Source organism: Coenobita brevimanus, chromosome 71 (assembly GCF_032717465.1).
Source record: "Coenobita brevimanus isolate Jiangsu-jjx chromosome 71, ASM3271746v2, whole genome shotgun sequence".
In the NCBI taxonomy this organism is placed as follows: domain Eukaryota; kingdom Metazoa; phylum Arthropoda; class Malacostraca; order Decapoda; family Coenobitidae; genus Coenobita; species Coenobita brevimanus.
The window spans coordinates 35,199,258-35,343,436 of record NC_137024.1 but is presented as its reverse complement, the minus strand read 5'-3'; the positions used below and the strand labels follow the sequence as shown (position 1 = coordinate 35,343,436).

The 144,179-nt window shown below is 41.9% G+C and overlaps 1 protein-coding gene and 1 pseudogene across 1 annotated transcript; both read right to left on the bottom strand.

Annotated features, from left to right (window-relative positions):
* Window positions 1–24,819: 24,819 nt before the first annotated feature.
* Window positions 24,820–139,226, bottom strand: Gen (XPG-like endonuclease). Its single transcript, XM_080277845.1, is given in 10 exon segments — window positions 24,820–25,014; window positions 36,203–36,313; window positions 44,581–44,731; window positions 61,187–61,234; window positions 83,967–83,980; window positions 91,156–91,330; window positions 93,502–93,608; window positions 107,046–107,135; window positions 127,759–127,954; window positions 139,072–139,226. Coding segments are annotated over 10 exon segments (1,242 nt in total).
* On the bottom strand, window positions 73,609–73,727 carry LOC145406914 (5S ribosomal RNA; annotated as a pseudogene).
* Window positions 139,227–144,179: the final 4,953 nt, after the last annotated feature.

Here is a 144,179-nt window from a genome sequence, read left to right as displayed (position 1 = left end):
CACCACTGTTTTCCACTCGAAACCGCGCACACCACCTACGCACTGTCGATCGAGCCACACCAACCAATTCACTAATTTCCTTTGTCTGGTGGCCTACCTCCTTTACAGCAATGATCTGGGATATGATATTACTCGATAGTTCATGGGTAGGTGCCATAACAAAGTGGCGAAAGCCAAAACACTGCAGGACACTCAGTAAAAAAGGGCGCAAAAAGAGAGGGAGACGCGGCGGAGTTCCTCTCTCTCAGGCAGCCTGTGGGCAACTGAGTCGGGAACCAACTAGCGCATCGGAAGGCCTCAGGCTACCATGACGTCATGCTAGCGCCGCAAACTTGTGGCTCAATTTTTACTACCAAAAATGGGTGTCTTTTTTTGGCCATAAGTGTTGCTGCCCGGCAGTAGGCGCTCGATAATTTTGACGAGCACTGTATGTAGAAAATTCTCTGAACTTCATGAAATAGGAGTAAAAAAAATAAAGAAATGGTTTAATATAGAATATAGAAAAGAAAAAGAAAAAAGAGACTTGTGGAACAGATACAGAAGACACAACAGTGAGAGGGCAAATACTGGTAATAAATTTAATCATTCAAGAAACAATTGTACAACAATAAGGAGAAAAGACCAAAGACAGTGTGAGGAAGACATTATAAATAAAAGTAGTGATCAACCGAAGCTATTTTACAACTACATCCGAAGCAAAACCAAAGAAAAGATAAAATACAATCCATTATGTAGAAGAGGATCATCTATGCACAAGGTATCTGAGAACCACTAAATAAAAATTTCCAGTAAGTTTTTACAGAAGTAAATAATTTTGAGAGAGATGATATGGAACATGCATGCCCACACATATTACCAGATATACAGATATCAGAAAAAAGAAATACAGGAAGAGTTAAGTAAATTAGACAAAGGAAAAGCAAATGGTCCTGACAAAATTTAATGTTGGGTGCTACATGATTGTGCAGAGGAGTTAAGTAGGCCAATATCTTTAATATGCAAGGAATTCTTGGGTCACAAGCAAACATTGTTCCCCCATTCAAGAAAGAGAATAGACTAAATCCACTCAACTACCAACCAGTATCAATAACCAGTGTTATAAGATACTGGAAAAGCTGATAAGAAGAGTTTGGGTAAACCATCTAGAAGAACACAATATGATAACAGAAAGGCAGTTTGGTTTCAGAAAGGGAAAATTATGTGTTACATATCTACTAAGCTACTATGACAGAGTTGCAGAAACATTACAGAAAAGAGAAGGCTGGGTGGACAGTATCTGTCTAGATTTCAAGGAAGCATTTGACAGAGTACAGCACCAAAGACTTTTATGGACTCTGTACAGGAATTACTCATCATGGAGGGAAGTGTGTAACAGAGTTCCACAGGGCTCAGTGCTGGCACCAATTATGTTTTTAGTGTATATAAATGACATGGATAGTAACATTAGAAATGAAAGCTATCTAAATGTGTTTGCTGATGATGCAAAAAATACAAAGGAGAATTAGTAATGCAGACTCTTGTACAGAGCTACAAGATAAATAAGCTTCATGAATGGAGTAATAAATGGCAAATGGAATTCAGTGTGGATAAGTGTCATGTAATTATGTTTGGTAAAAGTGGACAAAGACCAGACTGGGATTATAAGTTATGAAGTAAAACCCTACACATATCAAAAAGGGATAAGGACCTTGGTGTGATTATCAATAACAGACTATCTCCGGCCGACCACATCAGTGAGAAGGTACGGAACGTGTATACCCTGTTTGTAAGTATGAGAATAGCATTCACATACAGAAATGAGGACATGCTGAGAAAGATAATAACATCATTCATCAGACCAACCCTTGAGTATGCATCAGTAGTCTGGAATCCTCATCTCAAGAAACACATAGATAAGACTGAAAAACTTCAAAAGGTTGCTACAAGATGAGTACCAAGCTTAAGAGATCTAAACTGCGAAGAAAGACTAGAAAAACTGAATCTGCCTACACTATAGGAGAGGAGGAAAAGAGGAGACATGATTATGCAATATAAATGCATCTCAGGGAAGTAGAAAAAAAGACATAAATGAGTATATAACCTATGGGGAAGCATCAGCAAGAGGACACTGCAAAAAACTGCATAAAAAGAGAGGTGATAAAGACGTAAGGAAATTCAGTTTCCCAACAAGGCAATTGATCAGTGGAATACACTACTGAATGAAATAGTGTGTGCCAAACAATTCATAAATTTATGGATATGTACGATAAATATGGTTTAAGACATGGGACAGTATGAGCTTGACACATTCCTGTAAAGATAGAATTAGGTAAGGACACACACACACACACACACACACACACACACACACACACACACACACACACACACACACACACACAGGGATTCAATCTAGGCGGACGTGTGACACCGGCGCTCCGTACCAAATCATCACGGCCAGTGGCATTACCTAAATAGTATCTTTGTATGAGTCAAGCTCAGTACCAGGTTAGACTAAATGATTGTTCATTATAAAAAGGAAAAAAATAATAAGTTTCAACAAGACTTGTAAAAACAGGAAATAGAACCAAGACGAAAGAATACGCTGAGTCATCTCTGAGGTTTGTTTAGACTACAACAAGACGGAGATTGTAAGTATATGCTTTGCACTTTAAGTATTGCAAAATGGATACATACTTCAGTAAAACAAATTTGGAAAAGAAAAGGGATAAAGGTAAAAAGCAAAATGATGATTTCTACCAAGAACTGGTTGAAGTAGAGATCCACAATAGACTGGTTGAACGTGTAAACAAACTAGAAATGGCTTTCAAAAATGAAATTGATGAAATAAAGAAGCAGATGCACTTGCAAAAGGAAGAAATAGAAAAACTAGGAAGGAAGGCCAATAAGAAAGACACAACCATCAGTGAACTAACTGTGGAATTGAGTACACTTAGGAAGAAAATGAGTGAAATGGCAAGTACAGTAGTCAATCACGAGAGTGTTATGGAAGAGTTCAAAAATGACACAGAGACAATTAGGCAAGTTAGCAGTCTTATTGACCAAAGCAGTGATATTGAGGAGAAGATAACACAAGTAAATGAAGCTGTGCAAAGCTACAAAAATGATGTAGAAACCACGTATGCTGAAATGGTGAAAGTAAAGAAAGACTTAGAAACAAGGGTGGAGGAAAAAAGCATTAAAATGGAGGTGAAAAGAATAATCCAAAACAATCCAAAGTTAGTCAGAGATTCAGTAGAGATAAACAAATCAATAGTAATCACTGGTATAGAAGAGGATGAAGTTAAAAACAAGATCACAAGAGACAAAAAGGAGATGGCAAATGTAATGAGCTTACTGAAAGAAGTATCAGAGGAAATCTGTAGTAAAGACAGAGGAACACAAAGGGTTAGGGAAATACGAGAAAAGCAAGACAAGACCTCTAAAGGTGACTTTCCAGAGTGTAAACACTGTGGAAGAGATACTAAAAAATGCAAAGAATCTTAAGGAAAAAGAGGAGTTCAAAAATGTATGGATAAAAAGATGCCTAACACAAGAGGAACTGGAATTACTGAAAGAGAAAAGGGAGGAAGCAAAAACAAAAAATGAGGGAAGATCAGAAGAGGAGAAGAAGAAATTTTTTTACAAAGTAATGGGATTGCAGGTACGAAAGTGGTACACAAACAGGATGGAAGAAAAAGGAGGAAGGTAGTAGAACCATGTCATGACAAGTATATAAACAAGATGATAAAGTTGATGTACTCAAATGTGGATGGAATGGTACCTAAATTACTAGAGATGAATGATTATGTCAGAGAAAATGAACCACAAATAATATGCCTAACTGAAACAAAATTAATACCAAGGATATCAAATGACATACTTAACTTAGAGGAATACAATATATGGAGAAGAGACAGATATTTAAAAAAAGGAGGAGGAATTATAATATTAACTAAGAAAAATCTAAAAGTCAAGGAAATAAAACTAGATATACCATCACAAGTAGAATTGATTGCAGTAGAGATTGACACATCTGAAGGTAAAGTACATGTAATTGTAGCCAATTTGTACATGCCACCCAGATCAAACACATGGGAAAGAGATGAATATGAGGACCTGGCAGAGAGTACAATTCAGAGTGTAAGATCATTGCTACATAAAATGGAAGAGAAATCGGAAAGAATTATACTAACTGGGGACTTCAGTACAAATATAAATTGGAATACTCTAGATATAAATAGCCAAGAAAGCTGTTGGGATCAAAAGCTCCTGGATCTCGTACAAGAGTTTTTCTTAACACAACATGTGAGGGAAACCACCAGAAAAAGAGGACTTGATGTACCTTCAGTGCTAGATCTAATATTTACAAGGCAAGAAAATGATATTGACAGTTTGATATATCACCCTCCACTCGGCAAAAGCGATCATGCAGTACTAAATTATAACTTCAGGATAACATATGACATAGTAAACAGCAATGATAGTTACAAAAAGAGCCTAAACTATAAAAAGGGAAATTATCAAGACCTAAAGAAGTATTTCTTAGAAGTTGATTGGGAAAATGAGCTTAGAGGACAAGATTTAAATGCTGTATATAAAAAATTTTGTGAATTTTATGAAATAGGAGTCCAGAAGTACATCCCACAGCACAAAGAAGCAGATAAGAAAATACAGAAATGGTTCAATACAGAATGTAAAAAATCAAAAGAAAGAAGAGATTTGTTGTGGAATAGATACAGAAGACACAATAGTGAAAGGGCGTATAATAATTACAAACAGGCAAGAAACGACTATACAAGAATAAGGAGGGAAGCCCAAAAACAGTTTGAGGAGGATATAATAAATAAAAGTAGTGATCAACCAAAGCTGTTTTACAGCTATATCAGAAGCAAAACTAAAGTAAAAGATATAATACAATCCATTACGGACGAGGGAATCACTTATACACAAGAGAAAGATATTTGTGAAGCACTAAATAAGAATTTCCAATTAGTTTTTACAGAAGAAAAAAATTTTGAGAGGGACTATGTGGAACACACATGTCCACACATACTACCAGATATACAAATAGCAGAAAAAGTAATACAGGAGGAGTTAAGTAAATTAGACAGAGGAAAAGCAAGTGGTCCTGATGAAATTTCATGTTGGGTATTACGAGAATGTGCAAAGGAGTTATGTAAACCATTATTTTTAATTTTCAAGAAATCCTTGAGTCAAGGTAAACTACCTGATATTTGGAAAAAAGCAAATATTGTCCCCTTATCCAAGAAAGGAAATAGACAAAATCCACTCAACTACCGACCAGTATCACTGACCAGTGTTGTAAGCAAGGTATTAGAAAAACTTATAAGAAAAGCTTGGGTAAATCATCTAGAAGAACACAGTATGATAACAGAAAGACAGTTTGGTTTCAGAAAAGGAAAATCATGTGTTATTAATCTGTTGAGCTACTATGACAGAGTAACAAACACAATACAGGAAAGGGAAGGATGGGTGGACAGTATCTATTTAGATTTCAAGAAAGCTTTTGACACAGTACCACACCAAAGACTTTTATGGAAACTGTACCATCAAGGAGGAATTCGAGGCAAACTGTTTTGTTGGATGCAAGACTTTCTCATAAAAAGAGAAATGAGGACAGTACTAAGAGGAAACTACTCATCATGGAAAGAAGTGACTAGTGGAGTACCACAGGGTTCAGTGCTGGCACCAATCATGTTTTTAGTGTATATAAATGATATAAACAGTAACACTGGAAATGAGAGCTATCTTAATATGTTTGCAGATGATGCAAAAATACAAAGGAGAATTACTAACACAGACTCTTGTAAAGAGCTACAAGAAGAATTAAATAAACTTCATGAATGGAGTAGTACATGGCAAATGGAATTCAATGTGGACAAGTGTCATGTAATCAAGTTTGGTAAAAGTGGAAAAAGACCTGATTGGGATTATAAGTTAGGAAATAAAACCCTATACACATCAGAAAGAGAGAAAGACCTAGGTGTGATTATCAATAACAGACTAACTCCGGCTGACCACATCAGCGAGAAGGTACGGAACATGTATACACTGCTTGCAAATATGAGAATAGCATTCACATACATTAATGAAGACATGCTAAGAAGGATAATAACATCATTCATTAGACCAACCCTGGAATATGCATCAGTAGTCTGGAGTCCTCATCTCAAAAAGCACATAGACAAGATTGAAAAAGTTCAAAGGGCCGCTACAAGATGGATACCAAGCTTAAGGGACCTAAGCTACGAAGAAAGACTAAATAAACTGAATCTACCAACACTACAGGAGAGAAGGAAAAGAGGTGACATGATAATGCTATATAAATGCATATCAGGAAAGGAGAAAATAGACATAAATGATTACTTAACATATGGAGAAGCATCAGCAAGAGGACACTGCAAAAAACTGCATAAGAAGAGAGGTGATAAAGACATAAGGAAATTCAGTTTCCCAAACAGAGCAATTGATCAATGGAATGCACTACCGAATGAAATAGTGTGTGCCAAAACAATTCACAAATTTAAGGATATGTACGATAAATATGGTTTAAGACACGGGACAGTATGAGCTTGACTCATTCCCGTAAAGATACAATTAGGTAAGAACACACAATATGCTGTGCCTAGATTTGGCTCCCTTATTTCCAAACTGATCTATCTGAGTAGAAAATCACACTAATTTAGGTTACCAGCGAACCCCCCTACTTAGAGTAGGGAGTAGGGAGTAGACTGTAGCACCAGTCATGCAGGGCAGTACTCCCAAGGTGGGTGGAAAGCTGATGACAGAGAGAGTTTCATGAGCCCTCGGGACTAGGTCCCGACCATCCCCCTTTGCTGAACTTTTTCAGTGTCTCAGTAACAGTGAGTAGGCCAGCATGCTCTCCAATACCGGTACAAGTTTCTCTAACTATCAACATCAAACTACATGCACAGTACACACCACACTTCCTTTTCAGAATTTTAGAAAAAATGGCATCAAATAACATAGCCTCGGAGTCCCGGGGTAGGGGGACCATAAATGCCCCCACCTTCTGCCCCTCTCCCGGTGACGACTCAAGATGTCTGGAACCACTGTCTGACTCTCTTCTTCATTTCTACAACATTCGCCGCCTTTCCTCTTAACTTTCGCTCTGTTGAGCACCACCTTTCTTCTTTTTCTAACTGAGACTCAGCTGTCTAAGGCAACTGACAGCAGACCCTTTTCTGTATCCTCCTACTTTCTCTATACTCATTTCAAAGCCAAAGGTGGCTGTTGTGTATATATACACAACGACTTATCTTGCTCTCGTGTTCCTGAACTCGATTCTTCTGAATTCTCTACACTCTGGCTTTGGCTTTCCTGTCATTCTCTGACTAAATATATCTGTGCTGTTTACTTATCACCTAATTTTACTGACTATCAAAAATTCTTTGACTATCTTACTTCTACGATGGAACACATTCTATCCATTTCTCCTTTCTCTGAAATCTCCATTCTAGGAGATTTCACTGTTCACCACCATCTTTGGGTCTCCTCTCCTTTCACTGATCCAGCTGGTGAATAAGCCTACACCTTTTCTATCATTAATGACCTAAAGCAGCTTGTACAGCACCCTACCCGTATCCCTGACCACCTTGTAGAGAGCTCAAACATACTTGACCTCTTCCTTACAACTAATCCTTCTGCTTACTCTGTTAATCTTTTCTCTCTGTTGGGCTCCTCCGATCACAACCTGATCACCTTAACCTGTCCTATTGCTCTGGTAAGGCTTGTCGACCCTCCAAAAAAACATTGTGTGAGGCACTTCGGAGCTGCAGATTTGGGAGGCCCTCAGGCAGTACATCTTTGATTTTCCATGGATTGATTATAGTGTCCATGGCCCAGAAGCATATTCTCTCAGGCATGGAAGCATACATTCCTTTCTCATGTCCTCTGACTAATGCAAGAAAGCCTTGGTTTAATCACGCTTGTTCTAATGCTGTCCGTAACAAGGAGAGGGGCTATAAAAGGTACCGGAGCCAACCCACCCCTGAATCATATCTTTTATACGTTTCCATCCAGAATCGTGCTAAGTCTGTTCTTCCCTCTGCTAAAAATAATTTCATCCGTACTGAATGCTCTCAACTCTCCAACTCAGATTCTTCCCACTCCCTCTGGCACCTTGCCAAAAACCTTTCTAACAACTTTACCTCATCATCTTTCCCTCCTCTTTTCTACTCTGATGGCTCTGTAGCTATTTCTTCTACTGATAAAGCAGATATATTCGCTCAGACTTTCCTCTCCAGTTCCACATTAGACGATTCCTCCATCACTTCCCCCCTCTGACTTCCTCATGGCTGACACTGATATTTCTTCAGTTGATGTATTTTCTGCCATTACAGGCCTCAATACTAATAAGGTATATGGGCCTGATGGAGTCCCTCCTGTTGTTCTCAAGAACTGTGCTTCTGTGCTTACACCCTACCTAGGCAAACTCTTTTGCCTTTGTCTATCAACTTGTACCTTTCCTTCTTGCTGGAAGTTTGCTCTCACTCAGCCAGTCCCACAGAAGGGTGACCATTCCCAACCCTCTAACTATCGTCCAATTGCTTTAACATCCTGTATCTTAAAAGTTTTCAAGTCATTTCTTAACAGAAAATTTTTAAAGCATTTTTCCTATCACAAACTTCTTTCTGATCGTCACTATGGGTTCTGTCAGGGATGCTCCACTGGCGATCTTCTCACCTACCTTTCAGACTCCTGGTCATCCTCCTTTCGGGACTTTGGTGACAGCTTTGCCATTGCACTGGATATCTCAAAGGCTTTCGATTGAGTCTGGCATAAATCTTTTATTTCCAAACTGCCCTTTTACGGTTTCTATCCTTCTATCTGTGCATTCATCTCTAGCTTCCTTTCTTTTTCATTCTATAGCCGCTGTTGTTGACAGCCATCGTTCTTCTTCTAGATCTGTTAACAGTGGTATTCCTCAGGGCTCTGTCCTATCACCAACTCTCTTCCTTTTATTCATCAGTGACCTTCTAAGCTGTAAATCTAACCCTGTCCACTCATACCCTGATGACTCCACCCTTCACATTTCCATTTGGTTCCCGCAACTTCCATCTCAGCAGTTACTACAACAAACAAGGGACGAGGCTATGGCACACCTAATGTCTGACTTGGCTCGTATCTCTGACTGGGGAAAAAATAATCTGGTTGTTTTTAATGCATCAAAGACTCAGTTTTTACACCTATCAACCTGACAAAATCTTCCAGAGATATACCCACTAATGTTTAATAATAATCAGCTTAATCATGCATCATCCTTGAACATGCTTGGGGTTTCATTTACTTGGAACTTATCTTGGAAAGATCATATTACATCTCTTGTAAAATCTGCTTCCAAGAGATTAGGTGTGCTAAGCCGACTCCATTCCTTCTTTACCCCTGCACAATTGTTGACCCTATACACTCAATCCTCGTAAATCGCGTGTTCATAAATCACGGATTCGTAAATCACGGTTAGGTGGCCGTCAGACTGCCGACAGCCTTAAATCACTGTTAAGTCACGAAAATCGTGGACCTAGGCACCTAAGTGGGCCTTTTCTGAGGAGAACCGTAAACTGCAGCATTCAAACTGAAAATCGCGACCCAACAACCAATCACCGAGCATCCCTGGTGGCATATGTACATACTAATGCCTCCATGTTGTTGTCGTTCTTGTCCTGCCAGTCCGCACACTACAGACCGTCGCCATAGTTACCTGCCTTTTTTGTGCAACTTCCCCCCGCCTCCTACCTGCCATGGCCCCTCCCGACCCCCCGATGAAGCGCTCTAAGCAGTATGGTGTCAAGAAGCTGCCGCAGTTGTTGTACAGTCAACGTTTGGAGCTCATTCGTCGTGTTGAGAGGGGAGAGAAGTTTTCAAAGCTGGCAAAAGAGTTTAGGAAGAACAAGTGCTGGGAGGTTCTAAGTTCTTCCCAACATCACCCCACTCCATTCACTTAAGCAATTTCGTCATAGGATTAAGGTGAGATCCCTTAAAGTGGCTTATTTCTATTTAATACATGCACTGAATATTCCTAAATTTGTATGTTTGTGTTTGATGGTGCCTAGATAGGTGTAGGTAGGGTGCTGTGGGGGCGGGTTGGCCAAAGTCCAGACCCAAATTAATTTTTCACATAAGAGTTATTATTCATAAATCACGGAATTCAAAAATCATGGCAGTGGTCCAGACCCAAATTGCCGCGATTTACGAGGACTGACTGTACAAGGGTTTTATCCACCCCTGTATGGAGTACAACTCTCATGAGTGGGAAGGCTCCCCACATACAGCTCTTCTCAATAGGGAGGAGTCAAAGGCTTTTCGTCTCATCAACTCTTTTCCTCTTACTGACTCCCTTCAACCTCTGTCTCTTCGCCACACTGTTGCATCTTTATCTCTTTTCTATCACTACTTCAATGGTCACTGCTCCTCTGAACTGTCTGCGGGCATTCCTCCACCTCTACGATGGGTGCGTAGCACCCATCTAGCAGCAGACTCTCATCCCTTTTCTGTCCAACTCTCTAATGCAAGAGTTAGCTGTTACTCCCAGTCCTTCATTTATGCAACAGGTCAACTCTGGAACTGTCTCCCTCTGTCTGTATTTCCTGCTTCCTATGATCTCCAGTCTTTCAAACGTAGTGTGTCCAGGCATCTCGAAATGATCGGATCTTGAATTTGGCTCTCTCTTGTATTTTGTTTTTCTCTTGGAAGGAAAAATAATTGCGGGCTCGCGGAGTTTGGTTCCTTCTTCCTCAAAAAAAAAAAAAAAATAAAAAAAAAAAAAATAAAAAAAAAAATAAAATAAAATAAATAAATCATTATAAGCACAACCTCGGTACTCAACCTACAAGACTGCTGTCTCTGACTTCATTCTTTTTGAAGCAATGTACCTGTCAAGTTCAACCCCCTGACTTGCTATTATATAAATATGAATTTGGTTTACTTGCCTCACCTAGTTTCTTCAACACTTACCTAAGGGTGGGGAGTTCCATTTTGTCAGGAACTGCAGAAGAAAAGAAAACAAGAACCTCTCTTCTTGCTTATAAAACTCTAGTATACAGTAGGTGTAAGGCAACAAGTCATTAACTTTTTTTTCTTTATTGATGTACAGTAGACTTATACTTAAAGGATACATGCATCTTTGATATGATTCTCCAACAGCAGATTCAATATTCTGAGCCTTGTTCTCTGTGAATTTTCTCCTCGACTGTGACAAACGTTGGTGATAAAATATATATTTTTGTGCTATATATGCCTAAAACATGAATGCAAGCCACGAGCCTCTGTTACTGGTGATTTTGCAACCTACAGTACTTTTACAGTGAAGACACCTTTCTGGATGAGTACAGGGTGAATCCCCCAAGGTAGGACAAACCGAATAGCTCTGCAGGGTAGAGAAAGATCCTTGGAGAGACTGCTACACCTCGCACCAGAAATGCACTACCCTGGTGCAGGCTCAAACTGCCAACCCTGTGGTCATGTAGCATGAGTGCTACAACTGAGCTACACTGGCCTCTCTAGATGAGTACTAATACAAAGCTTGACTTCTAGTGTCAGTGCACAGATCACTATGAAATTATTAAACTTAATATTGTACCAAGGACATGAATCTGTCTCCTACCCTTAATTGTTCTACACTGTGGTAGCCCACAGCTAAACCTTAGGCCCTGATATTTATTTATTTATTTTTTTAATCAGTATACTGCAAAGAGATATAACATCACTAGTCTCACTGAATAACATCAAAGTTCATCCAAGAGCCTGATAAAAGCCTTGTCTGGACATCTAAGTCTAAGTCTCTCTGACAATGTTAGGCTGATTCCAAGTGGTGAAAAAGAATCCCTGGGTAATGCTTTGCGTTCTGGTTTAACATTCCCTCTGTCTTTTATACAGTTATTCTTTTCACACTTATTACCATTATTATGATCCCTTGGTACTAACTTGTCCAGTGGTTTATGTACATATTCATCCAAATGACCAATAAAATCTGTTTGTTGCAAGTTTTCCTTACCAACACTATTTTCTTGATTAGTTGTGACATGTACATTCTTAGTACCTTTTTCAGTTGTAATTCTATTGCATATATCACTTAAAGTATCAATGGATTCTTTTTCATTAGACAGACCAGTATTTGTTATTGGTACAAACTCTGCTCCACCACTTCTGAAATTCTGCTTTCCAAGATGATTTTCTGGTGAATCAATACCTGATGCTGTCTCACTAAAACTGTGAAATATGCTGTTGTCTGTTGAAGTAAAACTATCAAAATGTTGAAAATATACATTTTCCTGACCTAGTTTTCTGGTATTCACTGACAATTTACTACAGTTCTTAGCTGGAAGACCCAAGTTCACATTAAATGTACTGCAGTTACGATCATATACTGAACTATCAAAAGTGAGTGACTCTGTTGGCAGCACTGTGTCAGTTACAGGAATTACACCTTCATTTATGGCAAATTTAGATTCTGCATGAAAATCTTTGGTGGACATTTCTACAGCAATGTCGAGATCAGGTAATGACATGCTCCGTTGAGAGTCTGCATGAGTATCATTACTTAGTAATGTCTCATAATGTGACTTTCTTACCTTCTTAAAACCAGGACCATGTACAGCACTGTCACTACCATATTCAAGGACTGATGTGGAATTCATGTCACTGCAGTCTTTTGATGGAACCACTTTGTGGTTCAGGTAGGAAGAATCTCCCTGCATGCCTTCTTTAGCTATACTACTTTCACTCACATTTAGTACACATTTTACACTAGATGAGTTACTGGACTGACCATGGGATACATCCGATTCTAGGTGACACTCCATTACAGGAAGTTTTTCTGAAACTCGCTCTAGAAGACTGTGGCAGTTTTGTATGATTTCCGCTTCTTCCCCTTTTCTTCCGTGCAAAACCCGAGAACTATGCTTTACGGTTCTTGTATCTAAAGGTGTTTCTGACTTGCATACAATTTTTTGCCTGGCAGCTTGTGTGTGTGTTTTTTTGTGGTGTACACTGACATTTTCCTGTATTTTACAGATGTCAGCAATGCAAGAAAGTGAATCTTTACAAGTATCTTCCGAGTGAGAAGTTTGGCTGTTAATATTTATACTGATTATTCTGTCAATTATGGCTGACAAATTCCCATCAGAAAGTTCAACCACGTCAGTATCATTTTCAGCAGTTGCACTGCTTTCAGAAGATGATCTTTCACTTGATATCTGATATAGACAACTGTGCTCACCATCCCTCTTGTCCTTACCTTTAGTTTTAATGGGCAATTTTACAGCTGCTTTTGCCAGATACTTTTTACTTTCACTGGCTGGGACATCATGAATTCCTGCCAGGGTGTCAGACACTGGTTCACTTACGTATTCTGTCATTAGTTTGCCACGCAGACAGTCATCTCCAGTAGTAGTCTTGACAGCATTCTTCTTTCTCATCTTGCCTGTATCAGATTAAAAAATTACCATAAATCCTAACTAAAGTGTAACTACATTAACGTCATTACATCATTCCAACTTTTCTTCCTCCTTGAGGCACCCCCCCCCCCCCAAAAAAAAAAAAACATCAATATGCCCAGTGAAATGGGCTACATAATCAGTCAAGCTCTTGCAATCCTGGCATCACCTTAAAAGCAATATCATGTGCAAATATTTTCATTATAGATGTGGTACTTGTGGTACCGTAGAATCATTACACTGACAACTAAGTTTAAAAGGAGGTACAAATCCTTCTCATGCATTTCACTTTACATACTTCATCTATCCATCTCAATCCCTTGTTGGTTTCTCAGCTGCTGCAAATTCCATACCTCACTTTCTTAAACAGTCAAGTACCATATCCATCTATCATGGTCATCCACTTCTTCCGATACCAAACTCACTCACATACACAGTAAACTCACAATTATCCGTCGTTGCAATATCCGGCCCAAAGAAATATCTGCCACTTTTTGCTTGGCTCTATTAAAACAATACTTGGCGAAATTAGGCACTATCCGGCTCAGAAACAGGAAACAATTGGTAGTACAGTGCACTTTCCGGCAGTAAAGTGTATCATCTGTCTCAGACATGGGACCCAATCGGCATGTGGGCAGACCCCACAACGCGCCAGCCAATCACAATGCGCTGCAGGAGCAGCCCACCTGGCACGCCAAGCCTACTGTTGCTCTCTCAGTTTCTCCCGTGGACACTACAGTGAGTACATATCTGTTCATTCCGCTCTTGTGACCCTCACAGTGGCTAAACCCTAGTGCTGTGACTTAGTCTGTGCCCTCACATCTCTTGTTCGTTGCTGTAGTGCTGTAACTAACCTTGTGGACCCTCAGTGCTCTGTGCCCTAGTGCTCTGACTACTGTATAGTTAGGACATACCTGTTTGTATCTACCCTCCATCAATGCCAACACTAGGTGAGTACAGTATTATTATGATATATTATGTACTGTATTACTGTACTAAATGTAGCTACTGTATCAATATTGTATTGTATTTTATGCCTGATTTTAACCCCCTAAAGATGGGTGTCCACATGTTGTGACAGATGCTGAGGACGGGCATAACTGTCCAAATGTTAACAAACTTTTAAACCTTTGTAAAAGCATACTGCCTGAGTAAAAAATGAGGTACCACTGGAAGGCACATACCTTTAGGTCTTCCATGAGGCGGCATTGCGGATCACATGAACTTTCACTGGACAGGCAGTGATTTTAGGAGATGTACTAAAATCACGTTGTTTCATTCCCATGACCGCTACCTGGAGCTTACCACACACTGATTTTCACATTATAATTACTATTCAACATTGCAAATACTATAAACATTCACTGTGTGATCACTGTGGTAGTTATAATTCAGTGTACTGGCACTGCAATGCAATACTCGTACCACACATAAAGTAACTTGGTGGTGGGATGAGGGTGTAGAAGCTGCAATTAAGGAGAAAAGAAGGCTTTTCCAGGAATGGAAGAAGGGTGGTAGCAAATAGGAATATTTGGCTGCCAAGCGTAGGGCTAGGAGAGAGGTATACAGGGCAAAGTCTGAGTCACAGAGACAATTACTTGATAACCTAAATCATGGGGAAAGGAAAAATATATTTAGGGTGGCAGGTCAGGTGAAGAGGGATAATCAGGATATCATAGGTGAGCAGTGTGTGAAGAATGATGAAGGAAGGGTAGTGGTGAACAGTGAGGATATTAAAGATGCATGGAGAGAGCATTATAACCGGTTGTTGAATGAGGAGTTTGACTGGGACAGGGAAGGTTTGGAGCCAGCAGATCCAGTGTCTGGCCCTTGGCCTTTGATTGATACTGCTACTGTGAGTGAGGCAATAGGCAGGATGAGGGTGGGGAAGGCAGCAGGTGTGTCTGGGTTGACTGCCGAAATGTTGAAGGCCTCAGGCGATATAGGAGTGAGTTTAGTCACTGACCTGATAAATAGGATTATTTATGAGTGTGTTGTCCCAGATGATTGGCTGAAGAGTGTAATTGTAAATGTGTATAAAGGGAAGGGTGATGCCCTGGAAAGAGGAAATTATAGAGGTATAAAGCTTTTAGATCAGATAATGAAGGTAATGGAGAGAGTTTTAGAAGGTATGATTAGAGAAAGAGTGAATATTGATGAGATGCAGTTTGGGTTTATGCCAGGTAGGGGGACCACTGATGCCATATTCATTGTTCGACAGCTTCAGGAAAAATATATTGGTAGGAGAAGGGATCTTTATTTTGTTTTTGTTGATTTGGAAAAGGCCTTTGACAGAGTCCCTAGAGAGATGGTGAAGTGGGCAATGAGAAAGCTTGGCTTGGAGGAGTGGCTGGTTAGGGTGGTTATGGCCATGTATGTGGGTGCTCACACCCAGGTGAGAGTGATTGGAGATTTGAGTGATGAGTTTTCCGTGAATGTTGGTGTGCATCAGGGATCAGTCTTGAGTCCCATGTTGTTTATCATGGTACTTGAAGCCCTTTCACGTGACTTTAGAAACGGACTCCCGTGGGAGTTGTTGTATGCTGATGATTTGGTGTTGATTGCAGAGAATGAAAGGGAGGCGGAGGAAAGGTTTAGGAAGTGGAGAGATGGTATGGGGCAAAAGGGTTTAAGGGTAAATGCAGATAAAACAAAAGTGATAATATCTAGGGTTGGTGGCGGTAGTCAAAGACGAGGGATAGTGGCCATGTGCAGTTTGCCACAATGGCGTGGGAAGTAATTCCATCTTGTGTGGTGTGTGTGATAAATGGGTGCATAAGAGATGTAGTGGTATCAGAGGTAGACTGCGACATAATGCCGATTTTATGTGTACGGTGTGCCGGGGTGAGCAGGTGGAGATCGTCAGACGTGAAAGGATTGAACTTGCTAGTGAATCTCTTGAGTGTGTGGAAGAGTTTTGTTATTTGGGAGACATGTTGTGTGCTGGAGGTGGGGCTGGAGCTAGCTCTGTGGCTAGGGTGAGAAGTGGTTGGAAGAAGTTCAGGGAGCTCTTGCCTCTCGTGATATTGAGAGGGCTCTCCCTACGTGGTAAGGGGTCTTTGTATACAGCATGTGTTAGGAGTGTAATGCTGTATGGCAGTGAGACCTGGGCAGTGAAGGAGGAAGACATTCGCCAGCTCAGACGTACAGAAATGACAATGATTAGGTGGATGTGCAGTGCGTCCCTGTGTCCAAGGCCTGGAGGGGCTGGGTTTACAATGGAAGAGTTGAGAGGTAGGATGGGACTGGAGTGTATTGGTGTTGTGATGAGGAGAGGTAGATTGAGGTGGTTTGGACATGTGGAGAGGATGGGGGATGATAATTGGGTGAGGAAGGTGAGAAGTGTTAATATTGGGGGTGGGGTTATGAGAGGTAGACCGAGAAAGACATACCTTAGGGTTAAGGGACTGAACAGGGAGGCTGCAATGGATCGTGCAGCGTGGAGAGCCACCATTAGGTGACCAAGGCCGACACATGCAAGCATGTTGGAGCCTTTAAAAACGAAAACGAAACACACTTGTAGTGAAATAATTTTTAAAACCTTTTTAAACATTATTTTCCAATAAACTGGAGACTCCATATTATAATAATAATGATGATAATATCACAAATTGCGTCACTGTTACCGCAATGTATTTATTACACAGAGGCACTTATGGAGAATACAGTACTGTAATATGTTTCCAATATATATCTCCTCTGTTTATAGGAAAGAAAAGCATTAAGAAGTGACAGGAAAGATGGGAGAAATAGGAAGAGAGGAGGGCAGGCACAGAAAAAGAATGATAAAGGCTAAGGAAGGAGTAGGCAGACCATCATCCACTCACTTGATGTAGTGCTGCCTACTCCTTCCTTAGCCTTTATCATTCTTTTTCTGTGCCTGCCCTCCTCTCTTCCTATTTCTCCCATCTTTCCTGTCACTTCTTATTGCTTTTCTTTCCTTTACAGGTAGCTTTACATTGAGTGACAAGCCAAATGGTTTCCTGTAAGCCAAGAAACCATTTACAACGCTGGGTGGTAACCATATAACCAAACCATACGTGCTCCCTACGTGTTATCCATTCCGGATAACCGATTGTTACTCTTAGAAATATTCTGGGTGGTAAAACAAATGAAATAGGACCAAACTTGGGACTTTATTTCATAAAGTACATTATTCAGTATTAGATACATTACAGGTAAGATACAGTACAGGTACACTGCAATACACAAAAAAGACAGCAAGAGAAATTGTACAGGACTGAACACAAACCAGCAAACATTACCAAAATTATTTAAAGAAAAATTTAGCATATGTTACAGACCAAAATAATTTTGAAAACTTAGCTGCATCCACTACTTTATCCTGTACTGTACAGACCTAATCAAGAATTATAGGGGGATTATCAGGATCATGAGATGAGGATTCAGACAGTGGAGATGTAGAAGTGGAAGGAACAAGGTCATGAGCTGAAGAAGTGGAAAGAACTAGGTCAGAAGCTGAAGAAGTGGAAGGAACTGGGTCAGAAGCTGAAGAAGTGGAAGGAACAGGATCAGGAGATGAAGAAGTGGAAGGAACAGGATCAGGAGATGAAGAAGTAGAAGGAACAGGGTCAGAAGCTGAAGTGGAGGGATTAATTACTGGCAATGACTGGTATCCAGAATATTTTCGACCCCATGCTGGATCGAATTTGCGTTCTGGCTATTCGGATGTGCCGATGCATCGGATGCCGGTTAATCAAGCTTTTACCGTACTGTCAGTATAATTTTCTTGCCAAGTAAATATCAGATCTAGTACCGATGGATCATCAACTCATTTCCTGGTGTTTTCCTTTACATGTTGTGTTAGGAAAACTCCTGCACAAGATCCAGGAGCTTTTGAGCCTGACAGCTTTCATGGCTTCTTACATCTAGAGTATAGTAATCCCTGTAATAACCAGATGCCCAACATCCTGGACACCTCAATTTCCGGACATTTTATTATTGTCCTCATTTGTCTGTCTCTCAAAAAGTCTCTCATCCATTCCAGGAGGTTTCCCTTCAGTCCTCCTATATGCTCTAGTTTCCACATTAGTCTCTTATGGGGTACCTTGTCAAAGGCCTTCTCCAAATCTAAATACTGTACACACAATCCACCCAACCGTCTCTCTCCCGTAGCACATCAATCACTCTTGAGTAAAAGCTTCAACTGGAAACACATGACCTTCCACTTCTGAATCTAAACTGACTTTCTTCCAAAATATTCATCTCTTCTAGATATTTTATCCATCTATCTTTCAGGATTCTCTAACACAATTTTGCAACCATGCTGGTTAGGGACACTGGTCTATAATTCAGGGGTTCTTCCTTGTTTCTTCCCTTATAAATTGGTACCACATTTGCTCTCTTCCATTCTTGAGGCACTTTCCCCTTTTCCCTAGAACACACAATTAAACCGTGCATCTTATCAGCCAGTTGTTCTCTACATTCCTTCAGTACTCAATTAGAGATTCCATCTAGTCCTTGGGCTTTCCTTACATCTTGAGTTTCCAGTAATTTAGACACTTCCTGCATTTCCACTTTTATATCTTTCATCACTACATTTCTAATCACTCCCTCCCCTTCCAGAAACTCACTTTCATTGGTGAAAACTGACTGGAAACATTTGTTCATTATTTCAGCTTGGATTGCCGCATCTTTATAGACCTCTCCACCTACTTTTAGTTTGGCGATTCCTTCCTTTTATTTCAATCTGCTATTGACAAATCTATAAAACAGTTTGGGTACATCCTTACATTTGTCTATTATACCTTTTTCAAAATTCCTTTCTTCCTCTCTACGTATTCTTGTGTATTCATTTCTAGTTCTTTTATATTCTTCCTTTGTTCTGTTATTACCTCTCTTCCTCCAGTTGTTCCATGCCAAGTCCCTCTCTTTTTTTTGCTCTCATACACCTTCTATTAAACCACTCTTTTTTCCTGTTTTCTTTTCCCCTTACTCTTGGCACATATTTTTCCTCTCCCAAATTATAGAGGTCTAGAAAGATTTCCCACTCCCTCTGTACTTCTCTTGTTTCTCTGAATTTTCTCCAATCTGCATTTTCAAAGAATTATCTCAATCCTGTAAAGTTTGCTTTCCCAAAGTTATATCTTCCCTGCCTATAAAGCTCGTCTCTTGGCACCACGTTCCCTATTATCATCTGGAACTCAATGACTAAACGATCACTTCTTCCTATAGGACAAAGATATTTCAAGGATTCTATTACATCGGGTTCTTTGGTTAGAAGTAAATCTAATCTTGCTGGTGTGTCCTCACCTCGGAATCTTGTTCCTTCTTTGACTCACTGCGTCATCACATTGTTCACTGATATACAGTATTTAACAATATAGTGCCCCACGAATTTTCACTACCTTCTAAGTCCCATTCCTCCCAGTTCACTTCTTTACAATTAAAGTCACCCATTAAAATTATATTGTTGCTTTTCTCAATCACTTTCTGTAAATAATTAGCCATGTCTGACAACATCTCCTGGTATTTATCATCATTCCATGCTTTTGTCTTAGGGGGAACATATACTACTGCCATATCTCTCCCACCATTCTCTCCAGTTCTAGTTTCATATTTATCACTTCAGCCCTTCCCTCTCCCATTTCCACAGTATCTACATCTATGTTGTTCTTCACTACTATCATCATTCCTCCTCTCGTTTTTTCTTTTCTGTCTCTTCTCCACAGTTTGTATTTACCATCTCCCATATGGACATCAACATCCTCTCTTAACATAGTCTCTACAAAGCACATAACATCAGGTTCATGAACCCTCAAGAATTCGTTGATTTCTAGCCTTGCCGATACTAAACCATCAACATTAGTATATGCCACTTTCAAATTTTTGTTGTTTTTTATACCCACTTCTCTCCTTCTCTCCGTCAGTATCACTTCCTCACTTTCTGATCCATAACTCTTCAATAAACACTGTCTTCTCTTCTTCTGTTCTCTGTTCATTTTTTGCCTTTGCTTCCTTTACTAACTCCTTTATTTTAGTTCTTTCTTCCTCATTTGCATCTCTCCTTATCCAAACATTTTTTAACCCCTCTTTGTCTGATAATTTCCAGGTTCTGTTGATGATTTCATTTACCATTATCTGGGACTTAAGCTTTACCTTCAGTGGCCTCGCCCCTCCTTCCTCGCACTTTCCTAACCTAAACACTTCTTCAATCTCTTCTTGAGCTTCGTTGTTACCCTCCATAACTACTGATATTATTTCTTTAACCTTACCCAGTTCTTCTTTTTCTCTTTCTGATCTTACTGTCAAACGTTCTTCTTTTACTCCTGAAATTATTACACATTTCTTCTTCTCTGCTACATCCCTGACTAATGCTTCTCTACTTCTCAACACCCTAACCACTTCCTTCTCCAGCCTTTCCTTACTTTGTTGTTTTATAATCTCTTTCAAATTTACATTTCCCTCCTCCTGAATTTTCTTCCACCCCTTATGTTGTTCCTTGATTTCCTAAATATGCTCATCTTGCATCCTCGACTTAGAGTCCCACTCATCTAATTTACTTTTCATCTTGTCCCTTTCTTCTTCCAACCTCTTACTCTCCCTCTTAAGCTGTTTTAGTTCATTGGATGCAGATTCGTTACTCACTTTCAATTCTGTGACTTCTCTTTCTTGCTCTACACTGCGTGTAGAAACTTTTTCCAGTTTACTGCAAAGAACCTTGATCTCTCTCTCCTGCTCTTGGGTTCATTCCTGTAATTCTCTAATTACTACCCACACCTTTTTTAATTCCTGGACATTCCTCTCCGCTGTTTTCTCTACTCCAGCTACTCTTGTTTGGTTCAACATAATACTTCCATTTCCCACATCGTCTTCAGAGAAGCCCTCAAATTCCTTTTCACCATATGTAAACAAAGCTCTGTCACCCTCCGTCATTGTCCAGCGATATGGAATCTTTCAGTTTCCACTATATCTTGTACTCTTTGACCGAAACCTGTGTTTTTTTTAATATTGACTGATGGGACTACCACTGATGCACTCATTTACATAATCACAATAGGCTGGTCTCCTTTTTCGCCGCTGATTTAGCGATAATTTCCGCAAGATCCAGGAAGAACTCCGTCTCTGTCGGCAACGTGTGTGTGTGTGTGTGTGTGTGTGTGTGTGTGTGTGTGTGTGTGTGTGTGTGTGTGTGTGTGTATTTACCTATTTGTAGTATACAGGAATTGAGCAATGCTCGTGTTGTCCTGTCTCCATATCCACATTTATCAAGTCTACCTTTACACACATGAATGTTTTTCTCATGCACCACCTCTTTGTCTAAGTCGTTCCAAATATTTAAGAATATACCTAATTGTGATATACACGGAATGTACTATGCTCTTGGGTTTCCGTCGCTGTTTCTCAATAAGTCGAATTTAACTTTAAACTCATTTAAGTTTTTAGATTGGACGATCTCTTTGTCCAGGCTATTCCATAAGTCTATACTTCTGTAAGGAAAGCTATATTTCTTGATATCCTTCAAGCAGCTTGACTTTTTCAACTTCATTCCATGTCCTCTTGTTGCTCTCTTATCCCATACAAACAGATCTTCTTTGTCAATTTTATCTACTCCCACCATGGTCCTGAACACCGCAATCATGTCTCCCCTCTTTCTCCTTTCCTCTAACGAAGGCAAATCCAGTTTTTCCAGCCTCTCTCTGTATGACAGGTCTGTCAGACTGGGGACCATCTTGGTTGCTGTTCTTTGTATTCTCTCAATCTTGTTTATATCTTTCTTTTTGTGTGGGCACCACACTACCGCTGCATATTCTAACCTGGGGCGGATCATGGCCACTATCAATTTTTTCATCATTTCCTCATCTATATAATGAAATGCTACTCTTATGTTAGTCAAGAGCTTATAAGTCTCTCCAACTATCTTGTTAATGTGCTTTTCTGGTGACAAACTATCTTGGACCAGCACTCCCAAATCTTTCTCTTCTCTCCTTTTTGTGATTAATTCATTACCCAAAAAATAATTCAGTGATGGTCTCCTGGTACTTTTACCCATTTCCAATATTTTACATTTCTTTACATTAAATTTCATTTCCCACGTCCGGCTCCAATTGTGTATCCTATCCAAATCCTCCTGCAGTATTTTACAATCCTCCTCAACCTCTATCTTCCTCAAGATCTTTACATCATCAGCAAACAGACTCGCATAACTGTTCACTCCATCTACCATATCATTTACGTAAATCAGGAACATTACTGGCACCAACACTGAGCCTTGAGGGACTCCACTTGTTACTTCCCTCCATCCAGACATCTTTTCCTTTATTACTGTCCTCATTTGTCTGTCTCTCAAAAAGTCTCTCATCCATTCCAGAAGTTTCCCCTTTAGTCCTCCTATATATTCTAGTTTCCACATTAGTCTCTTATGAGGTACCTTGTCAAAGGCCTTCTCTAAGTCTAAGTACACACAATCCACCCAACCATCTCTCTCCTGTGTGTGTGTGTGTGTGTGTGTGTGTGTGTGTGTGTGTGTGTGTGTGTGTGTGTGTGTGTGTGTGTCTGTGTGTGGCATATTTGTTGTCTCTCCTCCTTGTGTTATGTTTGCGCTAAGTCAGTCAATGCACACAATATACTGTATTTCTCCATGAACACTCACTGCATTATATATGTATATTTCACACTAAACCATGTGCAATATAACGCTGTCTGAGAATGGTACAATACCTTTTCACAGAAAAGTCTGTGGTTGTGTGTCGTATTTGTTGCCTCATCCTTGCGCTATGTTTGCACTAAGTCAGTCAATGCATGCAATGTATTTCTCCACGAACGCTCACCGCACACTAAACCATACGCAACATAGCACTATTACAATGATTCCATTCTAACCTCCTATGTTATTCCCTTCCTGACTCTATGGTGTATGTGACGCCTGTTCCCTTACCGTCTATGGCGTATCTCTATGGCATATGTAACGCCTGCTAAAGTAGGTCAATTATTTCACTAATCCAGGCACTATATCTTTCACACAATATAAGGCTTCACTATATAGGTAAAATACTCACATCATTTGGGGCAGGGTGAAGCAGAGTAGGAAACCCTGGTATAACAAACACGACTCCTGCCTCTTGGCCTAACGGCTGATAATGGTGCTAATGCCTTACAAAAAAAATATGTATGTTTCATAGACACAATCACTTCACAGTATAGTCACAAACACTGTACAATAACGATATTTCAATCGTGGCTTCGGCCTCGGGCGGGATGGGGAAAATAGAGGGGTTTAAAGGGACAACAGATGGAGCGCTACCCTTCAGTCTGGTTGGTGGTAAGATACTGCTGATCACTGACATGCACTGTCCCATGTCCGGCCCCACAGGGTTGCCAAGTATTTACTTCAGACACTAGACTGGCCTGCTAGGATGCACCAAAATTTGAAGCGATTCGGACGAAAACTTAATTTTTGATGAAGTTTTTTCTGCTTTGGTACTCGATTTGCGTCACTGTGCTTTTACCAGAAAACACCCAAAGATCATGAATTGTCTTCGTGCCCAGGAGGGTTAAGAATCCAAGAAAAGTGAAGGAGACAATTAATTTAGAGCAATCTATTAGTCCAATAGGTAGATTCCCAAAGGTAATTAGTTTCACTGATGGGACCCATATTCATCAAGGCACAAAAAGGAATAAACATGTTTATTGGGATTATTATTATATAAAAAAAAATAAAAAAAAAAAAAAAAAAAAAAAAAAAAAAAAATGCTTGCATGCATCAGCCTTGGTCACCTACTGGCTGCTCTTCAAGCAGCTTGATCTCTGGCTGCCTCCCTATTCAGGCCCGTTACCCTGAGGTCACACTCTGTGACTGTCCCAGGCTTTTTTCGGTATGCCTCTCACAACTCTACCCCCAGTGTCAACACTTTTCACTTTCTGCACCCAACTGCCATCCCCTATCCTTTCCATATGCCCAAACTATCTCATCTACCCTTTCCTTATCACAACACTAATACACTCCAGTCCTATCCTTCCTCTTAAATCTTCCATCATAAAGTATATTATATTTTTAATCTGATATCTTTTTAAAGGTCGAAAGATAAATAAATAAATAAAAAATAATTTAAAATAAAGTCTTCATATATGCACCTGGCTGTGAGAGGATCAGTGACATGAACATCCCATAGCATGGAAGAGGGGAGGTTTTTGGAAACTGGATTTCTAGATCTGACAGTTTGTGCTGCATTATTATTCTGAAGACCTCCATGAAGCAGTACCCACACTTCAGATCCAGCCAAAAGCCACCCAGTACTCTAACATCTGAAGATGACACCTCCTCAGAGGAGATGGTACTTGAAAATGCATATTAGTATTCCATAACAGCGGTATGCTGTAACTCTGAGTAAAATTTAGCACACTAACCCTTTTTCTTCGCAGATTTTTCTTCAAATTGTTGTATCAGGTGTGGGAGTGAGGAGTGGATGAGTGCAAAAGGTTCATCAGTGGTCAGAAGGGAAGGCATATGGAAGGGGAGGGTGGAGCAAGACACCTGCCACTCCACACGGCAGGATGGTAGGCCATGTCTCACACACCGCTTCACCATGCTCACTGGCTGAAAGTAATTAAGGATGTACTTGTTAAAAGTTCCATTTTTAACTTTTTTTTTTAACTCTGGTACTAATCCACAGTAAATTCATAAGATTTGGCTATCAAGCCTTCACTGGTATCAGTACTTATAAAACTGACACCAGTATGCCAGTTTCCTTTACCCCGTTCCATATATACGGTATATATGGACAAACCAAAATTGTGTCAAAATTGCTGAGTCCATGTATATATGGACTAACTCATGGTACCCTAAATTGCCAAGTCCATATATACAGCAATCTCATTTATCTGGACATAATAGAGCCAAAGGCACGTCCGGATAGTGGCAACATCCGGATAATGAACACTACACCCCTACCATACCCAGACCCTACCTATACCCACCTCCAACCTAAACCTAACTTATTTATACAGTACCTATGTTTAATCTGGCAGTGTTTGCCAGTCATTCAAGCATATTTAGACATCAAAACACACACAGGAATATCCAAAGTAATGCTAAACACCAAGAAACCACGGGAAAAAAAAAAAAAAAAAAAAAAAAAAAAAAAAAACTCCCTATACACCATTGATTGTACAGTACCCCTCCTAATTCTGGGACTGTTTTCAGGTCAATCTGCCAAATTTAGACATCAAAATACACACAGGAATATCCAAAGCAATGCTAAACACCAAGAAAACCATGAAAAAAAAAATACTGAAAACCAAAAAACACCTAACTTATACATGACTGTATATACTCAAACCCTGATTCAAGGGACCTCCAGTTAAGGGATTTCGGATTTAAGGGACTCCATATTCTACCTGACGAACTGACAAGACCATTCATCAAATGATACTTAATGTCTGTTATACACATTAATATGTTTCTATACACAGTACCCGTAAAATAATATTCATAATCGTATAAATAAGTAGGATAAGTGAAACAATCGTTGCATTTCATAATAAGATTGTCTTTATATGTGGTAAAACAATGGACATTTTCAAGTAAGGGGCATTTTCAAGTAAGGGACAAGCTATTTCCCCATTTAGTCCCTTGAATTGAGGTTTGAGGGTATACAGTACCCCTCCTAATTTTGACACTGTTTTCAGGTCAATTTACCATATTTAGACATCAAAACACACATAGGAATATCCAAAGTAATGAGAAACACCAAGAAAACCATGAAAAAAGTAAACACTGAAAAACAAAAACAACCTGACCTATACACGACTGTATGTACACACAGCAAAAAAACTATTGTTACAGGGGGGTCCGATGTGTTTCATACTGAACAACCTGGCTGTCTCGCTAGGGTTGGTAAGCCTGACAGTGGGTGAGTTGCCAAATAGGACGAGGTAGAAATATGCATGGGAGAAGCAATGGATATAGCTTATAATAAATATGCACCAAACACAAGCACAGGGATACCAATGGAGGAGGCTGTTATCAAAAACCTTCATTCGTAGTGTCATTTTATATCGCGCAGAAGGTGTAATGATAGTTTTCTTGTTGTTACAGTACCCCTCCTAATATTGGCATTGTTTTCAGGTCAATTTGCTTAGACATCAAAACACACATGATTATCCATATTAAAGCCAAACATCATGGAAACAATGCATAAACAACAAAAATTGACAAAAAAAACTGACGACGGTTTGAAAATCTGTTGTCTGTGATGAGTGACTACTCCGATGGCTAAAAAAAAAAAAAAAAAAAAAAAAAAAAAATCCACAGCCAAATATCTATCTATCTATATACCTAGGCTGCTTCCCCCAAGGAATGGGAGGTAGCCGAGACAGGACGACACACTCCCCATTTACTCATCCATTCAAACACATTCATTCGCATCTTAGCCCCAAAGGGGAGAAAAGACAGATCCTCACCGCACCACACCACACAAAGGTCAACTGCGCAATGCAATCAGTGACATCCGCAGCAGGCCCCGACAGCAGAGTTGGTTTACCCCTGCCACATCATAACAGACCCATCCCCTTACCCGCACCTGACCTGACTAGCTGATCAGACCAAATGCGGGAGAATATCCCCTCAGGGCTGCGTCATCACTTATTCATTCACAATTTCTCTCCATTTATTTCTGTCATGCACAGCCACTCTTCCTTGCTCAACAGACATCCCTCTCGCATCCAGCACTCTCTTCACACTGTCCATCCATCCTATTCGTGGTCTTTCTCTCAGCCTTACACCTCCCACATCAGATCTAGTTATCTTTTTCACCAATCGCTCATTATCCATTCTCTCCATATGCCCAAATCATCGCAACACCCTCTGCTCAACTCTACCAGCCATCTCCCGAACAACTCCAGTTCTCCTTCGCACTTCATCATTTCGCACTCGATCTATACGCGTCACTCCACACATACTCCTCAGACATCTCATCTCCATTACATTCAAACTTTTCCTCTCTGCTACACCCATATTCCATGTTTCAGCCCCATATAACGCAGTCGGTACCACAATACCCTCATAGAGCCTTCTCTTTACATCCATTCTAAGCAAACGACATCTAAACACTGTTTTCATTCCTCCCAGCACCTTTCCTACTTCATTTATTCTAAACTTCACTTCTGCATCTATTCTTCCATTCACAGCAACATGTGACCCTAGATATTTAAAACACTCTACCTCCTCAAGCAACTCGCCATTCAAAACTATATTCATCCCCCTACCATCTACCAACCTCGTACACTTCATCACTTTACTCTTATTTTCATTTATTTTCAATTTCCTCCTTTCACACACCCTTCCAAACTCCTCTACCAACTGTCTCAATCTCTCCTCTTAATCAACCACCAGTGCAGTATCATCTGCAAACAGCAGCTGCTTCAGATTCCACTCTCCATCATCAACATTCACCAGACTCAGACCTCCACCTAAAACTCTTGCATTCACTTCCCTAACAACACCATCCATGTAAATATTAAACAACCAAGGCAACAAACATTACACATCCCTGTCGCAGCCCCACTCTCACGGGAAACCAATCACTCACAGCATTTCCCACTCTTATACACGCTCTACTATTTACATAAAAACTTTTCACCCCTTTTAGTAACCTACCATCAAGTCCATACAATCTTAAAACAGTCCACAAAGCCTCTCTATCAATTCTATCATACGCTTTCTCTAAATCCATGAATGCCCAAAACACATCCTTGCCTTTCGCTAAATACTTTTCACACACTTGTCTCACAGCAAACACCTGATCCACGCATCCCCTTCCTTTCCTAAAGCCACAGTGCTCATCACCAATCACTCCCTCTGTACCCTCTCTAACTCTCATAATTAACACTCTACCAAATATGCCACCATAAATTAGTCATATACCATCATCTTTGCTGGTGTTTATACTATAAGATAAGCTAATAAAAACACATAAAACTGACAAGTCAGATTATGAAATTCAAACAGGAATAAAGTGTTCAGGAGTAAAACTTACCTTCATATAACTTCCCACCATCCTAATTCAAAATTTAGCCAACATCTTCCAAGTGTTAAGAATACGTCTAGATGCAGAATTTCATGGGCTTTCTTGTGGACACCACAGAATTTTGATACAACCAATAGTAGCCGAATAAATTGCAAAAAAATTTGAAAACAGGAGTCAATGCTATAACCACGGAAGAGTGTAAAGACTAAGGGAGTGAGGGGGGAGCTGGGAAGGTATGGAGGAGGGAAGGGAAGGGGGGGAGAGGTGAGGCTGTGGGCAGGATTCTCCCCCTTCTGTCAACAGGTGGACGGGCGCTTTTGTCGCACATTTACTCATGGCTTGAGGTCTGTTAGTCACTGTGTGGCCATGTGGAAACATAATGCATCGAGACCGGGGGACTTTTGACCTTTGATAGAGAGGTGGATGACCGCTGCTGCTGAACATATACTCGTGGCTTGTGGTCTGTGTTTGATGGAGGTGGCAGTTGGGAAAGACTTAGCCCCCATGGCTGCGTGATATTAGATATTCGGTGGGAATGCAGACGGACATTTTGACACTGCTTGCAGGTTACAGTTGTATTACTCGGGTGCTGGAGGTTCGATGCGAGTGATAGGAAGAGCACGGAATTTTGACCATTCAGTACTGGGTCAGACGGACATTTTAGCTCTGGTTGTGGGTTACAGACTACATCCCGCTCACGGCTCAGGTCCAGCAGCCACGATACCGAATGTTTGGACATGTTGGCTGGCCAGTCGAAGTTCTCGGGCACTTTTACGTCCGGATAATAGCAAGTAAATTCGGATAATGGCTTAATAGAGCCAAGGCCCAGTGTCCAGATAATGAACACATCTGGATAATGAACGTCTGAATAATTGAGGGAACTGAATATGGACACGATTTTTCTCATCTGCGCAAAACTGTTTGAGTCTGCCCTTAGTGTGTGACAGAAAATGGGATGACAGACACCCCTCCTCCCCTCCCATGCCTTATACCAATTAAAAAAAAAAAAAGTGAATGTGAAAATATGTAAAATTAGCACAGAACCACAAATTCCCATCACCGTAGTTTCGACTGTGGCTGCATTACATACACCAGGTTGCATTTCCAAACTACAAATACTCCCTGCATCTACCTAATCAACACCAAAATGGACTATGTATCCACATCAGCTGCTGGTGGCAGCAGAAAGTAGTCATGTGATGCAAATCCGGGTGTGCTGGACCAACAGCCAAAATGAGCACTCTTACTATCACTAGGCTTATTCTGACCACTTTTCAGGTCTATTTGTGGAAAAAAAAAAGACTGCTGAATATGGCCGACATTCTAGGAAACTCTGCTGCCTTGACCCTAGGAAACCTAGGCACAAAAGCCGACGAAGGCTCCGGCACTGAACGGGTTAATTTACATTAACATTTGTAAGGAAAAAGCTGCAATATTATTGAATATATGCCTGACTTATCACCATGACCTAACTCTACTATCACTAAAAAAAAAAATGGATGGGTAGGAAAAAAAAAAAAAAGAGAAAGGCATAGAAGTTGGAAAAACATCAACAGAATGTTCAATGTAATGGACAACACACTTATTCAGACATCACTAAGCCTTCAAAATCATGTTCCACCTCAAGCAAAAACTATCCAATCACTTTTTCTTTCAAATTCACTTCGCAAATCCCCACTGAACTGTAGGCTATGACATACCCTACCTCATTCAGACATCACTAAGCCTTCAAAATCATGTTCCACCTCAAGCAAAAACTATCCAATCACTTTTTCTTTCAAATTCACTTCGCAAATCCTCACTGAACTGTAGGCTATGACATACCCTACCTCATTCAGACATCACTAAGCCTTCAAAATCATGTTCCACCTCAAGCAAAAACTATCCAATCACTTTTTCTTTCAAATTCACTTCGCAAATCCCCACTGAACTGTAGGCTATGACATACCCTACCTCATTCAGACATCACTAAGCCTTCAAAATCATGTTCCACCTCAAGCAAAAACTATCCAATCACTTTTTCTTTCAAATTCACTTCGCAAATCCTCACTGAACTGTAGGCTATGACATACCCTACCTCATTCAGACATCACTAAGCCTTCAAAATCATGTTCCACCTCAAGCAAAAACTATCCAATCACTTTTTCTTTCAAATTCACTTCGCAAATCCCCACTGAACTGTAGGCTATGACATACCCTACCTCATATGGCACTGGTCTGACGGGCTACACCATACCTCATGTGAGTGAGATTTTCAACCTTGTCTATCTATCTGTCTACAGTCAGACATCTTAATCCCATAACAGGTGACCTTGTACCATAATTATTCTGGAAGGACCAGTGTCACACATATTTATTAGGGAAACTGCAGCCATCCCAAACAGTAAGTTGCAATGAAAATTCAGTAGTATGGAACAACAAGTATGACTATGTTTACACAAGGAGGAACACCACTTTTGATATTTATTATAAGTGTGGATAAAGTGAAATGAAATATAGCAAGTTAAGTACAGTGCACCCCCACACAATGCGACTCACACGGTGTGAATCACCTACAATGCGAGGTCAGCCCAGAAAATGCTTATTTTTATCGAATGCAAACTCTGCGAATTAAACTTCCCAACATGCAAATCGGCTGTATGATTCCAGGGCAAAAATGGAATTCTCGCCATTAACTACAACTGTTGGGCTGGACAATGCGAGTCAGTCACATGAAGGCAGGTGGCTGGCAACGAGCTAGATTCAAAAAGGTAGGCAACTGGCCAGTTATCTGCCTGCCATCTACCGACTTTCCTAGGTAAACAGACATTTCTCCTCCATACTGCTGCAAGAACACATTGTACCTTGCATCCTGTGGTCCGTTTTAGCATTATGGCAGTACCCACCTGTTCATCGTTGTCTCAGCTGTCAACTTTGAAAGTTTTATGGCACCTCCAGGAGACCTCAGCAGTGACAGTGGGAGTGACAACGGGGCGCCCTGTCCCACGGGGCAAGAGTAGACGCCCTGAGCCTCAGATACCCACCCCCCTCCCTTCTTAACATGCCCGAAATTCACTTAAATAAATTGTACATGGTGTTCTATTTGTTGTTTTATTTATTGATCCAACTAGAAGTACTATTAGACGAAGTATTAGTATGGTTGAGTAGGCTGGAGGGGACCCGAAGACCAAGCCCTGGGTGGGCTGTCCACCATAAACCATTTTTCCCATAAGGTCACAAAATGCAAAATCATAGAATGCGAGGGTTTCTGCCGCCCACAGACTCGCATTGTAAGAGGGTGTACTGTACCAAATTCCTGTGCCAAACACCCTGTAAACTGAATGGCCATGGGAGCATTATACACCCTTGTCTCACTCCAACACATACCGAGTCCCTCACTTGGACATTCACCTACTACAACAAGTGCTTTATTACCTTTGTAAATACTCTCCACAGCATCCAGCAACTGCCATACATATGTAAAACATTGTATATTCCTTCTTTATTTGTCTAGCCATAAGTTTTTTCCACATCCATGAATGACATAAATATCTTAGTCTTAATCACATATTTTCTCCAGTACTGTAGTCATGCCACAGTATACAATGGGTGAGTAAGTTCGATCTACACAATAATAAAAGAAAAATTAAATCCAGTCTTGGGTTAACAATCATGGAATTCACTTATACAATAACTGTGATGGCTGCATATCACAAACCTGTGCATAAGCAGTGCTGCCCACACAAGTTGACAGTCAAAAGGGCTAAGGCAAGCTGGACGCCCAATGTTTACATGTACAGAACCCCAGTCTGGGCTCTCAGTGCATGAGACCTGTTTTGCAAAACCCCTTTCAAAACCCTGCCTCACTTGTCCACACATTCTCATGTCCTACAGCTGTTACCACCTGCCTTGTGTTTCCAGCGCTATATAACCATCTCGCATGTGGTAGGTGGGTGCGCTCACCATCCACTCACATGATGTATTGCTGCTCTCAGCTGACTGTCCTTTCCTCGCTTCCCTCCTTCCTCTACTGTCTTTCTTTCCTTCTTTTCTCTTTCTTCCTTCTACAGGTGACTCAGCATTGGGTGACAAGCCAAATGGTTTCCTGTACACCAGGAAACCATTTACAGCAATGGGTGGTAACAATGTAACCAAACTAAGGCACCTGGTGGTTTAGTGGGTAATTAACCCCTCCTTGGCCGCTGGCGTCGAATGACGTTTAGCTGATAAATGGCTGCTGGCATCGTTTGAGTGAGGCCTATAAAAAATGGCGAAAATTATTGGGAAGTGAATGAGCATTCTGAACGTCTTCAGACTGGCCTACACTACACTCCCATACACCCCATTAAAAAATTCAGAGCCTGCTGCTGTGATAAGTGGATTTTCAATTTGTTCACTCCTGGCCATGCCTAAACAAGCACAACTACACCCATTATCTTGACCCATGCAGAAAATATCATCTTTGTCCTCTCTTGCAAAACACACACAACCACCTGTTTACGTTTATGAATTAATACAGGCACATACAAAAAATGACAGTATTGTGATACCAACTCTAACGTATGGAAGTGAAGCTTGGACATTGTTGGAAGGACCCAAGTCAAGAGTGAGAGCAGTGGAAATGAGTTATTTAAGAGGAGCCTGTGGAGTCACATGGAGAGACAGGTTGACAAATGAGGATATTAAGGAGCACTGTGGTGTGGATATGGATGTAATAGGAAGCGTTAGGAGGAATACACTGAGGTGGTTTGGCCATGTGGAGAGGATGGAGGGTGAAAGACTGACGAAGAGAGTGTATGTGAGTGAGGTGGAGGGGGGGAGAGGGAGGGGGAAGCCGAGGATGAGATGGAGGGATGGGGTGGAGAGGTATGTGAGAGAGGGGGGTGTGAGTTGGGAGCAGGGCAGTGAAATGGCGAGGAACAGGGCAACGTGCAGGCGATTTGTTTGTGGCCACCCTGAATGGGATTGAGGCGTCTGGCAATAGATAGACAGATAGACAAACAAAAATAAGTGAAAAATACATTTTTGTCTTGGTATCTTTACCTATTTGCTCAGGTTTGTTGTAATGGTTTACACATTCGATGCAGTGCAACTTATAGAACACTGTGAAAACTATCAGGAAGTGAATGAACATCTGGGACATGAGACTGACCTTCACTTCATGCTCTCACACCTCATTTGTCAGTTCACCACCTGCTGCCGTGACATGTGGATGTACGATTTCTTCATTCATGGCCATGCCTATACACACACAGTTACACTCATTATCTCAACACAGACAGAAAATATCATCTTTCTCCTCCCTTGCAAAACACACATAATCACCCTGTTTACAATTATAAATAAACAGGCATAAACAAAAAAGACATGAAAATAAAAGAAAAAATTTTTGTTTGGTATCTTTACCTATTTACTCAGGTTTGTTGCACTGTTTTGAATCATTTTACATATTCTTTGCCTTTTACAAGCATAACAGGAAAGTTTTCTGTGTTCATGTGATGCTTTCGTGGGTGGAAAGAACTTCCTTTCCTGCTAATCAGCTTGTGTGAGGTGCTAATGGCAGGTCATCTCGCAATTCTGACCGTGTGAAGTGTTGGAAACATCCAGCTGTACCCTTTTTCCTTACCCAGGCAGAAAATATCACTTTCCCACACTCACGACAAACAGCAACATATATTGTGAAAATAACAAGGCAAAATGATAGAGAAAGGTGAATGTCTTATTACGGAAAAAATATGTTTCCCCCGTCTGTAAGCGTATTTATTTCTGCTTTGTCTCTTTATTCATAATAATTAGACTCATTCGTAGCTTTTAAACTGCATTACGATTCTATTTTTAGCCATACACGTGTTGTGGGAGCGGCAAGTTGCAGCTCAACTCCCCTATTCCTAACTGGATCTGACCCTCCACTTTCATCCCATGGGAGAGCCTAGCCTCGGGGAAGGGGCAATTTTCTCATTTAGAACTGAAAATTCAACCCTTTCACTCTCTTTTCCATGCATAGGCACAATGATAACCTAAAAAATAACTCGACAGTACCATAAACATATTTTATATAAAAAAGGTGAAAAAATATTCACAATAATTTTTTGAGGGGGGCCAATCCTACCATATTATATACTGAAATCATTCGATATCATCATATCTAATATATGCACAACATTTCAGCACCATTCACATTGTTTTGGGGGATAAAAATGATAACACGTGCGATGTTGCAGTGTGGCAGCACCTCTTGGTGGCTGATATTGGTTGCCGATATTTCTGCAACTTTGGCGCTCCATTGCAAGCCACAGAATGGGTCTAGGAAGCAGAGATTTACACTGTGAGGTGCATCTGAACTTTCTTTTCAATAGGGCAAGAAAAAAAAAAAAAAAATCAATTTTCGAAACTTCAGAAAATGGCCCCGGCATCGGCCTGGGGTGCACGTAAAATTCCAGACCCACGGCCATGGAGGGGTCAAACAACAATCTCATTATAACTGAATTTACCTACACAGTAGAGGAGGGGAGGATAATGTTTACTATTTATCATATTTATTGAGGGGGGTTTGTCACCATTTTATTTTTTTCTAAGCACATTACAGTGGTTTATAACATCTGTACACACACACACACACACACACACAAAAAAAAAAAAAAAAAAAAAAATGGTGATTTTTTATACATATTTTTGCGAAGAAAACAGGTCCAAGTGGCGTATTTTCTTTCTTGCCAGGGCCGTGACGGGTAACTATTATAAACTCTGATGGGCCATAGCTTGGTAACTATTGGGCCTAGGAGGGTGGGGTTTGCATTATCAGGTGTGTATATTCAAGCTCTATAAATTGGGCATAAAACTTTTAACCTTTGAGAAAGTCGAATAATAGGCCTGTTTTTGTGTCCTAGGGGGCAGTCAAGGCTGGAGAATTGCGTACCCTAGGGGTTAATGTTGCCACTACATGACTTTTTGGAAATCTTATTGTGACTCCAATGGCAAATATTTTTTTTTATTTGGTAATACTGATATACTGAAAGGGAGGTTGCTAGTGGAAATGGTAAGCTGTAATTTTTGTCACACTGTTTTCATGATAAAAGGAGGGAGTAAGAAAAGAAAATTAAACAGAAAAAGTCACTATCTTATTAGTTTGTGTTGTGACCGATCACCCTTAACGCCAATTTATTTTTCTCCACATGAAGTCCATTTGAATTCTGACAACTTAAATTTAGTGAGGTTTTTATACCACCAAATGGTGCCTTAATTTGAAAATCTATTGTATATTGAGTCAATAATGACATACGTCCAATGGGGATACATTTTTGGCCAAGAGTCGCTCACCCAACAAACTAAAACAAGTTCCCAACTCACCTGAACTGATAGATATTTCACTTCATTGCAATTCAGTTACTGCTCACTACCAAAAATAGGTATAAAAATTATATTTCAACTCACATAAACTGGTAGCTGTTTCACCTCACTGCACTTCACCTGCTGCTTGAATACTGGCATTACACTCTTGTCGCATTTCACATAAACTGCTCTCAGGGAAATTGTACAGTAATGAAAACATCTTAACATTACAGAACTCTTAATAATAAGTCACCTTTTCTGAACTCATGCTTGCTATTCAGTTTACAATAAATCAAGGAAAGATTAACTACTAAAGTTCCAAAACTACCTGCAAAGATGATTTACCAGGTTCCTCCAATTTACAGTACCAAATGTAAATTTTGGAGCACAAACCTGATTTATACACACTAACGGTGTATAATGATACAGAATGCAGTTTTCTCTTCATACCTGAAGAGTTTTGATCACTGCACCGGTAGTTACTGCCCATCTTGTAACAACTGGAAATATCTTCTCAACTGCATACATTGGCTCCCAGTCTAGCTTTGTTATGCACCATTTCTAAAAAGAAATAATAAATATATATATCAACATCTACAGCCATTTGTCATTGGGTACATAGAAGTAAACAAACAAATAATGTACTGTACACCCATACCCCGTTATTCGACACATCGATAACCGGCTAGACCAAACGCAAGAAACAGAAGAAGTCCCAAAATCCGAACAATTTGAATGTCCGTCGTTTTGCTAGTCTGACACCTTGCTTCTTCCCAAGCTTGAAATGAGGCTCTCCCAGTCCTCCCGTCCTTCCTTCATCCTCTCTCTTCCCCCCCCCCCGTCCCTCCTCCATCCCCCACCACACTTAGCACTGCAAGGCATGTCTCCCCATCCCCCTGCCCTCCCCCACCCCTGGTTGTCTCCCTCTCCAACCCCCAACCCTCCTCCACCCCCACTTGTCTCCCATGTGCATGTGTGTGTGTGTGTGTGTGTGTGTGTGTGTGTGTGTGTGTGTGTGTGTGTTCACCTAATTGTATTTACCTAACTGTATTTACCTAATTGTGATATACAGGAAATGAGCTATGCTCGTGGGGTCCTGTCTCTGTTTCTCAATGAGTCAAATTTAGCTTTAAACTCATTTAAGTTTTTAGACTGGATGATCTCTTTGTCCAGGCTATTCCACAGGTCTATGCATCTATAAGGAAAACTATATTTCTTGATATCCTTCAAGCAGCTTGGCTTCTTCAGTTTCATTCTGTGTACTCTTGTTACTCTCTTATACCATAAAAACAGATCTTCTTTGTCACTTTTATCTACTCCCATCATGGTCCAGAACACTGCAGTTATGTCGCCTCTCTTTCTCCATTCTTCTAAGGAAGGCAAATCCAGCTTTTCCAGCCTCTCTCTGTACGACAGATCTGCCGGACTGGGGACCATTTTGGTTGCTGTTCTTTGTATTCTCTCAATCTTGTTTATATCTCTCTTTTTGTGTGAGGACCACACTACTGCTGCATATTCTAACCTGAGGCAAATCATGGCCACTATCAATTTTTTCATCATCTCCTCATCCATATAATGAAAAGCTGCTCTTACATTAGTCAGGAGTTTATACGTCTCTTTGTCTTGTTAATGTGTTTTTCAGGTGACAAACTGTCCTGGACCAGCACTCCCAAATCTTTCTCTTCTCTCGCTTTCGTGATTGGTTCATTACCCATCAAATAATTCAGTGATGGCCTCTTGGTACTTTTACCCATTTCCAATATTTTACATTTCTTTGCATTGAATTTCATTTCCCACATCCGGCTCCAATCGTGTATCCTATCCAGATCCTCCTGCAGCATTTTACAATCCTCCTCAACCTCTACCTTCCTCAAGATCTTTGCATCATCAGCAAACAGACTTGCATAACTGTTCACTCCATCTACCATATCATTTACGAAAATCAGGAAGATTACTGGTGCCAACACTGAGCCCTGTGGGACTCCACTTGTTACTTTCCTCCATCCAGATATTCTGTCCTTTATTACTGTCTTCATTTGTCTGTCTCTCAAAAAGTCTCTCATCCATTCCAAGAGATTCCCCTTCAGCCTTCCTATATGCTCAAGTTTCCACATTAGTCTCCTATGGGGTACCTTGTCAAAGGCCTTCTCCAAATCTCAATACACACAATCCACCCAATCATTTCTCTCCTGTAGCACTTCAATCGCTCTTGAGTAAAAACTCACAAGTTGGACACACATGACCTTCCACTTCTAAATCCAAACTGACTAGCGGCCAAAATATTCATCTCTTCCAGATATTTTATCCAACTATCTTTCAGAATTCTCTCGCACAATTTTGCGACCATGTTGGTTAGGGGCACTGGTCTATAATTCAGGGGTTCTTCCCTGTTTCCTCCCTTATAAATTGGTACCACATTGCTCTCTTCCATTCTTGAGGCACTTTCCTCTCTTCCAGAGAACACACAATTAAACTGTGAATCTTATCTGCCAGTTGTTCTCTGCATTCCTTCAGTACCCAATTAGAGATTCCATCTGGTCCTGGGGCTTTCCTTACATCTTGAGTTTCCAGTAATTTATACACTTCCTGTACTTCCATTTTTATATCTTTTATCATTACATTTCTAGTCACCCTCTCCCCTTCCACAAACTCCTTTTCATTAGTGAAAACTGATTGGAAACATTTGTTCATTATTTCTGCTTGCACTGCTGCATCTTTATAGACCTCTCCTTCTACTTTTAGTTTGGTGATTCCTTCCTTTTGTTTCAGTTTGCCATTGACAAATCTATAAAACAGTTTGGGTTCATCCTTACATTTGTCTATTATACCTTTTTCAAAATTCCTTTCTTCCTCTCTACGTATTCTTGTGTATTCATTTCTAGTTCTTTTATATTCTTCCTTTGTTCTGTTGTTACCTCTCTTTCTCCAACTGTTCCATGCCGTGTCTCTCTTTTTTGCTATCGTACACCTTCTATTAAACCACCCCTTTTTCCTGTTTTCTTTCCCCCTTACTTTTGGCACATATTTTTCCACTCCTGAATTATAAAGGCCTAGAAAGATATCCCAGTTTCTCTGTATCTCTCTTGTTTCTCTGAATTTTCTCCAATCTGCATTTTCGAATTTTTTTTTCAATCCTGTAAAGTTTGCTTTCCCAAAGTTGTATCTTCCCTGCCTATAAATCTCGTCTCTTGGCTCCATGTTCCCTGTTATCATTTGGAACTCAATGACCATATGATCACTTTTTCCAATAGGACACAGATATTTCAAGGATTCTATTACATCGGGTTCTCTGGTTAACAGTAAATCTAGTCTCGCTGGTGTGTCCTCACCTCGGAACCATGTCTCTTCTTTAACCCATTGCGTCATCACAGTGTTCATTGTTACATTTAATAATATAGTGCCCTACATATCTTCGCTGCCTCCTGAGTCCCATTCCTCCCAGTTCACCTCCTTACAATTGAAGTCACCCATTAAAATTATATTGTTGCTTTTCTCAATCATTTTCTGTAAAGAACTAACCATCTCTGACAATATTTCCTGGTATTCATCATCACTCCATGCTCTTGTATTACGGGGAACATGCTACCGCTATATCTCTCTTGCTATTCTCTCCAGTTTCTAATTTCATATTTATCACTTCACCCCTGCCTTCTCCCATTTCCACGGTATCTACATTTATGTTGTTCTTCGCTGCTATCATCATTCCTCTTCCTGTTTTTCTTTTCTGTCTCTTCTCCACGGTTTGTATTTACCATCTCCCATATGAACATCAATATCTTCTCTTAACTTGGTCTATACAAAGCACATAACATCATGTTCATGTACCCTCAAAAAATCGTTGATTTCTAGCCTTGCTGACATTAAACCATGAACATTACAATATGCCACCTTCAAATTATTTTTGATGTTTTTTATACCCTCTTCTCTCCTTCCCACCTTTGGTACCACTTCCTTATTTCTGATCCATGACTCTCCAGTAAAACACTGTCTTCTCTTCCTCCATTCTCTGTTCATTTTTTATCTTTGCTTCTTTTACTAACTCCTTCATTTTAGCTCTTTCTTCCTCATTTGCATCTCTCTTTATCCAAACATTTTTTAACCCTTCCTTGTCTGATAATTTCCATTTTCTACTAATAATTTCATTTACTGCTGCTTGGGACTTAAGCTTTACCTTCAATGGCCATGCCCCTCCTTCCTCGTACTTTCCTAACCTAAACACCTCTTCAATCTCTTCTTGAGCTTCGTTGTTTTCCTCCATAACTACTGATATTATTTTTTTTACCTTGCTCAGTTCTTCTCTTTCTCTTTTTGATCTTGTCATACATTTTTTTTTAACTCCTGAAATTATTACACATTTTTTCTTATCTGCTACATCTCTAACTAAAGATTCTCCACTTCTCAGTACCCTAACCACTTCCCTCTCCACCTTTTCCTTGCGTTGTTGTTCTATAATCTCTTTCAAATTTACATTTCCTTCTTCCTGAATTTTCTTCCACTCCTTATGTTACTCCTTGATTTCTTTAATGTGCCTGTCCTGTATTCTTGATTTGGATTCATACTCATCTAGTTTGCTTTTCATCCTGTCCCTTTCTTCTTCCAACCTCTTATTCTCCCTCTTAAGCTGTTTTATTTCATTAGAGGCAGATTCATTGCTCACTTTTAACTCCGTAAGTTCTCTTTCTTGTTCATCACTGCATGTACTAACTTCTTCCAGTTTATTCCGTAGAATTTTGATCTTGTTTTCCTGCTCTATGGTCCGTTCCTGTAACTCTCTAATTACTGCCCAAACCTTTTTTATCTCCTGGACATTCCTCTCTGCTGTTTTCTCTACTCCTGCTACTCTTGTTTGGTTCAACTTAATACTTCCATTTCCCACATCCTCTTCAGAGAAGCCCTCAAACTCTCTCTCGCCAGTTGTAAACAAAGCATCATCCCGTTCCGCCATGATTCAACCATATGAAGACTTTCTATTTTCACTATATCTTGTTCTTTTTATGACCAAAACCGCGTTTTTTAAAAACTACTGTCCGACGGGACCAGCACTCACGCGCTCATTCACATAATCACAATAGGCTGGTCTCCTTTTCGTCGCTGATTCAGCAATTATTTCCCCACGATCCAGGAAGAGCTCCGTCTCTGTCGGCAACCTGTGTGTGCGTGTGTGTGTGTGTGTGTGTGTGTGTGTGTGTGTGTTTTATTAGAACACCACTTAGTCTAACCTGGTACAGAGCTTGACTCATATAAAGATACTAATTTAGGTAATGCCACTGGCCAAGCTGGCTGTTTATGAAGCGATGGCGGCGAGCGTCTGGTCTCCTCAGTGCTTTGTGTGTGTGTGTGTGTGTGTGTGTTTACTTATTTGTAGTATACAGGAATTGATCAATGCTCGTGTTGTCCTGTCTCCATATCCACATTGATCAAGTGTGTGTGTGTGTGAGAGAGAGAGAGAGGATCACTTGATGGTCGTGATCGTCAGCTTTTACCCTCCCGGAAGGGAGCTGAGAGCTCATATAGTCCGATCTAAGGGCAAGGCTGTGACCTTCACACACGCAGAGAGAGAGAGAGTGAGACTGGGGGGAGCAGGGGTAGCAGAGCAGTTTGGTTATCTTCTTATGAAAGTAAGGATATGGTATGTGAGGAACTAGATGTGAAGGAAACAAGGAGGATGGTCATGAATACAAAAAATAGAAGAATGAGTAAAGATAAAACCAGTTCAGTAAACCTAAGAATCATGTATAGTAATGTAGATGGGTTAACATCTAAGAAATGGGAAATTGGAAACTATATAAATAAAAAGAAACATGAAAATGTTTGCCTGGTGGAGACTAAATTGCCCCAAGATGTCGATACAAAATTATTTGGATGGAACAATTATTATATTTGGAGAAAGGATAGAGAAAGCAAGTTTGGGGGAGATGTAATGATTTTAACCCATACCAACTTGAGAACAAAAAATACACAAATTGAAAATACCAAGGCTGAACTTTTGGGAATGGACATAGAGGCCTGTTATGGAGGAAAAAACTAGATATAACAGTATTTTATATGCCCCTCCAAACTTGGGCATGGACAAAAGAAGATTATGAGCAGTTAATAAGATAATCCACTATGAAGCTAAAGATGTGGTAGGTGGTGGCGACCATCATCCACTCACTTGATGTAGAGCTGCCTACTTCTTCCTTAGCCTTTATCATTCTTTTTCTGTGTCTGCTCTCCTCTCTTCATATTTCTCCCATCTTTCCTGTCACTTCTTACTGTTTTTCTTTCCTTTACAGGTGGATTTACATTGAGTGACAAGCCAAATGATTTCCTGTAAGCCAAGAAACCATTTACTACGCTGGGTGGTAACCACACAACCAAACCATACGTGCTCCCTCCGTGTCAACAAGTGGGTTGGCGGAGGATTAGTGCCCCTCCCCATAAAACAAATAACTCAAAGTCAAATGGCCACCCTTTATGGGGTTGTGGTGTCTGGCAATAGATAGATAGATAGATAGTTAACGGAACGAAGAAACAAAATAATAATTATGGCGGATTTTAATTGTAGAGAAGTTGACTGGGAAAGTATGAATACTGGGAACAATGAGGAATCATAGAGATATAAATTAATGGAACTGGTGATGGAAAACATGTTAACTCCATTAATTAAAGAAAATAAAAGAATTAGAGGAGATGACAAACCATCATGGCTCGACTTAGTATTCACGATGGACCCAAATGATGTGAAGAACATATCCTACCAATGCCCCCTTGGTAACAGTGATCATCTGGTTATTGAGTCAGAAGTGGTGGAGTAAGGGAAGGAGAAAGAGATGAAAAGCACAGAGAAAACAGATACAATTATGAGATGGCAGACTTTGTTTCCCTGAGGAACTTATTCCACAATACATACTGGAGTAAAATGAATGTGGTCACAAATGTTGATGAGAAATATGAGTTCTTGATAGAACTATATAAAACAGTAGATGGTAAATATGTCCCAGAATTCTCCACAGCAGTGGAAAGGAAGAAAGAATGGGTTAACAACAGATGTAGAATGGCACATGAGTCAAGAAAATGAGCATGGAATAAAGTGAGAAGAAAGTAAAGTGAAAGAGTTTGGGAGGAGTACAAGCAGGTAAGAAATGAATATGTAAGGGTAAGGAGAGAGGAAGAAAGGAAATACAAAAAATATATTGTAGCTATTATGTAAAAAAAAAAGAGCCTAAACTATTTCATTGGTTTGTAAATGGTAAAATGAAAGGTAAGGACAGTATAATACAACTGAGGGATGGAGATGAAACTTATGAAAGAGAGGAAGAATTGTGCCAAATAATGAACGACAGGCTGCAGTAAGTCTGTGTGTTGGAAGAGGAATTCAGGGAACCTGAAATGGAACCCAGGATAACAGGAATGGCAGAAACTGCAGTTGACGTGAATGAGGTGCTACAACTAATGAGGGATTAGGATGTGAGGAAAGCAATGGGACCAGATGGTGTGGCTGGATGGATCCTGAAGGAATATGCTGACCAATTAGTGTAACCTGTTTATGTCATCACTGAGAGCTGTCTGGAAAACAGACAGTTATCTAAAGCCTGGAAACGAGCAAATATTGTGCCAATCTTCAAGGGAGGAAATAGGGAAGATCCACTCAGTTATAAGACCTGTATCACCTACTAGTGTTGTTTGTAAAATCTGTGAGAAAGTCATTAGAAAAAGATGGATAAAGTATTTAGAAGAAAATGAAGTGATAACACCAAGACAATTTGGTTTTAGTGAAGGAAGATCTTGCATTACCAACCTATTAAGTTTCTACAGTAGGGTAATAGATGTTATACAAGAGAGAGAGGGATGGGCAGATTGTGTCTATATTGATCTCAAGTAAACATCTGACATGGTGCCCTATAAGAGACTGCTGTGGAGGTTGTAGAACTTTGGAGGGGTGCATGGGAAACTATTAAGTGGATGGGAGATTATCTGATAGGAAGGCAGATGAGAACAGTTATAAGAGACAAAGCTTCACAATGGAGAACTGTGACTACTGGAGTACTCCAGGGTTTTGTCTTAGCTCCAGTACTGTTTGTGATATACTGTACAATATTTAAATGATTTGCGGATGATGCTAGAATCATGAAACATATTAAATGTACTGATAGTTGTAAAAAACTGCAAGAGGACTTGGACAAATTCCAAAGCTCGAGCTAAACTTGGAAAATGGATTTCAATGCCAAGAAGTGTCATGTATTAGAAATGGGAATGAGTGAAAAAAAAGATCGCACTGGACATACAAAAGGGGCAATGAGATAATTAATAAAGAAAAGATGAGAAGGACCTGGGAGTGATTATTCTGGATGACTTGTCACCAGAAAAACATATAAACAAAATCATTGGAGGAACTTATGGATTACTGACCAACATGAGAGTGGTTTCTAATTACATGGACGAGGAAATGCTGAGGGAGTTGATAGTGACCATGATAAGACCAAGACTAGAATATGCGGCTGTGATATGGCCACCTCATTTGAAGAAGCATATTGATAAACTGGAGAGGGTTCAACAAATAGCAACAAGGATGATACCATGCCTAAGGGAACTGACCTACGAGGAGATATTGGAAAAACTGAAGTTACCAACACTGTGCGAGAGAACGGAAAGAGGTGACTTGAACATGATGTTTAGAAATGTAAGAGAAATGGAAAGGGTGGAAAAGAAGATCTTTTTGTGTTGGATGATGGAAGAACAAGAGGTCATGACTTCAAGTTGAGGAAAAGTAGATGTCTTAATGATCTTAAAAGGTTCAGTTTCTTTCATTGTACAATATAATAAAGAGATGGATATGTAAAGCATACCACAAGTTTTTCAAAGCAAGGTTGATGCCACTCAACCTTCTTGATGGGAGGTGAGAGGCGGCGTTGGAACTCATGGAGCACAGCAGTGAAGGGGAAGCCACTGGTTGCCTGAAGCCTCACACCAATTCCATTCTCCAGCTCCTCATCACTCCTGATAAACAAACACATTACTTTGCTACATCCACCTTAGCTTGACCTAAAATTATCATCTCTCCATCTTGAATACTATGCTGTAGTATGAAATTAACACTAGAGTAGTGCTATATACTGTCCACTATAACCTGACTTAATATTATCATCCCTCCATCTTTAAGATAAAGTGTTATTCTACAGTACTGGACAAGTGGAGATCCATTTTCCATTATAATTGTTTTAATCAGCCCTCTAGCCTGACCCAAACTGGCCTTTTAACCCCAAAAGTACTAAGCTCATTGATCAAGCTTTTTGCACAATTTCTTAAAAGGACGAGCAATGCCAATTGTGCAACACCCACAAAAAACGGGCGGCAGGTGGCTCCACCCCAGCTGTGATGTAGATGGCTTCTAACCAATCAAAACTAAGTGTTGGACACACCGGAGGGGGGACCCAGGCCCGTACCCAGGAGGTGGGGGACCCCCCACCTCCCTCTCGCCATATCCCTCTACCCCACTACCTTGTTACTACCGTACCTCCCCCCATTCTTACCACCACCACAACCGCTCCCACACCCTTCTCTTGCATCTCCCCCTCCCGTGTCCCCCCCATCATCTGGGGGGAGGGTATTTCCCCCTACCCTCCCACTACGTCACTGTACTCCACTGGGGCCCTTCCTTTGTGTCTGGTGGTGGTCTCCTCCCATCCCTCCATCCCCATATATCCCCTCCTGGCCTTACCACCTCCTACTACCACCCCCCCACCCCTCACCCCCACCCCCACCCCCTAGCACGCAGTATCTTTACATCCCCAGCCTCAAATATTTTCCGAATTTTACGCTTTATGGTGCCTGTTTTTGAATCATTACCTGTAATTTATTCGTGTATTTGCATACACATAAGTACACCAAAATTATTTGATGTTTTATTTATTTATTTTTTTGTGTGTGTTTTTTTTGGGAAAAAATCCCTGTTATCTGCCTACTTTACCTGCCTATAGATATAACTGTGTACCTGACAGCTCGGTGGGGAGGGAAGGGGGGAGGGGAAAGGGGAAGGGGAGGTTAGGCGAGGGGAGAGGAGGGGAGAGATGGGAAGGGAGGGGATTGGAGGTATGGGGAAAGGAGAGGAGGGGAGGATAATTTTTACTATTTATCATATTTATTGAGGGGGGTTTGTCACCATTTTATTTTTTTTCTAAGCACATTACAATGGTTTATAACATCTATACACACCAAGAAACAAAAAATAATTTTAGTGATATTTGTTCATATTTTTATGAAGAAAACAGGTGCAAGCACCATATTTTCTTTCTCGCTAGGGCCATGACGGGTAACAATTATCAACTTTGACGGGCCATAGCTCGGTAACTATTGGGTCTAGGAGCGTGGGGTTTGCATTTTCAGGTGTGTAAATTCAAGCGCTACAGATCGGGCATAAAACTTTTAACCTTTGAGAAAGTAAAAAATTAGGCCTGTTTTTTCATCCTGGGGGTTAGTTGAGACTGGAGAACTGCATACCCCAGGGCTTAAACACCCTCTATGACCCCAACTAGAGTATAAATACGCTTCCTACGGGCACTGCCTATAGATTAAAACAGACATAAGATAGTGTGTGTAAAGACGATTAAGGGAATAAAAAGTGGGAAAAAAAAATCCTATCTATCTATTGCCAGATGCCTTAATCCCTTATACGGGGTGGCCACAGATATCGCCTCCACATCAACCTGTCCCCTCGCCATTGCACTGCTCTGCTCCCATTTCACACACCCCCTCTCTCATATACCTCTCCACTCCATCCCTCCATCTCATCCTTGGCCTTCCCCTCCCACTCTCCCCCTCCACCTCACTCACATACACTCTCCTCATCAGTTTCTCACTCTCCATCCTCTCCACATGGCAAAACCACCTCAATGTGTTTCTCCGAAAGCTTCCTATCACATCCACATCCACACCACAATGCTCCTTCACATCCTCATTTGTCAGTGTCTCTCCATGTGACTCCACAGGCTCCTCTCAAATAACTCATTTCCACTGCTCTCACTCTTGTGTCCCCCCAACAACATCCAAGCTTCACTTCCATACATTAGAGTTGGTATCACAATACTGTCATGTAATAACATTTTCACTTCCATGCTCACTTCCCTGTTTCTTATCACTGCCTTCAAGGAACCAGAAACCTTTCTTCCTTGTTGTGCCCTTTCAAGCGCTTCACCCTCCAGACTTCCATCCTTATTCATCACACTACCCAAGTACTTAAACATTCTCACATTTTTCATTTCCTTATCATCCAGCCTCACTGTACATTCACTGACTTCACCTTTCTCGAAGACCATCACTTTACTCTTCCCTACATTCACCTTTAGATTCCATTTCTTACACACTCTCCCAAACTCATCCACCAAGCCTTGCAGCTCCCCTTCGTCTTCACTCAACAACACAGTATCATCTGCAAACAACAAGACAGGGAGTTTCCAAACACTACCCTCTCTCATTAGGGCCACTCCAACATCCACTGCTCTACCTTGTATCTCTTTTATAACCCCATTCATATACAGATTGAACAACCATGGAGACATGACACATCCCTGTTTCAACCCGCCCTTCAAATAGAAAAACTCACTCAGTTCACTATCCACACGCACTGCAGCCTTAGCACCCTCATACATACTCTTCACAGCATTCAACAGCTTCCCATCTACTCCATATATTCTTAATACTTTCCACAATCCTTGTCTATCCACCCTGTCATATGCTTTCTCCAAATCCATGAGGGCTGCATACAACTTCTTTCCCTTCTCTAGAAACTTTTCCACTAAGGATCTAAGAATGAATATCTGATCTACACAACCTCTTCCCTTCCTAAAGCCTCCCTGTTCTTCTCCAACTAATTCCTCTGTTATTTCCCTAACTCTGTCAATAAGTATCCTACCGTATACTCTTCCGATTACACTAAGACAGATGCCCCTATGATTACCACACACTTCTTTTTCCCCTTCCCCTTTGTACAAGGGAATAATTAGACCTGACTTCCAATCCTCCGGGACTCTACTTTCCTCTCAGGCCAATCTGCACATCTTCCACATCCATTCTATTACTATCTCTCCCCCATGCTTCAGGATTTCACCACACACTCCATGAATTCCTGGGGCTTTCCCCGATTTAACTTTCTTCATTGCTTCCACAACTTCCATCCTACTGATTTCTTCCTGTCTTCTCACCTCCCTCCTTCTCCCAGCCATTCCCCAGCCACTTATACTCGCATTACTTTCATTCTCTGTTTTCAGCAATCCATTAAAGTGTTCTCACCATCTGCTCTCTTTTTCTCCCTTCTCAACTAATAATCTACCATTTTTATCTTTCACTCCCCTGCTAACTTCATTGCTAATCTGTCTGACTATCTTTACCTCTTTCCAGAACATTTTCTTACATTTCCTCCACTTGACACTCAAATTCCTTCCAAATTCCTCAACTCTCTTCTTACTCTCTCTTACTAATCTTTTCACCTCTATCTTCCTTTCTACACATAACTCTCTCTTCCATCTCTCAACTTTTTCCATGCCCCTATTTCTCATCTATTCATTATATGCTTTTTTCTTTTGTGCCACCGCCTCTCTCACTTCTTCATTCCACCATGCTGTTCCTTGCACCCCCTGTCATCTTGTCTTCACCCCACACACCACCTCACATGCTGCACATATTTCTTCTGTGAATATCTTGCACACACCTTCCACATTCCCCATCTGTTCCAATTCATATTTACCCAACTGTTCCTCCATTTCTCTCTTATATTCTGCCTTTTTCTCATCCTCTTGTAACCTTTCCACTCTCTTTGCATATACTCCTTCCTTCCGTCCTTCTCTTCTTCTGTTTCTCCATTTTACTTGGACCTTGATTCTGACCACCACCAAGTGGTGATCAGAAAGTCCACTCCCCCAGCCTCTACGTGCTCTGGCATCCATCACACATCTTCACATCCTTTCATCCACACACACATAATCAATCGTTGCCTTCCGTTCATTCAGTTCACCACCCACCCTTCTCATCACTCGCCTCGTATACCTATGGATCATTTTGTGCCTGAAGAGGGTATTGGCTATCACCAACCCCTTCCTGGCACAGATGTCCACTAAAGCACTGTCATTCTCATCTATCTCAGCAGGCACACCCCACTCACCAACTATTCCATCTACCTTCACATTCCCTACTTTACCATGACACCAGTCAAAAACACTCTCTCATTCCTTTCAAACTTTTCCATGCACACTTCCACATTTGTCCAGAACTCTTCTCTCACTCTGCTTGCACGATCTTGCATTGGCGCATACACGCACACAATTGCCCACATTTGTAGTCCAACTTTCAGTCTTACCCACACAATCCTTGAGCCAACTGATCCATACTCTCTTATATTCTCCTTCCATCTGTTACTCACAACAATATGCACTCCTTCTTTCACCCTCTCATTCTCACCTACTGCACATATACCCCATCCATACTCCCATTCTCTCACACTCTCACCTCTCCATTTGTTTCAGTTAATCCACATATATCCACTTTCACACCCTCAAGCACCTGGACACTCTCTCTCTCTCTTTCACCTCATTATTTGCACCCCTTACATTCCACGCCGCCATACGTATCATGTCCTCTGTTCGGTACTTAGTCGTCATCTTTTGGTCAGTCCTGGTCCGAGGTTTCCTGTTTGTATTTTTAGTTAGTTGTTTTCTGGGAAGGGGCACTAACCCTCCGCCATCCCACTTCCTATCACGTAGGGAACACTTGTTGTTGATTATATGGTTCCCATCCTGCGTTGTAAATGATTTCCTGGTTTAGAGAAAATCATTTGGCTTGCCACTCGACGTAAAGCTACCCTAAAAAAACAGGGTACCACTACACTAAGTGGTTATTTTTCTCCCTTCTCTCTCTATCCACTGCCCACTCTTCCTGCTCCTGTCTTTTCCCTCTAACTATATTTTCTCCTTTCCTCTTACTTTTTGTTTTCTCCTCTTGTTACTTTTATCTCCCTCTCTTACTCCTTTTCCTGTCACATCCAATGTAAAAAAAAAAAAAAAAGGGGGGGGAGGGGGATTACAAGAAAGCTGAGTGCCTTCAAATGAGGGGAATAAGAGGAATTAACATCCTTCACTGGCTTATCAGTTACCCACCCCAAACATGTTTAGAAAGGTACATGCTCTCACAATGACTCTTAGGTGAATGATGTAAGGGTTATCTCTCTCTCTCTCTCTCTCTCCACTACAACCTGTGAGAGTGGCATACTTTTTCTCAATGTGAGACCTCCTTAACCCTTTAGATATGATGGTCCGTTGAGACTGCAGACCCAGGTGGGCTGTCAAAATGTTGCCAAGAAATGAAATTGTTCAAATGAACTTGGGAATTGCCTTTTCTGTACTAAGTGAATCAGGAGGCACCTGTATCTGTGAGAAACAGTTGACCAGACCATTATTTTGTGCTGTAAATGTTGCTTTTTGTCAAAAAAAATAAATAAATAAATAAATATATAAAAATAAATAAACATATATACATTTTTTTCCGACCGTAGTCGTACACCGTACCTAAAGGGCTAATAGTGCTTCTCTTTTTCTTCTTCTTCTTCTTTTTTTTTGTTACTGTGCAAGAGGTTTCTGTGCAAATGCATGGTCTACCATACTTGGCTGTAACTTCATCCTGAATACAAAGTTGCATGAGGAAATCGACCCTTTCTTTACTGGGCCACCCTCTAATTGTGAACAGATCAGTGACATAATCATCCATGGTTGTCATATTTATCACTATATGTACCTGTACCAATGCCAATATGAGGACAAGCTCCTAATCAATGTTTGATTGAATATTATGAGGGGAAAACAATGGTCCAGGGCACTCTCACACATATACAAGTCAAAATTACTACTGATAGGTGGGTTGACTAGTGTTGTCATGAGTCAGCTGATGACATGATACTTTTCCTCTCGGGAAAAAATACTGGTTAATGATAAATTACAATATAAGGCCTTGTTCACACGAGGCGTTTTCAAACACACGTTAGCAAAGACAATGGTAGTGTATTGGACTGTACACACGATACCGCGTGTTTTTCTCAACCACTGGTCCAAACGCATGATCTGACATTTCCCTTCTAACGCGGCATCTACTGCCGCGTTTCCCTGGCGGTAGATGCAGCATTTAAAAACACCTCATGTGAACTGGGCCTAAGGAAGGAGCAAGCCACTGGTAAATGCTTATGACTTTTCACAGCATCATAATGAAACAGACTGACATCACAATGCACTGTCACCACAACTAAGGTCTAGATGCCACCACACAGGTGCCAAGAAGCCTACTGAGTGTATCCAAAACCCATATAATGCCATGGCCTTGATTCTAATATGTCCCAGGTATTTCTTGACATGGAATGCACACGCTCCAAAATAATTTTTCTGTACAGAAGGGGTTAACAGTAGAATATGGTGCTATACTGTCCACTTTTAATTTGCCAAAAAGTATCATACAGTCTTTCCCTTGAACATTATGCTGTAACAACAGATTAACACTATAAGATGGTGTTATACTCTGGAAACTTTAATTTGCCTGAACTTGCAGTTTTTCCTTCTTTAATACTGTGCTGTAACATCAAATTAACACTAAATTGTGATGCATCAAGAAATGCTTAAGAGAAGTTATAGAGCTCTGGTATTGTTTCTCTATTCCAAAGAACTACCTAAAATAAGCTGTAAAAGTACAAACATCTGCCAAATTACAATGGAATGTAGCTAATGTTTGATACCATCCATTCATTCATTCATTCATTCATCATCTAATACATTCTGATTAAATGTCTAGGATGCCAATGATAAAATGATTTCCACATACCTTGAACCTAATGAGGCTGCAATCCATTACCTCATTCAACTCTCTTTTTAAAAACATTATCATCATCATGACCATTATCTCTGATGCCTTGCTCCCTCTTGGAAACCCCCAAACAGGAGAAGGCCATTTAACCCCTCCCCCAAACAAAGACTCAAAATGAGTCAAAATGGTGTTATACAAAGACTCAAAATGAGTCAAAATGGTGTTAGTCTCAAGAGGAACCAATGACACACTATGATGCACTTGTCAGTGTTGGTCTGAAGGGATGCCGATTAGGCACTTTTAGACAAAAATATTCACCAAAAATTACGTTTTGGCATGAAATGCGTCAATATTTGGTGCGTCATAGAGGACGGTGTCTATTTCCAGGCCAACACACTCAAATAGTCGGCATTCTCTCTGTTTTTGGTTCAGGGGGGGAGGAGGCATGCAATTGATTTTTGGCAATTTACTAAAAAACTATTAGTCAAATCAGAATTCCGACAACACCATGTGAAAGCTCATGAAATTCTGCATCTAAAGATATGCTTAGCTCTTGCATTATGCAGGCAAAATTTTGTGTTACAGTGTAGGGTATTTATTTTCACTGTTGAACAACAGTATTCTCACCTCATTTCAGTACTTTCACAGTACTTTTACTCATCAATTTTGTTTGTTTTTATTAGCTTATTGTATAGTTTAAACATCAGGGAAGATGAAGGCATACAATTTATACCATTATAACCAATTTCTGGGGCAAATAAAATACATGGGAATGTTTTCCTGTGTGTGAGAGTCCAGCCTGCTCTTGTGGCATTTTCTCTGATCATGTCACACACTTAAAGAAAACTTACAGTGTGCAAGGGGATATATATATATATATATATATATATATATATATATATATATATATACTGTATATATATATATATATATATATATATATATATATATATATATATACTGTATATATATATATATATATATATATATATATATATATCTACTGTATATATATATATATATATATATATAGATATATATATATATCTACTGTATATATATATATATATATATATATATATATATATATATATATATATATATATATATTAAAAAAACAAAGTCTTATCAACACAACTCTCTCACTCTGCAAAACAGTCCTCTTCCTAATCCTTCTCTTTCACCAATATAGTTTCACTACCTTCTTCAGTACCACATAAGGTCTGCCTCAACCAACACTGCCCTTGACCTCACTTTCACATTACAGGCATACCCCAGATTAACGATGTAACTGGTTAGGTAAAACCCCATCGTAAGGCAGGGTATTGTATACCGGGGTACTTTTAACATGTATTTCAATGTGGACCGTTTATCAGCCTTGGGTTCCCCCCCAAACCAAGCCCAAAACTCACCCAAATAAGCCCCCAAACAAGTTTAATGCCAATCTAAATGGCCTAACAGCTGTCAAGGAAGCTAACCTAAGCTTAACACCTGTAAATAACTCACTAAAACCAACAAATAAAATCTGAAAATCATCAAATATAAGTCTGGAAAAAATCAAGCTTAGTAAACTGTACCCCAAAATGACAGTGCTCACCGCACCCATGGCTAAAACACATTAATCTCAGTCTAAAAACAGTTTATAAATAAACCTAAACACACAATTTTAGTCTGAAATCTCATCAAAATAGGTAAAAAAAAAAAAAAAAAAATCAAAACCCATCGTTAAACTGGGATTTGGCCATCATTAGACAGGGTATTGTGGAGTAATCTGCCCACCATCTGGACACCCCACTACCTGGACATTTTTGGCCTGGGCCTTCAAAACCTAAAAATACCCAAAAGAAGTAAAACACCCCCCCCCCCCCAAAAAAAAAAAAAAAAAAAAAAAAAAAAAAAAAAAAAAAATCCAAATTTTTTTCACCCATAATTTGAACTTGGCACAAGGCGCTGAACAGCTGCGTTTATGCGCGGCCCCTTTCTTCCTTCCCTTCCGGGCCTCCCCAGTTACCACCTAACAATCATCCAGGCTAGACGCTCACCGCAATGGATGCCACATGTGCTCGTTTTTGTAAATAAACAGTGAATAAACTGCAATACAGTACAATCCCAGCTATCCGGTATCCTGACAAACGGAATACTCAGAACAACGGGAAAATTCAAGGGCTGGTAAAAATGTCAGTAAGTTATAACTGTGCGCCAATTTGAATGGACCGCCAAACCGCCGTTTGATTGTGTCACGCGAGGCTGGGGGAAGTCAGACAAAGCGAGGTGAAGGCATTTCCGGCTGATGTAAATCCCTAGCAAATCCTCTTAACCACCCCTCCTCTCCCCCTCTTTCCCCTACTTGAATTCAGTCATCCTCCACACCCTCCAAAAATCACCAGTCTGCGTTTTGCCACCAGACAGTAAACAAGGTCTTTTGCTGTTGTGTTCCTCTGATAGACGGTAATTTGTACACTCCAAAATGCCTGAAGTGCAAACTAAACGTAAGCGTATCGTGCTTACCTTGAAACAGAAGCTGGACATATGCAACAGACTTGAAAAAGGCGAACATTATAAAACACTAATGGCTGAATATAAATGTTAATAGGAATGAAAGTTTACTTTGTTGGAAGAAAAATAAATAATATGCCTCCATTTCATACGTACATCATTTATTTCATTTTCTGCAAAACAGCTGAGTGGTGGGTGAGGGGTGGAGTGATGGAGGTCAGGTAGGGAAGAAGAAGAAGTCGGAAACGTAAACAAACTCACGTGAGGGCACAAGTGTTGTGATAATTCTACAGTGCAGTCTTAACACATCATCAGTTCACTAATAAATGTTCAAGCTTTTATTTCTTTATTTTATTTTTCAATTTTTATGAGTACAGTACATATAATGAATACAGTAATTCGGTAAACAATGGACTGGTGTAATTTGCAGTACTGCAAGTTGCTAGACATTGCACACGTGCGTTATGACCATGGTGTGTGTTTACAAGGCAGTTTTTCAGGCGGAATCTCTTAGTGTAACCCCTAATGTGACTGGTGAGTACCTGAACTGTATTTACTGCTGTGATAGCCTTTGTATAGATTTGATTTGAAAATCAGAAATACGGGAAAAATCTGTAACCGGGAAGGTAAATTCCCCAAGCCACCCGGTTAACTGGGATTGTACTGTACCTTGCCACTAGATAACATGAAAATTTACAATGTTGTGCAGTGTTAAGAAATCGGATTTTACAGTGCAAAAGATTTTATGCAGAGTGAAACTGGTGGTTGAAACTGGCATGGTGCAAGTAAGAACAGAATGTGCTGCATTAAACAATTATAGCACAGTACAAAAGGATTAAGTGCAGCACAACACTGGATTACCGTTCGTGCTTCAAGAGCACTTTCACCACTGCTAGAGCCTTAGAGGAGACAGGTTAATCTTCGTAATGGTCACGGACGTCTTACCTGTAACTACCCTGTACAATGCTAAATATTTTCCATACTCACCTCTAAATCCTCATTCTCAAGTTCCTTTTCATTTATTTCATGCTTTCTGTCCCTTAATTGTGTGAATAGGACCTTAACTCCTAAACCGCGGGGTTGTTTTTGCTTGACTTGCATGTCTCGCGGGCATATTCGTGCTCCGACAGACTCTCTAAAAATATTTACCAAAAATCAGTTATTAGTCCTAAAATATTAAAATTAAATATGCATATGGCACATACCTTCAGCTTTCTCCTGGGATGTTTGTTGAGCCTTCGTCGAGTACCGTAGGACTTGTGGAGACATCTGAAGTTGGGTAACGAATTCTCCACTTTACACTTCCCGACAACCCATAATATGATTACCACAGCCTGATATTATCACTAGAAACACTATTCTATGATTCTCAAATAGTTTGGAATCCATACTCCAAAAAAAAAAAAAAACACTGAAATCAATGAAAATTACGAGCCCGTATGACCTTCCCACTTGCGATCGTTCACCGCTGGTGTTTTGTCATTTATTATTCATAAAAACACTCACACTTTATATTTCTATTACTATATAACACTTATATATATCTACAGTCTTTATCCATAAGTTTCCTTCAGTAATAGTAGTTTATTGTCACTGTAGGCATTCAATTTTTCTTTCAGTAAAATATATAGCATTCACTTTCTCGTCCTGTATACTAGCGTTGAGAGTGAATCTGCCACTTTCACCTTCACTTTCATAACTCATAGTATTCATACACGCTAGAGTGAAACTTTCACTTTCAATACTCCTAGTAAATACACTCGAATTCTTATATTACTACTCATTTACATTTCTATTTACATTCTCTATTTTATTTACATTCTCTATTTTATTTACATTATTTACATTTCTATTTTATTTACACTGTTCTGCACTGTCACTTGCAGTAACTTATAAAACTATTTTCCACTTCACTTATATTTATATTCATTACTTTCACTTGCTGTTTACACATTATTTACATTTCCACTTGCACTGTTTTACTCACCAGAAAGATCGTAGTCACTGTCTATCATTTTCACTGACAAATTAGCCAGTTCACGTTCCACAGCAGTCACTTAGCCCTTTACTCCTTTCCACACGAGGTTTAGTAGGGAATAGAGGTCACAGGACCCTTTGCATGGGGCTAAAACGCGGCGGAATTGGACAGGTGTGAATCCGACGTGCTTTCACCTTGAAAGACGACAGTAAACTGAATACAGTGTGGTGGCCTGCCTAGGGGGAGTGCAGTGCTGCCAATGTCAGCTTGGTGACAGCTGCTAATATATACGCTATGAAATGATTGGCAGGAAATCTAGACAATAAATAATAAATTAGTAGTTCCAGGTGAATGTAAATATCACTTAGGCTTCTCCCTTCCTTTCTTATATATATTTTTATTACGAGAATAGATTATACAGCATATCTGAAGGGGAAAGAAACAGCGAAAATTGGCGAACAAGTGCACGTGAGGTGTTGTCAGGTGATGATTAGCCACTTCCAGGTGTATGGCACTATCACTTACATTATTTCTTTTTTGTATATATTATTTGGTATAAGAATAGGACATAGGGCTTTTTTCAAGGGATGAAATCAGTCAAAAATTCCAGGAAAGATTTACTTAGCATAGCACGGCCGGGCAGGTGAGGGGAGAGGGTAACGGAGGGGAGGTAGGGAGGGGAGTCAAGAACGGGGAGAAATGGCTAAATTGTCAACAATGGATGGGAGTACAGATGGGATTAGGAGTGGTGACTAGTGTTGGACATTGGCAATACTGATAGATGATACAAGCCACCACTTGAAAGCCCGGGCGAATTCAAAATAACACAGAATTACAAAAGTGACGCCCCGCGATATGATCCCTTGCTCCCAAGCGTCACAAAAGTGATGCCCCGCAGTTAAGGGGTTAAACAGGTGCTATGCATGTCTGGTAGGGAGTTATGTAGGTGGTTTTCTGAGTTTGGCTGGGTTAGGGTCCATAAGTACCAGTCCATGAGGCAGAGGCCCAGTATCCGGATGAACCCATTTCCCAGACATGCCTTTGGCTTTATTATGTTGGATATTGGGAAGATTACTGTATTTCTACCCCCATCGTTAAGCCGGGGTATCGCATGTAGGGGTATCGTATATTGAAGTATTACTGTACTTTCTTTGGCAGCCTATCTATGTACATTCTTTGTACATGTCCATATCATCTCAATGTTTGGCACACCCTCGTTTTACAACTACATTGTGTTAATACAAACAGGTCCTATAATGGCTGATCGTATAGTATACTTTTGTGTTGCTGCAATTATTCATATGGCAAAAAATCGGGGAATTGCAGCAGTTGTACAAGCCAAAGACCATAACATGAGAAATGACCCTGGATTCTTACTGACTGCAAATGTGAAGGATCGTATACCAAGTGATCATATAATAAGGGTGTGCTGTATTCCTCTTTATCCACTCAACAGTTCCACATCTCCCTCCTATAACTCTTTCTTCCATTCCATAATGTGCATAAATTTCATTATTACTTACACCCTCCATCATCCCAATGCCTGCAATTGTTATAAGAAAGACTGTTTTTATAGCCTGCAACCTCGACTCCCTCTCACTGCCAAAGTTTCACTCTCATACGAGTTTTGGTTGTAATTTAGTGCAGGGCTCTCTTAACCTCCAAACTAACTTTCCTACCCTTCAAAATATAACAAAGTTCTCCAATTACCCTTCTCCACTGAAGCAATCTCTCCTTAACTTTACCCTCCATTTTTCCATATTCACAAAATATAGCTCATGCATACAGTATAATCCCAGCTAATCAGGAAGCTTGGGGAATTTACCTTCTCGGTTCCTGATTTTTCCAGGATATCTGACATATACTCTTATACATGGGCTATATCATTGCAATACAGTACAGTAATCCCTTGACTATCTGACGTATTAGACGGAAATGCACGTCTGGGTAATGGCTCCGTCTGGATAATGGACTTCTCCCCTGGCCCCCATACGTACATAACCTAACTTTGAAAGCCAGTGTAAAAGGCCACTACAGTACATCGTACAACATTTGTTCCTGTTGGTTAACACTATTCTATCTGGTCAAGCAGACCTAAAAATGCAATGGACACACAAAATATAACGGTAAAATGGAATAAAATCATGGTAATACAGAATAAAATCATGGTACAGTACCATAAGCTAGAATAAAATGAATGTCAACACTCATGATTCGACCATCCTGCATCAATCTTACCCAGGATCTCCCTCTTCTTTTTTCCCTGGTGAAGGGGCCATCACCACACACCACAGGAAGGAGCATGGAAGGAATAGCGAGGGCTGAATCAGGTAGGGGACAACCACAAAAACCACCATATATGCCACCACAGGAAGGGGCATGGAAGGAATAGCAAGGGCTGAATCAGGTAGGGAACAACCACAAAAACCACCATGTATGCCACCACAACTGTCCGGGAAGAGGTGTTTACTACACAATCGCTAAGTGGGAACTGAGACCAAGTGAGGGGCTCTCTAGCGGATGATGGGCAAACTACCCAACCTGACACGGCAGCATCATTGGTCTTTTCCTGCCCAGCTGGACGTGAAAATGTTCGTGTGGCCATAATTTCCGCCCGGACGCAAGCATTTTGTCCGGATATTACGGTAAAATGTACGAATAATGGCTTCGAACAGCCAGATCATTGCATCCGGGTAATGGATTGTCCAGGTAATGGTCGTCCTGATAATTGAGAGATTACTGCATATACATTACTCATCACTCATATCCAGGGCCACACTAACAGATTCCAATGAAAACATCACCTCTTCTTAAACACAACCCATAGATATAACGTGATAGAATTGTCTAGCAGCGACACAAAATGCACGGGGTAAGTTGCACTGTCTGGCAGTAGCGCAATATGCACAAGGTAAGTCCATTTCGTTAAATACTGTAGGGCTGACTGATGAAAAGTACTGACTAGAGATATTGAGAGGTGAATATGAAAATACAAACCCACCTGGTTCAAACTAAGTAGAGAAACAAAAGGATGGACGGAATAATTTGTAATGTTTATCTGTATGACTGTTGTACAGATTTTCACTATTCTAGTTCTTTTATTTAGTACTAATGAAACTACTGACCAACGAATAGTGCTGAATGGTGTTACTGAAAGGAGAGTGTGTATTTGCGTGAATATATCATGCTAAGGTTTCGGTGGGTGTTGGTTAGGAGTCATAAACTTATTTTCCTTGGATGTGCTCTTTCAAAATGAGGGTGCATCTTTAACAGGGTAGCAACATATATGCCAAGAAATATGGTGCTACCCAAGTCAAATCAAAAGCTGACTTCCATCACTGACATCTATCGAGGCCCTTTATAAGTGAATGTGGAATGCATAAAACATTAATAAGTTTTGGGGGTGTTAGTGTGTGGAAAGCCAGTGACTTACCACGTGGGCCATTCATTTCTTCACGTACTGTATATTTCCATTCATCTATCTGGTCAAATGGATTATTAACAACAATTTGGGGATTTAATGTAATAAGACATTTGTATTATACTAAAAACAAAAGCAATAAAGTGGTTAAACTCTTTATTGTGATGTGCAATGCACTGGTAATTTTTTATTTTATTTATTTATTTTTTTTATGTGTCTGACTCTGGGCATAGGCTTCACAGCCTGCTCTCAAGGCCCAGTAGTCCTCCTACATACCATACACCTCTCTACACGTCACCACTTCGGCGCTAACACCCACCATCCAGACTGAATACAAGCTAGGGCTGTCTCATACAGGACTGGTGTGTTGGTATTAGCAGGGATATTTTTACGACATGTCGGCGGGTCTTCTGGTAGATCAGTAAAGTCTGATTATATGAAATTCAAATCCTTAAACTGTTCCCTGCCCCAGCGAGGATATGAACCTGGGTTCAGTAAGACTGCAGGCCACCTCTCTACTGACTGAGCCACTGCCTCCCCCACACTGATGCACAATGGCTAATGCCTGATCTACACCAGCTACTAACAGAGACAGAGGCAAGCCTTGGTGGGTTCCCATGTTGTTCTCTCTGGTCATGGTAAGTGATCACTTATTTACCACTCTGTACCCTCTACTTATCCCCTTTTATGCCCACTGATAGAGGTTGTATATTTACTACAGTGAAGGTATGACGGGAGGGACATCAAAAATTATCAATTGGGTCAAAATGGGGAATCAGGGAAAATTGGGTGATTTTTGGGTTTGAATGCTGCCATAAGCATGGACTGATCTGCACAGCAAGATTTAACGATACAATAGCTGTGCAAATGGAGGGGTCGCTGGAGAAGAGAGAGAGAGAGAGAGAGAGAGAGAGAGAGAGAGAGAGAGAGAGAATGGTGAAGGATGTGAAAACTTTACAGGGGAGCTGAGTAAAAACAAAGGGAAGAGACAGAGGAAAGACAGATTTCACCATCATACTTCTCAGGGTCGAGAGAAGTAACATATACACGCAAAGTTTCAGTGGCAGCACAGCCACTAAATCAGGGGCAAATAAACAGATTAACTCAGACCCAAGGGGTCACAGACCAGTGTCTCAAAGGATCAGTCAAATGATGAAAACTTGGTGACAAGGGTAGTGACTGTCATGACAAAGCAGATATGTGTGAAAACAGTCATCTCCTCACAGCCCAATGCAACACAGGATCATAAATACAATAAAGACACACTAGTGATATATAATGAAACAGATGGAGTATAGCAAAATCAGAGCTGCTTATCACCCAATCAGATGAACGGTGATGGAAAGTAAGTAAAACATGTATTTGCAAAAATCAGGCCACCCAAATTTAGTAGAGGAGAGGCTGGAAGATGATAAATGGGTACAGAAAATGAGACGTGTGAATGTCATGGGTAGGGTTGCGAGAGGCAGACCAAAAAAGACTTGAGATGAGGTCACAGTGTATGTGACCTTAGGGATAAGGGACTAAATAGAGAGGCTGCCAGAGACTGAGTAATGTGGAAAGCCGCGATCAGGTGACCAAGGCTGATGCATGCTTGTTGTTGGAGCCTTTATAAATGATATGATACGATATGATACAAGGAGAGGGAGCACATATATACAATATTGTACTATCCTAAAAGAGAAAATCAAGTACGGGCACAATCTCATACAATTGTTTCACTTACCCATTTTTCCATTTAGTGGAGCTTAATTTGGTCCGTGGATTTGTAGTTCTTGGCTGTGCTGCCCAATTTTTCAACCTGTAGAGCCAAATGCAATGATTAATTCAATGGCCAAAGTGAAACTTTATGTTATATGGTAATAACTTATCATGTAATATCCTACAATGTTACATCAAATTTACTGGCAACAAGACATTGGAGGGATGCCTACTTGAGATGGCACAGTACAACCCATGTGAGGAGGCGTAACTGCAACTTCATTCTGGGAGCCAAACTTCCCATGCATCCCTGCATCCTGCGAGGAGGGCCTTGGTCAACCATGTAGGGTGCAGTTTCCCACATAGGGACCCTTGGTCCCTATGATGTGTTTTACACAAAATGAAATGACTCCCCACCAGTCATATCCTCCCCTTTACACCTGCCACAGATGCTGAGAACAATCCCATGCCTTACAAACAATACATGTACCCAGTTTCCTTTCCAGACATCACAAGCAGGAAATGTACATAAAGATCTGTCTAATGCAATTCTTGCAAAGGATGGATTTGCATGACATGCACTACACTCACAAATATCAGACAACACCACAGCAAATGGATATGAGACAGGTGCAACACCTCCACAAAACTATTCCTGTTGCATTTAATACAATCTCCACCCCCCCCTCATCATTCCCCCTTCTCACACAATCACTGCCACCAATACTCAGCCCCTGCACACAAACACCACATCTAAAATGAAGACCTACACTAGACAAGCATTCCCTCAAACTTGCAGCGCAAATATATTACTGTATACGAGGAGTGATCAAAAAGTTTGGTGAATGGTACTCCTAAATAGAAATGAGTTGAAGTACGTGAGGGTTGTTGTGGGTTATTACATCGTCCACCTTCCTAGTTGCCACCAGCCACCAGACACCATAACAGCACAGGCCAATGTGCTGTGGCAAGACATAGAAGAGGTCATCTCTGCTCCATCTGACATTTGGAGAAATGTTGCAGTTTGAGCAACATGCAGTATCCAGACATTTCTGGCGAGGAAACAACATCCCGCTTGTCCCGTATCCACCTCATTCACCTAACCTGACACCTTGTGACTCCTGGTTGTTCCTGAAACTGAAGTGCACAATGAAAGGGAGTCATTATGAAAGGACTGAGGGCATCCAATCCAAGACAACAAGCCTTCTGAAGGAGATCAAGAAGAAGGATTTCCAGCAATGTTTCAGGCAGTGGCAGGAATGGTGGAACAAGTGTGTGTGTGCAGATGGAGAGTACTATGAAGGGGATGTTCTACTGTATGCATCTAAAGTTCAATACAATAGTGTTATTCTAATATTCGCAAAACTTTTTGATCACCCCTTACCTCTCTCTCTCTCTCTCTCTATATGTATATTGTTACGGTAGCGCCAGCCCGGGGCTATTACAAAAAAGACAACAAGTCAGCCTTAGATGATTGGCCTCCACTGCGTTGCAAAAATAACGCAGACCCCGGCACTGACACTCCGCAAACTAGAGAAAAACTGCGCAACGGAAAAGTACTTACTTAAGAACGCAACACTCTGTACTTTGATAATAAAACGGAACAGCCTACCTATAGATCTAGCCTACTATCGTCACTACCGGAAGTAATACCGCCCGAGACAGTATACAGGAACACCTCCCACTTACTTCCGGTGGTGACGACTTTCTATTTAACCCGTGTCCAAGGGGGAACGCAGTTAATAGCTCACGATGGTTCTCACTAGCCTTGTGCAAAGAGATGGGATTAACTATGTAGGGGTTAGGGGTGTGTGTGTATGTACGTGTGTTGGGGAACGTTAACAAAGGCAGCGAGAAGACCACGGTGAGCCAAACTGGCCCTCCAAAGACAACACGGTTACAAAAACAAAATAAAATAACTACTTTCCTCAGTCAGCAACAAAAGAATAAAAAAACTTAAATGAAAACGCCAGCTCGGCATAAAAATGACTGGGGAGAGAGAGAGTGTGCACACACGCACAATATGGAAGCTAGTTGGGAAGATACTGCACTGGTGCTAGGCTCGTGTGCGGCCAAGCGCGAACGCATGAATCAAATTAATTAATAAGAACTTATATTCATGCCCCTCTCTCTCTACAATAAACTGGTACTTCTAATGCAAGCAAAACATTATTAAATATACTTGTAGCTCACACAAGACAATCAAAATAATCAAATGCATACTCAGCATGGTATGAAATAAAATTGCCCTCAGTGGCGGGAACGAAAGAAACAAAAGAACTTGTAGCACTCGCTAATATAAACTCCGCGAATGACACGGATACATACTGCATAATCCCCTAGCCCAGCTGTAACGGCTGCACCCGTGGGGACAGAAAGGCGGACAGCGTAACACGCCCTTCCCCAAGGGAAAATTTTGAGCCCTGGATCAAAATTTTCGAATCAAGACCCTGACCCCTCCCTGGATAAACAATCAGCAATTACGTTATCAGTCCCTTTAATATGCCTAACTTCTAAATTGTACTCTTGCAAAAACAAACTCCAGCGGGTCAAACGCTGGTTCTTAAATTTAAACTTGTTCAAAAACTGCAGGGGATGATGGTCTGAATAAATCTTGATCACAGGGCCAAAAGGGGGCAGGTAGACAGCAAAGTGTTGCAGGGCCAGGATAATCGCTAATAACTCCTGCTCTATGACGGAATAGTTCTTCTGGGCTCTATTAAACTTCTTTGAGAAGTATGATATGGGATGTTCAACCTGGCCCTCATCCAGCTGCATCAACACTGCTCCTACCCCTACTCGGCTAGCATCAACTGCCAGCACAAAAGATTTGTCAAAATCTGGTGCACGCAATATAGGGTGGTAGCACAGCAGAGACTTAACAGTAGTAAAAGCTTGCTCACACTCGGCTGTCCACTGCCACTTCTTATCCTTGCGCAATAAGTCAGTCAGAGGTTGCGAGCACTGTGGAGTAATTCCCAATAAATCGTCTGTAATAGCCGATCATGCCCAAAAATCGCTGGAGGGCACGGCGACACTGGGGTGCTGCAAAGTTGGAAATGGCATCCACCTTAGCCCGAGGTGGAGCCACTTGCCCATGTCCTACAACAAATCCAAGGTACTGGACCTTAGCACGTACGAACTCGCACTTGTCCAAGTTGACTACTAAGCCAGCTTCCTCCAACCGCTTAATGAGCATTTCCACATGATCAAGGTGCTCCTCCCACTTGGTGTCATACACAATGACATCATCGATGTAAACGACACAATTAGGTATGCCATCCACCACTTTATCCATAAGCCTCTGGAAAGTGGCTGGAGCATTCTTCAATCCATAAGGCATCACCTGGCACTGATATACTGCACCACTGACAACAAAGCTAGCCACTTGTTTAGCCCGTCTGCCAGCGGGACCTGCCAGTATCCTTTTACTAAGTCAAGTTTGGTGATATAAGTGGCATTTCCCACCTTGTCCACGGAGTCATCGACCCGAGGTAAGGGATAAGCATCGGTCTTAGACAGTGAGTTAACCTTCCGGAAGTCCACACACAACCTAACCTTCCCATCTGGCTTCGGCTGCAAGGTAACTGGTGAACTCCACTCACTGAAACTCCTCTTGATCAATCCATGGTCCAACATATACTTGATCTCATTATCAAGAGCTTTCTGTCTGATAGGGTTGATGCGGTAGGGAGCTAATTTTACAGGCTTACTATCCCCAACGTCAATGTCATGAGTAGCCCAAGTTGTCAATCCTGGTGAATCTCCAAAAACTTTCGGATGTTTCCATAATCTGTTGCAGAGCTCTTCTCGTTTTACTGGATCAAGGTGTTGCAATTTCTCCACCAGAGCTGCATAACCATTGCCCTCCCATAGGTCAGCTGGTAACATCTCACCACGACTAAACACTTCCTCCTGCTCCTCCAACTCACTACCAACCACCAAAACTACAGGAGCGCTCTCCCTGGTTCCCTCAACATCCACTCCAAAGTCTCCTTCCAGGGACTGTGGCTGTAACCCTGGTCCACTACTCACATTACCGGCACCAACAGCTCCCTCCACAGCACGTTCCTTTGATGCCACGTCCTCCTTTCCCCGTCCTTCACATCCCAGGTGAGAGACATCAGCAGTCATCCCACAATGAGAATCAACTGGGCGGTAGTATGGCTTCAACATATTAATGTGGCACAACTGAGTACTCTTCCGCCTATCTGGGGTAACAATTAGATAGTCAAGTTCCCCAACTCTCTTCTTCACAATATAAGGACCACTGAATCTAGCCGCCAGAGGTTTTCCTTGCATGGGCAGCAGTGCCAAAACTTCATCTCCTTGCTTAAACCCACGACTTCTGACCTTCTTATCGTAATAAGCCTTCATTTTCGCTTGAGCCCCGATTAGATGGTCACGGGCAAGCTCTAAAGCGCAATGCAGTCTCTCCCGAGTGCGGCAGACATAGTCAAGCATGGATTCCTGGTTGCCAGATTTGTTGTTACTCCAGGCCTCTCGCACCACATCCAAGGGACCACGAACTCTGTGCCCAAACAGTAACTCATTGGGTGAAAACCCTAACGACTCAGTTGGTACCTCTCTCACTGCAAACATAACAAAGGGTACCGCTAGGTCCCAATCCTTTCCACTATCATGGCAGAAGGTGCGCAGCATTGTCTTTAAGGTCTGATGATGCCTCTCCAGGGCACCTTGTGATTGCGGATGGTAGGCACTGGACAAAATGTGTTTGATGCCCAACTCTGTCACTGTCTGCTTAAACAAATTAGATGTAAAATTTACTCCACGGTCTGACTGCAACTCCTTGGGCAGGCCAAAATGAGTAAAGAACAGGATAAGTTGCTTGACTACTGACTTCGCCTGCATGCTTCTGATTGGTATAGCCTCTGGGTATCGCGTTGTAACATCCATTATGGTTAACAAATACTTGTTTCCAGCAGAAGTAGGAGGTAAAGGGCCCACGATATCAATGATTACCCGGGTAAACGGAGGTTCAACTGCAGGAATGGGAGTCAAAGGGGCCACAGGAAGAACTTGATTAGGCTTGCCCACTATCTGACACGTGTGACAGCTCTTGATGTATGCAGCAACTTGTCCCGGCATACTTGGCCACCAAAAGTTATACCTTAAGCGCTGCACTGTCTTTCTGTTTCCCAAGTGACCTGCTAAAGGTCCCTCATGTGCTAACTGTATTAACGGCACCCTATACTGCACAGGCACCACCACCTGCACTAACTCACCCAATCCTCCATCCACCGTGGCGCCAGTGGGCGTCCATCGGCGATGTAAAACATTGTCTTTAATCAGGAACCCCTCCTTACCACACTCCATACTTCTTTCTTCCCCTACTCGAGCAAACAAGGGCTTTAATGTTACATCCTCCTGTTGCTTCACCCTCAATTCTGCTGACCCAACACCCGCCAGCTCTACTGAGGACTGAGATAAGGGACTGGTCGGGACACTGGATTGCGAAGGGCGATCAATCTCAGCGTCACCTCTAATACACTCGACAGGGGGAGGAATGTCAGACTCCACACTGACATCATCACCTCTACCCTCAACAGTGACACTCTGTTCCTCAGGCGCGTTTGACGGTGGTCCTGCATCCCCGCAGTCGACCCCAGCGTCCTGAAATTCTTCTAATTCAGTCGGGTGGGCTGGGTTCAGTCTCCACACAGACACACTCAGCACCACCTCTAGTGTCCTGAGTGGGAAGTGGGCTGCACCCATGCACGCATTCCCACTCTCCTCACCCACCACAGCAACACTCTGCTCACTAGGTTCCTCCATTGGTGGCCCTGCCTCATCACAGTCGACCCCAAGAACCTGTGACTTCACCAGTTCTTCCTCCCGGGCTGCAACCTGTGCCATAGATCGTGTAATTGCACAGACCGGGAACATGGCTTCCACTTCTGCATCAACTTCAATACCAATTTCTGGGCGTCAAAACACTTCTCTGCCACAACAACTGGTGGGGAAGAGATGGAAATACTTTCTCCCCAGCCAGGTTGTTCCCCAGCAGAAAATCAATCCCCTCTACTGGCATTACATCAGCAACAGCTACTTGAGCTGCAGCCTGAACAATGGGGCAATCCGAGTTCCACATGAACATAATCATAGTATTCATCTGAGTTCATGCCTCTACACAGCACATACTTCCCTGAGTTTACAGGCCCTCCAGTCACGTTTCTGCACACAGACTGTTGTGCACAGGTATCACGAGCCACAGTAACTGGATAACTGATCCCATGAATTTTCACTGTGCCGTGACACATAAAAGGTTTACACCAGTCTAGGGACGATTTCTGAGGCAGTTCATCCGGAGGTGGCGTAGCATGTTGGGTAACTTTTTCAGCCTGAGCTGGCAGCGAGCACAGCCGGCTACACTCCAGCTTTCCACAGACTTCTCCCTCACCGTTACCACTCTCCCAACTCCTCTCGTTCACCTGACTCGAACCTATAACTAGTGCCACTGGTTTGGCATTTTGGGAGGCCTTCCACTTAGGACAGTTAGGCTTGATGTGCCCACTCTGTTTGCAAAAGTAACAAAGTAGCTTCGAACTGGATACAGGGCTCTTTCTCCCTGAATTCTTTTTCTCCTCTGTACTTCCCTTGGACTGATTCACGGGAGATTTATCCCAGGCAGGGCCACTCACAGTCCTCTCCCTGGAATACTGAAAATTAGCATACTTGACCCCCATACTCCGCAAGGCAAACACCCGGTCATCAGCCCACGTCGCTGCGTCCTTCAAGGTCTTAAATCTCTTCTCCCTAATTTTAACACCAATTTCTTTGTCAGCCATGTTAGTAAAATGTTCCATCAAAAACAGTTCACGCACATCGTTATACGAAGTGGCGCTCTCACTCAGCAACCACTCGTCTAACCTCTCCTCCAGATACCTGGCGTAGGCCATATAGGTGTCAGCAGGCCTTTTCCGAGCACCACGGAACAACAACCGATAAGCCTCTGGTCTAAGTTCATATGCCTTCAGGATAGCTGTTTTAAATTCATCATAATCATCTACATCCTCAGGGCTCAACCTATTATACACTTCCAAGGCTTTTCCCTTCAGCACATTAGATACCAAGCCCACCCAGCGCTGCCTGGGCCACTCAAACTCCCTAGCCTTCTTTTCAAACCTGACAAACCATTCTGTCACCTTCAACTCATCAAATGCTGGCACTAATTTTAGACTCCTTGAGAACCAACTCTCCCTATCCTCTGCACGGCCTGAGGTTTGGGTATCTGAAGTTGGTCTATTAGCAGTCACCTCCAAGCGAGTCTTCTCCAGCTCAAATCGCATTTTTTCACGCTGCATCACCAGCTGCATCTCCCTCTCTTCTTTTGCACGCTGCATTTCCATCTCCCTCTCTTCTTTTGCACGCTGCATTTCCATCTCCCTCTCTTCTTTTGCACGCTGCATTTCCATCTCCCTCTCTTCTTTTGCACGCTGCATTTCCATCTCCCTCTCTTCTTTTGCACGCTGCATTTCCCTCTCTTCTTTCTCTCTTGCACGCTGCATCTCCATCTCCATCTTTTTCAACTCCAACTGCAACTGAGCCTCCGGTGACAAGGCTCCAGGATATATGGGAGTGGAATGAACAACTCCAGGGAAAGCACCAGACATACCTGGGGGAACTGCTCTAAACTGGCTCGGCGGCATCATAGATGGTAATAGTGGGGTAGCGAAACGAAGCAGCTCAGCCCCATAGTCAAACTCAGGGCTCACACGGGGAGTACCTTTGCTATGTGCCTCTCGTTGTTCCATCTCCACAGGTGACTCAGCACGTACGCGATCTGGTGTAGACACGCGTGACTCCATGGCGACAAATCAATGGCAGTACTGAATAATGAAATACTAATGCTGACTGAGAAACTACACACACCTCAACTTCACCTCAAAGCACAGAGAACGCCAAGGTAACGATATCCTAGCAAGAAGAAGGCACTGTTAGGATATCCTGATGCGAGGTCGCCACTGTTACGGTAGCGCCAGCCCGGGGCTATTACAAAAAAGACAACAAGTCAGCCTTAGATGATCGGCCTCCACTGCGTTGCAAAAATAACGCAGACCCCGGCACTGACACTCCGCAAACTAGAGAAAAACTGCGCAACGGAAAAGTACTTACTTAAGAATGCAACACTCTGTACTTTGATAATAAAATGGAACAGCCTACCTATAGATCTAGCCTACTATCATCACTACCGGAAGTAATACCGCCCGAGACAGTATACAGGAACACCTCCCACTTACTTCCGGTGGTGACGACTTTCTATTTAACCCGTGTCCAAGGGGGAACGCAGTTAATAGCTCACGATGGTTCTCACTAGCCTTGTGCAAAGAGATGGGATTAACTATGTAGGGGTTAGGGGTGTGTGTGTATGTACGTGTGTTGGGGAACGTTAACAAAGGCAGCGAGAAGACCACGGTGAGCCAAACTGGCCCTCCAAAGACAACACGGTTACAAAAACAAAATAAAATAACTACTTTCCTCAGTCAGCAACAAAAGAATAAAAAAACTTAAATGAAAATGCCAGCTCGGCATAAAAATGACTGGGGAGAGAAAGAGTGTGCACACACGCACAATACGGAAGCTAGTTGGGAAGATACTGCACTGGTGCTAGGCTCGTGTGCGGCCAAGCGCGAACGCATGAATCAAATTAATTAATAAGAACTTATATTCGTGCCCCTCTCTCTCTACAATAAACTGGTACTTCTAATGCAAGCAAAACATTATTAAATATACTTGTAGCTCACACAAGACAATCAAAATAATCAAATGCATACTCAGCATGGTATGAAATAAAATTGTCCTCAGTGGCGGGAACGAAAGAAACAAAAGAACTTGTAGCACTCGCTAATATAAACTCCGCGAATGACACGGATACATACTGCATAATCCCCTAGCCCAGCTGTAACGGCTGCACCCGTGAGGACAGAAAGGCGGACAGCGTAACAATATATACAGTAAAACCTTGATGTAACAGACTTCAATAGACCGGAACTCACTTTTACCAGAATCGAGGAGCTACCAGACTAAATTCCTATACAGTAAAACCTCACTAGAACGGGCTAATTGGGGCCCAAGCCATTCCTAAAGGAGCGAAACTCTGAAAAAAGCGACATATGGACTTACCCCTGCTAAGATATTTTCATACATGAAAAGCATTATGGCCACAATCCTTCTTCACCCCACCAGTTCCTTCTAACTCAGGGCAGTATCCCACTTGCCTCTTAACTTTTCTGAAATGCCACTACAAATAATTTATTGCATTACACATTATAATTTTAGTTAGGTTCAGACTCGATAAAGGCCATTTGGAACACACAAAGGAAGATAATTATGTTCATACACGAAAAGTGTCAGGGTCACTATCCTGCTTAACCCCACCAGTTCTTCTAATGTGTGGTAATATCTCTTTTGTCTCTTAGTTCTTCTAAAATGCCACTAAAAATAATATTCACTGCATAACACAGTAAATTTTAGGAAGGCTCAGACTCCATAAAGCCCATATGTAACACACAAAAGAAGAAATTTTCATTCATGAAAAGCATCATGGACACCATCCTGCTTCACCCCCACTAGTTCCTTCTAACTTCAGGCAATATTCCATTTGCCTCAACTTTTCTCAAACGCCACCATAAATAATTTATTGCATAACAGTAAAATTTAAGCAAGGCTTGGACACAATACAACTCATAAGAAAAAATATTTTTTTATGTAACCATTCTAACTCACTTGGCTCCCCCTACTCTACCCCCCCCCCAACGCTACCGCGCTTCAGTTCCCACCTTTGTCTCTCCGCATGTGGATGTGCTTGGCTGAGGGAAAACAACGACAACTTCCATGGTTGTTTTTGTGGTGGTGCCCTACCTTCTGCAGGCCTTAATTCTCCTCTGGTATTCTTGTGTGTGTGGTGATGGCCCCACCACTGCCCAAGAAACAAAAGAGAAGGGTTTTGACTCTGGAGAAGAAGTGTGAGATACTGGGCAAGGTTGACGTGGGCTGGCCAAGTTTATGCATTCTGCGTGAATATGACTTGCCCTGCTCAACCTTGTCTGATATCAAGATATTACGGGAAAGGCTGACTCAGTACGTACAGGATTATGGTGATACCACTAGGAAAGGCGACTGGAAGGTGATGTCCCAGCCCACCTATGCCATCATCAACCAGTCGACTTTGGTTTCGTTCCACCAGCAACGGGTTGCTGGTGTGCTTGTACAAGGGACCGAGTTGAAGGTTGCACCTGAGAAGTTTGCACGCCTGCACAACGTGCATAACTTCAAGGCATCCGAGGGTTGGCTCTTCTGGTTCAAACTTTGGCATGGACTTACTAGCCGTAAGGCACATGGCGAGGCTTTGGATGCGACAGTGGAGGATGTTGAGCCATTTCACCAGAATGTGCTGCACCTGATCGAGAAGGAGAGCCATGCTCTTGGTCAGGTGTATAATGCTGACGAAAATGGCCTGTTCTTCCACTCTGTGCCCACCGATACCCTGGCAGAAGAGACCGAGAAGACTATGCTTACTCGGTAGTTGTTCAAACAACGTGTCTTGGTGTTGTGCTGTGCAATGCTAAAGGGATGCACCACCCGAAACCCATTATTGTTGGACGTGCAAAACAGCCATGTTTTGTCCATGGGTTGATGGATAGCCTGCCTGTTGTGTGGTACCATTCTGCGAAGGCCTGGTTTACTACAAAGATATTCAGAGATTGGTTCCACAGACACTGTCAAAGAGGTTATCTATTTTCAGATGGAGGAATTTGGTATCGCTCACGGCCAGGTGAAGGCTCTCCTGATCCTCGACAATTCTCCTGCACAACTGTCGGAGAAGGATTTGGTTGCTGATGACGGCTGTATTAGGTGCATGTTTCTGCCACCTAATATGACTGTCCTTATTCAACCAATGGACCAAGGTGTTGTTGTGGCAACCAAAAAACACTACCGTCGGAGGTTCCTCGACGAGGTGATGGTGGTGTTTGGGCACGAGGAAGGGGTTGATGGATGTGGAAAGCACACCTTGGAAAATCCGCAGCGTTACAACATCAGTTCTGAGGTTTTCAACTGGGCCAATGCTTGGAAGGAAGTCTCAATCAAAACTGTGAAAAGTGGTTGGCCTCGTCTCCCTCAGGGATGCGAGACCATGCACGACTTTGAAGGATTTGATGTGGACGATTTCCACCTTTGGCTACGAAATGCAGGCAAGGATGTGGAAGTCGATGGCGGCGATCCGGGATATCACACGTATTCTGATAAGATCGCCGCTGTTGTCTCTACGGGGTGACAGAGGAAAGCGGCGAGGACGAGGAGCCTGATTCTGGTCACCCCACCATCCCATCACTCCCTTGTCTTGGTGCACTGCGGGTCAGTACTGAGCAAGTACTCGAATAAGCTATGCACCCTCATTGCGACAAGGAGCTGATGCCACCCAAGCTGGCCATGAATGTGTGGGTAGTCAGGGACGCTGTCATCCTCTGACAAAATCGCTGCACCCATCATCAAACGAAGATTGACTGCTTTTTCAAGCCCACCACCCCCATGAATGCCAGCACCTTCTCCCCACCATGACCACCACCACCTGCTCGACCCCAGTCTTCACTCTCATACCAACAACCGAGCACATCGACAACTGTTGTGTCACTGACAGACATAAGCTTGCGGCTGTCTTCAGAGTCCTGAGGTGGGTAGGGCTCCCTCAGCTCGTCGCATATACCTGCTCATCGGCCAGCTTCAGCAGGTGAAGGAGGAGGAGGAGGAGGAGTTCTTTCACCAATGGGAGGTGGCTGTTAGCCACTAGACCACATGGGATACCTGTACACCTGCTGCAGCCTGGCAGGTTACAATGCCTGTCTGTCATTCACTGGGTGGTAAGTGTACTTTTTTTTTTTTTAAATACTTTGATTTCTTAGTGTTTAGGAATACAATGCTAATTCCAATGTGTGTTTTGATGTCTAAAAACAGCCAAAAGACCACACAACACTGCCAAAATTAGGAGAGGTACTGTGCATATTGGTGTTTTGCTACTGTTGCTGTTGTTGTTTATGCAGTTCTTTTAGTTTAGGATTATATGTTACAATGTGTGTTTTGATGCCTAAAAACAGCCAAATGACTGCAGAACACTGCCAAAATTAGGAGTACTGTATTCATCATCCAATCCTACATTGCCCCATGAGAAGTGAAGGAGCCCGGGGCTAGGCAGTTGGTCCCGACATTTAAGATGAGAGTGAACAGCCTCACTCATCCCTGAGTGGCATTACATGAGCAATTGACCCCAACCACCCCTTGGATATAAACCTTCACTGGCTCAATCCGATTTCATTCATTCATTCATTGCCAGACACCATGTATCCCAAACGGGGTGGCCAACGGCTTAGAGTTAATTGTTTTACAGGGAGGGGCACTAATCCTCCACCAACCCCACTTGACACATAGGGATGCCAACAGCATCTGGTGTTCCCAGGCGGTCACCCATCCAAGTACTAACCAGACCCAATGTTGCTTAACTTCGCTGATTGGACGGGAAGCATTGTACTCAACGTGGTATGGCCGTTGGAGTGCAATAATTATCCACTAAACCACCAGGCTCCAAAATTTGGTTATATGGTTACCAACCAGTGTAGTAAATGGTTTCCTGGTGTACAGGAAACCATTTGGCATGTCACTCGGTGTAGAGTCACCCACAGGCAGAAGGAAGAGGAAAGAATGAAGGAAAGAAAGTCAGATGAGGATGGAAGGAAAGAAGGATGGAGGAGAGGAAAGGGCAAACACCTGACAGCAGCATTACAATGAGTGTGTGGATGGTGAATGTCCTCACCTACCACACTCCCAAAAAAGTATCGGCACTCTTACAGCACGTATCATTCTGAAACATTGATGAAGCATTGTGATATATGGGCATCCTGTAATTATGAGTGCAAATATTATCTTTGGTAATTATTAGAACTCAAAACTGACAAAACATTCACTTACTGGGTGGTATATGTTTTGTGGCACCACATTTATAGACTCATGTGTGTCTGCGGAAGTTGCTCATTTTCACAACCATCATACCCAAACGTGCCAAATAATTTTTGGGTGGGCATACATAATGATAGGGTTTTGCATAGTTTCCTTTGTTTTGTTGTTGTTTATGGATAGTTTTCTTAGTGTTTATGATTACACTGCATATTGCACTACGTGTTTTGATGTCTAAAAACAGCCAAAAGACCACAGAACACTGCCAAAAGTAGGAGGGGTACTGTACACATAGGTTGGGTATGGGGTATGGGTAGGGTATGGGTAGAGTAGAGGATATTGCTCCATATCCGGACATTGCCCTTATCTGGTCATGCCTATGCTTTTATTATGACAGATATTCAAGGAATTACTGTATTTTTTAAAAAAGTTGATATCAACAAAAGTTACTTGAGTGCAGTACAGGAGTACAGTGGAGCCCCTCTGATAGCATTTTTTTTCATTAGCGAGTCCACGGATAGCGTTAGGAAAGAAACTATCTCATTGCGATTAATGCTGCATGGTTAGCGTAAATCTGCTAGGCATTTAACACGTAGCGAGCGGGTGGGCAGAGTTGCCAAGGTCAGACCTCGGTAACACTGACAGTGAGTGTGAGTCTATCCTCACTCAGTTCATTGACCCATTGTTTATCCACGCGCCACGCATTCATTCAATTCGTCGCAGTCTCGCCATTGTCAAAGTTTTTTGTGACCTTCCATTTACTGTATTGTCTGGCTACTGAGGGTTCTATTATCATGGCTTCAACGCTGGGGGCTGGCCCAAGTGGTGGCGGTGGCCAAGGAAAAAAAAACAGGAAGTGCAGGTAGTGTAAAAGTGATAAAAAAGGCCAGAGAATACAAGCGTGGCAAGCCAAAGAAACAATACAGCGTGGAGGAAAAGAAAAAGATAATCCAGATGACTGAAGATGGTGCAAAGACATGTGAAATTGTTAAACTGTTGAATGTGCCCAAATCGAGTGTAAGAAACATAAGAAAGAAAAAGGATGAGATAAAGGCAGCAATAAAAACCACAACAAAGTATTTTATGGGTGGTGCAGGTGGACCTAGATGGGCCATGCACAACATTACCGACAAAAACAGACTCCAAGTGGTGACTGAACATTATGTAATGAAGTGGTTGGCAAGGCGATTAAGAAAAGGAGCAAGTGTTGATGGACCAGAAATTCGTGCAAGGGCAATAGGAGTGTACCAGGGATTATGTGCAAAAAAAAAAACAAAAAAAAAAAAAAAAAAAAAAAATCCTGTTCCTTTCAATGCCTCACGTGGGTGGCTACACAGGTTTAAAAAATGCTGTGGGATAAAGCTGGCTTTCTACCAGGGTGAGGTTGCATCTGCAGACACTACAGCTGCACAAGAATTTCCCAAAATTGCTAAGACTCTTATGGAGGAAGGAGGGTACACCCTAGATCAAGTTTTTAATTGCGATGAGACTGGAGTGTACTGGAAGAAATCACCCAAGTTCACCTAAGCCCACAAAAACCTTCGTCAGGCTGCTGGAACCAAAATGGCCAAGGATCGCTTCAGTGTCCTGCTTTGCTGCAATGCTTCAGGGGACTTCAAAATGAATCCCGTTATTGACTATAAATATGCCAAACCACATTCCTACCGCCACTGTGATATGAACTAACTCCCCAACTGTGTGTGGTACTCAAACAGCACTGGATATATGACCTCAAGCCTCTCTATTAAGTGGTTAGACGAGATTTTTGTGCCCCAGACTTGCGAGTATTGCAAGAAGAAATATATTGACTGGAAAATATTGTTGTTCCTGGATAATGCACCCGGGCACGCTCGCTTCATGGTAGACCACCACCCTGCCATACAGGTTGTTTTTATGCCTCCAAACATTACCCCCAAAATTCAACCTTTAGATCAGGAGTTAATTGCTAACACTAAACTCTTCTTCTATGGCAAGCTCCACAGCAAAATGAGGGAAAAGACTGATAACTTTCGAGAACTGAAGGAGATCCAAGAGGCTAATTCTAGTGACAGTGAACCTGATCAACAGGCAAGTCAAGAGGAAGAGGATCAAGAGGAAATGACCGTCAAGGCCTTTTGGAAGTCTTTTAACATAATGCATGCAGTGGATTTATTCTGTGAAGCTTGGTGCCCGATCAATCAAGCCACCATTACACACGCTTGGGCCCCCCTGCTTCCACATTTGAAACAGGCAGGCGAGGCAGCCAGGCAGGAGCTGCAGGTGGTGGCACGTGAGACTGCTGACGTAATCAAAACTGTGCCGGGACTCTCGTGTGTGTCTGACAAAGAAATCGTGGACTTAGAAGGAGGTGAAGATCGAGAAGAAACTGCTGAGGAGATGCTGAACCAAGATGAGGAAGAGGAAGAGGAAGTGCAAGAAGATAAGGAAGAAGAAAAGAAGCCAAATGAGCCAACAGTGAAGGATTTATCTGAAATCCTGGCCATACTGTCCAAAGTTCAAGACAAGGTAACCTCTCTCCATTTTAACTGTCGAGACCAAGCCCTAGTGTATTTCTGAGATCTGATGAAAATCTTCACCGAGAACCTGAAAGACAAAATAAATGCAAGGCGCCAGACACTGATCACACGATTCTTAAGTCAGCAGCAAGAAAGGTTTGAGGCACAAAGACAGGCCATTTTGAATGCCTCCTCAGACGAAGAGGACAATGTCGACATGCCCCCTGTTCAGCTTGAGAAGGACCTGTATAATGGTTGACAAGATGAGGAAACAGAGGCCCATCGCATCGAGAATGAAGTTCGTTTGCGTGTGTTATGATGTGAGGGACGAGAGGAAGACTAGAGACGAGAGATTAAGAGTAAGCAGAGTCAGGGCCGTGGTCGCTAGGCTGCTGCGGTACAGTAACCACCAAGCATGACAGTAATTTTAACAATAAACAGCAAAAGTGATTTAAAAGTTTGTTTATCCTTTTGCATGTTACGTGAAAGTTTATTTTATTAGTGTTCACAGTAGGAATTTAGGGTTTAGTTGGAACGCATGCAGTATTTATTTTTTAGCAACTCTAGCACGTTGCCACTGTATGATAACTACGATTGATAACTATATTTATCACTAAGCAGCACTCAAAATGAATTAAAAGTAAGTTTGTTAATCGTTTACTGAAGAAATATGACGTGATATTAATGGTTAATGGAGGAAATTAGGGATATAGCTGAAGGAGTCCAGGACCATATTAATTTTTTTAGGTTTGAAGTTTGCCCCTCAGATAGCGATTTCATGGATAGTGGCCATTTTGGCGGACTAATAAGGTCACTATCCAAGGGGCCCCACTGTACAGTAGACTGTAGCAGCAGTCGAGCAGGGCAGTACTCCCAAGGTGGATGGACAGCTGATGACAGGGAGAGCTGGAGCTCCCATTTCACCTGCCCTCGGGACTAGTTCCTGACCATATCTCTTTGCTGAACTTTTTCAGTGTTACAGTAACAAAGAGAGTACGCCAGCATGCTCTCCAATACAAGTTTCTCTAACTGTCAACACCAATCTACATGCACAGTACACATTACACATCCTATTTGTCAAGTCAATGTTTGTATGTTCTATACTGCCTTTAATACATGTTATTTCAACTCAATGTTTCGATGCTTCGGGACTGGAAGAGGCGGGAGTTGAAGGGTGGCGATGACTGGACTGGAGTGGAGAACACGGACAGTGGGGGACCAGCGCTGGCAGTGAGTGGTAGGCAGCTGTTCCCTCTCCATTGCGGAACTTTGTATGGAGCCCACTTACATTACTTCACCTGAGCTGTACGTGTGGGAAGTGGTGTTGTGCTGTCTGCTATCTAGCCACTCACATTACCATACCTCGCCTTAGCTATCAGTGCTCCAGCCACTCTTTTCACTCGTGCCTCTATCCACCTCGCCCATACCCAGTGTAATGCAGGTGTATTGAAACACCTGCGGACATGCACCCTGAAGTCCAGAGGTATTGTGTACCTTGTCCTGTGCAGATCTGTTCTTTTGTTACTGATTTTTAGTATTAAGGTTTAGGTTAAGGATTATAGGGCTTAAGGATATTTAGGCTATGTTATTAATATGGGTAATGCTCTTAATTGTAATAAATCAATTCTTCACATGTGTTCTTTCAGTACCCAATTAACGATGTGCATGATATCGGAGGGTCTTTTCTATAAGAACACTGGAGTCACGAACATGCTAATTATCGTTAATATATAATCCTAGCATTTACCTGACCTGAATCGTGACAAATTGGCGCCCGAACAGGGACCCGACTGATATTGTGCATACGTTATACAGGTATTGCTTGAACCTTTGTTCCTGAAAACATGAATAAGGAAAAGAGCATCAAAGATCTGCATGATGAGGCCTCACTGTTAGGTTACTCTGGTGAAGAACTGCATAAATGGGTTAGAGAGGAGTGGCAGAGAATGCAGGTAGCCGAAAGGGAAAGAAGGGCTGCCGAGAGGGAACTGAAGAGGTTAAAACTAGAAGCTGAAATTGAAGCTTCTAAAGCTGCTGCCGCTGCCAGTGCTGCTGCGGCTGGTACTGCTGTTCAGCCAGTTACCAATGTGGTGCACCCACCAAAACTGCCAGCTTTTGACGAGTCTAAAGATGATATTGACACCTTCATTTCTCGTTTCGAGCGAGTAGCAGAAGGTGCTGGATGGTCACGTGCTATTTGGCCTACTGCTTTAGCATCTCTCTTAACAGGACGTGCACTTGAGATGTACCATATGTTCACAGACGATGTGGTGGCAGATTTTAGTAAGTTCAAGGCTGCTTTACTGAAGGGGTACGATGTTACATCGGAGGGATGCAGAAAAAGATTTCGAACTTCTAAGTTTCGGGAAGGTGAGTCTGCTCAACAGTTAATATGCAGGTTGAAAAAACATTTCATCAAGTGGGTTGAAGCAGACGGATGTGTACAGTCATTTGAAGGAATAACGGACTTAATAGTGAGGGAGGAATTTATCAAACTGTGTCCTCTTCCACTAACTACTTTTTTAAAGGAGCGCCATGTCCGTAGTTTGGAAGAATGTGCAGTGGAAGCTGATCGATGGATGGATGCCCACGGACACCCTGCCAGCACGAATAAGATGAAGCCAATCAGGAGAACAGGAGATGGAGAGGAGAAAACGGACACAATTAAGCCTCCTCAAGCAGGACCATCTACTGGCAAGGACGAAAAGGGAAGGAAAACAGGTTTGTGTTGGTTGTGTGGAAAACCAGGTCACAGGAGAAATAACTGTCATTTGAATGATAATGCTAAGTCTAAGTTATCTGGTAAAGGTAATTTAAATGTATGTGGTACTGTCTCCAGTGAATTACGTAAGCTTAAGAACGATGACTGCTTAACACTGGCTACTGGTAGTGTTGAGGGGCACACAGTGATTGCCATGCTTGATAGTGGAGCAACATTATGTCTTGTGGCAGAGAAGCTAGTAACCCCAGAACATTATACGGGTCGTACCTTAAGACTGAAATTGGCCACTGGAACAGTAGTGATCTTGCCAGAGGTAATGGTAGGGATCGACTCTCCCTGGTTGAAGGGGACTGTGCAAGCAGCTGTATGCCAGTCACCTGTGTATGACCTAGTTGTGGGTGGAATTCGTAAAGGAACTTATGCTCCTTCATTAGAACAGGTCTCGCCCACAGCAACTAGTAGTTTGGCAGAAAGTTCGGCGACTGGTAGCACGACGGGATCTGTGGTGACTACTGGGAAGACATCGCAGGCTAGTGAAAAATCTCCTGTTTCTTTCTCGAATGAAGATTCACTGCCGACTAAAGATGAAAGCTGTGTTTCTGCTGTAACCAGGGGACAAACTCGACGAGGTGAGCACCCCACACAACCATTAAAGGTGAATAAGTGTGATTTTGTGTCTACTTCTGAATTCTTAAAGGCTTTGGAGAGTGACAAATCCTTAAATTCTGTGAGAAAACATATTTTTACAAGAAGAACATTTCAATCAAAGGGGAGGACTTCTAAATTTATAGAGAGAAACCTAAGATTATACAGAGTAACAGAATTCAGAGGTGATGTAAAAGAACAGCTAATAGTGCCCCGAGGACATCGTAAGCAAGTGTTTAAACTAGGACATGAGAGCATCATGAGTGGACACCTGAAGACAAAGAAAACATTAGACAGGATCCAAGCTTCATTCTTCTGGCCAGGAATGGTATCTGATGTAACACGGTGGTGCAGGTCATGCGACAAATGCCAAAGAACGGTAAACAAAGGCAGTGTGAAGCCAGGAAAACTTACTCCCATGCCAGTGATTGAGGTGCCATTTTCACGAGTAGGAGTTGATATAATTGGACCAATAACACCCAGGGCATACAATGGTGCAAGATATATTCTTACGTTGGTTGATTTTGCCACACGATATCCAGAGGCAGTAGCTTTACCAAATATCGAGACCACAACTGTAGCGGATGCCCTGATTGATGTTTATTCTAGGATAGGCATTCCAAATGAAGTACTTTCAGATAGGGGTAGCCAGTTCACGTCAGGAATGATGGCTGAAGTAAATAGACTTTTGTCTATCAAATCTTTGAAAACCACCCCATATCATCCCATGTCGAATGGTTTGGTTGAAAGGTTTAACGGAACCTTAAAGAATATGCTTAGACGTATGTGTAAAGAAGCTCCAAAGGAATGGCCAAGGTACCTTGCTCCACTCTTATTTGCTTACAGAGAAGCCCCTCAGGCGAGCACAAAGTTTTCTCCTTTTGATTTAGTTTATGGACGGACAGTTAGGGGTCCACTGAATGTTCTACGGGAAATCTGGGATGGAACTGTGACCACACCAGAAAGTGTAACCACTTACAAATATGTCATTGATTTAGCTGAGCGACTGGAGGAAACGTGTAGATTAGCTAGAGAAGAATTAATGAAGGCACAGGAATTGGACAAAAGCTATTATAATAGGAAGGCTTCTGACAGAAAGTTAAAAGTGGGAGACAGGGTACTGCTATTGCTTCCAAGTGACAGGAATAAGCTACTTATGCAGTGGAAGGGACCCTATGTTGTACTAGATTGTTCGTCACCACTGAATTATGTAATAGACTTTGGTGGAAAGAGAAAGAAGTTCCATATTAACATGTTAAAGAAGTATGAGGAAGATAATGAAGAAGAAGGTCTTCCTAACCATGTTAATATTTCAGCTGCTAATGAACTTCAGGATTGTGCGGCAGTGGTAATGCAAGAGTCTGAAGAGGTTGGGCAGTTATTACTGCCAGAGATAGAATCCTCAACGGTTTGGTCTGATGTCACACTTTCAGAGTGTTTATCACTAGCGGAAAAGGAAGAGGTACGTGGATTACTGGATCATTATTCTGATGTATTGTCAAACACTCCAGGACTTGCCAATGTTAATCCTCATGAAATAGTTCTGACGGACCACAGGCCAATCAGGTGTAAACCGTACCATGTGCCTCACAATCTGAAGAGTGCTGTAGCCGAAGAACTAGACCAGATGGAGAGAGCCGGGATTATAGAGAAGTCGGATTCTCCATACAGTAGTCCAGTTGTTGTAGTCAAAAAGAAAAATGGCGGTGTTAGAATATGTGGTGATTTCAGAAAGCTGAATAAAGTGATTCAGTTTGATGCTGAACCCATGTGTTTACAAGAGGATATAATGGTTAAATTAGCCCACTCTAGATACTTTTCTAAGATAGACTTATCAAAGGGATTCTGGCAGATCCCTCTGCATGTAAATAGTAGAATATACACTGCTTTTGGTACAAGTAAGGGATTATTCCACTTTAATGTTCTACCATTTGGTTTGTGTAATTCTCCTGCTGTTTTTAACAGAGTTATGAGGGAAGTTTTGGGAAGCTTAGAAGGTGTTGAAGTATTTGTAGATGATATTTTGATTCACTCATGCTCTTTTAAGGAACATCTCCGACACATTGAACAGACTCTGTTACGCCTAAAAGAAGCTGGGCTAAAGATAAATCCACTTAAATGTGAAATTGGTCAGTCAGAGATAAACTTTCTTGGACATATAGTTGGAAAAGGAATCTGTAAGCCACAAAGTGACAAGATTCAGAAGATCACTAAAGCCTTGCCACCTAAGACAAAGAAACAAGTTCGCTCATTTCTTGGACTTTCTGGCTATTACAGAGATTTCATTCCTAATTATTCAGTTATAGCAGAACCCTTAATTAATTTAACGAGGAAGGATATGCCAAATGAAGTTACATGGACTGAACAAGAACAGAGGTCGTTTGATACTTTAAAGTTTAAGCTCACAAGTAATCCCATTCTTAAACTTCCAGATATGTGTAAGGACTTTATTTTAAGGATAGATGCTTCTGGAGTGGGAATCGGAGCTGTCCTAATGCAGTATCACGATGAGGTGCTATGGCCTATGGCATATTCAAGCAGGAAGCTTAAGAAGGCAGAGCTCAACTATAGTACTGTGGAAAGGGAATTGTTGGCTGTAATTGAAGGGGTCCGTAAGTTTTATCAATTTCTTTATGGTCGAAGGTTCGTTATTCAGACGGACCACTTGCCATTACATTACCTGAAAACTACAATTAACCGAAACCCTCGCATTATGAGGTGGGCACTCTATATGCAACAATTTCAATATACCACAGAGTATATCAAGGGAGCCGAGAATATTGGAGCAGATTATTTAAGCCGTGCTGAGCATTCTGACATGTTAGATCATGTAGGTATGTGTTGTGTGGATTTTGAGGCTTATGATGCTATTTCAGAGAGATACAATGTGAACATAAATTGGCATGTACTATAGGAGAGTACTTGTAATGCAGTATGTCATCTGCACTTTGCTTATAAATGTTTTGTGAGAACTTAACATGAATGTAAGTTCTACTGTCAAAGGGGTATTGTCAAGTCAATGTTTGTATGTTCTATACTGCCTTTAATACATGTTATTTCAACTCAATGTTTCGATGCTTCGGGACTGGAAGAGGCGGGAGTTGAAGGGTGGCGATGACTGGACTGGAGTGGAGAACACGGACAGTGGGGGACCAGCGCTGGCAGTGAGTGGTAGGCAGCTGTTCCCTCTCCATTGCGGAACTTTGTATGGAGCCCACTTACATTACTTCACCTGAGCTGTACGTGTGGGAAGTGGTGTTGTGCTGTCTGCTATCTAGCCACTCACATTACCATACCTCGCCTTAGCTATCAGTGCTCCAGCCACTCTTTTCACTCGTGCCTCTATCCACCTCGCCCATACCCAGTGTAATGCAGGTGTATTGAAACACCTGCGGACATGCACCCTGAAGTCCAGAGGTATTGTGTACCTTGTCCTGTGCAGATCTGTTCTTTTGTTACTGATTTTTAGTATTAAGGTTTAGGTTAAGGATTATAGGGCTTAAGGATATTTAGGCTATGTTATTAATATGGGTAATGCTCTTAATTGTAATAAATCAATTCTTCACATGTGTTCTTTCAGTACCCAATTAACGATGTGCATGATATCGGAGGGTCTTTTCTATAAGAACACTGGAGTCACGAACATGCTAATTATCGTTAATATATAATCCTAGCATTTACCTGACCTGAATCGTGACACTATTAAAAAAAAAAAAAAAAAAAAAAAGAAAAAAAAAAAAGGCACACCCAAAGCCATGCCAAGGAGTCCCCGGGGGAGGGGTGGGGGACCATAAATGCCCCCACCATCCGCCCCTCTCCCAGTGACGACTCTTTGAGCTGCCTGGAACCTCTGTCTGACCCTCTTCTTCATTTCTGCAACATTCACGGCCTTTCCTCTTTCTCTCTGTTGAACACCACCCCTCCTCTTCTAAACCTCACCTTCTCTTCCTTACCGAGACTCAGCTGTCCGAGGCAACTGACAAACCCTTTTCTGTATCCTCCTACTTTCTCTATACTTATTTCAAAGCCAAAGGAGAATGTTGTGTATTTGTATGCAACGACCTATCTTGCTCTCGTGTCCCTGAACTTGATTCTTCTGAATTCTCTACTCTCTGGCTTCGGCTTTCCTGTCATTCTCTGACTAAATATATCTGTGCTGTTTACTTATCTTCTAATTCTACTATCAAAAATTCTTTGACTATCTTACTTCTACGATGCAACACATTGTATCCATTTCTCTTTTCTCTGAAATCTCCATTCTAGGAGATTTCAATGCTCACCACCACCTTTGGCTCTTCTTTCCTTTCACTGATACACCTGGTGAACAAGCTTACATATCCTTAATGACCTACAGCAGCTTGTACATCACCCTACCTGTATCCCTGACCACCTTGGAGAGCGCTCCAACATACTTGACTTCTTCCTTACAACTAATCCTTTTACTTACACTGTTAATCTTTTCTCTCCGTTGGCCCCCTCTGATCATAACCTTATTACCTTAACCCGTCCTATCGCTCTGGTACGGCATGTGGACCCTCCAAAGAATCGTTGTCTGTGGCACTTTGGAAATGCGGATTGGGAGGCCCTCAGGCAGTACTTCTTTGATTTTCCCTGGAATGATTATTGCTTTCATGGCCGGGAGCCATCTAAGTGTGCCTTGTGCATTACAGAGGTTATTCTCTCAGGAATGGAAGCGTATATTCCTTTCTCATATCCTTTGACTAATGCGAGAAAGCCTTGGTTTAATCACGCTTGTTCTAATGCTGTCCGCAACAAGGAGAGGGCCTGTAAAGATATCAGAGCCAACCCACCCCTGAATCACATCTTCTTTATGTTTCTGTCCGGAATCATGCTAAGTCTGTTCTTCGCTCTGCTAAAAAAAAATTTCATTTGCACTATGTGCTCTCAACTCTCCAACTTGAAATCTTACCACTCCTTCTGGCACCTTGCCAAAAATCTTTCTAACAACTTTACCTCATCATCCTTCCCTCCTCGTTTCTATTCTGATGGCTCTGTAGCTATTTCTTCTACTGATAAAGCAGATCTCTTCACTCAGACTTTCTCCTCCAAATCCACCTTAGATGATTCCGGCACTGCTCCTCCATCTGACTTCCTCATGGCTGACATTAAAATGTCTTCAGTTGATGTATTTTCTGCCATCACAGGCCTCAATACTAACAAAACATATGGGCCTGATGGAGTCCCTCCTGTTGTTCTCAAGAACTGTGCTTCTGTGCTTACACCCTGCCTAGGCAAACTCTTTCGCCTTTGTCTTTCAACTTGCACCTTTCCTTCTTGCTGGAAGTTTGCTCTCATTCAGCCAGTCCCAAAGAAGGATGACCATTCCCAACCCTTTAACTATTGCCCAATTGCTTTAACATCCTGTGTCTCAAGAGTTTTCAAGTCTATTCTTAACAGAAAAATTTTAAAGCATCTCTCCTATCACAACCTTCTTTCTGATCATCAGTATGGGTTCCGTCAGGGATGCTCCACTGACAATCTTCTCACCTACCTTTCGGACTCCTGGTCATCCTTCTTTCGGGACTTTGGTGAAAGCTTTGCCATTGCAATTGACATCTCAAAGGCTTTCGATCAAGTCTGGCATAAATCTTGAATTGCCAAACTGCCCTCTTACAGTTTCTATACTTCTATCTGTGCCTTCATCTACAGCTTCCTTTCTGGTTGTTCTATAGCTGCTGTTGTAGACGGCCTTCGTTCTTCTCCTAGATCTATCAACAGTGGTGTTTCTCATGGCTCTGTCCAATCACCAACTCTCTTCCTTTTATTCATCAATGACGTTCTAAGCTGTACAGCTAATCCTATCCACTCGTACGCTGATGATTCCACCGTTCACCTTTCCATTCGGTTTCCGCAGCGTCCATCTCAGCAGTTACTTCAACAAACAAGGGATGAGGCTATGGCACACCTGATGTCTGACTTGGCTCGTATCTCTGACTGGGGTAAAAATAATCTGGTTGTTTTTAATGCATCAAAGACTCAGTTTTTACACCTATCAACCCATCAAAAGCTTCCACAGGAGTACCCACTAATGTTTAATAATATTCAGCTTAATCTTGCATCATCCTTGAACAATGCTTGGGGTTTCATTTCACAGGACTTATCTTGGAAAGTTCATATTGCATCTCTTATAAAATCTGCTTCCAAGAGATTAGGTGTGCTAAGCCGACTCCGTGCCTTCTTTACCCCTGCACAGTTGTTGACATTATACATGGGTTTTATTCGCCCCTGTGTAGAGTACAACTCTCATGTGTGAGGAGGCTTCCCACATACAGCTCTTCTCAATACGGTGCAGTCAAAGGCTATTCGTCTCATCAACCCTCCTCCTCTTACTGGCTCCTTTCAAACTCTCTCTCTTCGCCGCAATGTTGCATCTTTATCTCTTTTCTATTGCTACTTCAATGGTCACTGCTCCTCTGAACTGTCTGCTTGCATCCCTCCACCTCTATGACGAGTGCATAGCACCCGTTCAGCAACAAACTCTCGTCCTTTTTCTGTCCAACTCTCTAATGCAAGAGTTAACCGTTACTCCCAGTCCTTCATTTATGCAACAGGTCAACTCTGGAACTGTCTCCCTCTGTCTGTATTTCCTACTTCCTGTGATCTCCAGTCTTTCAAATGCAGTGTGTCCAGGTATCTCTAAATGAACAGATCTTGATTTTTTTTTTCTTTTTTTTCCTTTGAAGGAACATTTTGCAGGCTCAGCCTTCGGTTCCTTCTTCCTCGCATTAAAAAAAAAAAAAAAAAAAAAAAAAAAAAAAAATTACTTTGTTTCACTTGGTTTAATGATGCAATTGGTTAAGTAAAAACCCATCGCTAGGTGGGGTATCGTATCTCGTGGTAGATATAACATGTAAAGTATTGGGATGTGTTTTTAAGCCTTGGGTTTCCCCCTCAACCAAGTCCTAGACCCACCCAAATGAGTCCAAAGCAAAGTTTAAAGCCAATCTACATGGCATAACAGCTGTAAAAGAAACTAACCTAAGCCTAAATCCAGTGCCAGTTTTGCTTGTACCCAGTCAAGGTCACTGGAGAATGCGATCTCCGACATGTACTCAAATTTGATAGAGAAGCAGCAGCACTGTATACAATCCCACTATCAGATGGTTCTGAGACAATTAAATAAACATCTGTTGAGCATAATAATACTGTATAAATGACACTGAATTATCCAAGGTGCGAACTGTTGTCATGAACTGTCGATGTTTTGACAGAGAATTCTCCTGATGGGGAATGCGATCGATGATGCGACTGGGATAGCCTTTTCAATGGTCTTTCTTTATGTCATTTTTGTACTGTTCTGGTTGCTGAGCTCCTTTATTTTCTTCTCTCTTATTGTCCAACATTTATTTAGAAATTCCTCTGTATTATCAGTGTTTTTTTCTAGAACAGCCTGAATGTAAACACATGATTATCGGTGTCACAGTTTTCATCAAACAAGAAGCCTCGGACAAGGACTGACCAAACGATGATGACCCAGGACCAGACAAAGGACTTGGTAATGGGTACATTGAATGTAAGAGGAGCGAATGATGAGGTGAAAGAGAGAGAGATTGTCCAGGTGCTTGAGGGTGCGAAAGTGGATGTATGTGGAATAAGTGAAACAAAATGGAGAGGAGAAAGTGTGAGAGAATGGAAGTATGGATGGGGTATATGTGCAGGAGTAGGTGAGAATGAGAGGGCAAAGGAAGGAGTATGAATAGTTGTAAGTAAAAGATGGAAGAAGAGCATAAGACAGTATGGATCAGTTGGGTCAAGGATTGTGTGGGTAAAGTTGAAAGTTGGAATACAAATGTGGGTGATTGTGTGTGTGTATGGGTCAACGCAAGATCGTGCTAGAAGAGTGAGAGAAGAGTTCTGGACAAATGTAGAAGTGTGCATGGAAAAGTTTGGAAGGAATGAGGGAGAGTTTTTGATCAGTGATATGAATGGTAAAGTTGGGAATGTGAAGGTGGATGGAATAGTTGGTGAGTGGGGTGTGACTGCTGAGATGAATGAGAATGGGAGTGTGTTAGTGGACATCTGTGCTGGGAGGGGGTTGATGATTGCCAATACCCTCTTCAGGCATAAAATGATCCACAGGTATACATGGCGAGTGATGAGAAGGGTGGGTGGTGAACTGAAAGAAAGGACGGAAATGATTGATTATGTGTGTGTGGATGAAACGATGCGAAGATGTGTAATGGATGCAAGAGCTTATAGAGGTTGGGGGAGTGGACTTTCTGACCACTACTTGGTGGTGGCTAGAATTAGGATTCAAGTAAGATGGAGGAATAGAAGAAGGGAAAGACGAGAGGAAGGAGTAGTTGCAAGGAGAGTGGAAAGGTTACAAGAGGATGAGAAAAAGGCAGAGTATAAGAGAGAAGTGGAGGAACGATTGGGCAAATATGAATTGGAGCAGATGGGAGACATGGAAGATGTGTGTAGGATATTTACAGAAGAAATATGTGCAGCATGTGATGTGGTGTGTGGAAGGAAGAGAAGACGGAGGGGGGTGCAAGGAACAGCGTGGTGGACTGAAGAGGTGAGACAGGCTGTGGCACAAAAGAAGAAAGCATACAATGAATGGATGAGAAATAGGGGTGTGGAAGAAGTTCAGAGGCGGAAGAGAAAGTTATATGTAGAAAGAAAGAGAAAGGTGAAAAGATTAGTACGAGAGAGTAAAAAGAGAGTGGATGAGGAATTTGGAAGGAATTTGAGTGTAAAGTGGAGGGACTGTAAGAAATTGTTCTGGCAAGAGGTGAAAAGAGTGAGACAGGGTGGAAGTGAAGTTAGTGGGGAAGTGAAAGATAAAAATGGTAGATTACTAGTGAAGAAGGGAGAAAAAGTGAGCAGATGGAGAGAACACTTTAAGGAATTGTTGAACATAGAGGATGGAAGTAATGCGAGTATAAGTGGCTGGGGAATGGCTGGGAGAAGGAGGGAGGTGAGAAGACAGGAAGAAATCAGTAGCATAGATGTTGTGGAAGCAATGAAGAAAGTTAAGTCAGGGAAAGCCCCAGGAATTGATGGAGTGTGTGGTGAAATCCTGAAGCATGGGGGAGAGATAGCAGTAGAATGGATGTGGAAGATGTGCAGATTGGCCTGGGAGGAAGGTAGAATCCCGGAGGATAGGAAGTCAGGTATAATTATTCCCTTGTACAAAGGAAAAGGGGAAAAAGAAGTGTGTGGTAATCATAGGTGCATTTGTCTTCTTATTATAATGGGAAAAGTGTATGGTAGGATACTTATTGACAGAGTTAGAGAAAGAACAGAGAAATTAGTCAGAGAAGAACAGGGAGGCTTTAGGAAGGGAAGAGGTTGTGTAGATCAGATATTCATTCTTAGATCTTTAGTGGAAAAGTTTCTAGAGAAGGGAAAGAAGTTGTATGCGGCTTTCATGGATTTGGAGAAAGCATATGACAGGGTGGATAGACAAGGATTGTGGAAAGTGTTAAGAATATATGGAGTAGATGGGAAGTTGATGATGCTGTGAAGAGTATGTACCATGGTGCGAAGGCTGCAGTGCGTGTGGATGGTGAACTAAGTGAATTTTCTCTTTGAAAGTTGGGTTGAAACAGGGATGTGTCATGTCTCCAGAGTTGTTCAATCTGTACATGGATGGGGTAATAAAAGAGGTACAAGGTAGGGTAGTGGATGTTCGAGTGGCCCTGGTGAGAGAGGATAGTGTTTGGAAACTCCTTGTACTGTTGTTTGGAGATGATACTGTGTTGTTGAGTGAAGACGAAGGGGAGCTGCAAGGCTTGGTGGATGAGTTTGGGAGAGTGTGTAAGAAACGGAATCTAAAGGTGAATGTAGGGAAGAGTAAAGTGATGGTCTTTGAGAGAGATGAAGTCAGTGAATGTACGGCAAGGTTGGATGGTGAGGAATTGGAAAATGTGAGTACTTTTAAGTACTTGGGTAGTGTGATGAGTAAGGATGGAGGTTTGGAGGGTGAAGTGCTTGAAAGGGTACAGCAGGGAAGAAAGGTTGCTGGTTCTTTGAAAGCAGTGATAAGAAACAGGGAAGTGAGCATGGACGTGAGAAAGTTACTACATGACAGTATTGTGATACCAACTCTAACGTATGGAAGTGAAGCTTGGACGTTGCTGGAAGGACACAAGTCAAGAGTGACAGCAGTGGAAATGAGTTATTTAAGAGGAGCCTGTGGAGTCACATGGAGAGACAGGCTGACGAATGAGGATATAAAGGAGCGTTGTGGTGTGGATGTGGATGTGATAGGAAGCGTTATGAGGAACACACTGAGGTGGTTTGGCCATGTGGAGAGGATGGAGGGTGAAAGACTGACGAAGAGAGTGTATGTGAGTGAGGTGGAGGGGTGAAGAGGGAGGGGAAGGCCGAGGATGAGATGGAGGGATGGGGTGGAGAGGTATATGAGAGAGGGGTGTGTGAAATGGCGGGGGACAGGGCGACTTGGAGGCAATTTGTTTGTGGCCACCCCAAATGGGATTGAAGCGTCTGGCAATAGATAGATAGATAGATGAATTATTTACTCTCTAAGGTTTTCATAATTATTGATATTTATTTAAAATTAGTATTATGTATTCCATGATAGGTTAGCAGACAGTTCAATGGTCAAACACGAAATATTCTTTGTTGAGTCACCTAGTTGTCCACATTGTTTTGTACCTTGTTTGATGGGCAAGAATATGTACCCCAAATGACAGTGTTCATTCCACTTATGACTAAAACACATTAATCTAGGTCTAAAAACTGTTTATAGATCAACCTAAACAAAATTTGAGTCTATAATATAATTAAAATTGGTTTTAAAAAAACAAAACCCATCGCAAAACCGGGGGTAAGCCTACGACAGGCGGGGTGGGGTGGTATTTCTACCCCCATCACTATTCCGGGATATTGCATCTAGGGGTATCATAAATCGAGGTTTGCCTGTAATGGCACACTGTGCAGTACCTGCCACACTAAGAAGCAGATACATCATCAACAGTGTAGGGAACCAATAGGATGACTCCATGGGGCTGTTGCTTACCTGTCGTTGATAGGATTGCTCAAGCAAGTGGACCATGATTCAACAACAATAACAAAAACCACAAAATTACAGACTCTACCCATGTTTACCATTTACGTAAAAACACATATAAAGCCCTGGGAGGGCTAACTAACAACAATATGGCCTAAAGCCACTCACCAGCATATTGGATCAGTCACGCCCTGCCTGTGAAGCATCTGTATGAACCTAATGGCGGTGTCTTTGCCCACCCCTGTCACACCCTCAGGAAGGTAGTCACAGCCCAGAAGCAGTGCCAGAAGGATCATGTCTCCACGCGTCACCTGCTGCCGTGCCTCAATCACATCCATGCTGTGGAATATAAGTGGGGTTTTGGGAGACAGGTACAAGGGGAAGGCAGGTTGACAGTACAGTACTGCAGACTGGGAAAGCAGAATGAAGACTCTGTATCAGGGTGGAACTGGGAAGGATGGTAGTGCAAGATGATAGTACGGACAGAGGACAAGGATAAAGAGTGAGAAGGAGTATCAATAAGACTGATGAATGTTTATGGATATGGATGATGAAGATGACAGAAGGACAATAAAATAATAATAAGATAAGGATGATACACATGTGTGTGTACTGTGAATGGTAGATCAAAATGAAAACTGGGAAGGATGGTGGAGAAGGATGTAAACTGGGAAGAGTACTGGATAAGACTGAAAATATGGACAGTTAACAGGGATCCTCATTTTCATTCTTTAAAATGAGGCTCTTTATTGTGTCAACTTTTTCACTTGACCCACTATTCACTCCACTTCTTCTGCACAGTTCTCTCTCTTGTCCATCAGTGTACCACAATACTGTACTTGGCATCTCTCACCACTGCTGGCGATATCACCTTTTTCTACACTGATATTCAGTATTTTACCCATACCAGTATACACATTTACACTCTGACACCATCACTTGTAAATACTGGGCTGGTCTACAAAGTTCCATTTTACAAACATCAGAGTTGTAGGAATTCATTTTTTATTATTATTTTTTCTTAAATGCACGAAAGAAGGAACATCCATATGGTTTATAAAGGCTCCAACATGCTTGCATGCATTACCCTTGGTCACCTAATGGCGGCTCTCAACACTGCTTTATCTCTGGTAGCCTCCCTATTTAGTCCCTTATCCCTGAGGTCACACTCTGTGACCTCATCCCAGGTCTTTTTTGGTCTGCCCTTCACAACCTTACCTTGACATTTATATCTCATGCCTCTTGCACCCAACTGTCATCTTCCATCCTCTCTATGCCCAAACTATCTCAATCTATCCCTCCTCATCATAACACTAATACACTGAAGTCCCAACCTTCCTCTCAACTCCTCAATTGCAATCCTAGCCCCTCCAGGCCTCATATTCAAGGACACACTGCACATCCATCAAATCATTGCCATTTCTGTATGTTTAAGTCTATGAATATCTTCTCTATTTACTGCCAAGGTCTCAGTACCAAACAGCATTACACTCCTAATACATGCTGCAAACAAGCATCCCTTAGCACAGAGAGAGAGCCCTCTCAATCTTATGAGAGGCAACAGCTCCCTGAACTTCCTCCAATCACTCCTTACCCTAGCCACTAGCTCCACCTCCACCTTCAGCAAGTAACATGTTCTTGAAATATCACAACTCCTCCACACACTCAAGAAACTCTCCAGCAAGATCACTCCTTCTATGACTTTCAATCTCTACATGCTCTCAATGACACAATACACATGAAATCAGCATATTCTGCAGTCTACCTCTAATACTATTACATCTTTTCTGGACCCACTAATCACAAACACTGCACAAGATGGAGTTACTAGTACTTCCCACACACTTGTGGCAAACTGCACATCGTCACACTCCCTCTGCTTTGACAGTACTGCGATCAGTCCCATATATTATTACTTTTGTTTTATTTGCATATGCTCTCAAATCCTTGTGCCCATTCCATCTCTTTTCCTCCACATCCCTTTCATTCTCTGCAGTCAATACCAATTCATCAACATAAAACATCTCCCATGGGAGTCCATTTCTTAGGTCACATGAGACACTCAGGGGTTCAAGACTTGACTCCTGATGCTTGCCAAGATTCATGGAAAACTCATCACTCAAATCTCCACTCACTCTCACTTGGATGTGAGCACCCACGTACTGTACATAGCCATATCCACTCTAACCTACCACTCCTTGATCCCAAGCTTTCTCACGGCCCACTTCACCACCTCCTTAGGGACTCTCTTGAAGGCCTATACTGCATAAAAAATTGCACTACATAATATGCATTTTTTAAAAATCTTTACCACTTACACTTTCTCTTGTATTTCTTCCATAGCCTGGTCATAAATAGACTGTAGTGCATCACTTCTGACAAACAACAGAGTACATGATGTCTGTGGCTGATACAAAGTACATACTGAATTGAAACTTCCTATACATCCATTAACTTAAAGTTACGTTAAATACTAATACACACAACTCCCTTTAATATTATATACTGACCTGAACTTCTCAACAGTACCCCTGCGATTTGCTGTGAAGTTGCGAAAGACTGTTTTGCCACCATAGAGGAATACATCGCTGTCTTGAGTGATAACTCCCTCCACTACCTGGGAAACAACATTTGTCAATATGACTAATGTATAGTATAAAACAGTACTCATTTTACATACCATACAAGCTCTCAAATCTGAAAATCTAAATTCAAAGAACTTTCACTTTCCAACATATTTTCACATGCTGTACCAGGTACTCTACTGATATCACCTGTCCACACATAATCAACAGTCAAGTTGCCTATGGCACGGATTTCAATGCCGTGGTTTTCTATGACACGGCAAGGTGCCAGAACCAGAAAAAATGAACCACGCGCATAAAATTCCTATGGCGCAGCAGCGCAGCAAGGTTTGAAACGCCCAGGCAAATTCCTCCGGTGGTTGGCACGCTCACCTGTTTGTAAACTAAGAAGATGGTGACCACTTCAACTCCATACTACAAGTGCTCCAACTGTGGACTTTCTTCTCTCTTTTAAGGATGTTAAACTTTACCAATTCATTAAGTAATAAAACATTAAAAATTTTTTCAGTATTGTGACTAGTTCATAGGTTTGTTTATAAAACCGCTATGAACAGGTTGGTGACGAAGCACCTATCTCTGAGCTAAAACGAAGTATAATGCCTCCCATCATCATCATCATCACATATATAAGAATGATTACTAATGTGTTAAATGTGAATTTTGTTGACACTTAAGCATACAAACTTAATCACATAAACATCTTCAATCAGTGTTTGACCAGGCAGCCTCTGCCATCTTTAATGTTTTGGTCAGTCAGCTGATCATTTAACACATTAATAATCATTCTTATATAGGTGATGATGATGATGGGAGGCATTATACGTCGTCTTAGCTCAGAGATAGGTGCTTTCTCACTAACCAGTTCATAGCGGTTTTACGAATGACTATATTATGCCCATGTATTGTTCATGTAATACATGTGTTGGCTGATTGCTTGACTGTGTGCCTGTGTAAAGTGGGAGCAAATGAGGAAAAGTGGGGTGAGAAGAGGGACTTTGGGCAAACGTCCAGAACCAAATTTCATTTTTCCCATATGTTTAGTTATTTCGATGGCACAGTTTTCTATGATGCGGGATTATTCCAGAACCAATTACCCGCGCCTTAGGCGACCTGACTGTACTTTTATTTACTTTTTTATTTTTTGAGAAGTAAAACAGCCGATAAATCAATACATGATTCTTCACCGTATCTACTGCAAATGGTACTGTAGCCTATTCATTATAGCAGATTCTCAATTTACACGAACCTGATTTGTGCTAAACACATTTTGTGCAAAAAGATAAACCCTGACCCTGGCCAATATATATATATACTGTATATATCTACATCTATCTATATACATACATACATACATATATATATGTATATAGCATCATCATCATCATCAGCCGTTGAGGTCCACTGCAGGACCAGTCTATCCCTACCGAAGCAGGGATGATATATATATATATATATATATATATATATATATATATATATATATACAGTAACCCCTCCAATATCCGGATCAATAGAGCCATCGGTAGGTTCGGATATTGGTTTCGTCCGGATATTGGGCCCCAGCTTATGGACTTGTACTTACGGACCCTAACTCAGAGAAACACCTATACAACTCCCTCCGGACATGCATAGCACCTATTTAACACCCAAATCACACCAATAAGGCACATAAATGACTGAAATAAATGCAAAAGAAACATAAAATGTGGGTTTAGAAGTATGTTCATACATTAATAAACATTCTGGTACTTATGGACTCTAACCGAACCTAACCTAACCGAACTCTGAAAAACACATTCCTACTGCACATGCATGAGGTAAGTTTAGTATGGAAAGAAGTACAGTATGACACTTTCTGGTAAGTATAGTATGGAAAAAAATACAATATGAAACATTCTGGTAAATATAGTATGGAAAATAGTACAACATGAAACATTCTGGCTACTTACAGCAAGTCCCTGGCCACCTCGATGAATAACCGCCTCCTCTCGGACTCTGACAGTAAGAACGATTTCCTGAAGCACTTGCACTACACTCTTCCTGAAGTCTTGCACTGAACTTAGTCGCTAACACACAGAAGTCCGTTCTTTTCACAGTGTTCACTTTAGTCCAAATAATGTTCCAGTTTAATTTAAGTGTTGCACATTAACTTTTCCCCAGTTTTTTTAATTTTCCAAAGCCAAAACAAAGAAGGTTAGTTACGTTAAATTTCTTTTCTACTTAGTCTTTTCTCCCAACTTGAAAACCTTAACACAACACACCGTTTTTTTCACTGCACAACACTCAAAATTCCCGTGTGGTCTAGTGGAGAAGTTCTTGTTGTTTATTCACTGTCAGAGCCCGAGAGTATCACTGGCAGGCGTCCAAGCGGTGCATCGGTGGGTCGTGGTGATGGCGTACCGACTACAGAAGACTCTGAAGACAGCCGCAAACTCACGTCGAGCGGTGACTCCACTGTAGCTGATGTGCTGGGCTGTGGCTCGGAGCATGAGGGCCTGTCTTGGGGAGGCAACGGAGTGGAACCAGGGCTTGGCACAGCGGGGGTCATGGGTCTGAAAAAACTGTCAATCGTTGACTGACGCAAGGACCGACGATTCTGGCGATTGATGATGCGCTGCCGGAAAGCACGCACTTCCTCCACGAGTCCCAAGGGCCCCATCTCCCTGTCGCAGTCCGGGTGTTCCAGGTAGTCTAGGACGAACTCTAGATGTTCCCGGAGTGCGCTCAGCTTGGGGATGGCTGGAGTAGTGTCCTGCTGAGCGGAGTCTGCATCATCATCGCCTTCGTCGTCGAAATCTTCAAGTTCGGGACTGACACCAGCAACCGAAGACGCGATCTCGATATCAGACAACGTCTGATACCCAGGATCGCCCTCGTCGTCGTCCAAGCACTCACGAACATCGTCCACATCAACATCGTCGCCGTGCGTACGTATCCGTGCATGGAAGTCATCCACGTCAAACCCTAGGAAATCGTACTCCACATCTGTTCCGAGAAGCAGACGAGACCAACCATTTTCAAGAGTTTTCACAGGGACTTCCTTCCATGCACTAGCCCAGTTGTACAGCGCAGACTTGATGTTGTAGCGGCGAAGGTTTTCCAAAGTCCGCTTGCCTCGAGTGTCACGTCCTTCCCTGCGCTCGTCCTCGTCCTCGAGAACAACCATCACCTCGTCCAGGAACTTCTGACGGTACAGGCGCTTTGTTGCCACGATCACTCCTTGGTCCATTGGTTGAATGACAGCAGTCGTATTAGGTGACAGAAACATGCACCTAATACGGCCATTTTCAGCAACCAAGTCCTTGTCGCACGGGTGGGCAGGTGCATTGTCGAGGAGAAGGAGAGCCTTTACCTGGTCGCGAGGAATTCCCAGTGTCTTCGTCTGGTAATGTATGACCTCCTTGACGAAGTGATGGTGAAACCAGTCTTTGAAAATCACAGCTGTGAACCATGCTTTCAAAGAATGGTACCATACGACAGGAAGGACATCCATCACCCCACGAAGGCACCGAGGCTGCTTTGCACGGCCAACAATAACGGGCTTAAGCCGGTGCATGCCGTTAGCATTGGCACAACACAAAGCAGATATCCGTTCCTTAGAAAGCTTGCGGCCAGGTACACGCTTCTCCGTCTCATCGACCAGAGTGTTCGTTGGCACCGAGCGATAGAATAGGCCAGTTTCGTCAGCGTTATAGACTTGACCGAGAGTGAGGCCCTCCCTGTCGATCAAGCCTTTCACCTTGTGCCGAAACTCGTCCACTCCATCCTCGTTAGCGTCCAATGCTTCGCCATGTGCTTTACGGTTAGTAAGGCCATGTCGTAACTTGAACGCGAAGAGCCAACCCTCGGATGCCTTGAAGTCAAGGGCGTCGTGAAGCCTTGCAAACTTCTCAGCAGCAGCCTTCAGCTCCGTTCCACGTACCATCACACCAGCTGCACGTTGCTGTCGATGCCAAATCAACGTGGAGCGGTCGATCTCTGCATACTTGGGGGTAAACATAACCTTCCTCTCCACGTTGCGTTTGCTTCTCGACGAGAAGTCAGCCGTGTACTGCATGAGCTTGTCTCGGGAACGCTTGATATCGAACAAAGTCGACCGGGCCAGGTTGAACTCGCGGAGAATGCGTGAGGAAGACCAACCTGCATCAACCTTCTCCAATATCTCCCGTTTCTTCTCCAGAGTCAACACCACTCTCTTCCTTTTCTCAGGAGGCGGGGCCATCATCACACACACTAAGAGTAGGGCAGAGAGCAGCAGGAGGCCTTGCAGCAAGTACGGCACCACCACAAAAGCGAGCACGTGGGCAGCCATGGCGAACAGCGTAGGTCTTGTCGCGGTGAGAAACAGGCGGGAAGTGGGGAGGATGCAGCGGCGCTCTATCAGACGTCGGAGGAATGACGAACCAAAACAATGCTCTCACGCGGCGCGCGCGGCAAGTTCAAATTACGGACGGCAAAAAATCGATTTTTTTTTTCCAATTTTTTTGGATTTTCGGACCATTTTGGGAATGTTTGATCCCAGGACGATAAGGTCCGGGTAGTGGGGATGTTCGGTTATTGGGCGTCCGGATATTAGAGTGATTACTGTATATATATATATATATATATATATATATATATATATGTATATATATATCATCATCATCAGCCGTTTGAGTATCCACTGCAGGACCAGCCTATCCCGACCGAAGTCGGGACAATACAGCCAATGTATCTCTACCAAGTGGCTTAGGCTGTCTGGTAGAGATTGTACGTAGGATGAGAAGTGTTTGTAAGTGTAACTATAGTGTTGGAGTGGCTTTGGATGTGTGTGTAGTCTGTGAACCAAGTGTAATCGGCCCACGCAAGCCGACTGGGTGCAAGCATACTTTACAGTAAGCGACACTGGTTCAACCACAGCACCCCTTATGTCCGCCAATGCAGTACGTGGCAGGGTGAACACTCCCAAAGTTTATTACCCTGGCGGGGCGCGAACCCTGGTCCACCTGTGTACGAAACGCACACTCTACCACTGTACCACAGAGGCTCCATGTATGTGTATATATATATATATATATATATATACAGTAAGACCTCACTATAATTGACTAATTGGGGCCCAAACCACTCCAAAAAATGTGAAATTCCGATAAAAGCGATATCCGGACTTCCCCCTGCTAATCCGAACTTTTTCCGATATATCAGACATTAGTCCAGATCGCATGAACAGTTCTTAAACTCTTTTGACTACCATGGAGGTACTATACTGTGTTATAACTTCACTACATTAATCAAACGGTATAATATACATAATAATACAGTACTGTACACTGATAAACATGTCTTTTATTTACCTTATTGTGGTGAACATAGCTGAAGTGGTCAGGCAGTCCAGACTGCTTCTGGTCGGGCTTTTTCCGATATATAGGAATTTAGTCTGGTAGCTCGTCAAGTCCGATAAAAGCGAATTCCGGTCTACTGAAGTCTATTATATCGAGGTTTTACTGTATTTATATATATAGTATATTTATACATATATATATATATATATATATATATATATACATCAGTATATATCTAATATACTACAGTATAGCACTAGCCATGTGTGTATGTGTGTGTGTGTTTTGGGCAGCCAAAACTGCACATTCAAATCGCACCAAAATGGGCACAAAAATTGCAAAAAAAATCACTGATGTGAAAAAACTTGGTCCCATCACGATTGAAAAACTTTTACTATATTTAACCCTTTAAGTCCGGGTCGGGTCTTAAGACGGGTTCTCTTGATGGATTCCGGGTCGGGACTTTTGAGTAAAAGAGCCTCAGGCAACGGGTGGCATCGTTTGATACCCCCAACCTTCCACGTTGCACTCAGAGGGGTCTGGGCTCTGACGTCATATGTAAACAAACCTGCTGGTACAAATGTACCGGGTTTTAGGGTGGATTTTTTTTTTATTTTCGCATTTTATGCTCAAATAATTACCTAAAAATGACTCATAAATCATAAGATAATTTTCTACAAACAAATATATGCCTAAAATCCTTCAAAAATATGCTGTAATAACAGTACATGTGACCGATTTTTTTTTTCACGTCTGCAACGCGCGGAGGTTAGGCAGCGCGATTGTGCGTAGCGTGGAGTTAGAGGGAAGTCTTCACTTTTCGCCCTCAGCACAGTCTTCAGATGAGATGGCAGAACCGGACAGCAATTTGCAGAACTCTGAAGTGACTAGTAGACTTGATGAAGAGAGGGAAGTGCATGACATCACCGATTTTGAAGGATTTTCCGACAGTGATACACAAACTCCGTCAACCTCAGGGGTATCAGTGAGTAGTGCTGGCGTGAAACGTAAGTTATCGCCAGGTTTGGAGTACGATAGTGATGACCAGGAGAGTGGTAGTGACAGTGAGGGGATGGCACAGGAGAGTGGTAGTGACAGTGAGGGGATGGCAGACAGTGACAGTGATGGATTTATTCCCATGAGTGACGAGAGTGATGATGATTCAGACCTAAGTGATGATGATGATGATCCCAGGGTGTGTGACCCTCCCCGTAGGCCTGGTGGTATTGGTAGTGCTGGTGGATCTGGGTTTATCTGGGCAAATGGTGATAGATTCATACCAAATTGCTATAGATTTGATGCAACTCACAGTGGAGTGACAAGGGCTGCTGGAGTAGACAAAAACAGTTCTGAAATGGAGTATTTTCTCCTGTTTTTTGATGGTGAAATTCTTGATTATTTGGTACAAGAAACCAACAGATATTATCAGTTCATGAAGGACAAACATCCTTTTTCTCCACACAATAAAATGAAACGTTGGTATGATACCAGTGTACCTGAAATGTACACATTTCTTGCACTCCCTCTTATGATGCCACAAGTAAAGAAGCAAAATGTTCGTGACTACTGGAACCGAGATCCACTGATTCATACCCCAATATTTCCCAAGTACATGCCCAGGGACAGGTACCAGCTACTCATGCGATTTATTCATTTCACAGACAACAACCATCCCAGTACTGATGACCGCCTTTGGAAGGTTCGTCCAGTAATTGAAAAGATAAGGGAGCGTATTCGCTCCTTCTTTGCACCCTATCAGAAACTTGTTATTGATGAAAGTCTCATTCTGTTCTGTGGCAGACTTATATTCAAGCAATACATTCCCTCCAAAAGACACAGATTTGGAATAAAAATTTTTGTTATTTGTGACTGCCTAACTGGCATAGTGTTAGACATTATAGTGTACACTGGCACTGATACTGATGTACCTGCAAGAGATCCCCTAGGATTTTCTGGCTCTGTGGTAAAAAAATTGATGGCACCATTTCTGAACAAGGGACATGTTTTGTATACTGATAATTGGTATACTTCCCCATCCCTGTGTAGTTTCCTTCATGATCATAACACTGGTAGTTGTGGGACAGTCCGGAAGAACAGGAAATATCTTCCAAAGTTTGGAGGACGTAGTGCTCGAGGAACCTGTGAGCTCTACAGAAGTGATCCTTTGCTGTGTGTCAGATGGACAGATAAACGGGAGGTTTGTATGCTGAGCACCTTCCATCGTGGCAACTTGATTCCATCAGGAAAAGTGGACTATAGAACAAAAGAACCAGTCCTCAAACCGGACGTAGTAACTGATTACACAAAAAATATGAGACTTGTTGACAAGTCGGATGCCCAAATAGGTACTGTGGAGTGTATCAGACGTACCGTAAAATGGTACAAGAAGTTATTTTTTCATATGGTTGATTTGTCAATGCTGAATGCCTACCATATGTACAAGGCAGAAACCCAAAAGAAGAAGTCACTGAGGCACTTTGTTCTGGAAGTGGTGAGACAACTGCTCACCAAGTATGGAACACTGAACAAAGACCGTCCTGGACGCCACTCTGAACTAGCTGCTGACAGACTTGTAGCAACGGGATTCGCCAATAGGCACTATCTACAAAAGCTGCCTTCAACACATACCCGAAAGACTGGACAGCGATCATGTCATGTCTGCCTTCATTCTGTGAGAAAGCCGCGGAAGAACAACCGAGTGAGCACATGGTGTAAAGAATGTGGTGTCGCACTATGTTTTGAGTGTTGGCGTGACTACCACACACACTTGCAAAGTTCTAGCCAAACAGAAGTAATGGATAACAAGAAGAAAAGTTTTGTTGAATGAGAGGAAATAAGTTCTGTTCTGATTAGTGGAAGCACAGGTAAAAGTTCAGAAGTTGAAATTAGTTTTTTGAATATGGAAACAAGTTCTGTTTTGAAAATAATTGTACACAGAAGCAAGAAATAAGTTTTTCTAATAAGAAAAGAATGTTCTGTTCAAACTATAAGAAGAAGAAAAGTTTTGTTGAATGAGAGGAAATAAGTTCTGTTATAATTACTGGTAGCATTAGTAAAGTTCAGAAGTTGAAATTACAATTTTTTGAATATGGAAACAAGTTCTGTTTTGAAAATAATTGTACACAGAAGCAAGAAATAAGTTTTTCTAATAAGGAAAGAATGTTCTGTTCAAGCTATAAGTGAAAACACCAGATAGAAAAAAGTTGTTTGTTTACTTTCTGCGGCATCCTCATGGATTACCCATACTGCATTCATCAGCTTCATCAGCTGTAATTTCAGTAATGGGTAGGTAAAATATATTTATTTTATTATTTTTATTGATATTTCATCATTATCCATCATCCCAAACACATAAATCATAAAAATATGACATGTCAAATTTCCCGAAACTTTTGCCTCCCGGGGCATGTCTGCGGATTCTGAATTGCCTCACAGAGGGGTTAATGAGCGATCACATTTTGACCAAAAAATGCTGCTCCCGGAGCCTGGTATAGGATCTCCGTAGAATTTTTTGCCCAGAGGTAGAATTAAAATGAACTGTAGCAGTAGCCATGTGTCTGAGTGTGTACTTCGGACTTGCTTTCAGACAACTTGGGTTCCATTCCCGAAACTGCAAATAACACGATCAATTGGTTTCGTTTTGTTTTTAAAGGCTCCAGCATGCTTGCAAGCGTCAGCCTTGGTCACTTAATAGCGGCTCTCCATGCTGCATGGACTATTGCAGCCTCCCTGTTCGGTCCCTTAACCCTGAGGTCACACTTAATGACTTCGTCCCATGTCTATCTCGGTGTACCCTTCATAACCCCACCCCCAATATTAACACTTCTCACCTTCCTCACCCAGTTATCATCCCCCATCCTCTCCAAATGCCCAAACCATCTCAATCTACCTCTCCTCATCACAACACCAATACACTCCAGTCCCATCCTACCTCTCAACTCTTCCATCGTAAACCTAGCCCCCCTAGACCTTGCAAGCAGGGATGCACTACACATCCACCTAATCATTGTCATTTCTGTACATCTGAGCCTGTGAATATTCTCCTCCTTTACTGCCCTGGTCTCACTACCATACAGCATTTCACTCCTAACACACGCTGCATACAAAGACCCCTTAGCATGTAGGGAGAGTCCTCTCAATGTCAGGAGAGGCAAGAGCTCCCTGAACTTCTTCCAACCACTTCTCACCCTAGCCACAGAGCTAGCTCCAGCCCCACCTCCAGCACACAACATGTCTCCCAAATAACAAAACTCTTGCACACACTCAAGAGATTCACCAGCAAGTTCAATCCTTTCACGCCTGACAAGCTCCACCTTCTCTCCCTGACACGCCGTACACATAAAATCAGCATTATCTCGCAGTCTACCTCTGATATCACTACATCTCTTGTGCACTCATTTATCACAGACACTGCAAAAGATGGAATTACTTCCCACACCCTTGTGGCAAACTGCATATGGCCACTCTCCCTCGCCTTTGACAGTACCGCCACCAACCCTAGATATCATCACTTTTGTTTTATCTGGATTTACCCTTAAGCCCTTGTGCCCCATACCATCTCTCCACAACCTAATTCTTTCCTCCACCTCCCTTTCGTTCTCTGCAATCAACACCAAATCATCAGCATACAACATCTCCTGCGGGAGTCCGTTTCTGAAGTCATATGAGAGGGTTTCTAGTACCATGATAAACAACATGGGACTCAAAACTGATCCCTGATGCAGACCAACGTTCATGGAAAACTCATCACTCAAATCTCCAGTCACTCTTACCTGGGTGCGAGCACCCACATATACAGCCATAACCACCCTAACCAGCCACTCCTTCAAGCCAAGCTTTCTCATTGTCCACTTCACCACCTCTCTAGGGACTCTGTCAAAGGTCTTTTCCAAATCAACAAAAACAAAATACAGATCCCTTTTCTTACCAATACTGTATATTTTTCCTGAAGCTGTCGAACAATGAATATGGCATCAGTGGTTCTTTTGCCTGGCATAAACTCAACCTACATCTCATTATTATTCATGCTTTCTATAATCATACCTTTCAAAACTCTCTCCAAGTGACAATGTTACACTAGAACAGCACATAAACATGATGCAGGAGCAAGTGCGAGGCGCCCGAAGGGCCCACGAGCACTTGTGTGTGTTTGTATATATGTATATACAGTATATACAGTATATATATATATATATATATATATATATATATACATGTAAATATATATATATATATATATATATATATATATATATATATATATATATGTAAATATATATATATATATATATATATATATATATATATATATATATATATACAGTATATATATATATATATATATATATATATATATATTTAAATATAGATAGACAGATAGATAGATAGACATATATATATATATATACTGTATATCTATCTATCCATCTATCTATATATATACATGTGTATCTATCTATCTATCAATCTATCTATACATAAAACCTCGATTTAAGGGACCTCCATTTAAGGGATTTCAGATTTAAGGGACTCCATATTCTACCTCACAATTGGACAAGAGCATTCAAAAATGATACGTAACATCTAGGTTATACACATTAATATGTTTCTTTATACAGTACCCATAAAATAATATTCATGATCATATAAATAAGTAAGATAAGTGAAACAATCATTGCATTTCATAATAAGATTGTTTTTATATGTGGTAAAACAATGGATATTTTCAAGTAAGGGACAAGTTGGTTCCCCATTTAGTCCCTTAAATTGGGGTTTGAGTGTATGTGTACAGTATATATATATATATATATATATATATATATCCATCCATCATCCAATTCTACATTGCCCCATGAGGAGCGTAGAAGCCCGGTGCTAGGCAATTCGGTCCTTACATTTAAGATGAGAGTGACCAGCCTCACTCATCCCTGAGTGGCATTACATGAGCAATAACCCAAACCACCCCTTGGATATAAACCTTCACCGGCCCAATCCGATTGGAGCCCTGTAATTACCCACTAAACCACCAGGCGCCATAATTTGGCAATATGGTTACCACCTAGCGTAGTAAATGGTTTCCTGGTGTACAGGAAACCATTAGGCTTGTCACTCAGTGTAGAATCACCCACAGGCAGAAGGAAGAGGAAAGAATGAAGGCAAGAAAGACAAAAGAGGGAGTGTAAAGTCACCCGTAGGCAGAAGGACGAGGAAAGAATGAAGTAAAGAAAGACAGAAGAGGAAGGAAGGAATGAAGAGAGGAGAGGAAAGGGCAGACACTCGAGAGCAGCACTACATCAATTGAGTGGATGGTGAATGCCCCCACCTACCACACATATATATATATATATATATATATATATATATATATATATATATATATATATATATATATATATATATATATATATACAGTACTGTATATACAGTTGTAGGCATAACACAATAATACAAGTACAGTATATGTAACTACGGTACGTAACTATATAGCTATAGGTAACAATATGTAAAACAGGTAGTTATGTCTGACTTCTCCAGGAAGAGTTACAGAATATATCCCCTTGCCTACACAAATCAAGGATGTCAAACACCTCTGATCATGTGTTGGAATTGTGACAAACACACACACACACAAAAACGTATGCACACATATGCCCACACACTCCAGCCGGAAGCTAGAGGAGGATATAAGTCCGATATCACACGTAGGAGAGTTAGTAGAAGACAGAGTGAGACAGAGTACGACAGGAGAGAACAAGAGTTAGACAAGGAGAGAGTGATACAAGCAGGAGAATGACAGTAAAGTAGGAGGACAGCAGCTAGCACAAACTGCTACTAACCATAGGCTATACGGGTCACGCCAATCTCTTAACTTTTATTCAAGTAACAGTCTCAAATTAAACTCAGTCGACCCAAATCTGCCTGTTTCATCATCCCACTTAAAATATGAAGAGAATAACGGAACAGAGAAGGCCTACACTGATTATCTCCTACACGCCTCACCAATACTCTCTCCTAACAACTCTCCCATTGATAATTCAACCAAATAACGTTCTCTATAGAAATATCAACACAATAACTTAGATTGGTGGCAGCAAACGTACTCCATTACAACCAGTGATGTTTTCCTCAGGACCAGAGCCTACTCTTCCATTCATATCGTCCATTACATTCACTTCATAGCTCCTGGGTATATCTCCCACTGCTTCATCCAGTTCATCCCAAAACCTGTCTTTCTCTCACTCCTCTCCTCACAAGGTGCATACGCTAAAATTACTGCCACTTTCACCTTCTCAGACTTGAACTTGATACACATACACCTCGTGCTGACACATTTGTAATCTCTCATTCCACTCTGCCATACCTCATTCATCAACAAAGGAACTCCTTCCTTGCCCATTCATGCCCAATCTAACACATTTCACACCCTCCCGATCCTCCACTTCACATCCTTTCATCTTTGTTTCACACAATGCCATCATGGCATATCTCGCACTCTTGAACACATTCACCACTTCCACGCTCTCCTCATTCACACCTCTCACATTCCACATGGGCATGCGAATCTGCCCATTTGGCTGGGGCCCTTGGTAGGTATTGGGCCCTGCGAGACTCTCTGAAACAACTGCCATGATTTGGTGGTTTTGGATAGGGGAATCTAGGGAACACTTAGCTCGGCCAAAAACCCCGGTTATATGGTTACCACCCAGTGTAGTAAATGTTTTCCTGGGTACAGAAAACCATTAGGCTTGTCACTCAATGTAGAGACCATAAGACATCCCTACACTGAGTGAGTGGATGATGGGTGCCCTCATCCACCACATTTTATTCTGCTGACAGATCTTTTGGGGTGAAGGGGTTGGAAACAGCCTCAGTTAACCACTTCAGCATAGAGATGTATCTTGCTTTACTGCAGCTAATGTCAGACAATTTTATACAGCTGAGGAGATGCCCCTTAGAAAGAAGGGGTTATAATCCTACATGTAGCAATATATGATCATTTAATGCTAGATGCTATTATAGTGTGATTTTTAGCTTTTTTTTTTTTTTTTTTTTTCTATTCCTGCCCATGTATGAGGTGTGATGATTTCTTCCATTACTTGCTTAAGAAAGACTGAGGTGCTGTTATGGAGTAAAGCATGAGTGACACACCTGATGGTAAGAGAGAGCAGCACATGTGGCCTCAGCCTCGCCTTCCGCCTGCACACACGGCACACCCAGCAGCTCCAGCACCTCACCACACTGACAATGAATTGCATACACATACAGTACAAGAAGGCATTAAGTAATGGATGCAGGCTGGGGTTTAAGTACAGGTGGCAATACCTAAGTACAAGTACTGAAGAAAAGTTCAACTACAAGTATAGAAGAGCTGCACAGTACGTAAGTCCATGTTCAAGTACTTAACAATGCACAGTACATCCCCATAGTACGCGAGTTCCGAGTACACGATCCCCCTTGTACGCGAGGACCTATTTTTTTTTTTTCTAATGTACTTTTTATTAATACACGAACTGAACTCCTTGTAAGCAAGACGGGCAGTGAAGAGTGGCCCAAATCTGGGGTTACCCCGAGTACGTGACATTGCCCCCCCAAGAAGTGATAACAGGTAAAGGTCTATCTATCTATTGCCAGACGCTATAATCCTGTAAGGGGTGGACATTTGACTTTTGAGTTATTGGTTTTACGGGGAGGGGCACTAACCCTCCACCAACCCACTTGTTGACACATAGGAAGCACGCATGGGTTGGTTATATGGTTACCACCCAGCTTTGTAAATGGTTTCTTGGCTTACAGGAAACCATTTGGCTTGTCACTCAATGTAAAGCCACCTGTAAGGGAAAGAAAAGCAATAAGAAGTGACAGGAAAGATGGGAGATGTAGGAAGAGAGGAGAGCAGGCACAGAAAAAGAATGATAAAGGTTCAGGAAGAAGTAGGCAGCACTACATCAAGTGAGTGGATGATGGTCGCCACCACCTAACACCAATGATTTACCTAGTAAAGCCATAATCTTGCAGGTTTATTTATATCTTATGTAATATGTCTTAGATAGTTTCCCTGTATAGTACAATACTCAGGTCTGAAAGGTGTCTCAAGGGTTGCCCATGAAAGGGGGTGCCGCCCATATGTAATTTTTCCCATAAGTTTATGTATTCACAGTATGCGAATTCCTAGTACACGACGTCCTCTGCTGCCCATATAGGCACGTGTTAGGGAGATGTACTGTACGTAAGTACATTTCAACATGTTATTTATTATTACTACTTGTAAATGACTTGTTTATTTCAAAATCAGTAACTAATATCTAATGAAGAAGCATAAGATGGTAATAAACACAGTAAGCTCACTAAAATGGGAATAAGCTAAAAAAAAAAGTTCTTTTACTTGTGCAGTTCTCAGACATTAGGCAGCGAACCCTGGTCCACAGGGCCCTAAGTGGGTGAAGATCTGCCTGCAAGGTAGTAAGAGCTGCCCATAATGCCTAGTGAGTGAAGTTGATTAGAAGTGAGCCCACTCACTTGTAGAGGTAATGATACAAATCTAGATAAATGTCCAAGTTTAACTGATAATCCAGAATTTAATAATAAAATGGGAAATTTGTGATACAAAACATAAGTGTGATACTCGCAATCTTTAAAAATATGGGAGACAAGTATATTTCTCTTGGCTTGTAATTAGATTTGTGATACAAAACGTACATGTGATCCTTGCAATCCTTATAAATATGGAAGTATATTTTCCTTGGTTTGCAATTTATAATTAGTTAATAAAATCAGAAATGATAATGGCAGATATTTAACCATTAAAGTACAGTACCCTCGCGTCCAACACGGTAATATTGTCATGCATGGGTCACGTGTTGGACCAAAAACGTGTTGGACTAACAACAGAGCTTATGGGGAATATGAATTATGTCAGCAACCCTAGGAAAAGTCACCCTAAATACCTACCATATACCTATACATATATTGGTACTATTGTAATTATAATAAATGGTACTGTGCTATGAATGATAACTAACCTTTTAGGATAGTGTTGGTGGGCTTGCTGGGAATGGAAGGTGGTATCCAAGGCTGTAGGTAGTCCTACTGGGTCCCCGGAGGATGGCTGCTGGCGTCACAGGCGGGTAATGGCTGTTGCTTCTCCTCAACCTCCCTCATAAATCCTTCGAAATCACACTCAGAATCACTATCTTCGTCCACAGCCATGGAAGGTCCTGCTTCTGCCTGTCCTAGCACTCTGTAATCCTCGACAAACGGCATGCTTCTCACACTGTTGCCAGAGCCCCGTCTCGTGACTGTGGAAAGTGATCGCTGTCGCTGACTCGGTAGAGAATAAGGAGAAGCAACTTTGTTTATAAACTGGTACACACGCCGATGAGAAGGGTTTCAAAACGATTGATATTTATTCTAAAATATTAATATGTATTCAGTGTCAAGTTAAATGTTCAATGCTGTAGTACGATACATTCTCTGTCGAGTCGCCTGGGTTTTGGTCACACTGTTTTGCCCGTCGTATCCTCGGCAGGAATCCATCCAGATGAATTCCAAATGCCCGTGGTATCGTCGGCAATTTTACCACGTTACCGTTCCAATTTACCATCGTATCCTTGGCAAACCTGGTATGAAGTGCCGTGTGATAGCCTTCGGCTGCCAGGATCTTGTCTTGGTTTGTTTTTATGGTCCTCACGTTGGCTTCATTCATGTCGTAGGCCTTGGCAATGTCAACTTTCCTCTCCCCTTTCTTCTTCCTCTCGATGCTTTCTAGCTTGGTGGCCTGAGGGAGGTACCGACGCTTCTTGTGGTTCTCAGAAGGCTTCTTAGGCATCGTGAGCAGGGTAAAATGCAGTAACAAGGGCAGAAAATGCAGCAAGAAAAAATCACCTTCCAATGCAATTATGCGACTGAGTGGCGCTGTGGCGGGAGAAATTTAAACAAAACATCACGTGACACCAGAAGCGTTTTTAATTGGGCGGCATCACGATCACGTCACGATAGCGGGCGGAGAAGGCTACTTGATCAGAAGTTTTCTATCTATCTATCTAGATAGAAAACTTCTGATGAGATACTGTATCCACTTCCATTTTATTTCTCAATATTTCTACCAAACTGTTTATCAGATATGGTGCATGATACTTTTTAATTGGGCGGCATCACGATCACGTCATGATAGCGGGCGGGGAAGGCTACTTGATCAGAAGTTTTCATTGGCTATTATCATCTTGGGAATGTCCAGTATGACCGTGTTGGACTGGGGGTGATCGTGCTAGAGTCGAACTCTGCAGATTTCGCCCACTTCTCGGAGCTCTGTGCGTGTTATGCTAACACACTCGTGTTGCAGTAATTAAATCGTATTAAATAATACTAATTATTTGCTCTCCGTGCTGGACCTGAATCGTGCTGGACTAACGCGTGTTGGACGCGAGGGTACTGTACTAACCGGACCGATCGATCCTTTTCCAGAATTTCGCTTGATGCCTAATATGACCGACAGAGGAGCCTTTGTAAAAAACTGAGGACACTAAGCTTTGGCCTGAGCGTGACGTATATCGATGTAAACCAACGAGAACTAATGGCTGTAGTCTTAAACTGTGGGAAGGCGTTCACCTTGCCCTATCGGCATCTTTTGGTAGTCTTAACGCACAAAAGGCAGAGCGTTCCCCAGTGAACAGGAGAGGATTACCACAGCGGAGTACTGGAATCTGTGGGGAGTCTCATAACACCCCTTCGCATGCCCCTTCGTCATATTATAGCAACCTTGTGTAAAGAAAACTATGTAGAATTTGAAGGATCCAATGGTGTGTGTGATGGGAATTTTAATTTAATGATTAAAACATTGTGTAAAGAAAAAAATAAGCGTTTAATATTTTTATCGTTTTAAAAGACTTCACTGCTTCTCTGGAGATGGTTAATTTACGACGAGACGAAAACAAAGATGAGATACTGTATCCACTTCCATTTTATTTCTCAATATTTCTACCAAACTGTTTATCAGATATGGTGCATGATACTTTTATAATTTTTGATTAGTACGTGAAATAATTCCTGGGGTAAAGAATGGCCGAGTACTACCTAAACAGACGACTGGTGCACAGCCAGTTAGTTTGAATTACGAAGTCTCATGTATGTGTTTGGTGAGCTTTTCCAAGTCCGCGTTATTTTGTTTTGGCTTGACAATATATTTTTCTGATGTATTTTGGTGTGATTTGAACGAATTTGACTTTTATTTTCGGTGTTCGTGACTGGTTTTCAAATTACCCCCCCCCATGTCTTTGGGGTTGGGATTTCAGGGTTCTGGGTGGGAAGAATGGCAAAAACAAGCATTTGGGGCAGAAATATAGTCAAAATCGGTATGACAAGCCAATGTGTATTCATAGGGTTATTACTGACCGCATGAACCTCTTTGAAGCTATGTGACACCAAATTTTTCCTGCAGTGCAGGTTCTCCAAATCCTGTATGCATACTCTTATACAGAGTATTTAAGAATAAATGCCAGTAATTAATAATAGAGGAAGTAAGAATTGCAAACATTAATAGATTATATTGTGTGTGAATCTTAGAAACTGTGGTATGCATTATTTTTATTTTAAGATTTTGAATTTTAAAATTAATCAGTGTTACCAACTGTTTGCTGCACCTACCCACATGAAGGGCGTGCTCTCCTGTTTTCAAGATTACCACTTACGTTGAAGGTGTAAGCTGGCAGAGGGTTAATGCCCCTCCCCGGAAAACAACTAACTAAAAATATGAACAAGAAGCCTCGGACCAGGACTGACCAACAGATGACTGCTAAGGACCGAACAAAGGACATGGTACGTATTGCAACATGAAATGTAAAAGATGCAAATGATGTAAAGATGCAAATGATGAGGTGAATGAGAGAGAGAGATTGTCCAGGTGCTTGAGGGTGCAAAAGTGGATGTACTCGTATGTGGATCAACTGAAATTAAATGGAGAGGTGAGAGTGTGAGAGAATGGGAGTATGGATGGGGTATAAGTGAAGTAGTTTTTTTTATTTATTTATTTTTTTTTTTTAGGTGTCCGACTCTGGGCATAGGCTTCACAGCCTGCTTTCAGGCCCAGTAGTCCTCCCACGTACCGCACAACTCTACATGTCACCACTTCGGCGCTAACACCCACCATCCATATTGAATACATGCTAGGGCTGTCTCATACAGGACTGGTGTATTGTTATCAGCGGGGGTATTTTTACGACATGTCGGCGGGTCATATGGTAGATAAGGAAAGTCTGCTTTTTATGAAATTCAAATCCTTAAACTGTTCCCTGCCCCAGCTGGGATTCGATCCTAGGTCCATCAGGACTGCAGGTTGCCTCTCTACTGATTCAGCCACCGCCAAAGACAGAGTGTGTATTGTTGTGAGTAACAGATGGAAGGAGAATATAAGACAGTATGAATCAGCTGGCTCAAGAATTGTGTGGGAAAGATTGAAAGTTGGACTACAAATGTGGGCAACTGTGTATGTGTACATGCCAATGCAAGATCGTGCAAGCAGAGTGAAAGAAAAGTTCTGGACAAATGTGGAAGCATGTATGGAAATGTCTGAAAGGAATGAGAGGGTGTTTTTGATTGGAGATATGAATGGAAAAGTAGGGAATATGAAGATGGATGGAATAGTGGATGAGTGGGGTATGCCTGTAGAAGTGGGTGAGAATGGCAGTGCTCTAGTAGGCATTTGTGCCAGGAGGGGGTTGCTGACAGCCAATACCCCAGACACAAAATGATCCATAGGTATACATGGCGAGTGATGAGAAGGGTGGGTGGTGAACCGAATGAACGGGAGGCACTGATTCACTATGTGTGTGTGGATGAGAGAATGAGAAAGTGTGTAATGGATGCATGTGTGTACTGAGGTAAGGAGAGTGGACTTTCTGACCACCACTTGGTGCTGGTGAATGTTGAGGTTGAAGTAAAGTGGAGGAATAGAAGAAGGGAAAGCCAGGAGAAAGTAGTTCATACAGGGAGGGTGGAATTTTTTCTTAAAAAAAAAAAAAAAAAAAACAATCCATACACCATTTTACTGGTGTCTTTTCATAAAATATCTGTAAAGGTTAGACTTAAACAGCTGTAGGCTGAAGTTTGGAGGGAAACAACTCTGGGGAAGCGAGTTCCAGAGATGCAGTTCGGGGAATGAAAGAATTCTGATAGGCAGAAGTTCTGCAATATGGTTGTGACATTCCAGTCATGAGTGCTACCAGATGCCCATGTAGCACGAGGGAAGGCATGGAGAGGTGGCACAATGGACGCAACTTCGTCCGAGCATTTGCTATAAAAATATCTGTAAAATAATGCAAGGGAAGCAACATTTCTTCTTACTTGTAGGGGAGGTAGTTTATTAGTAACAGAAGGATTATTAAAAATTCTAACAGCTTTGTTCTGAATTTTGTCTAGTTGTTTTAATGCATCCTCTCCACATCCATTCCACAAGGGTGAACGTTATTCAAGCTGAGAGCACATATGACTCTTATAAATAATTGCTAACTGCTCCTCTGTGAAGAAGTTACAGACTCTACAATAATCCAAGTTTCTTTGAGGTGGTTTTAGCAAGTGATCTGAGATGAGAGGTCAGAGGATGGAAAAAAGGCAGAATGTAAGAGAGAAGTAGAGGAGCGACTGGGTAAATATGATTTGGAGCACATGGGGGACGTGGAAGGTGTGTGCAAGGTCTTCACAGAAGAAATCTGTCCAGCATGTGAAGTGGTGTGTGGGGTGAAGAGTAGACAAAATTGGGTGCAAGGAACAGCATCGTGGAATGAAGAGGTGTGACAGGCTGTGGCACAAAAGAAAAAACCGTATGGTAAGTGGATGAGAAAAAGGGGTGTAGAGGAAGCTGAGGGAGAGAAGAAAGAGTTATATGTAGAGAGGAAGAAAGATGATTGGTTTTGGGGGTGTGCAGAGAAGGAATGCACTGCCAGGCAATGTGACACTTGCACAGGCGAAGAGTGCTGTGAAACGGCTGAAAAATGGGAAAGCAACTGGGGTTGATGAGGTGTATGCAGAGATTACTAAGTGTAATGGAAAGAGAGGAATGAAGTGCTTGTTGGAGATGTGTAAGAAGGCATGGATGAGTGAAACTGTGCCAGCAGAGTGATTGTACCCCTGTACAAAAATAAAGGTGAGCAAAGTGAGTGGTAGAATCATCATGGCATAAGTTTATTGAATGTGGTAGGGAAGGTATATTGAAGAATTATTATAGACAAAATGAGAGAGGTATCAGAAGTCCTAGCGAGTGATGAACAGGGTGGCTTAAGCAGTGACAGAGGATGTGTGGATCAAATATTTGCAGAAAGACAGATAATGGAGAAGGCTTGTATGAAGGACTATAAGGTGTTTATGGCATTCATGGATCTGGAAAAAGCATACAACAAAGTAGACAGAGAAGGATTGTGGAAGGTTCTGTGCATGTATGGTGTAGAAGGTAAGCTGCTATGTGTCATCATGAGTTTTTATGATGGTAGTGAAGCACTTGTAAGGGTAAACAGGCATCTAAGTGAATGGTTCATGATCAATGTGGGTGTGCGACAAGGTTGTGTGATGTCCCCATGGTTGTTCAATATGTTTATGGGTGGGGTGATTAAAGAAGTAAAAACACAAATAATGGTGAGGGGGAAGGCACTGGTAATGAATGATGATGGACGGAATATCTCAAATATGTTGTATGCCGATGATGCTGTACTACTTGCAAATACTGGACAAGAACTTTGTAGACTGGTGCAGAGTTTTGTTGATGTCTGTGAGCGTCGTGCTTTGAGAGTAAATGCAGAAAAGAGTAAAGTGATGGTTACTGAGAGAGAAGGTGACTTCTGGTGTGATGTTACAGTGAATGGGGAGAGACTGGAATTGGTGAGAGTTCAAATACTGTACCTTGAAACAGTGATAAAAAAAGGGAGGAAAATGTACAAAAGAAGTGGAAAGTAGAGTGACAAAAGGAAGGAATGTAGCTGGTGCAAATGAAGGCTTTGATAAGAAACAGAAGCTTGAGTGTTGCAGCTGCATGAGGCTTACATGAAGGAGTGTTAGTGCCAACTTTAACCCGTCACGTCCCGAGGTTTTCCGCACCTCCGACATCCCCCAGTCCCGAGGTATTTTCGAAAAAATTTTTTTTGGCTAAAACCTCCGCTTTTGGTGAGAAACATCGAAAATTCATAGAGAAATCGCTCACCTGAGGTTTAAAATACTCAATCCAAGTAGGAGTTCCTCCTTACCTGACTGGGTTTTCTAACATGCTGGTACCAAAGAAAACGAGTTCTATGGGAGGGTAACTATTTTATCCACTCATAAACGGTATTTATTTATTTACTTGGTACGAATTTATATGTAGTATGAGAGTATATTGGTTTTCAAGCAGTAATATAGGCATTATAAGCATTGTTTCACTCACTAACTACCCCCTGGGAGTAGGGGGGTTTGTCAAGAATACCCCACCAGTATCCCTGCTTGTCGTAAAAGGCGACTAAAAGGGTTGGCGGAGGGTTAGTGCCCCTCCCCGGAAAACAACTAACTAAAAAAACAAACAATAAGCCTCGGACAAGGACTGACCAAACGTTGACGACCAAGGACCGGACAAAGGACATTGCAATTGGAACGTGGAATGTAAGGGGAGCAAATGATGAGGTGAAAGAGAGAGAGATTGTCCAGGTGCTTGAGGATGCGAAAGTGGATGTATGTGGAATAACTAAAACAAAATGGAGAGGAGAAAGTGTGAGAGAATGGGAGTATGGATGGGGTATATGTGCAGGAGTAGGTGAGAATGAGAGGGCAAAGGAAGGAGTATGTATAGTTGTGAGTAAAAGATGGAAGAGGAGCATAAGACAGTATGGATCAGTTGCATCAAGGATTGTGTGGGTAAAGTTGAAAGTTGGAATACAAATGTGGGCGATTGTGTGTGTGTATGCGCCAACGCAAGATCATGCTAGAAGAGTGAGAAAAGAGTTCTGGACAAATGTAGAAGTGTGCATGGAAAAGTTTGGAAAGAATGAGAGAGTGTTTTTGATTGGTGATATGAATGGTAAAGTTGGGAATGTGAAGGTGGATGGAATAGTTGGTGAGTGGGGTGTGCCTGCTGAGATAGATGAGAATGGGAGTGCGTTAGTGGACATTTGTGCTGGGAGGGGGTTGGTGATAGCCAATACCCTCTTCAGGCATAAAATGATCCACAGGTATACATGGCGAGTGATGAGAAGGGTGGGTGGTGAATTGAGTGAAAGGAAGGCAATGATTGATTATGTGTGTGTGGATGAAAGGATGCGAAGATGTATATTGGATGCAAGAGTTTATAGAGGTTGGGGGAGTGGACTTTCTGACCACTACTTGGTGGTGGCCAGAGTTAAAGTTCAAGAAAGATGGAGGAATAGAAGAACGGAAAGACAAGAGGAAGGAGTAGTTGCAAGGAGAGTGGAAAGGTTACAAGAGGATGAGAAAAAGGCAGAGTATAAGAGAGAAGTGGAGGAACGATTGGGCAAATATGAGTTGGAGCAGATGGGGGACGTGGAAGGTGTGTGTAGAATATTTACAGAAGAAATATGTGCAGCATGTGATGTGGTGTGTGGAAGGAAGAGAAGACGGAGGGGGGTGCAAGGAACAGCGTGGTGGACTGAAGAGGTGAAACAGGCTGTGGCACAAAAGAAGAAAGCATACAATGAATGGATGAGAAATAGGGGCGTGGAAGAAGTTGAGAGGCGGAAGAGAGAGTTATATGTAGAAAGAAAGAGAGAGGTGAAAAGATTAGTAAGAGAGAGTAAGAAGAGAGTGGATGAGGAATTTGGAAGGAATTTGAGTGTAAAGTGGAGGGACTGTAAGAAAATGTTCTGGAAAGAGGTGAAAAGAGTAAGACAGGGTGGAAGTGGAGTTAGCAGGGGAGTGAAAGATAAAAATGGTAGATTACTAGTGGAGAAGGGAGAAAAAGTGAGCAGATGGAGAGAACACTATAAGGAATTGTTGAACGTGGAGGATGGAAGTAATGCGAGTATAAGTGGCTGGGGAATGGCTGGAAGAAGGAGGGAGGTGAGAAGACAGGAAGAAATCAGTAGGATAGAAGTTGTGGAAGCAATGAAGAAAGTTAAATCGGGGAAAGCCCCAGGAATTGATGGAGTGTGTGGTGAAATGCTGAAGCATGGGGGAGAGATAGTAGTAGAATGGATGTGGAAGATGTGCAAATTGGCCTGGGAGGAAGGTAGAGTCCCGGAGGATTGGAAGTCAGGTATAATTATTCCCTTGTACAAAGGAAAAGGGGAAAAAGAAGTGTGTGGTAATCATAGGGGCATTTGTCTTCTTAGTATAATAGGAAAAGTATATGGTAGGATACTTATTGACAGAGTTAGAGAAAGAACAGAGAAATTAGTTGGAGAAGAACAGGGAGGCTTTAGGAAGGGAAGAGGTTGTGTAGATCAGATATTCATTCTCAGATCTTTAGTGGAAAAGTTTCTAGAGAAGGGAAAGAAGTTGTATGCGGCTTTCATGGATTTGGAGAAAGCATATGACAGGGTGGATAGACTAGGATTGTGGAAAGTGTTAAGAATATATGGAATAGATGGGAAGTTGTTGAATGCTGTGAAGAGTATGTACGATGGTGCGAAGGCTGCAGTGCGTGTGGATGGTGAACTAAGTGAATTTTTCTCTTTGAAAGTTGGGTTGAAACATGGATGTGTCATGTCTCCATGGTTGTTCAATCTGTACATGGATGGGGTAATAAAGGAGGTACAAGGTAGGGTAGTGGATGTTGGAGTGGCCCTGGTGAGAGAGGATAGTGTTTGGAAACTCCCTGTACTGTTGTTTGCAGATGATACCGTGTTGTTGAGTGAAGACGAAGGGGAGCTGCAAGGCTTGGTGGATGAGTTTGAGAGAGTGTGTAAGAAACGGAATCTAAAGGTGAATGTAGGGAAGAGTAAAGTGATGGTCTTTGAGAGAGGTGAAGTCAGTGAATGTACAGCGAGGTTGGATGGTGAGGAATTGGAAAATGTGAGTACGTTTAAGTACTTGGGTAGTGTGATGAGTAAGGATGGAGGTTTGGAGGGTGAAGTGCTTGAAAGGGTACAGCAGGGAAGAAAGGTTGCTGGTTCTTTGAAAGCAGTGATAAGAAACAGGGAAGTGAGCATGGGAGTGAAAAAGTTACTACATGACAGTATTGTGATACCAACTCTAACGTACGGAAGTGAAGCTTGGACGTTGTTGGAAGGACACAAGTCAAGAGTGAGAGCCGTGGAAATGAGTTATTTAAGAGGAGCCTGTGGAGTCACATGGAGAGACAGGCTGACGAATGAGGATATAAAGGAGCGTTGTGGTGTTGATGTGGATGTGATAGGAAGCGTTATGAGGAACACACTGAGGTGGTTTGGCCATGTGGAGAGGATGGAGGGTCAAAGACTGACGAAGAGAGTGTATGTGAGTGAGGTGGAGGGGGAAAGAGGGAGGGGGAGGCCGAGGATGAGATGGAGAGATGGGGTGGAGAGGTATATGAGAGAGGGGGGTGTGAGTTGGGAGCAGGGGAGTGAAATGGCGGGGGACAGGGCGACTTGGAGGCGATTTGTTTGTGGCCACCCCAAACGGGACTGAGGCGTCTGGCAATAGATAGATAGATAGATAGACTAACTACTGTAATCACCATTCATGACCTTTTTTTTCCCACATTACCTGATCATCATTTCTGACTGTTTCTTCCTCTAGTGCTATGTAAACCTTGTCCTCCACATTGTCATCGATTGGGGAATCCCTCTGGCCCTGAATGTCTTTATTGGCCAGGTCACTGGTAACAGGTGAATTGCCGAGACAATGGCGTGAGGGGGGGAGGGGGAGGTTCTGCGGTGTAAGGCATTGTCCCTGCTTGGCATCATTGTAGAGGGGTAGAGGAAGGTGTCCCGTGTATACATATGAAAAATCACGCGCGAAAATTGAAAATTGTGCAAATTAGGGACCTTGCAATTGCACGACGTACCGGTACGTCGCCGGGACTGGCAAATGCAAATCGTTGCAACGTACCCATACGTCGACGGGACGGGGCGGGTTAACATCCATACATGAGACTATGGTGTGGCATGAAAATGAAAAGTCATGAGTGAAAGCAGTGGAGCTGGGACTGCTGAGGAATGTATGTAGAGTACAGAGAGTGGATAGTTTACGAAATAATGTGATTTGTGAAAGATGTGGAGTGAGGAAGTCTGTGGACACCAGAATCAAAGAGAGTGTACAGAGATGCTATAGTCATGTAGAGAGAATGGATAACAACAGAGTGGTGAAAAAGTATATCTGAGCAAATCTGAAGGAGATAGGAGGCAAGATAGGCCAAGGAGAAGGTAGAGGGATATGGCAGATGAGTGTGTGAGGAAGAGAGGTTTGGAAGTTGGTTAGGCTAGGGGACTGACAAGAGATCAAGCTGGCTGGACGAATATTGTGAGGAGAAGCACATGATCAGAGATTTGGCACCCCTTTTCAATGTGACAGCATCTGCACTGACTCTATCGGATATGTTTATGTGAAGCTGCAGAACGTGGTGAATGTTTTTTGCGTATCAGATAAAGCCAGAAGTCCAGGGGCATGAATAGTGAGTGAATGGAAGTGTGGCCCACTGGATTGGGCAGATTTGGGCTGTCTGGACATTGCTATTCCTCATCCTGCCCTGGGGTGGGAAAGGAGGTTTGGATGATGATGATGATGATGATGATGATGATAATGAGTGAATGATTAATACTATAAATACACTTTTTCATACAGATTCCAAACTTGAGCTTATCTTTTTGGAGATATTATATTTTACAACATTAGGCTAGATTACCTTGTCATGCTACAAAATTTACAACAAAATAGGAAATACGCACCAAACACAAAAGATCCACTTTTACCATAGCTTACCTTCATATGTTGGTGAAGGTCTAAAGTGACACTTTTGGAGCATGATATACCCACATCATTCTGCTTGCAAACTGCCTTGAAATTTCCAGTAGTATCCTCTGGTAATCTAAGTGGCTCCATATGTCAAAATGCTTAGATAATGCCACGATGCCACTTGGAAAGCTATAAATGATGGCTAAGGAAAGACAACTACTGAAGTGAGAGGTTGCAGACAGGAAGAAAATAAATATGATGGTGCTGTTGAGACATGATGGTGCCTGTTGAGACCTGAAGTGTGTGCACCAGAGCTGCCAGGTAGGACTAGTAGCAACTGAGCTTGAATTATTACTATGATATCAATTAATTTACAGTCAGTAGAAATAAATACTATAACTTACAATAATCTGTTTAATGCCACTGACAAAGCAGTTACTGCCACTTAATTATTTGTGCTATGTACCTTACATGATTGTACCATACTTGAAAAGTGCTTGAATGTACTTGATCTCAAGTACTGTATATTTGGCCCAAGTACAAGTACAATGTTTTTTTAAATTCCCAAGTATAAGCACAAGTACACAAGATTTTGAACTTAGTCCAAGTATTGTACAAGTACAAGTACTTGTACAGGTATTTGGACCTAAGCCTGCTGGGATGTATTCAAATATATCAACTTTAACTATGGAACTGATTTTGTAAATTTTTGGGACACTAGCAAATCAACTTTATAAATCAAAATGAAACTTTAATAAACAATATTTCTATATATTACTGTGGACACTGTAGCAAAAAGAACATTTAAAAAGGTAATTAATAAAGAGGACTTACTGTAAGATCTCAATTTTTCAACAATTTAGACGTTCTATTTCTACTGTCCACTGTTATTGTAAAAAAAAAAAAAAAAAATCCAGTTGTACCTATAAACCTGATTTGCCAATTTCCTAAAACTTATGACACCAACTGCTTTAAAAAGTTTTAATATTTTGGTGCACATCCCTGACAAACTGAGGACTTGTTTGTACAAATCAAAGCGGATCTGACCAGACTCAGGCCTGTATTCTTGTGGACACAGAAAGAGGTCATTACCACCTCCTGTAGTATTCTAACTGGTATGCTACATCTTGATATTCTCTTGTGTTATATACATTTTTTTCACTGTGATCACCACCACCACCACCACCACCACCATCATCATCATCTCAATACTCATTCTCTCATATATATGGGGTGAAGTAGGATCCAGAAACATGGAAAAAGAAAGCACAAAAGTGGAAGTACTATTAACAACATACCCAGAGATATGGGTCACACAATCATCCATGCAGCATTCAGGTCTTAGGAATCTTCACCCCACCTCACTACCTTAACCTATCTATTTATTGGCAGATGCCTTAATCCTGTAAGGGGTGGCCACAAAAAAATCACCACCATGTTGCCCTGTCCCCCGCCATTTTACTGGCCAGCTCCCAGCTCACAACCCCCTCTCTCATACATCTCTCCACTCCATCCCTCCATCTCATCCTTGGCCTCCTCCTCCCTCTCCCCCCCCACCTCACTCACATAAACTCTCCTCATCTCTCTCTCACTCTCCATCCTCTCTACATGGCCAAACCACCTCATTGTGTTTCTCCTAACACTTTCTATCACATCCACATCCACACCACAATGCTCCTTCACATCCTCATTTGTAAGTCTGTCTCTCCATGTGACTCCACATGCTCCTCTTAAGTAACTCATTTCCACTGTTCTCACTCTTCACTTCTGTCCCTCCAACAAGCTCCAAGCTCCACTTCCATATGTTAGAGTTGGTATCACAATACTGTCATGCAGTATCTTTTTCACTTCCATGCTCACTTCCCTGTTTCTTATCACTGCTTTCAAGGAACCAGCAATCTTTCTTCCTTGCTGTACCCTTTCAAGCACTTCACCCTCTAAACTTCCATCCTTACTCATTACACTACCCAAGGACTTAAACACACCCACATTTTCCATTTCCTCTCCATGCAACCTCACTGTACATTCAGTGACTTCATTTCTCTCAAAGACCATAACTTTACTCTTCCCTACATTCACTTTTAGATTCCATTTCTTACACACTCTCCCAGACTCATCCACCAAGCCTTGCAGCTCCCCTTCATCTTCACTTAACAACATAGCATCATCTGCAAACAACAGTACAGGGAGTTTCCAAACACTGCTCTCTCTCATTAGGGCCGCTCCAATATCCACTGCCCTACCTTGTATCTCTTTTATAACCCCATCCATATACAGATTGAAAAACCATGGAGACATGACACATCCCTGTTTCAATCCAACCTTCAAATGGAAAAATTCTCTCAGTTCATTATCCACGCACACTGCAGCCTTAGCACCCTCATTCATACTCTTCACGGAACTCAGCAACTTCCCATCTACTCCATATTTTTAACCAACTGCCCATATTATATTTCATATACAAATCTGCATCAATCACACATGCCTGTCAGACAGAGCTATTATAAACTTTTAAGTTAAAAGAGAGGGCATCAAACATTTGTCTTGTGCTGCTCTGTGCAAACTTATCCATTTTGATCCATTGTCAATTCCTTAGCTTCATCCACTGCAATATTTCACTTTTTCACACACCCTCTAGCCATATCCACCCACTTTATCCTACCATGCTTCCTTCCTCCCGCAAACTTTAGTTCACCTAACCTTTTCAACACCCTATCTATATTCATTCTCTATATATGACTGAACCATCTACATATACAGGGTGCAGTCTATTCTACTCTTTTATCAGTAGGCTTCCACACTCCACACCTCTACAGTATATCTTCAACAACTGCTGGGATGTAATTAGCTGGTTTTGGCATTTGGTTCAGCTTCCAATCTATACAAAATAACATCTGTATTATGGTCAATCTCAATAAGGGGATTCCTTAAGAGGAAGCAATGCATCCTTTGATTTCATTTAATTTCATTTAGCATTAAATGTAACTCTATCTATAGGTGGGAAGAAGAGGCAGGATGATGATGATGATGCTAATGATGATGAACTTTAATTTGTATAATGCTGGTAACTGTTAATCCAAAAGCAACTAGATGAAGCAGCTTGAAGTAAGGAATGTATGTACATTACCTGCTCTCCTTTGATCAGCTCAGGAGATACAAACTGAAGACATGCTAAATATTTCAGTATATCCAAGTAAAAGACAATCCAAACTGGGCTGAAACTGTTCATCCTCATAATGAACATATATTCCAGTATGTGGGTATAATTCAAGTATTACAATTCATTATACAGTGTCTGTATTCTACTTATTCAACAAATCATTTTGATAATTCATGAATATTGTGCCATGAACAAAATGAGGACATCATCATCATCCTGACCTTATGATGGAGTGAAGCAGCATTCAGAGAGCAACTAAAGAAAAATAATGATGAGAGATTACTGTATTAGAGTCCCCACAAACTCCTGAAAGTTGCCAGGGTTCGCCGGATCACTAAATAGCGTGAGGTCAATACCCGCTCAAAGTTGGTGTACCTTCCTTTAAAAAAATTCCTATCGGGACTACCAGTATTATATTTGTCTTAGATAATTTATTGATGCTCTGAATGAGATTTATGCTGAAAAGTTCTCCATAGAGTTTACTAAATGCCATGAAAGTTTATTATGTGTACTTGCATTCAGCAAATTTTTACCAAGTGTTATGAATCTCAGTTGTTGGAAAAATTTATCATATAGATTCCAAAGATCATAATCTTTCATTTGGCAAATCCTGACATGATTCTGTCCATTAAACACTTAATAACAGTAAGAACTGTACGGCTGAAACCTTACAGGGCCGAGATCAGCAACCCAAATTTTTAAAGGCATGGTATTCCTCTAGCTTTGAGAAAGTCTCAGTTCTGCTACAGTCTATTTTTCCACGTATATTTTAGCTGTGCAGTGGACCATGACACTATATTTTTGAGAGTCATTGGCTGATTTCAAAAGATGCAGGCATCAGGTGTGGTGTATACACCTCATAGCGCCATCCTGGCCCCTGGCAACAGGCATACAAACTATGTGGTGCTACCCATGAGAAAACACCTCCATCTGAGCTCAGTGGGTTCATATGATCTTTGCTTGTTTAAGTACTATATTTTCTTCATTTGTTATGTAAGATAAAAATTTGTTATACCCATTTACCATTTTTCCCTACAGATGTACATCCAACACCTAAAAACATGACATTGATCAGTACTCAGGCAACACATTAATAATCACATGTAGCCTGTCCCTAAACTGAGACAGATGCAAATGACAACCTTCCATTTCTATTATATTTGATAAATAAGCCACTTTTCTCCAGTATTATATGCAGATAAATCAATAAATATCCTACTGTCAGTAACGTAACACAAAACTTGTATAACAGAGGGTAATTCAAGTTGGCCCAAGTTTTGCATTTTACATTAAGTTATCTGGCGAGCAGTGGCATCTTTTTCCAGTTTGTGGGGGCTCCAATTAGCAGCAGGATGGCCAGTGAAATGGGCCAGGCACTAATTCACTCACCATTCAAACCCCCAGAATCCTAGCTTTACCTCTCAGACCTTGCCATTTGCACATATTTTTCTGGTGTATTTCTTTGCAAATGTACTTCATAGTACCTACTGGATAATTGAACCCTCAACTACAAAGATAAAAAAATGGGGGGAAGGGGAATTCTATAATTATTCTTGCCATCTAGTCCTCTGTATGTACAGTACTCATCAACCAACTTCATACTGTCTGATTTCTAGCCTCATAAGCTTCCAGACATAATTTCTTACACATTCACTTATCATATCCATCCATCTCCTTAGCCTACTATACCCTCTTCTGTCTTCAAACTCACTCACAGAGATCCTTTTCACCACTCTATTGCATCCATTCTCTCCCTGATTTTAGCACTCTCTCTTCAATGCTGTTGTCAACAGACTTCCTTACTACACATCTCCCACTACTTACATTATTTAATATCCAATCCACTCTTCATATTCCACATGTTCCCCAACAGTCCCTTTCCAATACTACTCCTCTTGATTTTTTGTGCTTATGTCATACCCAAGTCTCATGCCCATATGTTAATGCAGACACTAACACATATTCATGCAATCCTCTTGCAGCCATCACACTTACACCTCTGTTTAATGTCAATATTTTCACAGAACCAGTCACTTTCCTTCCCTGTTCTTCTCTATGTTCCTCTTCCTCTGCACACATACCTCTCTTTTCCATTACTGCACCACGGTAAATAAATTCCCTTGTCAATTCAAGTCTCTCCATCCACCAGCACATCACACTGAGGGCTCTCTTATCTCTTGCCAACCAACATTTTACTAATCTACAGTCAGAGTAATTTCTAAATACAAAATTTTCACATATCTACAAAACTCTGCACCAATATGCAAAGCTCTTAATCAATACTATTAAGTAGCACAGCATCATTTGCATACATCAGATGTGATATTCCACCTTTCACTGTTCACTACCTTTTCCATCTTTCTCTCCACATCTCCAGTTTTAACCTCTCTCAATAATCCCAACCAATACCATATATAAAAAACAGCCCTGGGGCTTTCACATACCATTTCCTCACTCCACCTACTGAACCACTCTTACAAATCCACCTACTCTAGCACATGCTTCGTACCACCATAAACTCTTTTTCCAGCATTCAGTAATTTCCTAGCCACATCATACATAGGTAAAACCTTCTATAATCCTCTACTCACTTTGACACGTGGTTTTTCCAGATTCATCAATGCCTTAATATCTGACAGTCCTTCTCTCATCCTTTCTCCATTAGCTGTCTTAAAACTATTATTTGGCCCTTATATCTCCTTCCACTCCTACAACCATTCTGTTTGTCACTCACCCAGCAATCTCATACACAGTATTCCTTGCCTTCTATGTAACTATTCTTCCATACAGCTACCTCTCCTACAACACTCAGTCCACTTATATCACTAGTTTTGCAACTTATCTTTCCTTTTAAACAGAAGCACAACATACACTCCATGAGTACAATTCCACTCATCCTAGCTTTCTTGTATATTTCCAATACAAACATCATTCCACTCTATACAACACTTAATCAACTCTGCACAAAACTCACCAACATCTGATGTCTTCTGATTCTTAAACATTTTCACAACATTTTTTCACTTTTGCCAACACCACAATTTCGGGCACTACATTCGTCTTCCGTGCACCGCCAAAGTCAAACATATTTGCTCCTGATCTGGTCTCACTATTTTCATTAATCATCTTTTCAAAATAACCATTCCTTCTGCCCTCTGTTTTTTAGTACTGGTCTGCTCTCATTCCTCAAATCTGACCACTTTTTTCCACTCACAATTTTAAATTTTCTTCTCTCCAAATAGAGCCCATTTCAGTACAGTAATTGAAGTTCATTTTCCCTTCAATATGATCATTCTTTTGTTTCACTTTCTCTTTTGTAGTCTCTTTATGTGCTCCTTACACTATACTGTATATGCCCTCCTTTTTTCATTTGCATCCTTGGCTTGCATCCACCCTAGCCACTTTCTCTTTTCCTCCAACACTTGTTCAACCTCCACGGCACACCAAGCTGTATTTTCTTACTACTGTAGCTGCTATCTTCACAACAACAAACACAGCCACAGTATTTCTAACCAAACACTTCTATTTGCACTCCACAAGTTTTCCAAATCCATATGCTACCAAATCATTGAGCATATCTCCACCAGTACATGTAGCTAATACAGTATTAATTTGCCACTGCTCGTTTCTGAGCTTTTCCACTTTCCGTCTTTCACTCTAAGTATGCCTCTCTCCCTTTATCCATCGTGCTCCTTTCAGTTTTAACTTGCATACTGAAACCACATGATCAGATAAATCTCTACATCACCCTCACTGCTTGTGTCAGGGACATTTCCCAGCACTCTTCTCTTTACAAGCACGTAATCAATCAGGCTTCTTTTACCATTCTCTCCAGCCTTTCCATACCATGTATGTTTTTGTGCTTCTTTGTAACTGAAACATAAATAATTATGCATAACCTCCATTTCTAACTAAATCCTGCAGATGCTGTCCATTATTTTCCTCCCCTGGCAGTCCATAACAACTCCTTACTTCATTTACTGGCCAGTGTCAATATTCCCATTCAGGTCCCTCAATACAAACACTTTATGACTCCTGAGCATCAGCCTTTATTACTTCATCGTGCTGGTCCCAGGACCTCTCTTCCTCATCTCTGCAAAGTGCTTAAGCAATGATCGGTGCCACTTTCACCGCCTTAATCTCAAACCTGACAAACCTTTCATTCCTCTTTCTTAGTTATCACTCATACATCCATCATCCAATCCTACATTGCCCCATGAGGAGCGTAGTAGCCCAGGGCTAGGCAGTTGGTCCTGACATTTCAGATGAGAGTGACCAGCTTCACTCATCCCTGAGTGGCATTACATGAGCAATCAACCCCAACCATCCCTTGGATATAAACCTTCAATGGCTCAATCCACTTGGAATGCAATAATTACCCACTAAACCACCAGGTGCCAAAATATAGTTATATGGTTACCACCCAGGGCAGTAAGTGGTATCCTGGTGTACAGGAAACCATTTGGCTTGTCACTCAGTGTAGAGTCACCCACAGGCAGAAAATAATGCAGGAAAGAAAGACAGATGAGGGAGTGTAAAGTTACCCGTAGGCAGGACAAGGAAAGAATGAAGGAAAGGAAGACAGAAGAGGATGGAAGGAAAGAAGGATGGAGGAGAGGAAAGGGCAGACACCCGACAGCAGCACTACATCAAGTGAGTGGATGGTGAGCATCCCCATCACTCATCCACAAGGCAAATTCTTTACAGCATTTATACATACACATAACTGACCTTACTTTGCTGCTTCCTACCCATCCATTTCACTACCTTTCATCTTGTTTCACATGGATCCATCACAGAATATCTTACATTCTTGAACACACATACTACTTCCACTCCCTTACATTTAACATGATGGGGACCTACCTCTTTTAAAACAGACTTAAAGTGAGACCTTTTCCCTGTCTTCTTTGATATATTCTGAGTTCCTGCTGTACCACTGAAGTTTCTCTGGTTCCGTGATTTTATTGTTTCCCACTTGAGGTCTGGGGCATCACCTTCCAGCACAAACACTGGCTTCACACCAGCATCAAGAAGTGCTAATGTACGGAAAACTAAGTTCCTGTAACAAATGAAAACCGGTCAAGATGCGCAGAGCTGAACTGTTAGGTGAAAGATAAATTTATATCAGAACCTAGCAAGACTGAATGGCACAACAGTAAAATCTTAGCAGTGAACTGTTTTCTACAATGTACTACAAACTATACGGTGTAAGGAATGCAATACCATATTGCATGACATATAAGATGCTTTCTTCCCCCCCCCCCCTAAAAAATACACTGAATAGTCCCCATGCATTTTCAAAGATAAAAGTCATGAGGTTAGGCTGGAGTTAGCTCTGGCCCTATTCAAAACTTCCCCATATACAGGTAGTTATCCTATAAACTGCCTATCATTGGTAAAATTGATCTATCTATCTACAGCCCGACGCCCTAATCCCACAAAGGGTGGCCGCAGACAGAACGCCTCTAAGTCGCTCTGTCACCCACCGTTTGACTGCCCTCCCCCCAGCTCACTCCCTCCTCCCTCATATACCTCTCAACTCAATCCCTCCACTTCATCCTTGGTCTTCCCCTCCCTCTCCCTCCCTCCACTTCACCTATATACACCCTTTTAGTCAGTTTTTCATTCTCCATTCTCTCCACATGTCCAAACCACCTCAGTGTATTTCTCCTAATTTTCTCAACCACATCCACATCCACCTCACAACGTTCCTTCATTTCTTCATTTGTCAACCTGTCCCTCCATGTCACTCCACAAGCTCCTCTCAAGTAATTCAGGTAAGGAGGTACTCGTACCTGGATCGAGTATTTTAAACCTCAGGTGAGCAATTTCTCTATGAATTTTCGATGTTTCTCACCAAAAGCGAATGTTTGAGCCTAAAAAAAAAAAGGTCCAAAAATGTCGGGACTGGGGCGTACCACTGCCCAGAAAACGTCGGGATGGGGCGGGTTAAATTCCATACTCACCTCCTTATTTCTCATCACTGCTTTCAGTGAACCAACAACCTTCCTTCCCTGCTATACCCTTTCAAGCACTTCATCCCCCAAAGTTCCATCCTTACTCATCACACTACCCAAGTACTTGAATGCACTCACATTCTCCATATTCTCACCATCCAATCTCACTGTGCATTCTGTAACTTCATTCTTCTCAAACATCACAACTTTACTCTTGTTTACATTAACTTTCAGATTCCTCTTCCTACACACTGTCCCAGATTCATTCACCAAACCCTGCAACCCCCATTCATCTTCACTCAACAATATTGTATCATCAACAAATGGCAACACTGGAATCTTCCACACCTCACCCTCATTCATTAGAGCCACCCCCACATCCACTCCCCTACCTTGCACCTCCTTTACAACCCCATCCATGTATATATTAAACAGCCATGGAGACATCACACATCCCTGTTTCAGTCCCACATTTAGATCAAAGGACTCACTCAGCTCACCATCCACTCGCACCGTAGCCCTAGTTCCTTTGTACATACTCTTCACAGCATAACAATTTCCTCTCCACTCCATATATTCTTTCATTCCCCAAACTGCAACTCTTTGGAACTCACTTCCCCCGAGTTGTTTCCCTCCAAACTTCAATCTACAGCTGTTCAAGTCTAAGTGTTACAAATATTTTATGAACAGAGGACCCAGTAACCTGGTGTATGGATTATTTTTTTTATTCATTTGTTTTTCCTTCCCCTGTTCTGTTATTAAAAAAAAAAAAAAAAAAAAAAAAACTTGCCTATCTATTCTGTCATAAGCTTTCTCCAAGTCCATGAAGGCAGTATACACTTTCCTTCCCTTCTCTAGACACTTCTCCACTAAACATCTTAGAACAAATATCTGATCTACACACCCTTTTCCTTTCCTAAATCCCCCTTGTTCTTCTCCAACTAGCTCCTCTGTTATATGCCTAACCATACCAATGAGTATTCTGCCATATAATCTTCCAGTAACACTAAGGAGGCAAATACCCCTATGTTTACCACATACTTCTCTCTCCCCTTTTCCTTTGTATAAAGGAACAATTATACCTGATTTCCAGTCCTCTGGAACCCTTCCCTCTTCCCAAGCCAATCTAGACAACTTTCATATCCACTCCACAACAATCTCACCCCCATACTTCAGCATTTCACCACACACTCCATCAAATCCTGGGGCCTTTCCCATCTTGATCTTCTTCATTGCTTCCACTACTTCCACCCTACTGATCTCTTCCTCCCTCCTCTCATCTCTTCTTCTCCCAGCCATTCCCCAACCACTTATACTCGCAGAGCTCTCACTCTCTACATTCAATAAAATCCTCACAGTGCTCTTTCCATCTCCTCAATTTCTCTCTCTTCTCCACCAACAATCTATTAATCCCATCTTTCACTCCCCTACCATTTCCCCTTTCACAGTCTTACTTTCTTTACCTCCTTCCAAAACAATTTCTTACTCTCCCTCCATTTTACACTTAGATTCCTCCTAAACTCTTCGTCCACTATCTTCTTACTCTCCTTCACCAATCTCTTCACCTCCCTTCTCCTACTCACACATACCTCTCTCTTCTCTCTCTTATCTTCTCCCCTACCTCTACTTGCTAGCCATTCACTGTATGCCTTCTTCTTTTGTTTTGAACATTGGTAAAATATACAGGAAAAAACATTTAACTAAATCTGTTCATATTCTGAAAAATATGATCCAACTGAAAGCTCCTCAGGAGATTTAGGAAAAACCTCAAGGATGGCCACAACTCATGTTACATACTGACAGTGCTGTAAGCTGGTGTCTGCAGGTGAATACAAGCCCTCAATGCAAACAGAGATTTTCAAGAAGAACAAGTGTTTATAGCTTTTTATTGCCCTTTATTTATTGCAATTTTATAATGATTTTATATTCCCCTTGAATGAACCATGTAGTGGTACTCTATTTCAGAATAGCTGCACACTGACTGGCAAGCCAAATGATTTCCTGCAAACAAGAAAATCATTTAAAACACAGGGTGATAACCTTACACCCAAACAACAGATGTTCCCTATGTGTCAACAAGTGGGTTGGTGGTTAGTGCCCCTCCACAGAAAACATCTAACTAAAAATAGAAACAAGAAGACTCAGACCAGGACTGACAAACAGCTGATGACCAACAACTGGACAAAGGACATGGTACGGACTGCAACGTGCAATTTAAGGGGGTGCAAATGATGAGGTGAGAGAAAAAAAAAAAAAAAAATTGTCCAGGTGCTTGAGACTAAAAATGGACATACGTGGATTAACTGAGACTAAATGGCAAGGTGAGCATGAGACAGAGGAAGCATGGATGGGGTATATGCCCAGTAGTAGGTGAGAATGAGAGGACAAAAGTGAGAGTATGTAATGTTGTGTGCAACAGATGAAAGGAGAATATAAGTGAGTATAGATCAGTTGGTTCTAGGATTGTGTGGGTAAGATTGAAGGCAGGATTACACATGTGGACGGTTGTGTGTATGTGCCAATGCAAGAATGTGCAACCAAAGTGAAAGAAAAGTTTTAGGCAAATGTGGAAGCATGCATGGAAGTCTGAAAGGAATGAGAGTGTTTTTGACTGGAGATAAGAATTGAAAAGTAGGAAATGTGAAGGTGGATGGGGGTTGTGGCTGCAGAAGTGGATGAAAGTGGCAGTGTTCTAGTGGATATTTGTGCAGGGAGGGGGTTAGTGAAAGCCAAACCGCTCTTTACGCACAAAAATGAGCCACAGGCATATGTGGCAAGTGATGAGATGGGTGGGTGGTGAACTGGATGAGTGGAAGGCAATGATTCATTATGTATGTGCGGATGATAGAACGAGAAGGTGCGTAATGGATGCAAGAGCAAATAGAGGTTGGGGGAGTGGACTTTCTGACAACCACTTGGTGGTGGTGAATGTCAAGGTTGAAAAGAAGTGGAGGAATAGAAGAAGGGAAGGACAGGTGGAAGTAGTTCTTACAAGGTGGGTGGAGAGGTTACAGGAGAATTGGAAAAAGACAGAATATAAGAGTGAAGTGGAGGAGCTATTGGGAATATATGAATTGGAGGAGATGGGGGACGTGGAAGGTGTGTGCAAGATATTCACAGAAGAAATCTGTGCAGCATGTGAAGTGGTATGTGGGGTGAAGAGTAGAAGAAAGGGGGTGCAAGGAACAGCATGGTAGAATAGAGGTGAGACTGGCTGTGGCACAAAAGAAGAAAGCATATAGTGAGTGGATGAGAAACAGGGGTGTAGAGGATGTTGAGAGATGGAAGAGAGAGTTATATGCACTGTAGAGAGGAAGAGAGAGGTGAAAAGAGTAGTGAGAAAGAGTTAGAAGAGAGTGGCTGTGGAATTTGGAAGGAATTTGAGTGTAAAGTGAAGGGAATGTAAGAAAATGTTCTGGAAAGAGGTAAAGAGAGTTAGATGGGGTGTTGAAGAAATTAGCTGGGGAGTGAAAGATAAAAATGGTAGATTTCTACTGGTGAGGAGAGAAAAAGTGAGCAGATGGAGAGAACACTGTAAGGACTTGCTGAACACAGAGAATGAAAGTAATGCGAATATTAGTGGCTGGGGAATGGCTGGGAGAAGGAGGGATATGAGAAGAGACGAAGAAATCAGTAGGATGGAAGTTGTGGAAGCAATGAAGAAAGTCAAACTGGGGAAAGCCCCAGGAACTGATGAAGCGCATAGTGAAATGCTCAAGCATGGGGGAAAGATAGTAGTAGAATGGATGTGGAAGATGTGCAGATTGGCCTGAGAGGAAGGTAAAGTCCCGGAGGATTGGAAGTCAGGTATAATTTTTCCCTTGTATAAAGGAAAAGGGGAACAAGAAGTGTGTGGTAATCACAGGGACATTTGTCATCTTAGTGTAATGGAAAAAGTACTGTATATGGTAGGATACTTATTGACAGAGTTAGGGAAATAATAGAGGAATTAGTTGGAGAAGAACAGGAAGGTTTTAGCAAAGGAAGAGGTTGTGTAGATCAGATATTCATTCTTAGATCTTTAGTGGAAAAGTTTCTAGAGAAGGGAAAGAAGTTGTATGTGGCCTTCATGGATTTGGAGAAAGCATTTGACAGGGTGGATCGACAAGGATTGTGGAAAGTATTAAGTATACATGGAGTAAATGGGAAGTTGCTGAATGCTGTGAAAAGTATGTATGTGGATGCTAATGCTGCAGTGTGTGTGGATAGTGAACTGAGTGAATTTCTCTATTTGCAGGTTGGGTTGAAACAGGGATGTGTCATGTCTCCATGGTTATTCAATCTGTATGTGGATGGGGTTATAAAAGAGGTACAGTCATGGACATTGAAAGCTGGACACTCTGAGGCTGAGCTGACAGTTTCTTTTTCCTTTTCGATTTTTCCACTAAATCTTCGTCCATATGAGCCGTACCCCCCCATCCCCATCCTTCCCTCACCTGCTGCCTGTCCTAACCACATGACCCAGAAAGCCTGGTTATTCCCAGGGAACAAGTTGTCACTCCTCACCTCTCTCTCTCCTCTAAACCTCTGCTTCCCTCCTTTCTTGTCTCCCTCCTCCCTCCCCCATCTTCTCCCTCTCTCTCTACTTCCCTCCTTTCTTGTCTCCCTCCTCCCTCCCCAATCTCCCTCTCTCTCATATATATACAGTAATCCCTCCAATATCCGACGTACTAGAGCCATAGGCAGGTCCGGATAGTGGTCCTGTCCGGTTATTGGGCCCCACCTTATGGACTTGTACTTATGGACCCTAACTCAGAGAAACACCTAAACAACTCCCTCTGGACATGCATAGCACTTATTTAAGACCCAAATCACACCAAAAAGGCACATAAAAGACTGAAATAAATGCAAAAGAAGCATAAAATGAGGTTTTTGAGGTAGGTTCATACAATATTTAACATTCTGGGTACTTACAAGTCCTTGGCTCCTGGACTGGTACTTATGGACCCTAACCTAGCCTAACTCAGAAAAACACCTTCCTACTGCACATGCATAGCACCTAAGACATAGCATATTCACACCAATAAGGGACATAAAAGAGTGAAATGAGGTGTTTGAGGTAAGTATAGTATGGAAAATACAGTAAAGTACAGTATGAAACATTCTGCCTACTTACAGCAAGTCCATGGCCATCTCGATGAATAACCGCCTCCTCTTGGACTCTGACAGTAAGAAGGATTTCCTGAAGCACTTGCAGTACACTGTTCATGAAGTCTTGCACTGAACTTAGTCATTCGCACTCAGAAGTCAGTTCTCTTCACAGTGCACTCTTGTCTAACTTATACTCCATTGTAACTTACTAAGTGTTGCACTCTGCACTTTAACTTTTTCCACTCTTCTAACCATTTTCTAAAGCAAAAAAACACACAAGTCTATTTACGTCAAATTTAGTTCAAGAATTGTCTTTTCACTCACAACTGTAAATCCTCAACACAATGCACTGTTTTTTTCACTGCACAACACAGTTAATTCCCGTGTGGTCTAGTGGAGAAGTTCTTGGCGTCTATTCACTGTCAGAGTCCGAGAGTATCACTGGCAGGTGACCTAGGGGTGCGCCGCTGGGTCTTGGTGATGGCGTACCCACTGCAGACGACTCTGAAGATAGACGCAAACTCACGTCGAGTGGTGACTCCACCGTGGCTGATGTGCTGGGCTGTGGCTCAGAGCATGAGGGCCTATCTTGGGGAGGCAACGGAGTGAAGCCAGGGCTGGGCACAGCGGGGGTCACGGGCCTGAAAAAACTGTCAATTGTTGATTGACGCAAGGAACAACGATTCTGACAATTGATGATGCGCTGCCTGAAAGCACACACTTCCTCCACAAGTCCCAAGGGCCCCATCTCCCTGTCGCAGTCCGGGTGTTCCAGGTAGTCCAGAACAAACTCTAGGTGTTCCCGGAGTGCGCTCAGCTTGGGGATGGCTGGAGTTGTGTCATGCTGAGAGGAGTCCACATCATTGTCGCCGTCCTCGTCGGAATCTTCAAGCTAGGTACTGACACCTGCAACGGAAGATGCGATCTCGATATCAGACAAGGTCTGATACCCAGGATCACCCTCATCGTCATCCAACCACTCACGCACATCATCCACATCAACATCATCGCCATGCGTACGTAGCCGTGCATGGAAGTCATCCACGTCAAAACCTAGGAAATCGTACTCCACATCCGTTCCGAGAAGCAGACGAGACCAACCATTTTCTAGAGTCTTGACAGGGACTTCCTTCCATGCACTGGCCCAGTTGTAGATTGCAGACTTGATGTTGTAGCGGCGAAGGTTTTCCAAAGTCCGCTAGCCTCGCATGTCCCGTCCCTCCCTGCGCTCATCCTCGTCCTCGAGAACAACCATCACCTCGTCCAGGAACTTCCTTCGGTATAGGCGCTTTGTTGCCACAATCACTCCTTGGTCCATTGGTTGGATGAGAGCAGTTGTATTAGGTGGCAGAAACATGCACCTAATCCGGCCATTCTCAGCCACCAAGTCCTTGTCGCACGGGTGGGCAGGTGCACTGTCGAGGAGAAGGAGGGCCTTTACCTGGTCGCGCGGGATTCCCAGTGTCTCCGTCTGGTAATGTATGACCTCCTTGACGAAGTGGCAGTGGAACCAGTCTTTGAAGATCTGGGCTGTAAACCATGCATTCAAAGAATGGTACCAGACGACAAGAAGGACATTCATCACCCCACGAAGACACCGAGGCTGCTTTGCACGGCCAACAATAACGGGCTTAAGCCGGTGCATGCCGTTAGCATTGGCACAACACAAAGCAGATATCCGTTCCTTGGAGAGCTTGCGGCCAGGTACACGCTTCTCCGTCTCCTCGGCTAGAGTGTTTGTTGGCAAAGAGCGATAGAATAAACCAGTTTTGTCAGCATTGTAGACTTGACCGAGAGTGAGGCCCTCCCTGTCGATCAAGCCCTTCACCTTGTGCCGAAACTCCTCTACTCCATCCTCGTTATCGTCCAAAGCTACGCCATAAGCTTTACGGTTGGTAAGGCCATGCTGTAACTTGAACGTGGAGCCAACCCTCGGATGCCTTGAAGTCTAGGGCATCGTGAAGCCTGGTGAACTTCTCAGCAGCAGCCTTCAGCTCCGTACCACGTACCATCACACCAGCAGCACGTTGCTGTCGATACCAAATCAACGTGGAGTGGTCGACTTCAGCAAACTTGGGAGCAAACATCACCTTCCTCTCCACATTGCGTTTGCTTCTTGACGAGAAGTCAGGCGTGTACTGCATGAGTTTGTCTCGGGATCTCTTAATATCAAACAAAGTAGATCGGGCCAGGTTGAACTCGTGGAGGATGCGGGAAGAAGACCACCCCTCATCTACTTTCTCCAATATCTCCCATTTCTTCTCCAGAGTCAACACCACTCTCTTCCTCTTCTCAGGCGGCGGGGCCATCATCACACACACGAAGGAGAGGCACGAGAGCAGCAGGAGTGCCTGCAGCAGGTAAGGCACCACCACAAAAGCGAGCAAGTGGGCAGCCAGCCATGACGACAAGCATGCACTTACGACGAGAGACAGGCGGAAAGTGGGGAGGATGCAGGGGCGCTCTAGCGGACGTCAGAGGAATGATGCACCACAACAAAGCTGTCCCGCACCCCGCGCGCCAAGTTCAAATTACGGGTGGGAAAAATTCTTTTTTTTTTTTCTATTTTTTTGCGGTTTTCAGGCCATTTTGGGAATATTGGATCCTGGGACGATTATGTCTGGTTAGTGGGAATGTTCAGATATTGGGTGTTCGGATATTAGAGGGATTACTTACACATATATATATATATATATATATATATATATATATATATACTGTATATATGAAGTGTGTGTGTGTGCAATCATTATCATCATTAATGGCATGCTCTGATTTGGAAAGTAAAGATGAGGAGAAATATTGTGGAATCTTTGGCGAAAATTGTGGCTGAAGGGTGTAGGGAAGTACGAAGGTGGATGTTAATTGGCCTGCAGGGAAATAATGACAGTTCCACATGCTGACGTCTCGAGAGGACTTCCGGCAGTTGTTCTCTTTAAATATGTTCCAGTGTTTTATTTATTTTATAATATTTAAATCACAGTAAAGGTATACTTAGCACTGACCTTATTATTCACTCCTACAGAACCCTGAGAGAGAGAGAGAGAGAGAGAGAGAGGGGGGGGGAGCTGGTCATTCCCAGGGTACAAGCAGTCACTCCTCACCTCTCTCTCTCTCTCTCTCTAGCATGCAGACCTAAACTTAAAAGGAGTTGCCCAGCACAGGCCAACCGGCCAACTGCAGGTGGTATCTTTAAATATGTTCTTTAAATATGTTTTATTATTTTTTTTTTAATACTTATTTCTCAGTAAAGGCATATTTTGCACTGACACGATTCATTCCAACAGAACCCTGAGAGAGAGAGAGAGAGAGAGAGAGAGAGAGAGAGAGAGAGCAACCGCATTTATGAAGAATGAAGATGAGCTTGTCAGGTGTGTGTGTGTGTGTGTGTGTGTGTAGTGATAGCTGAGTAGCCTAGGGAAGAGAAGGGATGGGATTAATGGGATGAGGGGTGGGGGGTGGGGGAAGGGAGTTGTGAACAAAGAGTGACGGACAAGCTGAGGGAAAAGAGAAATGTATGACATTTGTCTTGCCTCAAGGCTCCCCTGTCCAGGTTTCTCTGTCTGTGTGTACAAGGTAGGGCAGTGGATGTTGGAGTGGCCCTAGTGAGAGAGAGCAGTGTTTGGAAACTCCCTGTACTGATGTTTGCAGATGATACTATGTTGTTAAGTGAAGATGTAAGGGAGCTGCAAGGCTTGGCAAATGAGTTTGGAAGAGTGTGTAAGAAAAGGAACCTAAACGTGAATGTAGGGAAGAGTAAAGTTATGGTCTTCGAGATAAATGAAGTCACTGAATGTACAGTAAGGTTAGATGAGGAGGAAATGGTAAATGTGAGTACATTTAAGTACTTGGGTAGCGTGATGAATAAGAATGGAACCTTAGAGGGTGAAGTGCTTGAAAAGGTACAGCAAGGAAGAAAGGCTGCTGGTTCCTTGAAAGCAGTGATGAGAAACAGGGAAGTGGGTATGGAAGTGAAAAATTTACTGCATGACAGTATTGTGATACCAACTCTGATGTATGGAAGTGAAGCTTGGACCTTGTTGGAGGGACACAAGTCAAGAGAGAGAGCTGTGGAAATGAGTTATTTGATAAGAGTGTGTGGAGTCATGTGGAGAGACAGACTGACAGATGAGGAATGGATGTGGATGTTACAGGGAGTGTTAGGAGAAACACACTGAGGTGGTTTGGCCATGTAGAGAGGATGGAGAGGAAGAGACTGACGAGAAGAGATTGTGAGTGAGGTAGAGAGGGGGAGAGGAAGGGGGAGGCCAAGAATGAGATGGAGAGATGGACTGGAGAGGTATATCAGAGAGAGGGGAGTGAGCTGGAAGCAGGGCAGTGAAATTGCAGGGGACGGGGCAACATGGAGGTGATTTGTTTGTGGCCATCTCTTACAGGATAAAGACATCTGGCAGTATATAGACACTGTTTATCTATTATAACCTATAATTTGCAATGACTAGCCAAACAGCATAACATTAATGCAAATAAAAAGAATATCAGACATCAGTTACTTGGAAAAAAAAAAAAAAAAAAAAAAAAAAAAAAGGTATTTTTTGCATCACTATACTTACCATAACAGTCAAAATTGTTCAAAGAGGGAAAATTTGGACTTACACTTGGAATGCCTGGTACCAGTTAGGATAAATCCCATAGGTTCTGTGCATTTGTTATCATGCACTTTCTTTATCTTGTAACAATTTTGGTACCCATTATGCGTGATAACCAATGGATCAGTGTACATACCGGTGCACCTGTGCAGAACTTAGCTATGTTCATGGTTAGTAGATATTCAATGTCCTGTTCCTGGCTACAGCAACATACCTGGACTGTATAAACTCATTTCTGTACAACTAAACAAGTAATGAAATTAACAAGTGAAACAGGCTAGCTAGAAACATGACATGGAGAAGGGAGGCAGAGTACCAACACAATGTTTAGTTCTGCCATCCCAGGTGATTTGTTTATATCTTGGTGAAGAAGTGAACAAGTGGTTTGAAGTCTGATAAGAACTTCTAAAAAACTGAGAGAGAGAGAGAGAGAGAGAGAGAGAGAGAGAGAGAGAGAGACACTAAAGCATATACTGCACACCACTTAAAAAAAAAACAAAAAAAAAAAAAAACACTACCTTAGATGTGGCCTTGCAACATGATGGAGGTGAAGACTCTTTGTATCAACCACCCAGCACGACAGATCAACAGCAACAGCCTGGCCTGCCAGTGCATTGAGAGGCAGGACTTCACCAATGGGTGACACTACACCCCACAGCTCCTTAACACCCATGACTGCACTGCACAACTGCACTCCACTCTCAGCTTTGGTCTGCAATACCAAAATACTACATCATCATCACAATCATCCTAATCCTTTACTTATCTAAAAATAGTGCAAGTAGGATTCAACAAAATTGCTGTCATCATCATCATCATCATTCTGACCTTAATTGCTACCAAGATATGGAGTGAAAAAAAAAAAAAAAAAAAAAAAAAATGAACAAAGAACTATCAACAGCCAACCCAGTGAAACGAGCCACACAATAATTCACACATCACCCAACTCTTCAAATCCTGGCTCTACCCAAGAGTAAAATTATCCACATACTATACAGTAAAACCACACCATAACAGACTAACTGTCAAAGCCAATCTGAAAAGGCAAAAGTCCAATAGAAGCAACATCAGGATTTTCCCCTGGACTCCCTCCTCCATTTGTTTATTCGAGGACGCATGCTTGTCATTCGTGTATTTATTCTCTCTCTCTCTCCCTGTACTGGGCAATTCCATTATACTTCATATATTTTTGCCTTCGTCATCACCTTCATCTTCACCTTCCCATTCATTTTTACCTTCACTTTCAGTTCACTGACATTCATTTTCACATTCACTTCCATGCTTCACCTTTACACTCACTTTCACTATCACTTTCAGTCTGAACTTCAATATCACTTTCACTTTCATTTGCAAGTTTACTTTCTCACTTTCATGTTTACCTTTACTATTACTTTCATTCACCTTCACTTTTGCCCTCCCTTCTTTTACTTTCACATTCCCCTTCACCTTCACATTTACTTTCCCCCTCCCTTCTTTTACTTTCATATTCCCCTTCAATTTCACCTTCTCTTTAACCACTTTCACATTAACTTTCACTTCTCTCTCCTAGAGAGAGAGGAGGAGGGAAGGAGGGAATACAGAAGGAGGGACTGAGGTTATGCTTATCTCTCTCATTTGTTTATGCGAAAGGGACACCACTTGTCATTCCTGTATTTATTCTCTCTCTCTGTTCACTATGACATTCACATTTGCTTTCATATTCACTTCCATGTTCACTCTCACATTCACCATCATCTTCACACTCACTTTCACTATTACTTTTATTTCATTTTAAATTTCAACTTCACCTTCACTTTCACCTCTCTCTCTCACCAGAGAGAAGGGGGAGTGAGAGAAGGAATGGAGGAGAGAGAGAGAGAGAGAGAGAGAGAGAGAGAGAGAGAGAGAGAGAGAGAGAGAGACAGAGAGAGAGAGAGAGAGAGAGAGAGAGAGAGAGAGACAGGGGGGGGGGACTCATGTTATGGTATCTCCTCCGCTGTTTATCTATTCAAAGGGGCGGACCATTTCTGGCTTTATCGGACTTTCACTTTTCCCGATGTACTGTATAAGAATTTAGTCCAGTTGGCTCCTCGAGTCCGATAATAGTAAATTCTGGCATACTGAAGTCCGTTATATCAAGGTTTTAGTGTATTTTATATTTTTATATACATCTAACATACATCTGCAGTATAGTCATTCCATTAAAAAAAAAAATGGGGGGGGGGGTGCAATCCCTGTCATGGGCATCTTCATACATCCTTCACCCATCTATTTTGATTTTACTATGTGTCAGTAAGTTAGTTTCCTCAACTTCTCATCATTTTTCATAATTTTCAGTTTTCAATGTTAATTAGGTCTGACAGGTTCATCTGAAAGTATTCCTTCTCCTTATTCTGTCTTGCATCACTTCTCTAAGAATATCTCTAGATCTAAGGTCTGCACACACCACCTCATTTCACATTTTTCTCATCTACCTCTCCCTTGATGCCTGCAATCTCAAAGCTTCTACACCTCCTCACCCAACTCCCTGGGTCCAGCCACTCATCATGTCCTGACTATCTCAGTCCTGCTCTTCCTAGTGCCCTCCACTCCCAGCTGCCTTCTCATGACTTCTGGATGTCCCACCATTCAGTTTTGATCCACGTATCCACTGGATCATACTGGTGTTGTTTCATTCTAGTCTCATTGTACAGTCTTTTACATCCCATGTTTCAATGCCATGCAGTCTGACACCCCTAACACACATAGTAATCACCTTCCCTCTTGTACTCTAATTTACCATACCCTGCCATCATCATCTTAACTTGCCATACTTCCCCCCACCTTCAAACTTACTCTTTTCACCACCCTATTTGTATCCATTCTCTCTAGATGATCATAGCATCAAAGCACATTCTCTTATCCTTATATCAATAGACCTCTTTATTTCACATTTTTTCATCTGTTTCTCATCCTATGTATTTACCTATTTGTAGTATACAGGAATTGAGCAATGCTCGTGTTGTCCTGTCTCCATATCCACATTTATCAAGTCTACCTTTACACACATGAATGTTTTTCTCATGCACCACCTCTTTGTCTAAGTCGTTCCAAATATTTAAGAATATACCTAATTGTGATATACACGGAATGTACTATGCTCGTGGGTTTCCGTCGCTGTTTCTCAATAAGTCGAATTTAACTTTAAACTCGTTTATGTTTTTAGACTGGACGATCTCTTTGTCCAGGCTATTCCATAAGTCTATACTTCTGTAAGGAAAGCTATATTTCTTGATATCCTTCAAGCAGCTTGACTTTTTCAATTTCATTCCATGTCCTCTTGTTGCTCTCTTATCCCATACAAACAGATCTTCTTTGTCAATTTTATCTACTCCCACCATGGTCCTGAACACCGCAATCATGTCTCCCCTCTTTCTCCTTTCCTCTAACGAAGGCAAATCCAGTTTTTCCAGCCTCTCTCTGTATGACAGGTCTGTCAGACTGGGGACCATCTTAGTTGCTGTTCTTTGTATTCTCTCAATCTTGTTTATATCTTTCTTTTTGTGTGGGGACCACACTACCGCTGCATATTCTAACCTGGGGCGGATCATGGCCACTATCAATTTTTTCATCATTTCCTCATCCATATAATGAAATGCTACTCTTATGTTAGTCAAGAGCTTATAAGTCTCTCCAACTATCTTGTTTATGTGCTTTTCTGGTGACAAACTATCTTGGACCAGCACTCCCAAATCTTTCTCTTCTCTCCTTTTTGTGATTAATTCATTACCCAAAAAATAATTCAGTGATGGTCTCCTGGTACTTTTACCCATTTCCAATATTTTACATTTCTTTACATTAAATTTCATTTCCCACGTCCGGCTCCAATTGTGTATCTTATCCAAATCCTCCTGCAGTATTTTACAATCCTCCTCAACCTCTATCTTCCTCAAGATCTTTACATCATCAGCAAACAGACTCGCATAACTGTTCACTCCATCTACCATATCATTTACATAAATCAGGAACATTACTGGCGCCAACACTGAGCCTTGAGGGACTCCACTTGTTACTTCCCTCCATCCAGACATCTTTTCCTTTATTACTGTCCTCATTTGTCTGTCTCTCAAAAAGTCTCTCATCCATTCCAGAAGTTTCCCCCTTTAGTCCTCCTATATATTCTAGTTTCCACATTAGTCTCTTATGAGGTACCTTGTCAAAGGCCTTCTCTAAGTCTAAGTACACACAATCCACCCAACCATCTCTCTCCTGTACCACATCAATCGCTCTTGAGTAAAAGCTCAACAAGTTTGAAACACATGACCTTCCACTTCTGAATCCAAACTGACATTCAGCCAAAATATTCATCTCTTCCAGATATTTTATCCATCTGTCTTTCAGGATTCTCTCACACAATTTTGCGACCATGCTGGTTAGAGACACTGGTCTATAATTCAGGGGGTTCTTCCCTGTTTCCTCCCTTGTAAATTGGTACCACATTTGCCCTCTTCCATTCTTTTGGCACTTTCCCCTCTTCCAGTGAGCATACAATTAAGCTGTGAATTTTATCCGCCAGTTGTTCTCTGCATTCCTTCAGTACCCAATTAGAAATTCCATCAGGTCCTGGGGCTTTCCTTACATCTTGAGTTTCCAGTAATTTATACACTTCCTGCACCTCCACTTTTATATCTTTCATCACCGGAACATTTCTAATCACTCCCTCCCCTTCCACAAGCTCCTTTTCTTTAGTGAAAACTGACTGGAAACGTTTGTTCATTATTTCTGCTTGCATTGCCGCATCATTAAAGACCTCTCCATCTACTTTCAGCTTGGTGATTCCTTCCTTTGTTTCAGTTTGCCATTAACAAATCTATAAAACAGTTTGGGTTCATCCTTGCATTTGTCAATTATACCTTTTTCAAAATTCCTTTCTTCTTCCCTACGTATTCTTGTGTATTCGTTTCTTGTTCTTTTATATTCTTCCTTTGTTCTGTCGTTACCTCTCTTTCTCCAATTGTTCCACGCCTTATCTCTCTCTTTTTTGGCTGTCATACACCTTCTATTAAACCACTCCTTTTTCCTGTTTTCTTTCCCTCTTACTCTTGGTACAAATTTTTCCACTCCCAAATTATAGAGGTCTAGAAAGATATCCCACTTCCTCTGTATCTCTCTTGTTTCTCTGAATTTTCTCCAATCCGCATTTTCAAAAAAAGTTTCTCAATCCTGTAAAATTTGCTTTGCCAAAGTTGTATCTTCCCTGTCTATGAAGCTCGTCTCTTGGCTCGACGTTTCCTATTAACATCTGGAACTCAATGACCACGTGATCACTTTTTCCCAAAGGACAGAGATATTCCAATGATTCTATTACATCAGGTTCTTTGGTGAACAGTAAATCTAACCTTGCTGGTGTGTCCTCACCTCGAAACCGTGTCTCTTCTTTGACCCACTGCGTCATCACATTATTCATTATTATATTTAATAACATAGTACCCCACGAATCCTCGCCGCCTCCCGAGTACCATTCCTCCCAGTTCACCTCTTTACAATTAAAGTCACCCACCAAAATTATATTATTGCTTTTCTCAATTATTTTTTGCAAGTAGCTAGCCATATCTGACAACATCTCATGGTATTCGTCATCCTTCCATGTCTCCACAATATTCCCCGC